This window comes from Diadema setosum, chromosome 14 (assembly GCF_964275005.1).
Source record: "Diadema setosum chromosome 14, eeDiaSeto1, whole genome shotgun sequence".
In the NCBI taxonomy this organism is placed as follows: Eukaryota; Metazoa; Echinodermata; class Echinoidea; order Diadematoida; family Diadematidae; genus Diadema; species Diadema setosum.
The window spans coordinates 9,344,222-9,488,400 of NC_092698.1; the positions used below are offsets into that span (position 1 = coordinate 9,344,222).

Sequence of the window (144,179 nt, forward strand, 5' to 3'; positions counted from 1 at the left end):
TACACGCACGCACCGGCAGCACTTGATTACCTCGTTTCTGATTGGTCAGTGAGGGTCGCACTTCGTCTCCGTCGCTTAGCCCAGGATTATTTTTTCGTTCTGTTTACACTCACTTGCTTGGCACCGCAATTGCGGTGCTAGCACCGCAATTGCGGTGCTAACCCCTGCTATTTTGCAGGGCCAGATAGTACCGTACTATCGGTGGGGCTAGCCCACTTTGGCAAAAACGAGTGTAAACAGAAAGTGGGCTAAGGATAGTCCCGTACTATCGGTGGGGCTAAGGCCCCCCCTTAGCCCCACCGATAGTCCGGGGCTAAGCAAAAATTTACAAGTGTAAAAAGCCCTTAATAGTAAACTATATGAAATTTATGAAAGTTCACATTTGGCATTTTTGAATATTTTTTCTTTGTTTGTTCAGATTTATTAAGTCTCAGGGTTGGCAGGTATGGATGTCTCACAAATCAAGTGGTCAGCAGAAAAATCAAAGTTCAACAATTTGTTCAAGAAGGAAGATCAATCGGGTTGAAATGACACGAAAGACGCTTTTGCTGCTCATCGCAAACTATGTCGTTTTGTCTGCAGGTTTGTGTACAAAATCATTCACTGGAAGAATAAGTCTGTTCCATTTGTTGGTTTGTTTGTTTGTTGATTTTATCTTCTTCTACATAATTTCACAGATAAATCAAAGTTCTTTTCAGTAATATCACAGAAAACATCAATATGCTGATTACATTGAAAGCATATACTTACAATATCTTTCAAAGTTGAAACAGTATATGCCACATACTACTGAAATTAAAGATTTTTGTCGAATAATTATTGCTAATGATGTACTCCATTACCCTGCATTATATTTGCCATGCGTTGTTGTTGTTTGTAATTTCTGACCTTTTCCAGAAACGGATGTCGAGAGGGTAGCTATGTGTTTGTCTGTCTGTTTGTTTGTTTGTTTGTTTGTTTGTTTGTATGTATGCTTGTTTGTATTGGGGGATGGCTGATGGCTAACCTCCCACCTGTTCTTTGTATTTGTCTATTTGTTTTTTACCTGTACATTGTCACATTACACCTGCCAGCCTATACCAGTGTGACTAATACGAAGGGCGGTCTCCTTAATGACATTTTATTTTGACCCGGCGTGAGATAAACAAACTCGAAATCTTACGTGCGTGAAAACAACAGCTGAAATGTTATATTGCAAACACTCTCAAAACAAGCTGACATTCTTTTTTTTTTTTGTCTGTGTATCTCTCTCTTTCCTTGTCTCTCCATCTCTCTCTCCCTCCCTCTGGTTCTCTTTCTCTATATCTCTTTCTCTCTTTCTCACTCTTTTTCTCCTTTCTGACCCTGGAGGGCACTACCGTTCAACCGAAGCTTATGTGTAAAAGCTTGTAAAGGTGACAACAACACATGGAGATAAAGACACTTTTTCGCGTTTTCAAAGATTTCTAGGTAACCGAGGTGGATCAACTCCCAGGACGAAACTCGTTGTTGTTGTCGTTTTTATTTTTTCTAGTTGTACCTTCGAAAAGACCAGACCTATCTCTCACTGGACAAAGAAGCCCCATCTCGACCCTATATCACAGCCCCCGCAACTACCATTGTCCCAGGACGTATAAAAGGCAGACGACTGGTCAACAAGCACTCAGTTGATAACGCGTCTACCACGCAGACAGTAAACGTTGATACCCGCTGGACGCAGTCGCGCGGAATTACACGTTAGTATTCGCTTCCTTACACCAAGAGGAATACTCCGCAGTTTGATAATTTTGTGCGTCCTTCATCCATTTTTGACGACTTTTCCAGTTTGGGAAAGAAAACTCTTTGTATCTTTCAACATGACGATTTCTCCACATATCAAAAGGTAAGAATACTCGAACTCGCTTCTGTACCCTGTCTAAGAAGCAGTTTGACCTCTCATTAAGGAACTCCTAAGTGCATGTGGATCTGAACTTAATCACTTTTTTTTTCTCAATGCCTGCAGCTGATTTCATTGTCAGAATATTGTTGTAATGATCATTGTCCAAGATGTATTGGATGTCAAGTGTTGAATTAATCAAATTCATACGAAGATAGAATATTTTCTTTGATATTGAAATGCATATTCCATGCTTATCTGTTCATATTGGTACTATCATCCAAACTCTCTCTCTCAAATCTGTAATTGTTCTGTCGATAAACATTCAGTTTCATGAAGCAAATGTCAAGTCCGCGGAACTAATTAATCCAATTTTCCATCCTATTGTCGCCAGTTATAGAAAAAAATCACAGTAAAATCTGTCACCACTGCACTGTCAGAACTATTTTGTATGCAAACGTCAGTGTGATGTTAGGAAGACAGTGAACTGTAAGGTTGTTAAAGGCTTAACCTCCCCATTTTACCTTCATTCGTCCAGCACACTGCGCTCTGTGCAGAAGACCAAGGACCGGGAGAGGGCGGTCACTTTCTCCGCGGTGAAACCCGATCACTCGCCGATACTGAGGACCGATAAAACCGACAAGCACAACTTCAGACTCGTGCTCCTCGGACAGGATGGCGTGGGGAAATCCGGTGAGTTTCTATCAGCGCAAGATAGTATCTCTACCATTTTAACACGCATGATTGTCATCGGTACGCATAATATGTTTTAGCAGTGATCAAATAATGTAAGCCTTACAGTGTTCCTAATCAGCTTCCGATAGCTCTCCATTCTTTCGGTATATTCTCTTTGAGATTGAACACTTTCACTTCTCCATGATCTTACGCTCACTTGAAAAAATATCCAAACAAAAGCTAAACAAAACGAAACAAAAATTGAGATGAGATGGCTTACTATCTATATATCTGTTTTCAGAAAGTTAAAATGTTCCTATTGTAATAAGCAAAAATGCGACATTATGTAGTTGGTTTGCATTCGTGCTCTGACTGCATCATTTCTTGCAGATGTAATGTAATGGTTAGTAGCAATTTTCATTTCATTTCATTTTTCATTTCATTTATTGTTTCTACTTGGTACAAATCAACAAATCACATTAAAAGATATACACATTCCAAATAAATTGTTAAATGGGCAGCGAGAAGCAGTACATACAAGTTGCAAACCACACAGTATGCAAATTGTAATTGAGGTGACCTGGCACAGAGGGAACGGTTTCAGATTTATCAATTGGACTATCAAGGGGTTAAGATGCCAAGTGATGGGAATTAGATGATGAGGGTAAGGATGAGGAGGGTAGGTAACCTTTCCCCCAATTTTGGAGCTAGCGAGGCCCAGGTGCTCCGGCGTCCCCCGTCCAGGCAAACTCCTAATTGATTTGTTTACCTGGTAATAATTAAACCACTTACTTTGTCATGACTCATTAGCTTCGGCGGCGCTGTCTCTTCTGTATGTAAGTCACGTGCGAGATTAACCTAAACTTGTTAGAAACAATTGCTGATTGACCTTAACTGTTTTCTGTCGGTCATATCTTATTTCTTGAAGATTGTTTCTAAATGATTTCCCTGACATTAGCGAGGTTGTTGAAGGTGAAGCCTGTGTCAGGGATATAGAATACAGTTTTTCAGTACGTATGGAAAAGTATACCATTTTGCTCTATACCTTAGTTTGACTCACTTTATGATACCACGATAAGGAAATAAAGAGAGAAGGGGGAGGGAGATAATGTGTGTGTGTGTGTGTGTGTATATATATATATATGTGTGCGTTTGTATGTTATAGATGTATGTATGTGTGTGTGTGTGTGTGTGTGTGTGTGTGTGAGAGAGAGAGAGAGAGAGAGAGAGAGATGTGAGATAAGGCTCATAATGAGAAAATAGGAAACGTGGTTTATCATCAGCGGAGTATCACTTTTTGAATAGTTGTAGAGCGACTCATACCCGCAACAACCTATGGTAGACAAAGCAATTAATATTTGAAAAGAAGAGTGTCATAACTCCCCTGTCTCAATACCATGACAACACTTGAAATCTGACTCATTGGAGGACATTCCTGTGTAGAGTTGGAATAGCGCTCTTCACCCAGTAACCTCCATGTTGACAGTCTAATGGAGGAGGATGTATTGACACTCTGGCGTTTCCATGGCTATTTTTAGACCAAGTGTGCCACCACCATCTTAATGTTTATCTAGTCAGGGATGATCCGCATTACACTTGTCTTGTCTGACTCAATCTCAAAAATAAATGGACTTGAAGACAGAGAGCAATAGTGTCAAGAGAAGTTCCTTTCGCTTTGCGCTGGCGCTAATTATTAGTCATCAGTCAAACATGTTTCAGGACCAGTGTCACACTTTGATAATGACTAATGACTCGATTCACCCACATTGTGACCTCAGTCTCGGGAAAAAAGAAGACAAAAACCCGAAACAATCCCGAACAACCATGAGGGTTGACCTAATTGATGGAGACTGCCTCAATGATTGAACTAAATATACCTTGAAGTCATTAAAAGGCTCTTCGAGAGACCTTCTCCTTTCGTCTCAAGTGAACAGGCGAATAGAAATTCGAGCAATGTTAACGAATAGGATTTAATTTGATATCCTTAGGCAAAACTATTTCTTTGACTTTGGCCGATAAGAGAGGAAAAGCATAATGTTCGAACAAGGTAGATTACTCTGGACAATCCTGCGCTGTCATGACCTGGGAAACCGTTGTACTTATACACTATATGCTTACCACATATAGGTTAACTGTGATAACGTTTGATATTGAGGGACACCGACAGCAATATCTATTCCACCATGATTGATTGATATCAGTAGAAACATTCTAAATCAGTTCAAAATACCGGTGGTGACACAAGATATTTCATCTTGTTCTATGTTTGGCTTCGGAGGCAAGTTCATTAATATAGGAAATATGATAAGGACTGATATAGTGAGATTGGGTCGGTTAAACAGCAGACAAAAATGTGACTTTTGGTGATTTCGACGCAAGCCTGTGCCAGGTTGAAGCAAAGCTTATAGAGATTATTTACTGATGACGTACGGAGTGGTTTTACACCGTTACATTTCTCATCTTGCACAATGCGATTAGGATTAGCGAAAACAAAAGCTAGATAACTAAAGACTTTTCCTTGATCAAAGAGAAACAACATGAAGCCCGGGACCCTTCCAAAAGCCCTGTAGAAGGTCCCGCTAACCATTCAGCTCCTGAAGCATAATACCATCAGGCTTACTCTGGGTTCAATCATTGGTAATCCTCCCTAATAATTTAGTTTTGTTGTTGTTGTTGTTGGTTTTTTTTTTTTTACATGTGAGTACAAAGACGGTGTAATCCGACTGTTACCATGAGATAAAATCACGAGAGAAGAGCCCGGTGAAAACCAGTGCCTAGCATATTTGCTGAGATGATTAGCGTACTGTGACCCTCTGGATCTGAACCTTATTGTGTCCAAGGTGTGGGAGGAGGGGCTTTTCGTGAATCGGTGTTAAAAACCACTCGTGTGTATATGAATTGTGCCGAGGAATGGTCAAAAGAGAAGGAATGTGCACCGCTCCTTGGCACTTGTCCGAACCACTTTCTCCTTTTCTAGTCCACTGAAAAGTTCTCGCGTTTTATTTGTCAAATACCGAGGCGATGGTATGCAGGTTTTCCAGGGCAGCTGTTATGAGTCATTTATGGGATTATGTATTAACATTCCTTTACGAATAATGTAAGCAAGGACTTAATTGAATTTGCGTTGTGGTAAATTGTTCTTTTGAGAATTTCAGCCTTAAGAGTAAAAAGACCAAACAAAATTTCACAAACAAGTACACACATACAGTCGAATGACATGTACACACAGACAGTAATAAGCACACACACACGAATATTTTCATTAGCCACTGTGTATTTTTCCCCACGCTGAAATGTTTTCATGTTTCTATTGATGTTTTTTCCTTCTTTATTTTCTCGTTTCAGCAATTTCTGTGCGATTCCTGTGTGGGCGTTACCTGCATGAATACGACCCCACGCTAGGTGAGTAATTTCCGTAATTTGTGAGCTGCGATAGCAACGAAACCTATTAAACTAGCTCCAAGAATGTGAATGATTGTCGTTAAACCTATCATGACTATACAAACATGAAAGGACTCTCCAATTTTGCTTTCTTAAGTAATATTGCAGCGGTATACTTTCTTACTTTGACTTTCAAAGTAAAATGTGTCCCTTATAGCTTTATGTAGACGATTGAAATTATTGTTAGACAATTGAAATATAGATTTATACGAGTAATCATTACAAAGTGCAAGTTTTTAGCTGCAGCAAAATAGATTGATATATTTTTGTCCCAATCTTGTTGGAAGGTACACTACAGTATGTAAGTTAACCTAGCCACCATAGTTATGTTATTGGTGTACATACATCTGTTTGTAGAGCGTATAACAGCCACCAGGTGCAAATAGTAACCATTGTTACGTCATGCTATCACCAGTCACTTGCAACTATCTAATCGAATTTCCTTTTCGTTTTTCTTCTGTTACAGAGAGCTGTTATGAAAAGTTGGAAACGATAGACGGCAGACTGACCAAGGTCGAGCTCTACGACACGGCCAACCAGTCTTCTTTGGAAGACTACCTGGTCGAGGCCGACGCCATTCTCTACGTCTACTCGATCACCGATCGCTCCAGTTTCGAGAAGGTCCACCTCCTCGCCGACCAGCTCGAGCTCCACGGAAAGTCCCATCTGCCCGTCATGTTGCTAGGCAACAAGCGAGAGATGGAGCGAGGGCGCTGCGTGAGCTTTAAGGAGGGTTACTGCCTGGCCAGGGACGCCGGCTGGACCTTCCGAGAGGTATCCGCCGCCACCGACAATGGCAAGCTGAAGGAGGGCATCCTCGAGTTCGTACGCGATGTCCAGATTGAGCAGAAGAAGCTGAAGGCGAGCAGGAGAGGTCGGTATTTCAGGAGAGCTGTGTCCGCGCTGGCAACCATCAACAGCAACTCCAGGCAAGCGACAAAAGAAGAACACGTAGCGGCCCTTCCCGATTGGACTCTGAGTTTGTTACACGTCGGCACTATCCCTAGATTCCATCAAAGAAGACTTACTTGTCCCGCCGTCTAAAAGAGACGCTCTTGTCCATCGCACAGGACTGACGATTGAGACTATCATGAACTTGACGAGACTTTTGTAAATATATGTATATTTCAAAGCCACGCGGATTGTTGCAATAATAATTATTCTATTGATCATACCGACACACGTCGTGAAAACCGACGTAAACGCTTGAACTAAATGGAACATGCAAACGAGTGCTTTGTATAGTGCGCAAATGTGTTTGTCCATTAAAGTGTGTAAAGTACTTTAAATTTTTCAATCATGCAGTTTGAATGCAAACTTTTTCTCTTTCTTTCTTTTTTTTTTAATCAAAGCGTATATGGTAAAGATATTTAAATGTGACGACGGGCACATTTTGCTTCTTCAGCTCTGATGCCCTTAAAATGAAATTATACTTCCATTGATTACAATCCTCAACGATAATATATGACTTGTAATAGTCTTATATCTAAAGACATAAATCGTGTTAGACGGCTGGAAAATTATCCAGGTAACACAACTCTTTTTTGACAGTTTATATAATCATTTTGCCAAAAAGTTGATTCAAAGGTACTGTGGTATCCAACGTATCTTTTAATGATGATGATTTAATGGTTGACATAATGGAAACCATTGCTTTTGTAAAAGTCGCCTGTCAAACATTTCGTTTGGTTTCATTTTATTAAGTTATTATTTTTTTATTTATTTATTTGTTTATTTATTCATTTATTCATTAAAATTTACCTGATTATGATTATAAGTGCTCAAGCGTACATACTTTGTTGGTATGTCAGGTTGATCCTTCAAAACCAAAGATGTCTTTATTCGGTGACATGATTTTTTTTTTTTTTAATCATAGGTCTACTTGTCAATTTCGCTAAATAGTTTATGCAATTATTTCTTTTTATTGAATAACTGCCTTCTGTTCCTATGTCATGTCGTTATTCATTTTAATGTTATATAAATGTTTTATTCCGTTTTTTACTCACTGCATTTATTGATTTTATTCAAAATTATCTGAATAACGAAAATTATCTTTTATTCTTTATTTCATTGTTTATTATCATTCATCTTCACCGTATAAATACGGTATAGAACTAGAATGAGAGAAGTGAGAGTATGGGACTGAGTGAGTGAGAGACTAATAGAAAGAGACGAGAGAGATATAGAAGTTAAAGGGCTGTAGATTCTATAGGCCTACATGGAATCTAGATGTATACACCAAGATGTGCATGTTAGGCAAGCCAAATCGTTTCCTTTCAAAGTATTTGTTTAAATGCGTCGAGTAAAAAGCTTAAGATGCTTTAGTTTACAGATATTCCATATCAAAACAGATTTTTAGAATTTCGGTCAGAATGACTGTCTGTCGGAAAAAGTCTCCGTTTTCAACTATCTTTTTTTAAATATAATTGGCTTCATCACAATCGAATTTTATTCAGACCAATCACACGCATAATTTTTTATTTTCGTGTATGGCATGCCAAACTGCAGCAAGTAATGTCTGTACATTGCAAAATTCGGATGTATAAATTCACACATGCAGAAAATCACATTTATTTATTTTTTTTTTTTATTCACGCTGATCAAAATTGTATCTCAAAATACAAGTACGTTTATAGTGTGGTTTTCTATTGCGCTTTGTAGAAAATGCACGACCGCATTTTCAGTTGAAAGTCTTCCACTGGTGACTGTCAATAAACAACAAAACACTGGAACTTTTCTGTCTCATAATCTGTCTTTCTTGTTTGTATAAGTATGTGGTTCAGTGATGATGTCCATATCGGTATTACGACGGTGACGAAGGACGAGAGAATGATATGTGCGTGAATGTGCTCTATCTACAGTGTAACTGGAGTTCACCTTAGATTGAATGAAACATGATGTTATGAACACATTATTACCAAACACGTTGCACACACAAGCACACACACACACAAACATACATAAACACTCAGACACATACAAACACACTCAAACTTGCACACACAATTAATTTTAGAGAGTAAAAATCCATAGAAATTTCATAACTTTCATTCTTTTGGATCATCTCGATTCGAGAACTGAAAAAGATAATGATACATACAGAACTTCTCAGACTTTTTCGCTTTCTTTCTTTTGTTTTTGATTCTTTTCTTTTTGTGCTTCCATCCGCAGGAAATTAACATACGTAATGGGTCTTATGTTTTTCCTTTACCTGGTGTACGAATGTTGCATTTTTAAGTTTACTCTTTTTTTTTCATTCAAGCTCACATAAAATGTCTTCATAATGCGCACACTCAATCGTGTCGCACACTTATGAGTCTTTTATCAACATTCTAACTTGTGTAAACAGGCTCTCTGCACATCTCGCCAGTAAACATAAGCCTTTATAAGGTTTTTCTAACGTTTGTTGCCGTTCATGCTACTTGAAACCAGATATTCACATTCCTCACGATAATGCTGATAGGCTTATACCGTTATGACCAACACAGACATTTCGGTTGGTAATCATCGATATGTTACAGAATATTTACGAGAATGCAACCTTGAATATAGCGTTGATCCATACTCAGACTCAAGTGTAGTATTGGGCGACAAAGCATGTTTTGTTGCATTAAAATACCAACATTTTATTTCGCCTTTAATCGTTATAATATGAGATATTCATGATATATATCAACAGTGATCTATAAAGAAGTAGAACTTCATTGTACTGCTACGCTCCCTTATTACGTGCAAGTGTTGGCAGCGTGCCATAACTGTTTTTCGATAATCTATCCGTGCTTCGCAGGACCATTATTGGTGATATACCATGGTTTCACATTTTACATAATCCAGACTGGTGAGAATGACATAATTGGTTATTACATTTGCACAGGTCACATTTAGCTAACCTCAAACAGGCAATCCCTGTCATTAAAAAATCTATCGTCGCTGTCTACCGTCACTGATATGATCATTAAGCTATTTAGGTGTCCGTCTCGGCTAAGAATACTTAACAAACCACGATTTTTGGTAACTAATTTTCATCCTTAACCCGTTGAGGACGAGTCCCGAGTATACTCGGGCAAGTGTCTATGGGAAATGCGTGTTGTAGCAAAATCAGCAACACTGCTCCATTGTAAGATACATTGCAAATGTTGTTCATATAACTCGTTTTGAAGCATAAAAATGAATGTTTCTTCATCTTTATATTGCTCGGTTTTAATCGTTTCCTCTTGCAATAATGATGTTAACTTCATTCAGTTATTGATTTCGCTATCCATCTATATCTATTTCAGATTTTTAAAGCTTATTTATCAAACGTGGAATAGATGCATGACATTGCATTTCCAAAAGTTCAGCGGATCTTTTCTACACTCAAAGTACTGTATTCCACTAAATTGATGGTCTCCAGTTGGAAGGAATGAAACAAACAGTTAGTGTGTAGGTATTAGCATAATACTTTTGTCCATTTACTCATTTTGAAAAAAAAAGGTTTTAGCTTTATTCAGTCATCCGTTGTATGTATTTTGTTTATATTCAACTGTGCAAAAGCGTGTGCCCCTTTTCCTATTTTAATGATATTACCGTTAACCCCTCGTATTATGCAACAGGGCTGCATTGTTACCAGAAAAATAACCAGAATGTTCTTATATCATACACTACAGGTTTGAATATGGGGCATAAATAAAGAAATAAAACCATCCTGTGTATATACAATAGTCTATGAATGTTCGTGGGTATAGTCCTCGGTGTCATAGGCCCAACCTTTATTTCCTGACCTGGCATTAAATACAATCAACCCTAATCAAAAGCTGACAAGGTTTCTTATTATGGCAAATTGAGGAAAGCGCTGGACTGTAAATCTAATTGGGTTACGGCAGAGAATGATGGATTGTGGGTAAGGGAATTCATAAGCGTATCTTTTGACCTGATATTTCTCCGAGCATTTTTTTTTTTTTGTATAAAAGAGTTTGTGCTTGTGTCTGTGTGCGCGCGTGTAAGTGTGCGTGAGTCGCAAATAAAGAGAAAACGGGCGACCATGGAATATGTAAACGACGTAAAAGGGCGAAAAAAGCGGCCTTAACGGTTTTAACTTTGATAAAAAGAACAGTATAAATAATGACGAAAAAGACAAAAAAAAAGTCGCGAAAAGTATATAGGTCTGTTTGCATCATGCGTGAGCTTTAATTTTTTTCCCCGACTTAACGAGGTTTGACGTAATCAATAACATGTACAATATTACGGATAGATACAATATGGCATTTGCATTTTATAATCATAAATTAAATTACGAAAAGTTTTTTGAAAACTTGCCTGAAATCTGAGCAATACATATATATACGAATGTTACTGAAAAAAAGGTGTGTGTGTGTGTGTGTGTGTGTGTGTGAGTGTGTGTGAATAAATGCGTCTGTGGCGGGAGGAGTTTCAGCATTTTTAAATTCTAAATCAAAGCCATCAGCGATAACTTCTCGGACAGATCTTAATAGAATTTTGTTTGGACAAGATTATCTTTGCGTTGCCATTCACTGCCATAATTGGTTCATCGATCATCCCTGGCAAAAACAAACAAACAAACAAACAAACAAAAAAACAGCAGCAACACAACAGCAACAGCAACAACTCAACAGAAACATTTAAACCATCCCTTGGGACTTGGATTACCAAGGCCAGTAATTACACCCCTCCCCCAGCAATCAATTCAATTAGTTGGCGACCAAAGAGAGAAGGACGCCATGATAACCACCGTCAACAATTAATAAACACGCCTGCGTCACCACCATTCGTTAAGTCGATTTCCACTAGTATCAGCTGTTTCAGGATGACATTCATTTCAAACACCAGTCCATCCAAAGTTCCTAAACCTTCTTCTCTGGCACAATTATGTCATCATTAAAAAAAAACCACACACATTCAGGTGAGTGCAACCCTAGAGTCTTAAATCTGAAAAGTTTCGGACGACTCTCAAACTTAGAAGGAGCAGAGATCCCAATAGACAGTTTCTGTAATTTGTTATTACTTATGGATGTTTCTTTCGTTGCAGCTTAGCAACGATACATTTCATTCCCCGGCGCCCTCCCAGGAATTCGCTTACTTGTTGCTACAGATCGGGCAAGACTGCAGCAAGCTTTGTGGTAATTTGTAAGGTTAACTTTTGTGAACAAAGCATTCATAAACCTGAATATATTACAGAACCGGTCTATTGGACATCTTTGCTGAGCATCAATGAAGAGAACTTAGCAAGGTGTAGACTCCCCTTACAATGACTACCATACATGGCAGAACAATCCTCATGGAAGATAGCGTACTATTGAGTGTTTGTGTGCTGACCCATAACTGGTACAGGAAAAGAGGGAGAACGCAGTACCCACAGCACCCTATAGCCCTTTTTACACTTGTGTTTCTTAACCCCGTACTTTCTCTGACCCAGGACTATCGTTAATCCCGTACCAATTTTTTCAGCTTTTTACACTCGCCAATAAATCCCGTACTAAACTCTTGTCCTGTGCTTAGGAGAAAACTGACCTTTTTACACTCGTATATTAGTACAGTACTTTGTGTGGTTCGGGCTTCATCTCTGTCGCTTAGCCCCGGATTTTTTTCTTCGTTCTGTTTACACTCACTTGCTTGGCACCGCAATTGCGGTGCTAACCCTGCTTTTTTGCAGGGCCAGATAGTACGGGGTTATCGGTGGGGCTAGCCCACTTTGGCAAAAACAAGTGTAAAAAGCCCTTATCTCTCTTCCATTCTCTACTAAATTCGACATGAAAAAAGAACTAAAAGACACCTGTATTGGGTTGTTGTGTGTGGGGAAGTGGGAAGCAGCTAATTTCGTGGATTTCTTTTAACTTTTCACATTAGACATATACTTGGCATACTTGACAGCGTAAACACCATGATCTATCAGTGGTGAACTTCGAACATTACCTTTTCCCTTAAACTGTTCTGGAAAAGGAAACAACAAACAAGTACACGCATTAATAGATACAAGCAAAGCCATAACATGTGGATTAGCATCACCGGAAAGTTAATGAGGGAACATCTATTATCATTAATAGCCCTCATCAATCGATGTAATTGTGCTGGACATTAGTGGACGAACCAATCAATGTAATGCAATCATTATCTGTACATTGACATTTCTGGGCCCTCGCTGATACAGTAAACTAGGAAGGGGGAGGGGGCGGAGGTTAGTAATTGTCATACCACATAATGCATCTTGGCATATATGCGTTATTTAAACCTAAATTCTCATCAACGACCATTGAAAACCAATATATCGCGAGAGTCATGACCTCCTGATAAGTAGGCCTACGAGTTCTAGCAATCACTTGAATAAATAAGAATAGCTTTTTTTTTTAAAGGTAATGTTGGACTTTCAATTGAGCCGGGAATAGGCACAAATCTGGATGTTTCTTTGATCGACCGTGCTATAGTTACACAGGGCGTTCCTTTCTACCATAATGAACACGATTACTTGAATCTTGATACGAGATTAATAGGCTATAGTTTACTAGTGTATTCAAATGTATGGGTATTTCACTTCATAAGGATATAGTAACAAGCTGTTCATCGCACACACGGAGCGAATCAACCTGAAAACACTTTTCCACATCGACTCATAAGTTAGCATTGTCGCAATGTATAATATATATATATATATATATATACATATATATTATATTTACTTTATTTTTCTCTTTTTTTACGGATGGTACTTATAGTGCCTGGGAAACTCTTGACACGAAGAGAAATAAATCAACTCAGTTTTTTTTTCTTCACAAGAGGTGTTTCCATTATCTATCTTGTTCATCTTTGCAGAATATGTGCGTACGTCGAACTTTCCATCCTTTCTTACTGGCCACTGACTCTTTCCATACACTGACTGCCTACCATGACACTTCAACCATTTTTTTTTTTTGTCAAATGAAAAGCGCTTCCATGAATTTTTTCCCGTGAAAGGGCGAAAGCAATACGAATGTGTCCTTGACATGACCATTGTCCAGCCCTGTCCGAAAATCAACACTGTCCACTCCGACTTTCTCATTGTTTGCATGCTCCAAATGCCAAAGGATCTTCGTTGATGATGCAGCTCATTGACTCACTGGACTGTTTGAATCACTTCTGATTCACTACGATATTGACCTGAAAATCCATATAGAATTTATTTCTAGATAAAGTATATTGTCATTTAACTATATCTATAAATGCATTTCATAGTGACGCCCGGCGGCGCAAACGAGGAAAAAACACTCAATCTTTTATTCCAGCACTTCTCGTTCATTTGGTGTGAATATCACTGGAGCATATTGAGGGTGAAGAAGAACGAAAGCAGAATTAAACAGAAAAGAGTAGAGGGGAAAGGTTGATTCAAATGAATAGATTCTTGCATCAAGTTGTTTCTTTATTGCAACTGATTCACAAATTCATTAATTTGAATACAATTTATTGAAATTATAGTACGCATGTACCCGCTACTATAAGGGATGAGACCCAACATTCTCCTTTCTGGCGAAAGCTCGGTAGTCTAGTGGATACGACCCTGTCTAATTATCAGGTGATCGTTGGTTCGAGTCCAATCCGAGTATTTATGACCATGATTTTTTAAAATAAATAATGGCTACTACAAAAATACTGAGTAATCGCTGCTCTTTTACGTCGATGAAGGGCAATTTGTCAATCAGTTGCAACAAAGGAAATGTTGAGGAGCCCTGTGTGTGGGTCAGTCTTGTGGTGAACGCCATTCTCTCATTCCTACAAAAATTAATTTGAAAATAGAATATAAAAAATGGTTCCCAACTACTCAGACAAATAGACGACGTTCGTTAGTGTTAGAATATATTCGAATTTCAGCTTACTGTGATTGCTACAACCATCTTAGCGTTATCAAGGTTGGCCCAAGTAAATAAATTCAAATACATTGTATAGAAATAAATGCAAGTGGTAATATATATGCTCAAATGCTCAGGATAAATATACATCAATGGGATGGACGTTTTCAGTATTGATGGAATAATGAGTTCGTAAAAATGAGGGCTTTTGGTCCACTTAGGAGCAGCTAGAGTCTCTGTCTCAAAAAGGGAATGCACGCCAGAGTGGTGACATTACATCATTAACGCTCAAACCAACCTTCACTTGTAGCCTTCACAGCATCACGGAGACATTCTAAGACAGTACCCATACCTGTCAAACTGGGAGGAAGAAGGTCTCATGACTTAAAAGACATATTAGTGTACCCTGCCAAAAACCTTGGGGCTTATCTTTCATCATGGCCAGAAAATCCCTGCACCGTTTCGACAATAACTGGTGTCCTTCCTCGCTACATTAAATGCACGATTAGAAACAAGTGTTATTGTTCGGAACAACATAGTGTTAAGAGGGACTTAACCTGCGTGAACAAACATGATACATCAGACGGTTGTTTGTCGACTTGCATTCTTTGGACATAATGCATCTTGCGCAGTGCTGTGCCGCCCAACCTATTTATCTGATGATGTTGTTGAATTATAAAATATGACAGCAAAATACAGAAACACACAATTCAGTGAATCACGTAATCCGCTTGCAACGACATAAACAACAAAATCAGCCAACCAAAGATTATTTCTTTCTTTCTTTTCATTTCTTTCTACTTCCAATCTTTCAAGGCACCTATTATACACAAGTTTGTCATCTTTTCAGTAGGTTTCTCCAACGAAAAATAGTAAGATTTAGTTAACGGCATGACACTTTTATTTCTGTTCCCCTCCCCCTCGAATTATTTTAAACTTACATTCAACGTCATCTATTAGGTTGTATTTGCTTACTAGTAATCTAGTAATTATGTAATCTAGTAAAGTAAGCATCTCTATTTCTGTCTTGTTTTAAACAGTATTATGTGTAAATCACCACAAGTCATGTTCCAAGTGAAAGTGGATACAAATTTCAGTTCAATTCAATTCAACACTATAATAAGTCACAAGACCTCACATAAACATTACGATTGTAATATATACCTTACGTAATAAAATCTATTCTCTCTCTCTCTCTCTCTCTCTATTTATAAACATGTATATATATATATATATGTATATATACATACATACATACATACATACATACATTAATATATTTACATTAAACAATTTTATGGATACATGTGCAAGCGTATGTATGTATGTATGGTTGCGTGTTTGAGCTTGTGTTTGTCACCATTTATCTACCACATGATCACGAGCATCTCTTGGTATTGCTACAAACCGTTGTCACTTTGTCGTGTCGTGATATCTACAACACAGGTAGGATGTTTGAATGGACGCTTTGAGGAAAAAAAAAGTTTAGAACCTCGATCGCTTCGACGAGGTATTTTGTATCATAGAATATACTCCAGTAAATCAGGTTGTAATAAAAACCAGTGAACACAGACTTTGTGTTGCGTCGTATAGAAAGTATTTATTACTCGAAATAGTATCATACAAAGAAGTTGACAAACTTGGTAAAAGTTTTTTTTTTTCTTTAGGCTGATAGACGATATGTTGTTAGCTTGCGTACTTACGCTACTATGATTCCATAAATACTCATTCGTTACAATTCTTACATCATCTTCATGGTCATATATGTATATATATATATATATATATATATATATATATATATATATATATATATATATATATATATATATATAACATAATATTTGTAGTATTACCTCGTTTTACACACTTGTATATTCTACTTTGTTGGGATAAATACTCCGATGCACACAAAATAAATCACAAAAAACGACGGAAAAATTTGCATAATGAAGAGGATAGTTTGCTTTATATTTAAATCAGAAAAAAAAAATCAATTCTTCCTACCTTCACGGAATGCATATAGAACTTGCCCCAAAGTCGTGAAGTAGTATATACATGCAGTATGTACACTTTTATTTGTTTGTATCATTTTGTACATTCAATCTTTCTACTAAAGCTGAACGTGAAGGAAGATTAAAGATATGTACATCATGGTCTTCGATGGATTATATCGACCTGATTAAAGAATCAAAACTTTGCGGCTATTCCACACACAAACACACACATACACTTGCCATGTTTAAAGTTAGCAACTCAAAGTAACCATGTACGACCTCACATTCCAATTAGTCAATCTAATATGAAAACTTGTAAACGTAACGCTAGAATATTCTAAAGCAAATATATTGCCGGTTTACATCTCTCGTACATATGGGCTAATCAGGCAGATTGAACACCAAAAGTGTTATATCCATATATTTATACTGATTGCTTTCAACGCAATCGGTGTACACTATGTATGATTGTACAAGATACTGATCTAGATATATACCGCTGCCATACTGTAAAATGTATTGCAAAAGCGAGGCACCATTTTTCTTCATTATTTTCTGACTTTAATATAGGAAACTCGGGATGTATAATAGGTAGACTCCTGGGGGCGCTTCACGAACGATATAAATCGAACTTAGAATCTACGACTGACTTGAAATTATGCTATGTCGTTGGATTCTCTTTTCAATTATAACTAATGTTTCAGAATCAACTTCAAATTATTATAAAAAATGTCCCTAATTACATTTGGTTGATTAATACCTGCATGTAAAAGTCTCCAAAAATTTCGTTCTTATATAAATCTATACGAAAATTAGAATATTATTGAAATCACACACAGCCTACAATAACTTTAAGTTGATCTTAAGATTTAAGATCGACTTAGATTCTTTTTGAAACACCCCCTTCCCCTGTCTATGAATAGTTCCGACTCTAATCAAAAGCATAATTTTGCAAATCTATCGGTATCTCTAATCTCTACGAAAACAAAAACCACCAAAAACAAGTTTATAGGGTGGTCACTTGAACCATATTTCTAATTTCACTATGACGCCTGAAAAATAAAACGTTATATTTCTGGGGGAAAAAAACCCAGAAAATACTGAGTAGAAATTATCTCCGACAATGTTGCTACATTTTATGACATCGCTAGGTGTATCTTATAGTCACGATCTATTCGTAACGGTGCTAGATTAAAGGAGAAAGGATTTTTCTGTCATGAAACTGGCGAATTTCTATCACTGCTATTTAAGCGCGAAATGAGCGAAAATTTTCACTTTTACAGTATTCAGTCCACAATACAGTACACCTTTAAAAAAAATCATTTGATAATCGTGAACATTGATTTCTAGGCTGCGTGAATGACGTCAATACTAGATGCAAAAAGATTACTTGGGTAAAGCTCTTACCCCAAGAAATTAGTGTTATTATTCAGGGGAAAATTGATTTCCTCGCGAAAATATGACGTTGCAAGGTTTTCACGTTGTCCTACATGAAAATAGTACTGGGTGTATTCATTAAAAGAAAGAAGGTGAATGGGGGGGGGGGCAGGAAGAAGAGCAAAATGACGATGATAGTAGTACCAGATTTAGTAAACTTATTGAAAATTATGAGCAAAAGAAAGAAGTAGAATTTAAAAGTCACAGAAGTAAATTCTTCTCGCAAGCTAAAATGTGTTAGTAATCCATGTCATCAGCGATGTTAGAAGAAGGAGTTAAATAATAATAGATCAAGAAGTACTTTTGCTAGCTGTACTACATAGTACTGTTTAAAACCATAAAGTCCCCAAAATTCATTTCCGTAATTTCATGTCGCTTCATTTATATTGCTTACTTCTATTATTAGTGACCTAATATTACTGTCTCAAAAAATTCCGTAAAAGTTTTTTTTTTGATAAGATTATGAAAATTTGGATGCAGAAATCAATTCGTAGAAATATCATTGTCCTGCTAGTAGCAAGCAAAAGTGGCCGTATTGTAGAAGAATTAGTTATAGTAGTAGTAGTAGTAGTAGTAGTAGTAGTAGTAGTAGTAGTAGTAGTAGTAGTAGTAGTTGTAGGAAAGTAGAAGTAGCATAGTATAGTGGTAGTAGTTCTTGTAGTATTAGTAGTATTAATAGTAGCAGTAGCAGGAGTAGTAGTACACGTAGTTGTAGTAGCAGTTGTAGTAGTAGTAGTAGCAGCAGCAGCAGTATTAGTAGGCCTACTAGTAGCAGTAGTAGTAATAGGGAAAGTTGTAATATAATAGATTAGCAGCTGTTACTTTAGTTAGTACAGTTGGTATTTTATGATAAGTATCATCTGTCCTCGTCACAGTGGGAGCAGAAAATTAGTCACAAAGGGGCACATATTACAGTGGTCGTAATTTAAGTAGTATAGTAGTCACAGTAGCATAGCAGCAGTAGAAGTATCGGCGGTTGTAATGTGTAGTATCAAGAGATTGGTGGCAATATTGCTGCGGTCGTTTGGTTTCTACTGTCCTTTCACATAACACAACATTCGATCACTAGATTGTAAGTTCGTAAAATCGACTTTTAAAACATACAATGCTCGGTTGACTTGGCGCACTGGAGCACTTGTTGCTATGATACTGTAAAATGAAAAGAAAGAAAGAAACCTATGTCTAAAGAATACTGAGGAAGTTTCAGGAGAATATATTATGCATATATATAAATATGTGTATATATATATATATATATATATATATATATATATATATATATATATATATATATATATATATATATATAATACAAACAAAAATAAAAGCAAGATAGTTGGAGAGGGAGGGGGAAAGTTATAAGAACGTCCAAAGAGAGAGAGAAAAAAAAGCAACCCATGATGAATTAGAGATAGAGAGATAGAGACAGATAGACAGATACGTAGAGAAAGTGTAGATAGAGGAGGGGAGCGAGGGAGAGAGAGAATGGGCTATGCAAGTACATTGTATGAAGAGCTAATCAGCTTTGTGAATTAAGAAGGCAATGATAGCACCTGCACGACTGCGTGAATACCAGACAAGGGATTAAAAGATTGTTTGAATTGAAACTCGGCAGTTAAATCTTTCCATCATTTTCCAGACGTCTCTAACAAATGATACGACACAAATATCACAAAAATATCTTGTTCTGCAACAAAATATACATAACTAAAAAAAAAAAAGAAAAAAAAAGCCAAGCACGTGATGTCCACCAGGCTACATCTTCTGTAAAGTTGATATGATGATGATACGGAAGCTTAGGATACATGACATTTTGAATGTACAGCGTACGCGATACTTGCATAATATCATAAGAGAGTCATACGCGGGCGTTTATCAGACAGGAAAATAACAATGGAACAATTTGATACAGTTTTGTTCGCAAAAGAAAAATGATTTAAAAAATCTCGCTTCGTGAAACCATGAAATAACATTCAAAAACGCATTGCCAGTCGCAAATATTATGAGCGACGATTTTAATGTACAAAGTGGCACATGATGATCATAGATTTTATATGATATGTCACTCAGATGCACGTATAATAAACTCATTCACTAACACACACAAAAAAAAGAATAGCGAAAGTAGCTTTGTACAGACATGAAAATGTTTAACGTTAGTAAACCCAACGACGCAATATCCGAAATGAATAATTCAAAGTATATATATATACCACGGTTCTCATAAAGCTATTTCTCAATATATGTCATTTCTGATACATATTCAACATACTTTTTTAGATCCAACATCTGACTATATTACATTTGGTCTCGCGTGTACGTCGTGGTCTGATGAAGGCTAAGTTGAGAGATAATTGATAACATCTTGAGGCTAGAATAATATACTTAGTTGTGTGTGTGTGTGTGTGTGTGTGTGTGTGTGTGTGTGTGTGTGTGTGTCATCTTAGAGAACACACAGGTCAATTATCGTTATATGTATCAGATACAGACCTTGGTATACCAATCTGATTTGTTCAATAACAATACATCTTTCATCTAATTCCTTTGTACTTTCAAAGGAAATGATAAAGTTCATATCAAGCGTAACAACGCATGTAACGATGGAATATTCATTTCTGGCGTCTGTTTTCCTCTTTTCTTTTACTCACGAAAAACAACAAAAGTATTCATTTGTTCGGACGATACTGCCTTTTTTCTGGTATTCTCTGATATTATGCATATCAGACACCTTTTCAACTATGATCGCTTCATTTCCAAATCTGTGACTGCGTTAACGTCATTTTCGCACCGTGATAAACAATGGTACGTCAGAATGCTTCTCCGCCAGCTTGCAGGAGAAACTGACGGCATTATTAAAAAAAAAAAAAAATCTCCGACTCTCCCTCTCTCTCCCCCCCCCCCTCTCTCTCTCTCTCTCTCTCTCTCTCTCTTTATTCATCTCTCTATCTCTCTCTATCTATCTACCTCTCAATATGCCTCTTTCTATCTCTTCGATGTTGTTGGCCTTTTTTTTTTTTTCTATCTCCCCCTCTCTCTTGCAATTTATTTCGATCTCTCATGGCACTACGCCCTCAACGTCACAAACAACAAAAAAGTACTACTCATCTGCTCTTTGTGCCTACGTCTGTCCAAAATCAAACCCCCCCCCCCCCAAAAAAAAAAAAAAAAAAAATGGATTTCTCTACGTTGAATGTCTGAACCAATTCTGGTCCAAAGATCCCAGACGGGGGTTGTGCGGGTCTCGCTCAGTTTAAAAGTTCTCCTTATGGAATCCAAAGTTGAACTTTTCGCACGCCTTCTTGATGACTTTACCCAGGCTCGGCGATCCGCAGAAAAAGACTTGCACTTTTCCTTTCTTCTCCCGAGCGATTTGTGTGAAGATCTGTAAAAATTGGATTGAATTTGAAAAGAAAAATTGAAGAAGAAAACTTCAATTATGCATTCTTTCACTGCAACAAGTCAAATATGACCCTTTAAAATCGTATGTAAGGATGAACCGTGATACAAGTTGTCAACTAAGCTGTGCTCATAAAAGGACCACTCACGAATTGATATCCTTGACGAGCGTATCTATTGCCAGTACAACCGATGCATCTTGTATGTCTCAGCACCTAATTTATCAACACCCATAACATTATCATTGTCACTATGATTATCTTTGTTACCTCTTCCTAAAGTCTACCTATGCATACATTTTCTTCATCATCAATACCAACATCTTCAACAGCATAAAATTCATCACAGTTCACACCCAACTTATCATTAATGATATTATCTCCATGACTACCGTCACATTATCGGCATTTATCGCTAGATACTCATAAGCCCTACAATCAACATATATCTCTTTATATATCTGTCCATCAATCTATCAATCTATATAATACCCATTTCCATTCTTACCAATGCATAAGTAAAATCAAGAGTAATGTTATCTTATTCTGAAGCACAAAATTACTGATAGGCATACATGGTATCAATTTAAATATATGTAACAAATAAAGACAGAATAAACTGACCAGAAAGAATATAAATTATTAGTGGAAAAGTGAGCAAAGAAAATGGGATTCCATCGGGATTCGAACCCGAGACCTCCGGATTGCTAGACCGGTGCTCTACCGACTGAGCTATAGAAAGCCCTAGTGCAGTGTTCGTCCCAGAAACCCTTAATTCTCAATGCTCGGGTGGTCAGAAGCTATAGCAGTGTGTTTGTGTGTGACACACACGCACACACTTGAACCTGGCATAAACCCGAAGGATAATTCAACTTGGGGATAAATGCGAGGGATCACCGAAGTGATGCAGCTTTTTGAGTTTGTAACAAATAAAGACAGAATAAACTGACCAGAAAGAATATAAATTATTAGTGGAAAAGTGAGCAAAGAAAATGGGATTCCATCGGGATTCGAACCCGAGACCTCCGGATTGCTAGACCGGTGCTCTACCGACTGAGCTATAGAAAGCCCTAGTGCAGTGTTCGTCCCAGAAACCCTTAATTCTCAATGCTCGGGTGGTCAGAAGCTATAGCAGTGTGTTTGTGTGTGACACACACGCACACACTTGAACCTGGCATAAACCCGAAGGATAATTCAACTTGGGGATAAATGCGAGGGATCACCGAAGTGATGCAGCTTTTTGAGTTTGTAACAAATAAAGACAGAATAAACTGACCAGAAAGAATATAAATTATTAGTGGAAAAGTGAGCAAAGAAAATGGGATTCCATCGGGATTCGAACCCGAGACCTCCGGATTGCTAGACCGGTGCTCTACCGACTGAGCTATAGAAAGCCCTAGTGCAGTGTTCGTCCCAGAAACCCTTAATTCTCAATGCTCGGGTGGTCAGAAGCTATAGCAGTGTGTTTGTGTGTGACACACACGCACACACTTGAACCTGGCATAAACCCGAAGGATAATTCAACTTGGGGATAAATGCGAGGGATCACCGAAGTGATGCAGCTTTTTGAGTTTGTAACAAATAAAGACAGAATAAACTGACCAGAAAGAATATAAATTATTAGTGGAAAAGTGAGCAAAGAAAATGGGATTCCATCGGGATTCGAACCCGAGACCTCCGGATTGCTAGACCGGTGCTCTACCGACTGAGCTATAGAAAGCCCTAGTGCAGTGTTCGTCCCAGAAACCCTTAATTCTCAATGCTCGGGTGGTCAGAAGCTATAGCAGTGTGTTTGTGTGTGACACACACGCACACACTTGAACCTGGCATAAACCCGAAGGATAATTCAACTTGGGGATAAATGCGAGGGATCACCGAAGTGATGCAGCTTTTTGAGTTTGTAACAAATAAAGACAGAATAAACTGACCAGAAAGAATATAAATTATTAGTGGAAAAGTGAGCAAAGAAAATGCACTAGGGCTTTCTATAGCTCAGTCGGTAGAGCACCGGTCTAGCAATCCGGAGGTCTCGGGTTCGAATCCCGATGGAATCCCATTTTCTTTGCTCACTTTTCCACTAATAATTTAAATATATGCATACAAACATTAATCATGTGAAAATTGATAGGGTAATTCTCATCATCGGTTTCATTGACTTCCCCAAACATTGTTATTACCGCCATAATATTCTTCATCCCATTTACTGGTAGGCCTACACAACAAAACTCTTCCTTTTTCTGTTTGTCTCTCTTTCGATGTATCTCTCAATGTATCGTAATTACAATACCCAATTATATAGAATACAATTGTATATATAAATCATAATACATATAACTATATGATAGATAGATAGATAGATAGATAGATAGATAGATAGATAGATAGATAGATAGATAGATAGATAGATAGATAGACTAGATAGATAGATAGATAGAAAGATAGATAGATAGATAGACAGATAGAAAGAAAGAAAGGTAGATAGATAGATAGATAGATAGGAAACACTGTGACAGTCATTCTCATCACGGCTCTCATCTCCATCTTTCGAGTCTCATCACCTTGTTCCACTCCGGCCTGCCCGGCTGCGTCCTGGTCTTGAGCCCCGTGATGAGGTCCCGGTGGCCCTTTTTGTGCATGATGTCCAGGGCCATCTGCAGCCCGATACCCTTCATGTCGTTCTTGGCCATGGCCGAGGTCATGTACATGTGGAGTTCCAGGAACCGGTCGAATGGCTCCTGGGCCTGCTCCATTTCCAGCTGGGTGAGAAGGCTGACGAACCACTCGAACGCATTCTGGTTCCTGTTTATCCAGATGAAGTCCACCTGGGAATTTGAGATGAATATGATAGTGTCTGTGCCGTAACATTGTTGTTTTATCTTCAGTTTGTATTTTTCACGTACTTTAAAGCAAATATACTGTTTACAGTATGCTCTTATATCATTAGCAACATCATATATCAACTATCAAATGCAATAACTGTACATTAATATTGCGTAAATTTTGTTGGTATAATAAGTTGTTGCTGTTGTTTTTTTAGTGATCCACACCATACAATCTCCGCTTTTCAGTATATATCTCTTATTCATCGCTATAATTACATTTTGCCAACATTGCAAAGTGTGCATGTTTTCTCATTTTGTAATTATTGAGACATATCTTACATTACATTTTATGACTTGTACTTTGATCTTTCAAAGTGTTAAGCAATATGAATTGATAAATGTACAATTTCGTATTATGTGTTACTTTAGTTTGAAGGAAATAAAGCATACCTGCATTGACATTAATTAAATTGATGAAATGGGGAGTGCCTACTCTTGTTGACGATGCCCCAATTGCAATCAATTTATCATTCGACGATTGAAAACCCTTTACTTCTCATTTAAAGACTGATGCATTATGAACGAGGACACTCTACCATGTCTACACTTAATGAAATATTGGAAATCCTGTTGACGGCAATTCGTGAAAACATTCGTAACTTAGCAGCCAACTAACTATGCGCTCTGCTTCGACGCAGTGTCCACAATGCAGGTAATGATCTGCATTAGATGACCAGGAGCAAAAGGAAGATTATGAAATGAAATATTGGCTCAATAGGTGTAAGATAATGATGATTATTTTTAGCAATAAAACATGATGAAGCTTATAAAACTCACAGGTAGAGTGTCATAAATACAGCTATTATTACTTCCATTGTCATTACCACAATCACTGACAATGATCCAAAATGTCAATTATCAACTATAAGTCTACGTGTAGCATTTGCAGCAGACCGTACATCAATTTTCACCTGATCCCTCACTCAATAAGTTGTGGATTAGAGGGAAATTTTGTCAATCGTTCCTTTTTTGGGGGAAAGTGCTGACCTCATTTTGAGAGTTATCAATCGTCTGATTCTTTTCAGGCTCTCCATAAAAGCCTGAGAGATCATGGAAAGATTTAACTGTATCCAACAAATCAGTTTTAGGCCGACACTGGCCGGGGATAATCAGGCTCTATTGTTATCACCGGTAACTCAATTTGCAGATCGGAGGCATTGTGCAAAATGTATGACAAAATATAATACCGCTTCGGAGGGCACTTTCACGGAACTCGCCAATAATGATCTCGCATTGAAAAGACTTATATCTGTCTGTAATCCTCTTCGTATGACTCAATTCATGTTCAGCAAAAATAAAACGAATAAAAAAAGGACAGTAAAATGGAGTAACAAAGATCCCAGTTAGACTCTTAATAGACTCGACATTGTCATGATTGTTCACACGTGTTACTTCATGAGATCCAGCAGAGACAGGTATAGAAGGACGAAGGAGAAGAATATCAATTTTATTTTTCGCACTTCACAGCATGGTCCAGCATAAAGCCAGTCAGATGCCTAATAATGATGAGATTAAATGCCCCTGGAGACGATGGAAATACAAAGTGGGTAACATTGCTTGAAAGGCATGGGACCATCGTACACTGTGCGATTCAATTTCGATACGATCTATCCTTACAATCTCAGCTGCCGAGTGAAATTAATAGACCAGTTCGTAATTCCACTTTGCGCATGAGCAGAAAAAGGTCATTTGTACCAACATACATTTTGGTTTGTTATTTCACTGAGATAAGCATCTGAGATGTGATGATTATTCATGTGATCATTATCTAAATGGTGCTTGCCAGCACATCCACCTGACAGCAGCCCTGGTATTTGACAATATGAAAAGAAAAGGTTGATATTGCATCCAATACAAAACAATGAAATGGATGCCTTTAAAATGTCAACTGACGGACTATTCTGGTCACGTGGTCTAAACGCAAGTTCATTCTTTGTTTGAACACGAATTCCATAAATTGTTACGTCGGGCAAGCTTATGCATTATGCTAGTCCAGATTCTGGACGTTTTCTTATCATTACGCATCCACGCGCGCTCCACATCTTATCGCGCTATCCCCTGTAACCGCACTATATCGATGGCAAATAATACACGAGCGTACGGTGGGGCATACGCGTGCTGTAGCGGTGTGTGCGCGCGGTAAATGATCACACAAAACAGTCCAGGCAGTGGACTAGCATTATGCCGCTTTGAAAACGAGTGAAGTGCCTAACCAATTGAGAAAAATGAAAGGTCATTTGTACCAATGTGTACACGACCTAATAAGCCAGTTCGGAGTTCCACTCTGCGCATGAGCAGAAAAAATGTCATTCGGACCAACAGGCACGTTGGTTTTTAAAGTCACTGGGATAAGCGTCTGTGATGTATTATTATGTACAATGATTATTCATGTAATCCTTATAAATGCTGATTGCCAGCACATCCACCTGACAGCAAAAGTGGTATTTGGCAATATCGATAGAAAGAGGTTGTTCTTACATTCAATGTAAGATAATGAAATGGATGCTTTCCCAAGTGTTAATTGACGGATCATTCTGGCCATCTGGTCTATGCGAGTTCATTCTTTGTTTAAGCAGGATTGATGAATACCATAAATCGTTGCGTAAAGCTTATGCATTACTGTAGTATGTCGATCTGAAAACGAGTGAAGAGCCCCTTAACCGACTGAGAAAAAAGAAAGGTCATTCGGACCAATGTGCCCATGAGCTAACTCCGAACTGGCTTACGAAATCGAGTTGTGGTCCAATCTGCGTTCAAATGGGGCCATTTACAACGCCATGGACGAAATTCCTCATCTGTCACCGAGTATTACAGAAACTGACTAATATCAAATCATTTAAACACATTCGAATTATAACCTAGTTTATTTTATCAGGAAGGGTTCATCACACCGTCATAGTACGATCCACATATCATATTATTTTCAGGAAAGGAATATATTATGCATATTATGCCTATGCCATAAAATAGTTATCTTGTTTAAATCAATATTGCTAACGCGACAAAAACTTGATGTTTAAACTTTAATTGAACTTTATTTGACCAATACTAAAGTTTTGTCTGAGTCACAGTAATAATAATATGGAAAATTGACATCGGGCTCAAGACAAATGAGTTTTGAGTTTCTTTTTGAAAATGTCTATGGAGGTGGAGGACTGAATTTGAGTAGAGAGGTTGACCCACGGGTGACCTAAGAGTTGCCAGCCCCAGAGGATGGGGTGTGACCTCACTTCTTCTTCTTCTCTCAGAGTAGCAGAGTTGATAAGAAAAAAAGTCACTCATGCAATATATTATCAATTATTATATTATATAGAGTGCCTTACTCCTTTTAGATATTGGATATGCTGCTGCTAAGACAAAGCTTCATCGACAGCACTGTAAAGACACAATACCAAATACACTTTGTAGTGTTTATTGCCACTTGGTCTAATATCAGATGGTCTACTTCCCAGTTCGTCTAACACCACTACGGCTAAACTCATGTGGTCTATACTATCAATTTCGTCTAATGCCCGTTTGCTCTAATCCTCACTTGGTCTAATGTCAAGTTTGACTAAATTTCATTTCGTCTAATGACCAGATGGCCTAATTGCAGTGTTGACTCCTTGCATCTTTTTATTTTCCATTTTGTCCAATAAACTGTGGGTATTAGACGAAATTGCATGGCCCATTCGGAAGTAGGCCAACTGGCAATGAGGCTAAGTGGCAGCTGGACTAAATGGTCATTAGACGAACTGGTTGTAGACGAAACGGGATTAGACCAGGTGGCTATAGAGACTAAATGGCTATTAGACGAAGTAGGAGTAAGGGTTTGTGATAGATCACCGTTTGTAGTAGGTGACCAAAGCTTTCTTGAAAGCCACAGGATAAAACGTTGCCGCCTTACACTCACCGTATGTGGGATGGAAAGAGGTCAAAATGACTATTGACTTTAGTGAACCATGTTCAAACAAGACATGTTTGAAGAGACTGTAATGTTCAGGATTATTCTGCAGTGTAACTGCAGTGGCACATCATTAATGCCTGATCACAGGTAAATGACGATATTTCGTCGATTTCAAGTTTCCCATTCGTTTATTTAGATTGGGCTGTGTCGCTGTATCATGCCAACTTTCCCCAAACAGTCCCGAATACTGTGACCTCTTATTTCTTTTTTTTTTGTGAAGCATTGCCGGAGACTCAAAAAGAAGTAGGGTTCACGGGACCTTATGTAAGAATGATTCATGGCATACCACGTGACATGTCATATTAAGTATATATCGCAATGTGACAATCAACGTGATGAAAGCGTTTTTCATCCAAAAGGTCAGGAAATGGAAACAAAACTATGAGATGAAAAGAGATAAAACGTCCTTGTCTTAATCCCAAGCAGTTAATCTGCTCGATAGTGATTTGGGAAACCATTCTTGGGCTGACTATGTGTATAAGGAATGACACCTTGTAACATAAGAGTGCAAATTGCGTTGAATAGAATGAGGGGAGAGAGTGTTGAGATAATGATCAGCAAGACATCGATACGAGAAACCTCGCGGATACAGTGTTCTTTCAAGCTGCGTTCTTTGTTACTTTTCTTTTTTAAGAGAGTAATTCTGAAACTCTTGTAGAGCTTGTAATGCAAGAAGGTCTGAAACATAATCTTTTACTATTGCAGATGAAGGCATTTTTTGGAGAGACAAATTGGGTCTTACAGCGCTTAGACCAAGTACATGCTATTGAAATAGTAATAGATATACTTGGTGCAGGGGCAAAAGAACCTTGGGTCTTTTTTAAAGTATTTATAAGGATGCGCGCTGGTCCTTTTGGGGCAAAATAAACAAACAAGTTCTCATCAATTGGGAATACTTGAGAACAGTTCTGGCCATGACTGGAAAGAAAAATGGGGATGTTGAAAGGATATAAGAAAGAAGATGAAAGTGGTGGGAAACGTGTGATTATGCGCGCGCAGGAAATCATAAGTCACTTTCGGCACCTCTTCCAGTTTTCGGAGTAAAAGAAGTTCATGAAAATGTAAACGAACAATGATGACGAATAATGAATCCTCATCATCTCTTCTTAAACCATTTTAAGGTAATGTCGGATAATCAACGTCCAATATCTCGCGCTCACAGTAAAAAAAAAAATAGTTGTTGTTGTTTATTTTTGATAAACCTGGCATTGTGCGTTAGAAAGATTTACCAGTATAAAGTTGTAAAGCTCTGTATATCTATTGCGTTGTATTTGAAAATACCTTGCTTAAATACGGAAGACCTTTTTTAAACCAGTTGAGGACGGACTGAATTTGCTACAAGACGCATTTCCCATAGACACCTGCCGGAGTATACTCAGGACTCGTCCTCAACGGGTTAAAAATCAAATTGAAACAAATAACCAGTCTGAAAATAATAATGAATTTCAATAAATACAAAGATTATTAACTTGTTGATGGTAAAGTAATAGGAAAAAAAAAATCACTCGAATAATGACAAAATAGAAAGGCGATAATAATAAAGTTTAATATTAGCCAAAACGCTCTGAAACGTAGAAGAAAAAAAAAATAGTATAACATCGTCACCGATCTGAGTTATCTTTTCAAAAGAGTTGGAGAGACAACATAAAATGTGTCATTCATGGTTCGTAGCAAATTAATGGTTCCATCTCCCGTGCTTTCACAAATGCCAAATCTAATAACCCCAAAGTGTCCTTCGATAGTTCGGGTGTGGAAAAAAAAATCAATTAATTGCGTAGTGCCAGTAATGACGGCGCTGTTAAAAATTGGTTAATGCCGCAGTAAATGTCAAACGATAAATCATTTCATCTTGCACAATTTGATTCGTTAAATTGCGACAGGAAGAAAAAAAAAATGCCCAAACTGATAATGAAATCAACTTTGACAATGTCGGAAAGGATAAAAGGAGTGTGGATGGCGGATGGCATAAAGCAAATTGGCGGGGCGCGGCGGGGATTCGATGTACACACAAGAGCTCTCACTGTCCATTTGTCGCGCCCGCACTGAAAAAAAAAAAACGTGACGTACCTTTTTGAGTCTCATCATGTCGGTAGGGGGCGTGGCGAGCCACGTGTGTTGACATGCGGGACAGGTTTGTCTGCTCGACCGGTAGCGGTGCATTACTGACTGGAGGATCGAAGCGAACGGGGTGACACCAATACCAGCGCCGACCAGCACGGCGTGCTCGGCCTGGAAGATTCCCCTCGTGGCCGTCCCGTAGGGTCCGTCAATGAACACCTTCGAGATAAAAAAGTACATCAATTGAAAGTGCATTTGACCAAGTGACGATAAATATCACGCCTAAAGGAAAAATCATTTATCGCATTATTATGGTGTAATGATTGAGTTTTTATCTCATCATTCCTTATAGTTTGGATAAGGCAGACAGACAGACACACATCCCACCCAAAGAGTGTACATTTATATTCAGTATGCTTGGGACAATACCAATAATATGGTTGTGTCTGACTCTCGGGATTTGTGTAAGCGTGTTAGTGTATGTGTGTGTGTTATTACTAGTGACATTTATTACTCAAGCGGTCATTTTTTTTTCTGTAACGAATATTATTACGCATGAAACAAAAAAGGAGGAATAGAAGAAGGAGAAAGAGAAATACAAGGAAGGAAGAAAGAGGAGAGAGGGTAAAATAGTGTTTATATTGCTCATCGTGTTTACCCCATCAAAATCGATATGTATACGCTAAGCAATGACAGTGTGACATAAATATCTCTGACTTGATCTGTCATGGACGAGAAGTGTTATGCATCAATGATTTAACGCGATGTAGACACGATACCAAACGAAAAAAAAAGACACGGTTGCAATATCTGCGATTATTTCACAGTCGACAGATCTCCGGGTTACCAAAAGGGGTATGTACTGTATAATTATGAAACAGAAATGATGTGCGTCTGTACAGCTGCCAGAGCTAAACGCGCCCATGACAGGCCGCCGTGTGTGAAGCATGAAGGCAGCTGGATCGCCTATGGGAAGGGGAACAGTGCGCAGGAAGTCACATGGATAATGCAGAAACAACAGATATTGTGGTAGCCTCGCTGTGAGTGATTAGAATATCGGGAAAATTGCCACACACGAGAGGGGAAGGGGCTGATTATGAGACAAAAATGAACGTGAACGTGGATAAGACAGAGAAAATGGGCGAGAGGTAGAGAAGAGAATATTATGGGCTAGAGAGAACTGTGAGAGATAAAGATATCAGTGAGCCAAACGAGGGAGAGGTGAAAATAAACGAAAACAAGGAGATTGATTAAAAAGAGAATGAGATGGGGGAAAAACGAAGAGAACCATGAATAATTAGATAAGAGAGAGGGAGATAGATATATAGTTAAATAGATGGATAGAAATATAGATAAAAAGATGTATAGATAGAGAGATAAATAGATAAATAGCTGCATAGATGAATGGATAGATAGATGAATAGATAAATAGATAAATAGAAAGATAGATAAGTAGATGAATAGATAGATAAATAGATATAGAGATGAACAGATAGATACTAGTAGACAAAGAGACTGATAGATAGATAGATAGATAGATAGATAGATAGATAAGTAGATAGATATATAGATAGATAAATAAATAAATAAATGAAAAGGAGGGAGAGAGAGAAATAGAGAGAGGAAAGAGAGTAACAACAATAGAGAAGGACACCTTTGCTTATCTCCGACACCTCCGTTGAATTCATTTAATTATGATTATAACTCTACAACAGATAAAGCTATAAACAAACTCGTAAGTAGAGAGACAACTTTCTATGTTATATGCACAAACACGAACTACGTTGAATATCAACAAGTATTATTTAGTACATGACGCCAGGGGAGTATCGGTGGGCGTCTAATCAAAGACCGGGGTGTTTTGTTACTTGTTGTCGTATGTCACTACAAATTTCTCACTCCCGATTTTCTCCCCATCATATAAAAGTACTCATTACCCGTTTGGAATGACAAATGAGAAATTTCATCGCAGTAGAAAAGCAAACAAACAAAACAAATTTTCACCTGTTTACTGCACATCGGTCGAGTGTCACATCACAGCTGAAATTGGCGCAAACAACTATGAGGATGACTTTTTTTCTTTAATGTGTCAATGCCAAGACAGTGTTGTTTTTACCCAAAATACGAAATATGACGTCATTTCACTCCATCAGCTTGATTAGACATGGCATTGTTAAGAATGCAGGACATGGGAGAAAAATGGAAAAGGCAGACATTGAATAGGACAGAAGAGAACGAAAGGGGGATGGACAATAGAAGAGTAGGGAAATAACAGGATATCATTATCAGGACTAATGACAGAATGATACTATTATGCATTATCTGTGAATGGGGGGAAAGAATGACGTAACAACGGTGTCCAAATGACGTCATTGCCTCTTCCTCCGGCTACCGACTGTCTTTGACATGATGTGTACACCTTCACAACAGAGGAACTAGGGGGAACGGCCATTTTGGATCATTTATCACACCCCGCGTCATCAGGACAGCGATGTCTGGGGCCCCCAGGGTAGCTCTATTTCATCATCATTCGTCGGTGAATAGCCACTTTTAGAAGTGCATCCATATTTGAATGAGTTTTCCCTTTCTGCCCAAACACTTTGTTTCTTATTAAAGCTGCATGACACAAGTGAAAAAGACAAGGACAGAAAGATGGATCGAAAGATTAATAATCCCTGGTGGTCATATTGGCGTACGTAACATCGCCACCACAGTGGGAATAAATCAGAGATTCGCTTTCCCCTATTTGAGTATATTGTATACACAGACTGGTGAGTCTGGCGAATTGATTATGACGGCGCCGAGAGAGCTGCGAGTCAGAAAGCAACAATTTTCCATCAACTTGAGCGCGTGGGTATCAGATATCCTCGTTTTAACGGGATTTTACGGGCGCACAATCGCAAACTTCGTAATTGTATTCATGCTGCGATCACTGATTTCATCCAATCAGAGAAGGTGGTGAGGCGTATAATGGTGCGCGGGTGTATCTGCGTTCGTTTGGGCGACTTGAGCCCTTTAATATCAAGCGTTACGGTCGACAGTGCATTCCGCTTGAATGAACGAACGAACAATCCACTTCTTCTCATCCTAATTGGGGTTGTCATTTGTATAGAAAACCTTTAGATTGTCTCTTGGATGAGCCTCAGTTTCTGAAATGAGATGCTCATCTGTTAACGTATTTCTGGGGATTTTCCAAAAGAAAAATGTATTTTTTTTTTTGCGTACTTTGACTTTGGATCTGAATTCGAAAACCAAGGTCTGCTGCTATATGAACAAACAGTACCCTGCGTGACATACTTGAATAAAAGTGAAGAGATGAATATTATATTAAGGAAAAATGGTTTTCAGAACTGATCGTCTGCTTGACTATTAGCAATGCATGCACAGGTCACCGATTAAAATCTCTATCGTACTAGCCCTTCAACGAACTCTAATGTGAACACGCTGTTTACTCCTAATAATAAAGGTAACAAACAGTTTGAGAGAAGATGGAGGGGGAAGGAAGGGGATGGAAAGGGGAATGCATAGACCTACAGATATATCAAAAAAAAAAAAAAATCAACGTGTACAGAGAGAAAAGCAAAGCACGAGGGAAAGCTTTGGTTAAATTATATGCTTTTACCAGTAGTGGAAGACACTGTTCAAGATCAACTTCACATTTCGTTTTGTGCGTGTACCTCACCTGAGTAGTATTTTGCCCCCTTTTAGTTGATGGATCGTGATCCCGCATCCTGCACTTCTAAAATTCAGCCATGCTGCATTTGAGTTCGTGTGTTAGTTCCTTTCTTTCTTTGCTTGTTACATTGCAATGCGATTCTCTTTTGGGGAGATAACGACGGATGAGCTTAAAAAGCTGTAATGCAAGTACAGTTAATGCAAGAAGTATCCTACGTCGTTGTAATGTTTTTGGCATCGTGATGGTTCATGAGCTCCAGGTTGAAAATAACAAGATGCTTTGTTCCGTAAACAACAATGACCTACCGCTGTGGGGAAATTAACTACTCCTTTTGGCCAACACATTATGATGATCAATACATTTCCTTTTTATATACCCCCTCCCCCCTTCAGACATATCAGAAGCTTTAAAGGGGATGGCTAGTAACTGATCAGTGGGAATGCTGGGGGATGATTGTTCCAATCCTTGTGGGATTCATTTAAGAGTACATTATATATCTATTGTTGTGTGAAAATTATTTGCTTCAGAATGGTCTCATATTCAAGTAATGTGCAGTTCAATGTTTCCAGGTTAGCATGCCCGTACAGTGACGGGGCGATCCTGAACGGGCCGTTAACGATCGCCCCGTCACTGTTAAAGGCATGGTAACCTGGAAACATTAAACTGCACATTACTTGAATATGAGACCATTCTGAAGCAAATAATTTTCACACAACAATAGATATATAATGTACTCTTAAATGAATGCCACAAGGATTGGAACAATCATCCCCCAGCATTCCCACTGATTCCCACTGATCAGTTACTAGAGAAGCGTTCTCATCTCTCTCTCTCTCTCTCTCTCTTTTGTCAGCACTGCATTTGCACACGAAAGGATACGGCTTATCACAATGCGTGTGGACAAACACACACACACACACACACATACACATACACAAACACACTTGCAAACACACACACATACACAGTAACACTAACACACATCCATGCCCCCGCCCCCACATACACACACACACACACACACACACACACACACACACACACTGAATGAAAAGTTTTAGCCAATGAGAGGGACGTGCTGTGACAAGGTTTAACCTGTTGGCCCATTCCTTGATAGCAACCTCTGATAGCAACCTGTACCAATATTCCAAGATACCACTGGAATGACTGGATCGTGGTGGCGCCCTCTCACCTTGATCTTTTCTTCTCTCAGCGAGCTCCGCCACGATTTGGCGCCCTTCATCTCGAACGTCGTCTGACACGCGATGGTGCGATGCTGGTGCTGCTGAAGGTGTTCGGGGTCCTGTGGTTTAAAAAATGATGAAGATCATCATCATCATCATCATCATCATCATCATCATCATCATCATCAATTAGTGGATGATGCAGCTCCGGTCTCCCTGGCATCCCATTCTCATATCACAGCTTTCGATTCATAGCAATAAAATAAATTGACTAGTTAAAGGTATTAGAATTAGAACTTTTGTTAGGCTGTAGCTCGTCACGTATTTTCACACTTACTGTAGCCCCTCTGTTAGACTGCAATATTTCTCTTTGAGGAATATGTCATCTTAATATTGCCATGGGAACTATTATATTGTGTTTTTGTTGTTTCTTGTGTTTGTGATGTAGTGTATTTTTGCTAGGCAGCTCACCACAAGCTCTGCTTTTTGAGATTCTGCCTTCCTTGTACAACTTTATGTATGTGATTTACAACATGAAAAAGATGGAAAATAAATGTTTTACAAACTTGAACTTGAAACTTGAATCAAAACCAAAATCATATGATTGCTCTTTGTCAACTTATCTAATGTGTATTTTCAAACCGATTTTTAATCTACTATGAAGTACAACTTTGACTTTGCCATCTACATTCTTCAATGCGTCTGCTCAAAGATATACATGCCTTTCACTTATAAATGCCACTAGAAAAGAAAACAAAACTTTAGGATAAGTTTAACATTGCTATTTTTCACGGTAGAATGAAAATGGCATTGAAAAACAAACAGTAGATATCATTTTAACTAATTGATAATCTATCATTTTGATTTGACCTCAAGAGAGAAAAAAAGTAATTGCTTCTCAGCTAGATATCGATTCCTTTAAGTATCCGTCAATAGAGTAATGAACGCTGAGGGTATGCCATTTGTATTGAGACACCCAAGCCTTCATGCATTTATGTCTCCAACGGAACTTTGAATAGGATTTCTGGGTAAGTTGACTATCAATGTGGTAATATTACGCCATATGCTTTGTCTGAAAACAAAGAGCATCGTTTTATCTAATTGTTTGCAAAGAACCCTGGGAATCTTTATACATATATCTTGCAAATGACAGCTGATGACCATAGATAATATGACACCTTGGCCTGTCGCATAAAAAAGATGCAATCAAACATAAGTCAGGAAATCAAACATAAGTCAGGTATCAGCCAATCAGAACCGAGTACTCGGAGACTTATGTTTGATTTTCTAACTTATGTTTGATCTAAACTTATATAATTTTCTTATGATCTAAACTTATATAACTTCCTTATGATCTAAACTTATATAACTTCCTTATGTTTGATCTAAACTTATATAACTTTCTAACTTATGTTTGATCTAAACTTTTTGTGCAACAGGACCCTCCGGTAACGTTTGTTATACTCGTGGTGTTGATTGTATCATTTACCTACAGTCAGAGATGGTGGGAAATCACGTGATCTCCTCTGACATCTTTTGAATGTAAGCGAGGGGGGCGTGACGAAATAACTGCGGTAAAACTGAAAGTTGTCATTCCTTGCACAGCCTTCGATTGATAGCTGTACTCACGCTCCCGTGACATTTTACTCTGACTCCGGACCCAGAAGGTCTCCAGATTTGATTTCCTCTAGTTGTCAACGTCTGAACATGCAACCAGAAATCACTATTCTCTACGTAGTGTGTACGTGTTTGCACTCAAGATTTGTTAAAATCAAATCAAGTTCGATGAAGACAAAATGAGCCATCTTTCCTTTTTTTTTGGGGGGGGGGGGAGAGGAAGGGGTATCACAAAGGGAAATTTCCATACTCTTCCTCGAATGGAGTTGGGCATTCTTTGTTTCTTCATTTAACTTATGTAACGGCATAGACTACTTTAACTTTATATTTTGTAACAAGCATCTGACAAGTTGGGCAACTAGCGTTAGAATATTCTGAACATTCTTGTAGTGTATTGCCTCCTTGTTCGATTGAGAGAGAGAGAGAGAGAGAGAGAGAGAGAGAGAGAGAGCACAAGAATCAATTATTCCTCAGATTTGATCTCATCGTATTTGAATGTGTCATAGCGCACCCTTTAGATGCCTCATAATAGCATTCGTGACGTCATCATTAAAGGTCAAACATCTAGCTATGATCACACCAATAAGGTACTGTACTTGCTGATAGAGTGCATGTTTCATTGTCGTGTGGCTGTGAACCATTTCCTAACGACCAGAAAAGAAATTCCACATACAACTGGTCACGTGGCATCTGGGTAAAATGATAATGCTTTATTTAACCATTCTCTTTTAGTGGCGTGTGACAAGGTATATAACAAGTCGCATCTGCGAGTCCTATCACATATTCAGAGTGCAGCAGTCAGTGGGGGAGGGTTGGGGGTTGGTGATAGGGGTGATGGGGGTGATGGGAGTGATGGGTTGAAGAGGAGGGAAGGGGGAGGAGGTTAAGTAGCGCACCGCTACTTGGATTCTCACGTTATCTTCGGTTTCCTCCCGGTCGACCGAGTAACCCCGCGGCATCCCATGAGGCATGGTCCCGTTCGCTCCCCGGTGGTTCATCGACGGCTTCACGTCGGCCTCGGCCGCATCGAACTCCATCTCCTTCAGTCGGATGAACTCACCGCCGTACTGGCTCTCCTCCGCTTCCTCCGTCTCCATTGCGACGCGGATGTCGGAGGCGCTGCCAAGGAGTAACTCGGTCTCCTCCCGGTTTCGCTTCTGCCTGTCCTCGAAGAACGCATAGAGACGGTTGGTCCAGTTACCCACGGATCGAATGTGCATGGAGATTATGCCTTGAAAAAAAAAAAACAATGAGAAGGATTAAAGTAAGCTGTAGAGATGTAATAGTAGAAGTTGTTGTTGCTGTTCTATTTGCTGGTGTTACTACTTTTGGTTGTTGTTGCTGTCGTTGTTCCTACTATGATGTCTGTTTTTAGATTCTAACAGTGGTGATATTCAACGTCTGGCCAGGTGATGTACACAGTGAAATAAGTGTCAATTGTTTAGTTTGTATATGCCTATAGAAAAAAAGAAAGAAATGTATTGAAAAGTCGTAACTCACATTTCGTGAGTATTCACAGAGAAAAAAAAGATGAAGAACGGTAATATTTTTTCTGCAGTTCACTTTGGATAACTTTTAAATTGTACCGTAAAAGCAAGAAATTATCTGGTTTTAACGGCCTATTGAAGTTTCTACCAGAGGGTCTTTGGAGTCACTTTATTCTATGGGGGTCAAAATCAGCAAATCCTTCCAAGCGGTATAAGCCAATGTGAAATAGTCAGGGGTATTCCTCGTGCTCGAAAGTGCTTCAGTCGCTAGGGGAATTTTTACGAATTGCCCACAGTATAACTATAGGGAATGCAAAATCTGGTGCCCATGATCACAATTCTGCAAAAGTATAGAAACTCCCCCTTTTCTCCTCAGTATCGTCCAATATTTTATGTATTTATGTATTTATTTTTTTACTTTAGAGTTGTACGTGTGGTGTTTCCATGTGATACTTCCTGACAGTGCTCATGAAAGCGGCATTGTTTTATGAAGCCTGCCACCGGACAGGGTGATATGGCCGCATCATGGGGAACACGAACCCTGCTGAGCCTCCGAGGCTTCCCGTCTCTGCCTCAATTTGAGCTTATCAACGTGACGCTCTACCGGAGCATTTTCGACCTCTGCAATATCGACCCTAGAAATAAGGCATTATTTGCATGATTGCGATTCATCTGTTATTGGTTTTGTTCTCCTCCCTCGTGATATTATATACTTTGAAAGGGCACGAACAGATCCAAACGAAAGTATAGGTGGCTTTCACTTACTAGGAGGTTACAGCATTGTTCCATTCACCTTTGTATCTCTCTTTTTTTTTTCATTCTCTCTCATTTTGACATTGTTCTTGGTGGTTGGTGAAAAAATATGAAATGTTTAAAATATGTCTTTTTTTAAAGGTGCAGTGACAGTGAAGGAGACAACACGACCCTTGATAATTGCCTCTTATTCCCTCGCTATTATTACCACTTGACATCGTTATCAAACATGATTGAATTTTTCAATCGACAGTGAAAGTTCTCTACGACAATTTGGCGACCGTTTCTCGGAAACCTGCGTATCGAACTCGGTTGGTTACCTCTGACCTGTATAGCGATCCGTTCCTGTGCCATCATTTTCGGAGATACGGAGACGAGGTACCATGGAACAGAGAGGAACTCCTTATACAATACAGACTGTGTGTGTGTGTGTGTGTGTGTGTGTGTGTACGTGTGTGCGTGTGTGTGTATGTGTGTATGCGCGCGCGTTTAGTACTTTTCTGCAGGGATGTTTCTCTCACCTCCCTGTTTTGTGCACGTCGTGCTGTTTACATTGCTCTATCTGCAAATATCGCAATTCTTTCAACTTCTAGTTGAGCTTGTTTCCTAAGCACCTCTAAACTAAACGCAAATATATCAATCCTTTTGTTGGGATTATTGGGATTCGTCTCTCCAGGTAAATAATATAACACCATTCTCTCTCAGGTAAACACTGGGTAAGAATTTTGACCATGTAATTTCATTCATTTGTCTCCATATCCAGAATTGAGACGTGAACGAGCATAATGATATGTAGGTTGTAGGTATTGAACCGTCGTAAAACGTCAATCCCTTAGAAATTTTTATGAGATGACGGTAGAAATAAAAGAACAGAACCTGATTTTTACAGTTTCCACTTTCGTACGATTGTCAGAAAAATACGCGAATGATATTAGATCGGAGCTTGTCAGAAAATACGCCACGGGTTTCAAAACTGACATTAGTGATCAAACACACATAACGTTCTCACCTCTTTCCAACACTGCCAAACCAGTTCATTACATCACATTATACACGTCACTCTAATGAGATCGAAAATCAGCGGTAGCATAATTTTGACGAGTCAGGAACGTCGTCTAAAGGCAGTGAATGGTAAATTTGAACGGTGTGTTTGTCACCCCGTCATGAACCCTCAGGGGACAAAAAAGAAAAAAAAAGAGAGAAGGAGATATGAATATATAGCTAGTTAGTTAGAGCGAGAGAGAGAGAGCGAGAGAATAATATATACACAGGTAGACAGATATACAGAGAGATAGAGAGAGGGAGAAAGAGAGATAAATAAAGAAAGAGAAGGAGAGGGAGATTTTTGTGTGTATGTGTGTGTACCTGTCTGTCAGTCCTGTATATGAGAGAATATAATAACATGACAGTCTTGACCTGTGGTAGCAAAGATGATGCGTCGTGCTGGGAACCATTAACAATGAAGTGTTTACGAGCAGTACTGTAATGTATAACTGTCAGTCAAGGGCGAAAGAAAAAAAGAAGATTAAAAATATTTTTCATTAACACTCCTCTGTTGCCAGGATGGAGGGAGAAGAGGAAGACAAATATTATTTGCCGGTTATCACAAAACAATATTATGCTATTAGGTACAACATGGACACATTCAAGGGTGTTCTTTCACGTAGCTGGGAAGACGCAAGAGGATATTAACCCAGCTTCACACGTTGGTGCGCTATACACTACACGTCTAAGATCGTCAGCTTTGAACGCTCTTTTTATTGTGGGGTATCTAAACTTTCAAATCTGCACTCGAATCTTCAGCCATTCGAGCCGCAGTTTTAGGCAGTTGTAGCTTATACACGATGTTTAAGATGACGACACAATCTTGTTACTTCAAGAAATCAAGATACGACTGTAACTCTTTATGAGATGCAAAAAAATAAAAAATAAAAAATAATGATAATTCGGTACCGTGGAAGAGCTGGCCAATAAAGTGAAATAGGCTTTCACACGATGCCTTGGCTGAGTTACACCACGAAGCCTAAGCTATTCTGCAGCAATATAATCTATTATACTTTCTGACATTGTACCTAAATTGACATCCAAATAAAGATAAAAATAACAAGTATATAGAAATAAACTAATATTAACTTTAATTTAGTTGGAGTTAGGATTTCAGGAGTACTATATTTTATGTTTGACGACGGATTGGGGGGGGGGGGTGGGATGGACAGTGGGAGACAGGGACATGCTCGTAAAAGTGGCCTTCTCTCCTCTGCAGGTTGCTAGCTGATGTCCCATCTCTGAGTTTAGTCGTGTATATAATTATGTATTCATAAGCCATATTGCGTCAAATATTGTTCAATCTTTTCTAAAGGTTTCTACAATATTATGAAAAAGGTGAGTAAAGCAACACATGTCCAGTGGTCCGATAGATAGACAACATTAGTCTTTGTAGTATGTGTTGCAACATCCCGATATTAAAGAAGTTTTACATGACTGTACTGAGTTAGCTGTGAAACGTTAAGGATGTTTGATTAAAGGGGACCATGTTTCTGTTTCTCGTCTCGCCAGCTTTCTCGACGTCGAGGGACTATTTACGGTTGACGTCATTTTTAACAGTTAAACCCTCCGAGGGCGACTCTCTCGAAATTCGATTGCAACTGCACAGCTTGTTTCTGCCACTGGTCATGAAAGGGATCAGCGAATTCTGCGGACATGCACTTCGACACTAGCTTTAAGCTGTTCAAATAAATGCCTTATGCAACTGATGCAGGCATTTGTTTTTGTTTTTCTTTTAAAAGAGAATGATAATCATTACAGATTGGTTGAGAAGGGGGGAAACACCCCTCACGTTTATACGCGTGGAACAGATTCGGATACAGTGTGTATTCCATTATTCGAAAGGGGAGAGCAGGTGGTTTGGGAAAGAGGGTGTGAAAGCTGTGTATGTTGGCGCGGGTAGCTGATGAGGGCCTCCCAATACGCGGTGCACTCTGCAAAGGTTGATTAATTGGTGGTATGATCAACATGGCAATCCGAGGTAATCGATCAAGGCACTAATGAGAACAGTCGGTCCTCCTTTTCTGTGTATTCGTTTCATCAAGCACCACTTTCGTTTTCTTTTCCTCTCCCCTAACAATACCTACCACTTTTTTTTTGTTTTTGCATCTGAATGCACATTGGCAAAGACGGCTGACATCAAGAGACCTACTCTTATATTTTCGACAGTTTTTATGCAAACAGGTTTGATTAAAGCTGCATTTCATATCTATTTTCTTTTGGCAGGGGGAAAGATAATACATTGCCAGAGGTCGAATTGAAGTGAGTTTACGTTGGTAACGCATATTTTTCCCCCTTCTATCTGGTCGGGGCTTTTTTTCAGCCAAGTTTCTGTTTTGGCGCACACAGATGACGGGGGTAAAAATGATGGTGACATTACGAATGTCATCCCTCGTAGAATTACAGATTCAACAGCTGCAGGCAGGACCAATCCTTCTGAAGAGATCCATTTTCACCCCATTTGCTCCAATTGATCTCCACCTGATACGCGCTATTAGGGCGGAGTAATTAAAGGACTTCAACAGCGGCCGCAAGTTCGGCATCCCTCGCACCGCTCGATTACCCGCAGCGAGGGCTTCGTATGCCCGCGAGGACCTCACCGTGTGGATTACCAAACTGTGCCGTTTTGACATCATTTCATATTTCTGGCAATGTTTGAAAATAGCTTGCACCCATTTTCCCTTATTTTCGTCTCTTTCCCTCTCTGGCATTCCTTCTCTCTTCCTGTACCTTTCATCGTCTGTCTACCTATCTCTCAGTCATTTTAGTCTACGCACGATGAGCTTATGTGTGCGTCTGTGTAAGTATGTGGAGTCTATGTATGCATGCATGACTTTCTTAAAACCAGTACATCTAAAACCCGCCGCGCATTATACGACTCACGACTATACGACTGGCAGACTTTGGATCCGAAATAAATCAGTATAAATCAGTATTCTCAGAATAAAAATGTTTCTTTATTTCAGATCCAAAGTCTGTCAGTCGTATAGTCGTGAGTTGTATAGTGTGCGTCGGGCTTAAGTGTGGTCTCAATGACACATAACAGAAAATCCATCTTACTATAATTTCGCTCGAATGTATTGCATCAGCGCCTAGCTTGGCTAGTTTTCCTGATTTTTCTTTCTAGTTTACTCAATTTGCAATCGATGGCATTCTATTACTTTCTTTCTGAATCTCTCTCTCTCTCTCTTTCTCACACACACTTTTGATAATGTAAAAACTTTATCGTAATTTGTTGTAGTTGCAGAAAGCAGGGTTAAAGGGAAGTGCGCTTGATGCGAATAATTGCAATGAGCCCATCTGGTGCTTGCACGTCGAGTGCTACGTTGTGTGCATCTCCTTGCAAGTATGTCATGAGTTTCACATCTAACCAAGATAGCAGTGCTTTCTAACTATGCTATGCATATTGTCAGTGACGACATAACAGCGGAGTGACTAATCCTCTATAAAACTTAAACGAACTGGGATGTATTGGGAGGCAGTGACCTCATATAAGAGAACATAAAGTACAATATTCAATGAATGCCTAATAATACGCCATCGACTTTTTTCTTTTTACTTCTATACGTAGTACATTCGGTCATGATTTCGATGGCACTGTGTAAGATTATAGGGAAACAGCGGTATTACATTTCTAGTTAAGACCGTGGAAATGAACCATAATTCTACTCAAATGTAAAGTTTGTTTGTTTGTTCATTTCTATCTGAGAAGATGGCTGGATAGCCCATCTTCAGCTACGTTAAGCTGGTCTTCCATGGGGTCCCGTTGGATGTGAGGTGGGATCACTTCACCGAGTTAAACACCGTGCTCTTTGCGATGAATGAATGAAGCGGGATCGTTTACGTGCATGAGTCGTTACTCTCTCATACACGGGACCCCCATTTTATGTCCTATCCGAGGGACAGAGTGTTTTGCCTCTTGCTAGAGGAGACGGTATCCTTACACACAACATTGCTCAGTCCAGACTCGGGTTCGAACCCGGGCCGCGCGATCGTGAGGCAGACGCGCTTCCGACTGAGCCAACTCACCACCCTAAACTACTGATTTCAGACGTTCAATGCACGTTTAGATTTAAATTTGATTTTTTTTTTTTATTTGAAAATGAAGCTGACGATGGCAGCTAGACCACATCCTCCCCCCCCCCCAAAAAAAGAGATAGAACAGCCTATTTTTACCTGTTAGAGTTCACTTTGAAGTTCAACCTAACGCCACCTCCAAATCTCAGCGACCCTCTCCCTAGCCTTTTGTCAAGGCATTCTCGCTGTATGGTGAAGAAAGCCCAGCTGAGTGGGGTTGAGCGAGGTCGCCCAGTACAGCGAGAGAGCCTTGACAAAAGGCTACCCTCTCCCTAGAACTGACCCCCTCATCCAACCATCCACGACCCACCTGCTGCCCCTTTCATTGTTGCCCATCTCAACCCTTTCACCACGTCGTCTTTCTATTCTCGTTATCCCCATCACCACCTCACCCCCTCTACCGCTCTGCCCATCCACAGCCCGTCCCTGTCCTGCCTAAATCATCCCCGACTCCACTCCATCCCTCCTACACCACTTTCCCCCACACTTTAAACGCTATATTCTAGAAATCCCATTCCCTTTACCCATTCTTCTGCGCACACTCCCTTGACACTCTGTACTGAGAGCATCAGTGAAATCAGAAGTGAGTGCAAATCAGCGCGAGAAGTCAAAGGGTAAGCATACTGTGTTTTTGGCCTCAGGGTGGTGTTTAATTGCAACGATTGTAATCCAGTCCGTGTTCTCTAGAGTGGTTACACTTTCCTTCAGGGTAGCTCATGAAATATTCAAATTACGCCCTCCACCCCCCCCCCCCCCCTTGACATGAGATCTACTGAATGGCGATTTTGCTTCATTGGTTCAGAGAACGCGAGTAATGTAGTACACAATCATATTACTTCCGAGGAAATATCTTCTTCTGATAGGTCAAACTCCTTCCCTTTTCTCACCCACTCCCCACCCCCACGCGCCATTTGGGTCTCTAATTTCGATATCTATTCGCTCTCTAAGCGCGATCATGCGACCACATGTAAAGTGACGTGACAAGACACATCTTAGCAAGGACCGAATCGATGCATTCAATAGCAATAGCGTCATTAAAAGGCTCAGACGTCATCTGGGTGCAAACTAGCAAAGGCTCTGTCGCCGAAAATTACATCACAAAATAAAAATGACCTTTTCATGGATTTACGAGGATTGTCGCGATATCGCCGTGGGTAAACGGAGCAACTGTACTTCCTAAATCGGAAACAATTTACCGTACATTGAGCTGATGACGGTATTTTGGCGCAAAGCTTCTCTTTACATGTCTAAAGTTACATTTCATGAACCTATTCATGTGATGTAGAAAATTTCCTTCCTAACACAGAAAAACCAGCAAAAGTCAGTGCAATTAAACACTGCCCCTCGGGAGAAGGTAAAGAGGATATCCTTCAAAGTTTTCTCTGAGATGAGGCTCGTAAAATATTTGGCGTTCTTGTGTAAAGACAAGCCTACCGGGCAAGTTGTAAATTCTAATCCCTGCTTAATTTCTCCCTGGCAAGCTTACCTGGCAAGTTGTAAAATTTAATCCCTGCTCAATCTCTCTCATATGTTTCAAACGAAGTCATTAATCGGAGACAGGTGAATGTTAAGTTATGAATACGTTCGTGATTTATAATGAAAGACGTTAAAGATGACTCCGAAGCCAAGTTAATTCGAAACATGTATACTTCCTTTTCACTTCTTTTCCTTTTTAACAAAAATAAATATAGCTTATCCGCAAAAAGGTAGAAAGTCTGATTGTGTAAATCTTCAGGACGAGTGGGAAACTAAACACTCTGACATTGTCAGAAACGAAATAGAAGAAAGGACACACACACACATACTAACACATACACTTGCTTCTATACATTTCTATCAAGAGTAAGGATATACATGCAGCCAAACGAAGGAACTGCACGACTCATTACTGATCATTCCCTCTTTCAGCATACTGTTACAAGTACCGGGGAGTCTGTAATAAAGTCGACTCTGCCTACCAAACAACTGACAAAAAACAACACCAAACACAACAAGCAAAAGCAAAAAAAAAAAACCACACACACACACAAAACAAAACGAAACAAAAGCTTTAAGGGTACTCTCGCAGATTTCAAGCCTAGACAATACCACAGACCATTGCACACAGACATAACAGGCAAGGGAGTGCGTAACGTTAAAAGATCTCGTCGATTGATACAGCATGGTCCTTTACAATGCTTTCACCAACCCCTCTTTGACCCTTTAGCTCTAAACTCTCAACTAATCCCATGTCCATGACTTCTTCTGATGCTTGAGCTTGGTTCGACAAGAAGGGTGAAACAATGTGTCTTTTCTTTTTGCTAAAATCCTATACATAGCCCAGAGAAGCATTGAAAATAATCAATAATGTATTCATGTCACGCCGCGTGCTGGTAGCATAAACTAAGTGTGTGCCGGTATCGTGGTATCTTTCCGTCGTCCGCCTGCTGAAAAAACATCTTCCCTTGATGGATTGAACATTGTGACTTTATGTAGAAAAAACAGTATGAAGGAAGGACACACAAGATAATGATCGTCGTTAGGTGAGTAAGGGTGATAGCATCATATACCTAGAAATGCTTTCTTAAAAAAAAAAGCGGAATGTGACGAGACGAAAATGACGACCGGATTAGTGCCGATTTCGCCTCGGTCACGTCTACAAATTCTCATTGTGAAATGCAAGGAGCAAGAGGGTGTACTTAGCGACTTTTCCCTCTCGCATAATTCTCTCCTGCTTGGCTTCGATGACGGGAACGTTATCCACGACACCCTTGACTTTGTTACTTCGTGCCGTCTGAATGATAATGACGTTTGAAACGCATACCAACGGAATTTATCCCGCGCGCCAAGGTTCGGCGCATTTGTACAGGGCCGAGGTTAGCATACTGGCATCTTGCCTCGCATGGTCTTTCTATACTGCCATTTATTATGAGCAATAACCCCAGGGAGCAGTCGGGGTCAGTAGTATTTTTCGTAACCTTTTTTTTTAATTCTTTTATTGCTCTTTTTTTTTTAACTCTTAGCATGATAACCAAAGAGCAATGTGACAGACAATCTTAAGTAACACTAACGTTCCTTTATGTCTTACCACCCAGGTGCCAGAATAAGGGATGGTGTTTTCAAATCATTATCTAATGATTATTCCACGCTTTACATGCCATAGAGTAATTTGATGTTTCAGTATGAACCATGAGCATGCACAAACTTATGAATTTTAAAGTACATACCTTTGACATGTCTTCCCAATTATTAATGTAAACACATAGGTTAAGAAAATAAGTGATATTTGATGATTTGCACATTTTGTTAGGAAGAATATTCATTCATGATGAGAAAGTAGAAAGTTCCGCTGGTTTTATTTTAGGACGAGGTGTAGTATATTCCAGTATTGTCCACTCAATACACGATGCATAATTAAAAAAAGTCTTTCATTGTTTGGTACAACATCACCCCACTGCCCTCCTTCCCTATAAAGAAATAAGTTAGTTATGACAATATTTGGAGGAAGTGGTCTGCCAGTTTTGCTTTTTTTTTCAAACCAGTTAGAATTTCCCAATCAGGTAAATCAAAAATGGTATGAAGAGAAGGAGGAAGCGCATGGTTTTTTCCACAACAAAGCCTGATTTCTATCAAGATTCTGAACTATAGATTAAAGGGCAAGAATTCCACACAAATACCCTTCTACTGAAAAATGATAATAATGAAAGGCGACTGGCCACGCCTTTTATTAAGATCTCTTTGTTTCAAATTTGTTCTTGGATATCTCAGCCATTTCAAAACCGATTTTCATCAAATAAACTTTTGATACCGCTTAGAATTGCATGCTCTTTGACATCTCAGAGTGATTTCTAAATATCTCGCAAAACTTTAAAAGCTAAATCTTCGCCTCAACCAGAACTGTACAGTCCCTTTGAATAAAATTGGACAGCCTGCGGTGTGTTGACAAAAATCATTGCCTTCTCACTTTATTCCAGATACTTTGGAATTATTTAGCACAGTTTGTCATGTAAGTGACTTATAGCCACTTCTTCGTCTGTTTCGTTTTACTTTGCTTTTTCGTCTAACCCTCTCCCCCAAAGGGATAACTGACACTACGACCTTTGACATTTTTTACACCCGTACCAATTGGCAGTGCCTGACCCCATCCCATGTATACACGGAGAGGGTATGTTCCTTCCTACCTTGCTGCTCCGGTGCGCTGCTTATCGTGAATGGATGCCACTCATATGTAGCGATCTGCGGAATCTGGATGAAGATGTAGTCCCCCGCCTTGTAGTGGAATCGATTCGGTCTTGTGAGAACAAGGTGCGTCACCTGTGGTTCGACCGGGAGAGGAGGAGGCAGAAGAAGGAAAAGATGCCATCTCATATACCAAAAAGCGTGCCTCGTCATCCTGAGATGACCCTTAATGGTTTAGGAGTTCGTGCAAGTATTGACCACGGTCCCGAGGAAAGTACTCGCCCCATCATTAAATACTAAAGTACATGTATCACAGATGGACGGCAGTAGAGGAGTACGATCGGGCAAAGAATCTTTCAAAGGACACGAACACAAGATGTGACCTTCTAAAGGAAGGAAGCATATACGGAAAGTTATGAATCATGATCTTCAGACCAAGTAAAATTAAGTCTGTTGTTGAAGGGGAACGATAATCACATCACATGATTATGTGGATTTAGCGAATGCAGCAATATTAGTTGAACAAATCAGTGAAGTTTGAGGAAAATTGGACAATTTGTTGCAGGGGAATGATACCCAAATGTACACGGGGATTGAGTCAATTAGATGTAGTACTATAAGTAAAACATCTGTAGACTGAGGAAATCGGACAATCTGTTTAAAAGTTATGAATTTATAAAGTTTTGGTGCCGTCATCGCTGCCTACGACAACACCGATTCGTCACGTTTTTATATTTTCTTTACATCATTGTCCCGCAGTAATGTCACAAGCTGTTGTTTTCTTCGTTATCCACCGATGGTAGCAACAAAACTTGAACAATTCATTCCTTTTAAATGTTCAATTTTCGTCAAACTTCACTAATGTGTTCCTTTGATAATGCTTCATTCACTCAATCCATATACGTATTTCGCTATCATTCCCCTTTAACAACTTACGTGTAGATATGTCTGCCCAATGAAAGTACTACTGGGAGTGAATAACGTATATGCTGAAGAGGAACCTTGATTTTGCTGTTTCGAGACATTTCTGAATATCCATATTGGATGAAAATTTGATGAATCATTATATAACACTTTGGGACAACGCAAATTTATGTCGTTTTGCTCCCCCCCTCCATTTCATCTCACTCTCTCTCTCCCTACCTCCCTCCCATCCCTCACTCTTATCTATCTATCTATTTTTCTATCTATCTATCTATCTATCTACCTATCTATCTATCTATTTTTCTATCTATCTATCTATCTATCTACCTATCTATGTTGTCAACCTACACGTAAAGATTTTTTTCATCTTCTTTCTCCTCTCTGAACTCTTCCTCACGCACTCCCCGTCAAGAAGTAATCGTTTAGTTTCCCTTTTTGAGTTAATATTTGTTCATATATTCCTTTCTGTTCTGTTTTTTCTTTTTTTACAAAAACTATTTATGCCTCTCCTCATTTCATTGGTATTCCATCTTTTTAGGCTCTGATTGTTTCTCTGTTCATTTTCCTTGTCCATTCTCTTTGACTGTATCTTTCCCATCCATCTCCCTTCCCTCTTCCCTGCTCATTCCTCAACACCAAACCACTTCCATTCCCTACTCCACACATCTCTACCCCCACTTTCGCTCCATCTCCCATCATCCTGCGTCCAGACTGTAACCATGGAAACGTACACCTGACGGGAGAAGGTTGACTTCCTGGACGTATGTATTGCCGTATCTCGCCTGCTTCACGCACTTGGTCTGGCTGAGTTTCTCCACGATAAACACGACACCCGGTACGACGAACCAGTAGTAGAAGCGCGGTCCGTGCATGAGGAGTAGCGTCCAGAACACAACATACAACATGTGCGTGAAATAGAACACCTGTAGATAGGAGTAGGGACAAAGCGAGTGACAGAGAGGAAAAAAAAAAAACAACAACCCACAAATCCATCATGTTTACCTGCATCGGTATAGCAATTGTTGTAGGCATGCGCATTATTCCTCAATCTTTCCGAGCCTATACAGTGCCTTGGTAATGTATAACGAGAACATTCGAGATGAAATCATTGGTTTTGACGACTGACGTGAAGAATGACCACTTTATTAAACTTTAATCATGGTCAGTTGAACTCTATAAACCTCCGCCTTTGTTCCATAGTCAACCAAAACCTGCAGGCCGGCTGTAGGTTCCACAGGTAAAGCATTTTATTCAACTTGAGGAACTAAGACTAGTATTTTAGGAGAGTGCTCGCTGTTAAAATGTAGGTAGCTTCTCATATACGGCCAGCTTGGAAAAGATGCCTCGTAATATTCGAGTAAAAATACACTCACTGTTCAAGTCGACATAATGGTAACAACTTTAATGCATAATCAAACAAACAGAAGAGGGAAAGTCTCGCTAAAAGTGGACACGATAATGAGAGTTCAGATATTATAGTCTCATATTAAGAACGACTATGTCGATGGCGGTCACACATAATGCAAATTTGAAGGGAACTGGACACTGGACAATAACTCGGATATGAGTGGACAGTAACTGTCATTTGGTCATTTTATTTCATTCTTCTTTGTATCATATCATATGATTGCGTGTCTTATTCATTTTCTTCTTCTTCTTCTTTTCGACAATGTATGATTTATGCTAAGTCATGAAAACCTTGCAGTAAAGAGTTCTTGAAGGGCTGGTAAATAAAAATGCAGTCTCTACCAGCTATAAGACAAAGTCCTGCACTCTCTTGTGGCGTGTGTCGCTTGCCGCCACAGGACACTTATAGCCACGAGCGCGGGTCAACTAATGGTGAAAACTCTGACTGTCAACTACATTATTAAATCAATTTCAATTGGACGAGCTTTTCGGGCGCAAATGGGCAAACCGGCCAATAGGGAGCCGAGTCTGTCCAGTCTTGTAGTTCTGAATGAAATGGTGCAGGCCTGTCTCACAAGTCCTCATAAGTTTTCTTCTATTCATATCAGAATGAAACATGACATAACACCAGGAACCCGATTTCCTATGCTTCGGGCTAAGCAGAAGATGAAAACAGGTGAAATTCGTGATCTATAGCGTTTGGAATATTCATGAAAGGGTCATATTTACCCGTCAACGGGCTACAAGGAGATGATCTTTTCACATCTGTATTATGATCCGAACTTCTGACGTCAGTTTCATAGCCAGCCGCCTGAGCAATAGCGGGGTGCATTCACTTGTAGAATATGTTACAATGCATGGTGTATACTTGCGATATGTCGCCTCTAACTAAACTGAAGATTTATTTTTTTTTTTCGCCAGTGGCGCAAATCCATCCAGGATGGTTTTTATCAGTTAAGTTTTATACTGTGACCATACTTTCCGCTTTGGTACATTATTTAATCATAGCTGCTATGTTTGATACACCGAATCTCTTCCGGTTAAGTACAAACCGGTTATAGGTCATCAAGTTCAATGAGCGCTTCCCTCACCTGGAAATGACCCGATCTTCTGACAAAGGGCATCGAGCACACCACCATGACGCAGAGAAGAACATCCAGGACCCATCCGGTGATGTAGGCACTTCCGGCTACAGGTGCCAGCCCAAATGAGGTGGCACTGGTATTAGTGAAGAGCAACTCTACCATCGTGATGTCTATGTAGGGATTCCTCTCTACGTACCCTGTTCGTTGGACGAAAAACAAAAACCACGATTATGACAAAACACGACGCAGGATATTTTGTCAAACAATTTGAATGGCTGCTGAATTCCCCCTCTTTTTCCGAACACTCTCTTTGAGAACATATGCTATATCAGAATCAAATTATTTTTATCACTTCAGTCTGTGAGTAGCAACAATAGGTAGAACCATCATTACAACCATATTGATAATCATGTTCTATATTAGGAAAATTGTCGATTATAATTGTCTTCAAGAGCTTCACATTATCAAAGAGACTGTTACTCTTCAGAGAAGACTGTACGGGTAATTCTTAGTGAAGAAAGAGCAGAGAGAACTACTATCACTGCTACGTAAAGGCAGTGTATCATGAGTCTTGACAGCGCTCTTTGTATACGGTAATCATTAGTGTTTACTGTTACATGCATTATGTATTTCCGCCTGTTGTTAGTCACTTTCCGAATGAAGATAGTTTATCAATTTTACTCCACTTTTTGAAAAGCACCAACCTATCAGAGACGGCACTCGTAAAATTCTTATGGAGGAAACTGGGCTGTAAAATGGTGAAGGCGTTTTTAGTGTCCTGTATAGATATTAAACAACTATTCGGAAACGTGGCGTTTTTTCCCTGCCGATTGCTTTCACCCAGATGCAAGCAAGGTGACCTAGCTAAGGAGCAGAAGTGTCTCATTATTCGTCTGCTGTTTACCCCTCCCTTATTCCGTCTCGGTCCCCGTCTACATCCTAATGGCAAGTCCTTCAACCAGATGTCACCAGCTAAGTCGATTAAATTCAGGCAGGCGGGGTCATTGATCGTGTAATGTGGCGCTGCGAGGAGGACTGAGATAATAATGAACTGTGATTAGCGAGTTATACGACAGAGACAAAGACGACAGGTATGCAGTATAATGTATCAATGTGTGCGGCTTATTAGGAGGTACAGAGATAAAAGACACACTCTGCCGGGTGAGAAGAGTAACATTCAAACATTCGTGCAACGACTTTTACGAGTCTTCGGTTTCAACTCGGGCTTAGGGCTTAGCACATAAATTTATGAGTAGGTCTTATCGTTTGTAGTGATCAAGGTAGATCGCGTTTGGATTTGAAATATAAGGAGAAAGTTATACATCTCTGGCAATGCCCTGATCGATACTTCACATGTGCCGGCAGAAGAAAACCTCGAGGCTAACATCGCAATAATTTTTCTATCCGCCGATTAAACAGATCAAGGTGGCTCACGAGTCATCAGTTATTGTGGTTTATCGATTTGTAAGGTTTATGAATAGCATCTGACATCCGACATGTAAAGATTCCATTCAGCAGACAGTGTAGCACTTCGTGATGGATACAATACGGGCAATACGATACAACTTCAGTTGCCATAGTAACGGAGCGGCTGGCGTCAGGCAAGAGGCGACGCGATGCTGGCGCGGTGCTCCCTACCAGGTGTCATTCACACACTCTTTCATACATCATTTATTTATCCTGAATAAATAGTCCCAGATATCCAACCATTATCATAAATCACTTCTTTTCCTCCACACCTCTCGGCACCATCAAGTCCCATTTTCTATGTGCATTTAATTCCCAACATGACGTTAATTAAATTTCTTCCGCCATTGCCAGCACCTGCCTCGCGACTGCTGGTAAGGATTGCCTTCAAGACCTGCCACAGGTCTTACTTCACCTTTTATTCTAATGGACTTAATCGAATCATGGCTATTAACTCACTCCGAACGTTCCCTTTCTTTCGCTCTCATCAATGTAATCTTGCACTTCTTTAGGCGTCATAATCAGACAGAAGAAAGAAGACATCGAGTTTCACTCCACTCGGTCGTCGAACTCCACTTATTACCTATCGCTTGCCAGCCCGGTGAATGAGCTGAAAATAAAATGTAGGCCTTACGGGAAGTTTCAGTTACGAGGCTTGATTCTGCGAGTATTTACGCTCCTTTTTAAGAACGTCTAGACACCCAAACTAAAAAAAAAAAAAATGTTCGTGGTGTAATCCTCACACAACCATAAAAGCAAAATCAGACATCTGCGTTTCTTGATTGTCTCTATGTACTGAAGACAGACATGCATGTGATGATACTGACAACAGTTTTCTAGTCAAGCGTCTGACTTGCCAGATACTGCTCACCTTTTCTCTAATTGCTTTTTAAAACTTTTTCTTTAAATATGTGTATGTGTTCTCATTTCATATTGTCGATAAGGTATGAGGGATGGTTGTTGTGGCACAATGACATCAATGAAACCAATTGTAACAGTTAAAAGCCTCCTAGATAATGGCTTCAATCAGACGAAAGTTGTAGACATTGTGGCAAAAGTAGGCTAAATATTGCAGCTAGATTAGCAATGTTTCGATGTTATTTTATACACAATTGTTCATGTCAAACGAAAATGACGTTTGAACTTTGCTAATACCGCGAAATAAATTTTTTTTTCTAGTTCTGTTTATCTTCCTCTCACTTTCTCCGTCATTCTTTCATTCTACAAATGTATGTTTGTATCTCATGTCCTTTTTATATTTGCTTTGTTCAGCAATGAGAGGAGAACGTACATGTCACGTGGCACATGGCTGAGGGGTTACGGGAAAGGGACGAATTATTGCAGCTTGATCTTGACGAGTTCGCAAATTGGCAGCTCGCCGTCAATTCAGGGAGCATGTGGATCCATGACAAATATTCCCACCCGCTCCGATCGAGCGCACGTACACATTGATATAGGAAGACCCATCAATCCTTGAAAGCTAACTATTTGCCTGCCGTAATAAACGACCTATACGATCAGAGCTCTATTCAGCAAGGGGTACGTGAATCTTATTTCTGATTTCCGCACATGATTTCTTGCCAAGACAACACGAATATTTTGCCTCGTCATACAGCAAAGCAAAGCGCAACTGTGTTTTAAGCTATTAAACGATGAAATTGCTCCTCAGCTCCTCAGGACAGACACAGAAACCTGAAATAACATAACTTTTCTCCATTTTTTTTTTTGTCACGTAAACAACGGAAAGGAAGAGCTGCCTGATGTGCATATTTGATGCAGTATTTGACGCGACAAACTAAAAGGGTTACACTGTCAGGAACGTTTTATAGCCGCTTGGGGCTGCACGAAGGTTAAGTGCCTATGGAAAGGAGCTCAAAGGCTGTTGCGTTTATTCAAGAGGAGACATACCTACTCATCTCCAATAGTGCGATTGTAGACCGAGTTGGCAATCAAATATGACAGGTTGAATTGATGCAAGGATGTCAGAAGTAACACTCAGGCACTTACAGATATCATTTCTGTTTTCTACCCGCCAAATACAGGATGACAGGTCTTAATGCCAGACGCGTCCTGGGTTAGAAAAAATAATTTTGCTGCATGGGAACTCATGTATGATGATATCGTCGCACTCTGAAGAGAAACGGTATTACAATGGCACACTGTCAGTCAATGACAGAAGTAGTGACAGTATGTGCTCATATTGTAGGTTATTGATCGATGTGATCTGTGACACTGAAAACGTCATAAGGTTGATGAGGATAGAATACTTTGAATACTTTTAATGAAGGGCCAGAAAAGTTGTGTCTTCAGAAATTAGACATTCACGAATCGTCGCTCGCTACCTTCTGAAATGTCACGTGACTATACATCGATAATCATCTCCCAAGTTAGGCTTCCGGCGAACTCTGTTTTGTCCTTACACCGCCCTTCCTGAGGTGCTTTGCCGCGACTAATGTTGAAGGGACACGATGACACTTAATTAACAGCAGTTTCATTCCATGAAATACCATGCGGAGATGCACTATCTCGCACGCTTATCTCTCATTGCGCGTACGAGCGTCAAACGAAATTGATTTAACCCATTTATCATAGTCTGAGAGCAGTCAAGGATGACAAGAGGTAAAGACGAAATGCTTCGCAACGTTCTCCTTGCTTCCCTCACGTCTACAATGATTAACATCTCTTATTGGTCACTCACAAGCCTAAATCCGTCACTCATCTTATGGAATAGAATGAATGCACAAAGGGGGAAATATAATAAAATGCGCCTCGCGTATACATAATGTGAAACTCATTCGCACAATGTATTTCAAAAGGAACTGAAGCGAAAAATAGGGATGTCAAAAGAATCGTTTTTCAGCAGAGTGAATAAATATGGCCTCTTATAACACGACATAACATTACAACACTATCTGTATGCAGTTACAGAACGTGAATATACTTTCACACAACATTTTAAAAAACAGGTTGGAACCACCGTCATGGATCTTTTTCTTCTGCGTCTGGAAATACGTACATCCTGATCAAAGTTATGTTGATGTGCTTTTTGTTTTCTCTTCTGTTTTCTCGAGTTTTTTCCACAAATTTGGATCACATCACACTTATCATGTTTATATTCAGTTGTTAGTGCTGATTCCTGCCTATAATTTCTCAGAATTTGTCTAAAGTATAGTCACCCGAGTTCTTCTCAATCCTGCTAAGAAATATGCATTTCCAGATAATATCTCTATTTGTGCTACTTCTTCAGGAGAGAAAGACCAAAAGATGAATTATTATGAAAAGGAGACCACCTATTGCTTACTGCTCTTTGCATCAGAAGGCTTCTGTAAGTCTTATCTATAATTATATAGTAACATATTATAGTTTCCTTTTGTTGTTTTTTAATTATTTTTCATCAACTAACATTACGGTCTAAATTGATATCCATGCTCGCATTTCCCTATACAATATTTGATTTTATTCTGAGACCCACGACTGAACAAGTTTGCTTTTATGTAGGCACCATCATACTTATCCTGCTTTGCAATATCATAGTCAAATATGACTTTAAACAAACCAATATGCTTATCTCCATAACAAGATAGTTGTACACTAACGCGAAGATTTCGCCTAATTAGTCATTTTTCTATAGCATGATTGTATTTTTTATAACATGTTCTTGGGAAATGGGAAAATAAAAAAAAAACAACTTGAAAGGTAAAGGTATCACTGCAATGATGATTAAATTACGATAAAAATGAGACGATTTTTTTTTTTGTACCACAGCTTGTTTGCTGCACCAGAAGTATTTTAAAGTGACGCCACTCGTGTCGTTCAAGACAACCAAGACGTGAGCTCTAACCTATAAGATACACAAAAGTAAGTACAAAGAACTCTAAAAAGAAAGAACTTGTTTCAACTTTTTTTTTCCACACATGCACACGTATAACAAATAGAGACATGTTTCATTCTCGACATATGATTGGTCAGGTGCTCATCACATGATCAAATAAAGGCAGATCAAACTTTTACCCCATCTTTAACAATGTTTAATTCCACCTACTGATTGTCGCAGTCTTCTGATACAGGCGTCTATCACATACATCATCAACCAACTCCTGGTGACCATGTATTTCTTTATATTTGATGTATGCCCCGATTCTAAACAGCGACACTTCTGTCTGCGAAAGCGCCCGGAAGTTGCACTCTCTTGGCTAAGTGTCTCGGAATGGATCACCGCCCCCAAGCTCTTGCTCTGTAAACCTCGTTAGAAGAGGCTGCTTTCAACTGTCTGATTTCTCTCTTGTTGTGTATTCCAAAAGACCAAACCTTACTCAAACACCTGTTTGCAGCTCTTAAACTATTTGGGAACATTTCCAGAAGAGCGAGATGACTTGGTGGAAAGGAATTCGGCCTCATGAAATGTCACATGTTTCATATTTCCGCGTAAGATTAACAATAGTCTCCAGTGCTATTGATCCCTGATACACATCCCCGAATGCGTGGTAATTAGAGCCTGATTAAGATGGGCAAGACCCAGTTCTCTCTAAAACTCTTGGATGTGATTTAACACTCAAGGGACCATCAAGCACCCCTTTGGAACTGTCTTTAGAGCAGCGCTCCCATTGGGATGTTTGGCCATACAGCAAGGAGCAAATTTTAATCAAAAGATAATATTCAGTTGTTGCAATATAACACGCGATTTCTCTTTCTTTTCTTTCAACTACCAATTCAATGACAACACTGTGGAAAGAAAAAAAAATATTACTTTCATGGTCACTTTGCATTTGAGCCAATCGGACGTTCGTCTTGGCAAAAGATTGTAATTTGGAGTATGGATGACGAATCTGGCGCGCAAAACAGGGTCGATATATCTTGTTACTGGTAGTAGAACGCAAAAAAGCCGCTATCTCGCCGAACTTTTTCATAGTCTAACAGAGACCACGGGATAAGTATGTATTTTGTGGCCTCCTACTTCGTACTACCTTTTCTCTTGTTTTGTGTGTGTGTGTGTTTATTTTGGGGTTATTCTTCAGCTCCCTTCATACTTACAAGCATTGCCGATGTGACCCAGCGTGTGGACCAGCGCCAGACAGGCGATGACAATGCCCACCATTTTGTGGAAGATGATATTCTGGTCCGTCGGCAGGATCTCGGCGGCTTTCGTCGTCCGAATGGTGGTAATCGTCTTGCGAAGCATGAGAACCAAGACGAAGGCGGAGTTGAAATTTAGGCACTGTCCACAGCCACGAGCTGATCAAAGATGAAAGAAAGAAGAAAAAGATGCATCGTGGGTGTTTCCATTGAACCTGCATTATTTTCCGTATACACGTGTATTTCTGTTTATGTTGCAGTAAATTGTCGTATTTGTTTGTTTGTTTGTTTTTTTCGTATTTCAGGAATAAGGTTCTTTTAAATGACAGTCTTATCATCAGCATGTCGGCCTACTACCGGGTTATCTAGCACCTGTAAAAAGTAAACACAGCGTCACAAGTAACATATGAGAAATAATCACTTAAATGCAATTAGAATCTATCAATATTTCTATCAAAAACATCTGTGCTTTTGATTTTCTTCTTACATCATACAGTAAGAAAAAAAAACAACAGTCATTTTGGTTATATTTTTTCCTTTGAATTTTGATTCTTACATTTTAATAGCAGTCAGAAAACGCTTTTTTAGCTTGAATATTGAAAGAAACAGTCTTCAAGATGACCTTAGATAAAATCAGTCGCACCCATCGAGGATAAGTTGCAAGGGATAGACAAACGAAAACAAAAGAGAACAAACATGCATACAATGATAATAAGGGGGAAAATTGCGCTAATCCATTTACAAGGTTGACAGCTGCTTAATAATTAAGACTGCAGTTTGCAATGTTTCTCAGACATTTTATCTGATATTTCACTTTTCTTTGTCTATATAGTAAGGGTGGATTTCTGAAATGGCAATTCTTTCTAAGTAAGACGCGTGAGATGGAAACAACGGTAGATGAGAATTAGGCTAATGGAATAATTATCGCATAAACTGTTTGAAAAAAAAAATCGAAAAGTTCAAGCAAAACAGGAATGTTGAATATTGATCCATTACTGAAGTAAGTCACATGAGATCCGTTGTTGATTGTGTTCGCACCACTTTAGCAAAACACTGAAATGAGATTAGCTGAACACAAACACACATACACGCACACACACACACACACACACACACACACTCACTCACTCACAGAGAGAGAGAGAGAGAGAGAGAGAGAAATAAAGAAAGAAACCAGAATTTTACGAATCCATGAATTACACAATGTGCCATAGTTGTGTTTCAATGACACAAAATACGTCTGGGCTAGTTCTTCGTCGAAAAATTCAAATTACGTTCTTTTCCCTGCGTTTCCATGTAGAGAGTCTAACAGAGAATGACATTCTGCATCTAACTATCCTTCTTCTTTTTTTGTACCAACAATGCTTAACTGATTATGTCATTTAGAAAAATACGTCGAAGCATAAATAGCATCACCGCCCTCAGTAAGACTTCTTGGCATGAGGCGATACGCGGTATTTTATTGGCGAATTGAACGATTGACTTTTCAACGTCCCTCCCTCTTTTTCTCTCGCTTCTATAAGGGCATCTCTTGACGAGCTATGTTTATCCAAACTCCTTCGTTCTTTCAGGCATGGCATGTGCTAGACAGCGCAGTTATAACGGTTTTGAGGGAAATTAGATAATATAATCTCGAGATTGGCTAGTGTAATCTTGAGGGGCCTCCGAGCTTAATACAGAGTTCTCAAGACTCAGGATGTGGTTTTGTACTTGAGATAAAAACATGGAATTGACCCTACGGTTTGCATGAGCGAGGGGCCACCTGTTTACTTTCTCTCCCTACAAGCTATATGCGTCTGTTTGATTAAAAGTCTCTCTCCGTCCCTCTGTCTGTCTAACTGTCTGTCTGTCTGTCTCTCTATGATAGTGAAAAGTCACAGAAACCCTGAAACATGTTAATAAAAGTCCCATAGCATCAACATGCAACTTTGTCTACTCATTTTCATTAGGAAAACAACTGTTGGCAAAGTTGAAATAAAGGATGTAGAATTTACATCATATTGACCTTTCCCCTATATACACTTTGAATCGCACCGCAAGTAGACTAATGCAACGACAAAATCAATATAATTATGATTGAAAATAGCGACTGGACAATAACTAAATAACCAAAAACAATTTTCTCTTTTTTTTTTCTTTACTTATCATCAATGATAATCATTCAACTGTATAAGGATATGAAACCGGACGGCAATACTACTGGAAATGACCACTTGGTCTAGATGATTAATAAATTATGTGTCATTGATTTAGAATAAAAACAATGTTTACCCGAGCCTTGTTGTTCGAGACTGTTTTGATGCATTCACGAGGTTAATAGAATTACTCACTTCACCGACTGCACAGTTCAATTTGAGTCACGTTTTTCGTCTATCTAGCTGAGAACTTATTCTCCCTTTCTTTCGGGGTTGCCATGTACTTGCCTAATTAGTATTTACGTCAGCGATAAAGCTCACCTCCTGCTTCAACTAAATAATGACGAAAAGGTGTCGGGAGTTGCTGCTCTGGCAGAATCGATATGTCATTCGTCATTTATGGCGGCTGGATTCAAACGATGAAATAAGGTGAATTTTCATCTGACCACTATTTTCAATGCCCCCCCCCCCATGTTCATGAAAGCAAATAACAAATAGTCGCCCGTGCTTCCAGGAAGTAATTGCCATGGATATATCTATCAGGAAATGCGAAATGAGGCAGTTTACAGGATCCGCAGAGGTTCTATCATGAAACTAGAGCGTAAATCTGCCCTTCTCAAAAGCGAAATGATATAATAATACCAATTGCGAAAAAATACTCAAAGAATGTGATTCAAATTTACAAACGAACATGTTGAAATGTAAAACAAATAGCAGTATAACTTAAGGCATTTCTGGAGTTTTTTTCTTTTGGAAAAGATGAATTGGAACAAAAAGAAAAGTATGGGAAAGAAAGAAATTGTGGAAGTATAACCCTGTAATGTCGTCATGGCTTTAATGGGAGCATTATTTGACGAGTTGATTCATCCCTGTGATAGGCTAATGGCAGAAATCACGACGAAATAAACTGTGGCGACACACGTTGATACGATTTCCCTTCATTACCACGGGATTGCTCCGTGGGAGGGGAATTCCTTGACCGTCTACCTGTAAGAACCGCGCGCGCTGATCCGGCCGCGGACGAAACGTGCATGATATCTGTAAACACCGCATCTACAATTCGATTACGGGAGTCCGCAGAGTAGTGATATATGTGGATTTGATTAAACGTGCTTATTTGCGATTCGGCAGTTGGAATGCGAGAGTAATTTCTTGAGCGAATAGTTAGGAGCAAGATTCAATATTGGCAGACGGTTGCCGACATCTTGGTTGTCGGGGTAGGACCACGGCTCGGATCAGAAAATCGCGCGATTGACCTCAAAAGAAAACTTTTTCCCCAACTCTCTCGAGGAAATGGTCACACAAGGAATCCACAGAAGAGGCAATAAAAAGAAAGGGAACGCCAAAAATGTTGGACACACGTAGCCATAGATTATTTCCAATACAAAGTTCTGTTTTGGTCTTTCCATTTGAGGTTATGGTCCCAAACACTAAGAATCATTCTCGATAGATATTTTGAATCAGTCAAGTATTACATCCTACTTATGCATGCAATGTCAAAACTATCAAAGAATGTGACAATTTTGTTGTTGTTGTTCAATTAAATTTCCTGATCGTATCAAATCTAGTGTGTAAAGAGGATACGAGAACGACCAAATCTTTGGATGTTATTTACAAATCCCTAATTAATATTCATGTGTGTGTAAATGTCTGTGTGTGTATAGTTTATCTAAAATTGGTCTAAAAATCTTGCGTCAGTGTTGATATGGCCACGATAAGCTGGCAAAAAGAAGCAAATTGTAAAATTGTATTACTCAATATAGCAGGTATACATTGCACATGGCTGCATGGTGTTTGATTTCAGCGCAATAGCTAACTAGCAAATTATATTTGACCAGAAACAAAACGAAATGAATACAACAATACTGAGATTTTGCTATATTACGTTCATAAAATCCTTTGAAATATTCTCTCTTTTTTGCCAAGGCTCTCCAATATTAATAAACGAACATGAAATAAAATACAATACACTATAATATGATACTTGCATCAGCTCTTCGCTAAATATATCTCATAAGCTATGACCATATAATCCCTGCATTATCTCAAATGGTATGGAACGTGATTCAGAATTCGTTTCAATTGAAGAGGTAATTATATTAAAACCATTTAACTAGCAATATATTCAGTTACCTTGAAATTTTTAAACGTCGTCAGAAGTGATATTTCTACGTGTAATTAAATGCCCGATGAAACAAATGAACGTAGTCGTGCAGCTTTGTTTAATCGGCGAAACTATTCTTAATAGATTGATCGATCGCTGTGATCTCGTTACAAATCCAATATTTCATGGTGTTTCACAAGGGAACACTGCTTTGTATGAATGGGATTTTTTTTTTTTTTTAACGGGAAGACTGTCTTTGTTTTTATTTCATCTATCATTAATCAATCCTACGATAAATCAACAAAGGCAGACAGGAACAGAATGTTAGGTTTTCCTCAACATACATTTTTCTTTACTCAGTTAACTCATATTCGTTCAGTTAGTAGCGTTTTATCTTTCTGAAATATTTCATATACGGTTCTGCTGAATGTGAAAGAGAAATAGGGGCAGATATCTTCGTTTCTTTCTTCACGTTTTTATTGTCGCTTTGCGTCTCTTTATTCTTTCAGCTTTGTATTGAAATATGCCGCGGTGTCGAATCAGTCATTCATGTCACATTGAGATGAGGAACATCACGCAAAGAAGCATTCATGGAACTAATCCATCATGTTAAATAAATGTGCTTACGGTGAAATACTTAACATAATATTGCTTACGGCATCAAGTCATGATCAACAAAAGCTGTTTGGTCATATACAAGCAAATATTAGGTTTCCACGAGAAGCTGTATAGCCTCGTCAGAAGATGAAAAGGAGATACCAAAATAACATTAGACGATCGGCAAAACACTGCACAGGTTTTTCACTCATTTTTTTTCTCCGACCAATGTATAGCTTCTTCAATTTACACTAATTCGTGCCACTCTCCTAGAAGGGATCGGTCCTATTTGGAAGACACAAAAGATCGCCTTAAATGTCAGAATGTAATTAAGTAAATGATCATCAAAAGACTGATGCCTTCCATTCATTTCATCTATTCAAGCAATTTCTAGAGTGATAATAAAACATACTGAATGAAGAAAAAAGCTGTAAATGAATGCAGTCATCTTGGACAAGGATATTTAGTAGAAATAAATTAATTTTAGCCACCGTCACAAGTGATTGTTGGTACAGCTATAGTTGACTCATTATTAGCAATCTATGATAAAATATGCACATTATTATAGAGACATGTTGTACATAGACAAATTAAGCAAGAGAGAGAGAGAGAGAGAGAGAGAGAGAAAGGATTGATGCACAGGCTAACGAAATTTGACTCTTGTCCCTTGGTACTCTTTCAGAAGCTTTGTTTAAAATGGTATAGTTTGATAATATATATATATATATATATATATATATATATATACATATATATATATATATATATGTATATATACATACATGTATAAAATATTTCATATATTCATATACATACAAATATGTGTGTCTACGTGAGTCTTTGTGTGGGCATTTTTGTGTGATGCATTTATCCTCACAGCAATATGTCTGTTGATGACGAGTTGCGGCCGGAACATATTTGCACATAAAATGGAATTATGAGAAGTAATTTTTCAAGTTATTATCTTCATTACAAGCATAAACAAGCCTGTGATCATGGTTACGTGAACAGCCGTAAGTTTGTTAGGCAAATAATTTCAGATGTTTACTGAGTTATCGTAGTGCTTGCAGCATTCAGCTCATTTCAGGTCAATAATTTGGAAGGAGGTTCTGATGAGTATGGCCAACCTCATGTTGTTGTTTTTTTGTCTTTTAATACGTCACATTCCACATCAGCCCCCCCCCCCCGCTTCTTACTGACTTAGTTTCATCCGCTCATAAACATGTCAACGTGCCCTTGAAATTGAAATGAATTGTGCATCGATAAATGAACAAATGAATAAATAAATCTAATCAACTACAAAAATCGTACAATGTATGAAGTCTTGCTGGGTCCTCACAACACATAGATCACAAAAACTACAACAACAAGTAAACAAAAAGGGAAAGTAATATAAGCCATGGTCGGAATGTAATCAAAATCTATATGCTTTCTACAATCGCGGCCATGGTAGGTTAATATGTGTTATTGAGGTTCACGTTTAGCCACCCTATCAATAATAAAGACAAGCTGGATTAGGGCATATATATATATAGTTTGCCTGTCAAGTATTCCTCCGTTGTATAATATCCTTAATTTGCAATGAAATATTTAGTATATCGACCCTCATATCCATACATAACATTTTGAACATGTATATGACTATATTTGACGATGTGGCATGGTATTATCTGTCAATGATCATTAACCTTTTAGCAACTGAAGATTCCGTCCATGGTGGCCTATTGTTCCCTGAGGTACTGCAACTCTCTCATTTCGACAACTTTCTAAATTATGCAAAATAGATCGCTGCATGTTTATTTTTGTCTGTTACAAGTAATGTTTATTTGAAAGCCTATTTATACTCTACCAAGAGACTCGTGTTTCGGGGGTGCAGTTACTAATGGGTTAAGGGAAAAAAATATATATATACATATATGAATTGCGTGAATTCAAAAACATTAGTAGAACATATCGATGAAGTTGGACGAAAATCGGACGATCCGTTCAAAAATAATGATTTTTGGAAATTTCGGCAACACCATTGTTAGATATGAACATTGTGGCAATTCGTGATGGCACTGATGGATAACGATACAGAGAAACTATAAAGAGAATGCAATATTCGTATTTTCATCAGTCTAGAAAAAATGAAGATCCCTTGATTTTCCTCTTTCATGCATTCTATTTATGTCGTTGTCTAACTGTGACTTTATATTCTTGCTTGATTTTACCTTACTTAAATCATGGAATTGTGGTATGGGGAAACACCTATCAAAATTTGTTAAATAAACCAGTGTTAACTGTTGTTATTACAAAAGAAGATGTAACGAATTATTTGCGGACTCGCTTAGAGTTCTCATTCAGATGTATTATTTCTTAAAAGGGAAAATACGAAATTAAAAAAAAAATATCAAAGATTTGTATTTGTTTCAGTTCAGGCGATAATTATCTTTGTTTAATTACAGCAATGATATCCTTCCTGATAGTTTTGATTCCATGTCCGAGAAACAAATCATTTCATATAAGTATCCTTGTAGGCAGTTTAATTATTTTCATTTACCTCTCTTTAGGACTTTATTAGCTCAAATTGCGAGCACGAGATGCCATTTTCACTAACAAACCTATGCTAATCCCATATCAATTCAGAATCACATTGCTTAATTTCAGAATACCTTTCAAGACAATGAATACACATAAAAGCTTTCTTAAAATTATTTACCGTCTTCATATATTTCACATCAGAGTGTGTAGAATTCCAGATTTGAGGGCTTTGAAAAAATATTAACTTTTTGTAGGAGGATGTGCAAATCAGAGGTAAAAAATTTCTGCAATTTCTTGTGCCATAATTATGACTATCTTTGTTCAATTTAAGATAATCGAGTAGGGATTCAGGTAAAATGTCATGGAGAATAAGAACATGTATATTGCAGTCTGTTATTAATACACGTTTTCTTATGTAGTCTTCTTATCCAGCGAAGACACTACTAAAAATTGAACATCACAAAATCTAAGCGGATTGTTTGATAATCCTGAAACTTAACGAATGTGTTCAAATAATATTGATGTATTTACTTCATACATTGTATTAATATGCTAATCCATAACATTCTCATTTAATGGATTCTTTCATACAGACGTATTGTTACTGTTGTTAAGGTGTTAAATTGAATGAAGTTTGATTTCAAACAAAACACTTCCATCGCATTTTAATGTTCTCTGGAGATTAACAATCTTTCTGTTTTCATCTTTTGAAATAACGGTAGAACTATTAAGCCGTACTTATTTGTATTTCTTTCTTTTTGTTACATAATCTATCACGGTGTGGTTGCTGCGCTTCTTGAGGGATTCCACTAAAATTATTCTGTGGCTTTAATATGTTTGTATATATATTAGTGAGTTGTTATATTACATGTCTTAACTTGCCTTTCAGGGGTCTTATTATACAAGCTTGCTTTTCTAAGACCCCTCCACTTTACATCTATAATGCATCTACATGCATTGTCAATTTATATTCAAATATTCTGCAAATTGTTTTAATCGCATATATTCAACAATGTATTCCTTGTTACATATTATTGTTTTTATGTAAGTTTTTGTATTGTGGAAACTTTGAATAAACTTGAAACTTGAAACTTGAAACGTAGAAATCGCGTGAGGAACAAAAAAAGAAGAAGAAGCAAGTACTGTAAAAGTAAAAGTGCATGTGCAACTAAAAGTGCACAACTAAACAATCTTTATCGATTCATGTATGTTTATGGACTTAATGTGGCGGCAATCTCATATATTGATGTGTGCAAAAGCTTTTTCATAATGCATAAAAACACAAGATACACCATTAAAAAAACAGAAAAAAAGTCTGTTATTCGAATGGACCCAGGTGCTAACTCCCAAACTCCGCAAGTTATGTGACTGGACTTGTTTACCGAGTCTATTTGCAGTACGATCGATACTCTAAACAGATATCGATGCGCTCTTATTGAAAAGAATGCCCCCTCTAGTGTTCATGAACATTGATTGACTTGTGTTTCCTAATAGTTCCTTCCAAAGACATCGCCCATTACACGCGTGTCTCGTGCGACACAAACAGGGTGTGTGAGGACATTTCTTATGCACCCCATTATCATACAAACGCCTCATGCATCGCCATTGATGTAAAGATTTCTTTTCCTTCCACACTATTTTGTAACACCGAAGCACTTCAAGACAAAAATGCTTTACCGAAAAAGCAACAATAAATTATGCAAAAACAATGTAATCCCCATGTGAGTGTTCACTATTTATCATTTGTTTCTGGTCAGTTTTCCCTTTCTTTGTTTATATACATATACATATATATATATATATATATATATATATATATATATATATATATATATATATATATATATATAGATATATATATATGTGTGTGTGTGTGTGTGTGTGTGTGTGTGTGTGTGTGTGTGTGTGTGTGTATAATTATGTTTAATCGTATAAAGCTTTCGGACTGACTTGGGTTACAAAATGTATCCCAAAGGGATCAACCATTGTTTTTGAGGAATGAGAGGGGTAGGGAGGAGGACGAACTCTGTGCGTAAAGGTTAAGAGAGTACGTACCAGTTTCGAACATGTAAAGGAAACCAAAGCCCAAATATCGATGTGAATTGAGTAAAAGCAGCAATGTCGATAGAATACATCAGTGAAATTTTGACGAAAATCGGACAATCTATTCAAAAGTTACATTAGATTATCGGTGCTGTTATCACTGGATATAAAGGAGCCTTCTAAACACTTCATGATGTCAATTTGGATAACTTTCATTTATGAAGAAAATACACGGAAAATTCCCCCAAATCTAATGTTTCATTCAAAGTACACATTTCATCTACTTGTTATTGACATTATTTGTGTTTACGGTATCATTCTTCCTGCTTCCTGAAAGAGATAAGTCAAGCGCTCTTTCTTTGTACCAGAAAAGTGAATTAGATTACGTTGATTTTTTCTTTATGTATCTTCTTTATATTGTTGTCCATGATGACATCATAAAGTGTATTAGTCTTCTCATCCAGCGATGACGGCATCGAAACTTTTAATATTCATAACTTTTGAATCGATCTCTCGATTTTCCTCAAACTTTCACTCACGTTTTCCACTATTCATATTGCTGCTTTCACTCAATCCACATTAAGATTTGGGGGTTCACTCGTGGCTCACTCGTGGCTCACCAGTTACGAGGCACCAGTTGGAATTTTCTTTACGACTCGTGACGTACGCAGCCTGGATAAAGAGCGCCACGTTGATCAGCAAGTAAACCACGAGGAAGAGGATCTTTCGGTAGTTGTTGTGAACGTATCTCCAGGTCAGGTAACGGGGGAGCAACGGTCTTGTCCGCTTGATCGACGGCGGCTTCAGCCAGCTCGCTGCACTGTTGGGTCATCCCAGGCGAATAAAGGAAGACACAGAGTATACAAAAAATGTCAGAGTTTTACTTTCAGCTAGTTATCGACATAACCATGCATTGCTTTTTTATAGATAAGATACATAAATAGGTTGTAGTACGTGGTAGAGTGCGGGGATTTTCCCCCGTAAAACTGAGTGACATTGAGGTATAAGGATTATCCAGCATTTAAGGTCAAAACAAAGCGAAGTTTAAATGGAAGCGGTTAAACTTGCCTATAATCGCGAATCTTATCTTGGGTTTGCGCTGCTAACCACTGAAGCTGGCAAAGTTTTCTATAATTATAATTATAATTATAATTAGACAAATTTGTATAGCGCAGCTACTATGTAGGCCTAAATATACTCTACTGCGCTGTGATGTAACAGAGCTCCTGTCACTGATTAGACACACGAAAATAAATAACAAATTAATCAAAGGCTTCTGAAAAAAGATAAGTCTTCAATAAAGATTTGAAGACAACAAGTGATGATGCCTTCCTCAGTTTCTCAGGTAATTTATTCCAAAATTTTGGAGCAGCACAGCTGAAGGCACAGTCCCCTAAAGTTACTTTCGTTTTTAAGTGATATTGCTTTAGAAGCAACTTATCCTGTGTACTTCGTAAATTATGAAAATATGACTGTGATTTCATTGATATCAATTCTGATAAAGAACCAGGTGCTTGACCATACAATACTTTATAAACAAGTATCAAAATTTCTACCGATATTCACAAACTTTCCCGATATTCTTTTTTTTTTTAGTCAGTTGTGTTAGTGATGTCGTGTTTATACTTGTATAATAGTCCCAATCCTTGACTAACGTCGGAGAATGAAAAACATCTGTTTCATGCTCAATAAGGTCACTTTCATCGATCTCTCATGCATCTTAAATTGTTATTCTCATCACTATTCTTTTTTGTTTCAAATTTTGATAAAACATAATCTACTGAAGTGTTGTGTAACAGAATATCACATACATGATCAACGATGCATCCTTTTTAGGCTGGTAAGGGAAGGAAAGTTAAATCAATCAAACTTGCCTGCAAGCCGTGTACTCCACTACAGCGTATACATCATTAATTCTACCCACATCGCCAAAAAAAAAAGAAAAAAAGAAGAAAGATATGAAGGTGAACAAAGAAAGGACATTGACGGAAACGGGATGTAGAGAGAGCGAGCGAGCGAGATGAAAACAGAGGAGAGGAAGTGGGCAAGAAAGACAGGAGGGAAAGAGAGGACTTGTGTCTGAGTATTTTTGATGCATTACTCCATCAAGAACGGGCAACAATGGCTAAAAATTCACTCAAGCAACAAATATCATTTCGCTTAATTCCATTTCATTTAATCTCATATCATCTCATTTCATTTTGTTTCATTTATTCTGCCATTTTTTTAAAAAACTACATTTGAAACAAGATACATCTTGGCCGATACACGGTAGAGAAAACGATACAGTGAATGATCGATGATAGTCTAACTGTAAAAGGTTGCATACAAAGGTTGCAAGATTTTGCCAGAATCATTATGAAATGTTTCAAAACAAGACAACTCTCATGTTTTCTTCTATTCAACAAATGAAAAAGAATCTAACTTCTACAGCCTGGTCCTTGAGTACAATGATTTTGGGAGAGTTTATTTCATTTCAAGTCTTTTCATTTCATTTCATTGTACATGTATTCGTTATAACTGCGCTTTTTTATTATATCACAATTCATTATGCTCCTGAGAATTAGGAATTCATAGCTGGCAACTGCTGGACAATCTAAATCTCAAGATCCTTTGATGTCAAATTTGATATAATTTCTTATCTCGTTGTTCCTAAATCATTGCATTGGTGCTTTCAGCTGACTGTTTGTCAGTTGTTGTTGTTGTTTTGTTTTTTTTTAATCTATCTACACAGATCAAACTAGCAATAGGCCTACCGTTTGTATAGTTTTGCAAAAGTATCATTCAGCGCTGACGGGTTAAACTAGTTTCATCATGATTAAAGCACGACACGACGTTACAGGACAAACACACACACACACTCACACCAAAAACAACAACAAAAAACAAACAAACAAACAACCCATATTGCGTTCTTCTCATCTTGAAAGCATGAATTCCGTAATTTTTCGGTTCGTATAAATGCTTAATGAAGGAGGATTATTGTGAAGCCATTGTGAAGTCTTTCAAGATGAGATGGTCGCGGTGAGTGAGGCCGCTTGAGCATGTCAATATGTGTTATAACTTAGGTGAAATCATTGCAGTAGACTTATATAGTAGAGAGCAACTCTTAACGTTGACTTCTCTGTAGACAGAGTGAAATAGAATAAATTTAAAATTTTCATGAAACACGGACATTAGGAGGGAAACATCTGGAAGTTCAAAAGAAGGATTCACAATACCTATGTTTTATGAAGTTTACGAAAACGGTCATTGAAACTTGCAGATGAGAACCTTTAAAGTGACGGCATCCTTACAACATAATATAACCTACTTTGTAAGTATGCCCACTATGATTAATTGTATGTGAAACTGTTTCTTACTTTTTCTTACTTCCATGTTTGTGTTCTGAAGTTAACAGAACTTTAACAGTTTCTTTGTGTAATTCTATTGTTCTTGTAAATGTCAATTAAAAAAATCTTAGAGTTGCTTTACATTTTTATAACTTATCTTGCAAACTATGCAAGGGGGTGGACGAGAAGCTATGATCATTATCACTGCTAACGAGAGGATAGATAAATAATATTAAAACATCGATTTCGCTGGCTACATATCAATATTATCAATTTCTCGTCACACCTTATGAGTTCTACAACTCCTCTGTACTGAAATGAAAATAATTTCAATAAACTCTCCCAAGAATATACAAATGCACCAACGAGAGAAATCCAATGCAAAGGATACTAGGATACAGTTCATCAGACAGGCAAAAGAATAGTGCCACCACGAGCGGAATTGCGTTTAAAATTGTTATTGTTTATACCAGCGGAAATAGGATCTAGATTGCAAAAAGTGCAGTGGGAAAAAAAAAAAGTGAAAACAAGATAAAATACAATAATATTGAAACTAACCACACAAACAAGTAAACAAAAATCCAAATAGGTCACCTTGCCACCCTGGCCACAATAATATTTGTAGATCAGTTCATGACGTAAGAGGCGCCTTTCACATGTAATGGTATTGTAACTTTCTCCGCTGATCGGCACACAGAACCGCATCCCCTACAAAGGCCCCTCAAATCTTTCTTCCCGAAATTAAATTTCCCTAACATGGACTACACACAACTGAGACCAGTACAACACCGTCGAACATAATATATGACGGGAGGAAACCATCATTTTACCCGCAAATGAATTGAAGGCAATCCCATAGGTGTTGGCAGCCCTAATAAGTCATATCTTGAAATAGATTGAGATTGCCGAAACAATGATGAAAACAAAAAACACGAAAAGCACAACAACTCTACCGACTCATTTCTCACGCACTACCTCTCTCTCCCCCTCCTTCTCCTTGCTGCCGAGAATACGTAATATTGTAATATTGATGTTGCGTGTGCCTACGTGGATATATCCAGTCGATCCCTCTAAAATTGGTTTAAGTGAATGATATTTGGCCCCCGCGGCCAGCTAAGTTACACTTAACGTCGTCAATGACCGATACGGGAGTCGACGGTGAGGAATCGCCTTTTTCGGTCTGAATGACCGTCAGGAGGGATATGTCAGGATCCACTCTGAACTTGGTGGCTTTTGAAAGGAAAGTGTGTCGGGTTAGATTATGCTTTGTGCGGTGATTAGCGGCGATGGGGGGAAGGAATGTATTATATACATAGTGTCACAATTTCTTCAGAGATTAATGCCTTGGTATTTCATGCTTTTTCTTCTGCTAAGAAAGCAAGCAAAGTAAAAAGTTTCAATAACAACAACAACAACAACAAAAGGATATGAGAGTAGGAGCGGGAGCGGGAATGAGCGGGAAAGAGGGGGGATAGACAGATAACAAATAGATGTAGGAATGAGGGGGAGGGATGGGAAGGGAGGGAGAGGGTATCACATTGAAAAGACTAAACATCTTTCTTCTTCTGAAGGAGTGTTATGATGAGACAATGTACTGGAGTGATGTGACAACCAAAAAGGCGCACTATTCCGCTTTCCTGCAAAAGACCACCACTATCCACAGACTGCCCCGCCGGGGGTAGTTGCTCTGGGCCCGCGGCCCTCGTTGACCCCCTTGACCCCCCCCCCCCCCTCGTCAGACTGCCTTTGATTTTATCCAAAAAAAAAAAACTGTCATGGGTTCCTGCGGATATTAGTTATATTTGACATTAATAGTTCTACATGAAAATTTTCTTTCCAACATTTAAGTATTATCAAGTCATATCGATTCAGCAATAACGGATTTTCAGATGGGGGGGGGGGGGGGCTTGAAGGTGCTTATGGTTTCGACCAACAATTGAAATGAGTTCGCAAAATGCCTTATGTACATGCCAATGTGAGGATTGTAAAGTGATGGTTAAATTACATATTAGTATTGCCACTGATGTCACTGAATTCTACAATGCGAACCTAATAACTTTCTTAGAAGTTTGACTTTGATAACAACATTCGCGTTGAGAAAAATGAAGAAAAAAAAGCGTTAGTTGTTCGAATTGGTTATTCTTTTCATTAATGCCAATTCAAACAGGGACTGGACTTTTACGATTAAACGCATTCGCTTAAACCTCAAAATATGAAGGTTTAAAGTTATAAAAGGTTTATGTGTGTATTTAAATTTGTGTATCCCTCTCGTTGATAGCGGAGTGATCACCTACTTCGAATCAGTGCTTGGCTCCATGCATTGAGTGATTCGACGGACGGTAGAAGTAGGAAACAACCATGGGAACGGAAGTAATTCATAACAAGAGCTAGACTAAGATTAGAGAAACGCCGGAAGGAAAGAAAGAAGAATAGATGTGACAAAAGACAAAAGAAGAGGAATGTAGAACGCACAGAAATAGAAATTGTATACATACTTATTATTCGACATCACAGTAGAAATCTAAAATTGAAATGCTCTCTGCAGTCAATTTGTAAATGACTGCATCCCGGTGACGCCTTGCATACGCCATGTGATAAGGTGGGAAACGAATTCTCGTAAACATCTCACCGTCCCCCCTCGATAATAGATCATACGGAATGTGTGCACAAAATTTTGCGTTCGGTAAATGGCAGCTCGTCGAGATGTTCGCACGCTTTAAGAAATTATACTTGGCGCCTCCCTGCAGAAGGCAACACCCTTACTGTCACTCGAGGAATATTGGTGGTCGTTGGCAAGCACTTCGATTGTTTGTTTGTTTGTTTTTTTCTTGTTGAGCGTTATACAATGACAAGAGAAATGTATGGAGTTTGTTCTTGTCTTTTGATTTTAGTTTGTCATGTTTGTAGAAGCTTCATGGCGGTACCTTCCAGTTCTTCTCTTATAATTATAAACCATAAAATTGAGCAAGAGAGAGGGACAGCATTGGACAGAGAGAAATGTAAAGAAAATAAAACTGTTTGCAACATGCGGTTGTAAGTGCTATGGTGAGAAGTGTTGCTGTTTTTTGTTTGTTTGTGGGTTGTTTTTTTTTTTGTTACTTTACATCCTGTATCCTGAGGCAGTGAGCATTTTTTTTTATTCGGAAAAGAGTGTAATCACTTTGATTAAAGTGATCACACTCTATCACTTTAATTACACAAGTCCCTTGGCCCCCTTTCAGCCCCCACCCCCCCCCCGTGTCAATTTAGCTTAGAACTGTAATTAAATATTCTTTGTGTTCTCAAAGAAAAATAAGCTGAGATGAGATTCAACATTTTGCAGCATATCATGATAGTAGAACTCGTTATTGTTCACTCTCGTTTGACGTGCTTCACAGTAAAGGCATGTCATACGTACTTTGTGGGAGCAAATTATCAGGTATGAATATTAGTTACATGCACGTAGAAGCGACAGCGCGAATCTGTGATATGATATTTGCGAGCGATATGACGGTCTCTTAATTAGATAAGTTGCTCTCCCGTATGCTTGCAAGCCTGGTCAGTATTACTAACAGGGTTTTGTGTGTGTGTGTGGGGGGGGGGGGGGAGGAGGAGCGATGGTGGTGTTAAGGATCAATTATTCTTTAAATTCCCCCTATCCGTTTATGTTTGAAGAGCAAAAAGTGTCAGGGGGAGACTGCAGCTCCACCCCACCCTCATTCCGGCCTTTGAAATGCACAGCTCTTCCAAAGAGACTTGTCATTATTATTATCCATGCATCGCCAGGTTTCCATTTTTCCAAAAGTGTGTCAAGGGGGACAAAGTGAGACAAAGCATCGTCTTCAAGCCTCATCCACCAGGGGTCATCCCACGAGACCGACAACCACGAGTTAAACGGCCCACGAGTTCGACATTGCTCAGTTTCAAAAAAAGGTTCATGAGTCATACAGCCCACGAGTCCCACAGCCCATGAGTTCTATTTTGGGTGAAAACAGCGCACGAGTTCGACATTAACCACCACAGGGCTTAATGGGTCGGTCTCGCGGACCTTGTTTACTCAATATAGATCTCATGGGCTGTATGACTCGTGGGCTGTATAACTCGTGAGCTGTATGACTCATGGGCTGTGTGACTCGTGGGCTGCATGATTCGTGGGTGTCGGTCTCGTGACGTGCACCCAATCCACCATACCACCGAGCTCCCAGTGCCATACTAGCTCACCGTATATGATGGCATGCATCCTTTTCCCCTTCGTGCATACAAAGTCAGGGAGAAAAAAAAAAGACAAACATAGAAGGAGGGGGGACCTAGCGAGGACATCCTAGACTTTGTGAGCACCGTGTAATATCGATGTATTACCACCATAAGCGCATTAAAGAATTATTTGATGAAAGGGTGAAGCTTAATCAGATGGAATGTTGGTCACGTGATACATATTATGCCCCATCATGATTACTGAAGATGTAAAATGACATCACTTTTCCTGACCTAGCCTCCACTCATACATTCTAAGAATGGTACGGGCCTTTCGCAACGGTTCTGCGACAGGACGGAATAAGACACGATGGCAGATGAAATACTGCTAGGGACTGTCGCGAGACACTCGTTAAGACTTCCAATGCACATGTACTGATATGGTCCGAAATTGATGTCTATTTTAACGAGCGGAATGTTGCTGTTGTTCTCCAAGGACCGGTAAATCACTGCCACGCAGCAAAGTGACATTGTGGTGGCAGCCATTTTTTTAATAGATAACCCTAACACGAGGGCATAATGTAATCTAATGATCAAGGAGCCACGAGGGCGTCGTTTTGACCGAGATTTACTGTCATTTTGCAGACGATGAAGAGACAATGTCTGTAATGAACATACCTTAACGTGTCTCAAATATTTATGGTGGGAAAAGATATCCGCCGTTGAAATTTGAAATGATGGTATTGACCAGGGAGGTGGGAACCCCACCTCCCTAGATTGACATATTAGCTAGAATAAAGTACCTCGGTTGAGTAAAGATAAAGATCCAGATACATTGTATGTGTGTTGACGTCATGATGCAATGATGTAAAATGTTGAATTGCTTTATTCAAGAGAAGGAGGTAAATGATAACAACATGTTGTATATAATAATCAATACCTCAATGAAGGTGTGTAGGCGGTAATTGAACAATCACATGTAATGATGACAAGATATCTCAACTAGAAAATCACGGTATAATGACAATAATGTCTGCCTTGGAGCGATCAATGGACACTTGTTTTCTAATGGACGTGAATACATTCCCAGTGTTTTTCCCCAAACATCTTTTGTCTATTTGACGCAAGTTGCATGAACTAGTAAAAATATGTAAAAGAAACTTCAGGGGGGGGGGGGGTTTCGTGAAAAATAAACATAAGTTAAAGACAAATAGCAATACACTTCAGTAGAAGATGTGAACTTCTATTTCACAAAAGTTTCAAATGAATTGCTGATCAGTGATTATTTGACACTTCTTTTGGATTCGTCTCCTCGTGTGATTTTATACATTGCCGCCTTGAATGCCAGCGACCGCGTGGGATCTCAACACTTCAAATACCCGATCTCCCTTCCCACTTCAACCCTCAAACAGTATCGTGAACAACATGAATAAAAGTGAAACAGCCCCCAAGGGGGTGGGGTGGAAGGGCCCACCATGAGCATCATACTGTGCAAATGAAGTGCCGATTTTCATAAACGAGAAATCGTCTGTCTACTGAAACCTGTCGCAAGTCGGGGCCTTTTCAAATTTCGTCAATCTAGTGACAGACATTACGGTTTGATTCCATGATTATGATTTGTCCTTCTAGGTGACAAAGAGTGCCGCCTGTAACTTGATTTTCCTTAAATCTTTTCCTATTTTTTTGGAGATGGGGGGGGGGGGGGGCAGGGAGGGAGGAGGATAGACATTCGATAGTCTCAGGCCGGAACGTCCCTTTCACCAATGCGGCGTAGGAGTGCAAAGCCTAGCGACTGCGTTTAATTTCCGCAAGATTACCGTCTATTTAAACGCGATAAACGCGACACCAGCAGGGAGAGGAACGACGATCGGGTGCTCCAAACACAGTGGCCACCACGTCAACAAATTCTGGACAAGCCTTGCTGCTGCTGCCTCGTGACAACAGAAAGACTGATAAGATATGGAGAGATACAAATATCCACCAGAAAGATTAGATAAATAAATAAATAAATAAATGAATAAATAAATAAACAATAAATAAATGAATAAATAAATAAAGAATAAAAAAATAAATAATAAATAAATGAGTAGATAAATAAATAGATAGATAGGATAAATGAATAAATAAATAAATAAATAAATAATAAATAAATAAATAATAAATAAATGAATAGATAAATAAATAGAAAGGATAAATAAATAAATAAATAAATAAATAAATAAATAAACAATAAATAAATAAATAAATAAATAAATAGTAAATAAATGAAAAATAGGCCTAGACAGATAGGAATGTAGGTAGATAGCAAGATGAATGAACATAATGTTATAATAATCAAATACAATTGTATAGCACCTACTAGCGTATATAAGATAGAAATGAATAGACGAATTTAGAAAAAGATAAACATTCAGATAGAAAAATAGAGGAGAAGATAGCTGAACAGATAAGAGTATTAGAATAGACGAAGCACAAGATATAAGACGGACTACTGTTGTTTGGACATAATATTGGATACAAGCTCGAGAGACAAGTTCGGAGTATATGGGAGAGGAATGCGTGAAATCAAAGTATACAATCACACATCTAAACGAGGGCAACTGAGACGGAAGAAGCAAACGCTTAGTGTAGGCTGTAAGAGCGGATTTTTTTTTTTTTTTTTTTTGGTGAGCCCAGATTACATTCTCTTCTGTTTTCATGCCAAACAATTTTCCCTATAGCACTCCGTGCTTTCCTTCTGCCTATTTCTTGTAAAATAAAAGAAAGTTGTAGTAAAAGTGAATCATTGAAGCACTGATCTAATTTCACTTCGTTAATGATTACTGCAAATGAAGAAGCTGATTTAGAGACTAAGTTATTGTGCATTTCTCGTTGGGTCACTACAAGGAAAAGCAGTGGGCTCATATAAGCGTGAAGGTGTAAAGAAACGTCTGTCGGCGCGATACGCCGTTCATGCACGCAAGGCGACAAGCGTAATTTGTGACGGTGTAAAAATCGCGACGCCACACTATCATCTTTTAACCGAAATAATAATTGGAGTCAGTTGGGTTACACGATAGTGTGAACTGTGTCTCTGCTTGCGGTCGCGACGGAAAGCGAAGAATTAAATGGGTCGGATCAGCCATTATATCCTCAAGTTATCCATTGATTAACTTCCCATCACCATTCTCGCCCAATTACTGCGTGCAGGTGTTTCGCCCCATCTTTCTATATAATGGACTCGGTATCAATATCGCCTCGCCACAAAACCCCGGTCTCTCGCGGGAGCGCGGAGCCGAATAAACTTTCGAAAGAGTGCCACTAGTGTCTCCTGGTCCGCCCGACCGAGTTCGGTAAGAGGGAGAGTTTTGAACCGAGTGAGAACATAGGCACTTCTTTCTGGTCACCGAGAACTTTGTCCGATCCCCTCGAGGACACGAAAAATTCATCTTTCTGTTTAATAGATGGATGATAAGCTGTTCAAAGAGGATGAGTTGGGACCGTTACCAAACTATATCTCAGCAGCACGATGCCATGACAGAGTGCAGTATAATCGAAGCGAAAGCCAGGCTGTGTTTGCTAATCGTAGAACGGCCTTCGTCGTCTGAAAAATTTGATACGGCCAGCAGAGCTTCCGGCAAACTTCTCCTGCTATTCTTTGGTCACGTGCGGTCTGCCCGGCACTTCTCCCGCCAAAAGCAAAGTCGCGGGTAACAAGAAAGAAACAGCCTGTCTACGATTCTTTCATCGATTTCATTCGACGGCATCGGCCAAAACATGGATTTCGATAATTTCTTTACCAGGAGAATAACGATTCCAGATATATGATTACTGAAACTCCGGTATCCAAATACCCCTGCAACTGAATATGATTCTAATGAAGCGTCCTGTTATTTTCGAGAGCTAGTTTACAATACAAGCCGCTGGTTAGGTATAGAGACACTGATGTGTCGTATTTTCAGAGTAAATACCTCATACTTGTCTTTGCAAACATCGCGTTTCGCGAGTATTATGTGATGGACAAAAGAATTAGACTTCTTTTTTTATCGGCTGTACATGGGTTGAAGTCTGTCAATAATGTTACACAATGTCATGTCCGACAGAGAAAACATTCATCTCACGTAATTTAACTTGATACTGGAACCATGCCTCGAGGTACTTGGGAAGGATTCAAGTTTTATGTATTTTTCAATGGACAGATAAAAGAAAAAAAAAAACCGTAGGCACTCAAATGCACGCACACACATAAACATACATGTACTTGTATAGGTTTCAGACAAAGTACATGAAGAGTATAGGTTTCAGACAAAGTATATATATATATATACATATATATATATGAAGAGTTTTATCGCAAAATGAGCTGAGCGCCATTTTTAAACATTTCAAAGTAAATCTAAATCAGAGCAAAATTAAACCTTTCCAGTAATACTTCACTTGTAACATAACAGGAAATATTCTAGAAGTTGTGATAAAAATATCCTGTATAGTTTAAATTTTGATTAATTTCTGTGTATTTAGCAGCTTTAATCACAGATATCTCAACTTAACATAGATGGATTTAGCTCGTTTTGCGATAAAACTCTTCATATATAGTGTGTGTCTGTGTGTCTACATATATTATGTGTGTATGTATGTGAAAGCCAGAGTGGATATACGATGTGTATTTACATGTAATGTAGACAGAAGTTTGATATAGACGGCTATGTGATGCTGTGTTCTTACCTGGTTGTCTTTATCCTCAATGCTCAAGTATGATGATTTTTTTTATTTGATTTGTTTTTTCAAACGTTGTGATAGCATTATTTTCGCAAGTAATCATAAAAACGACCATAATTTATATAGGAAGGTCGTGCTAAATTTTCATTTACGTTCCTGCGGTGAGTTATGTAGGGCCAATCGCATTTATTCTTATCATCCGCTCAATTTTATCGAATTCACAGCTTTACTCAAAGTGGTAGACTTATCTTCTTCTTAATTGTAACGCCACTGTACGCAGACAGTGGCATTGGTAACGGATCATCTTCAACATCAATTCAATTTCATATCAATCGTATCCTTGTAGACTTTGTAAGGCACGCCCACACTTTCCCCTCCATTTTTGAAACTCTCTGCGTTCTCTGCGTACATGTTTACAAGGTTTGGGGGCCATGAGGACATTATGGCATTAGAAATATAGAGAAAAGTATTTTGTATGTGTGTGTGTGTGTGTGTGTGTGTGTGTGTGTGTGTGTGTGTGTGGTTTGAAAATTATGTCCAAATGATGCAAATATTTTGGTATGTTGTACAGAAATTACCAGCTTACTATCCTTATATTTATGTGCGTGTGGGCGTGTGTGTGTGTGTGTGTGTGTGTGTGTGACAATGAAGTATGAAACTAAACCAAAAGGCTGGAAGCGTGGGCGGTGTGTGTGTGTGTGTGTGTGTGTGTATGTGTGTGAGTGTATCAGTGCATGCACATGTATATGTGTGTGCGCTTTAATTTTTTTCATTCAAGTCGTTTGCGGTATAACGTGCTGATAATGCAGTTAATTTATATCAGTTATCTATTCAATGACAGCTGGGAATATGAATTATACGAGTATGTGTGTAACTGTTTGTGTGTGTGTGTGTGTGTGTGTGTGTGTGTGTGTGCGTGTGTGTGTGTGTGTGTGTGTGTGTGTGTGTGTGTTTTACCCAGAACAATGTATATAGTTTTTCAAACACTTTGTGATTTGTATCTATACATATCTACTTCATATTTTAAAAATGTCAAACGCATGACTCTGTGTGAATTTCAACGTATGAAGCTTACATTACGATTTGAATGAAACTACTAATAGATATTACCGGGAAAAAATGAATGAATGAATAGCCACACAAATGAATATCCACACAAAAGTGGTCGGCTTTTCTAAGAGATCACACAGCGAGATATACTAGTAGACGAATATAGCACCCCACCCCGTAATCACATACCAGGCTATCTCTTGCGTGTAATCCACCAAGGGTGACCCGCAATCACCGTCAAACTCGCCATCAATCATAGTGAGAAAATAGAAAAAATAATTATAGATGAGACTTTTCTGAAATACCGCCTTAATCACTATCTCCTCTCGTTGGAATCCTAGAGGGAATATATTATATTCGTCTTGGCCAGGGGTCACTCACTAAAATCAAGGGACTACAACTTGCTTGTGGACTCTCTCAATGATAATTTTGATGACAACAACGATGAAAACTGGAACAAAACTATGATAAAAAGAATGCTGACGATTTTAGAAATAATCGAGAGGGTATATTCGCCTTTAATGCAAGTGATAGTGGAGAGCTTAACAAGGGGACTTTGCCTCGAAGAGAAAGCTGATGCCAACGAAATTCAAAGTTTGACTGACAAATATCAAGCTAGTATCATCAAAGTTTCATCATTGCTTAACTTTGTCTACTGAGAGTTAAAAATATCTTGTTTCAAAATAATGAGTTCTCTGAATGTCCCAGCCCCTTGCTGTGTAAACTATTGATCGTTTTTGTGACCATTCATACATGGATCTGTTTTTTCCATTAGAATAAAGAATGATTAAAGACAGAGTGATGTTATGGGACACTCTTAGTTCATTACCATTACACAAGCAGCGTTAAAATGACTTTAATGGATCTCTATGAGCAGATGAATCTCCATGACAAACTCAGATATGACAAGTTATCTCTTTTGATATTTATCTATCACTCTCAAATTTCACTGATGTATAACAATTTTTGTTTCATTGCGTTCGCGCAGTATTATAATGTTCTTTGATTACTGGTTGTTCGTTTTTCGCAGTCTTTGACCTTATTTCATATGTTACAATCTATACTACTTTTCTCTGTGATTATGTAGCAAGATTAAACGAATCTGTCGATGTATACATTAATCGAAGAGGTGACTAAATTATGCGGAATATGGACTTCTTTACTGGAGAGACCATTCCTTTAAAGCACTGCTGTCAAGGACGAAAAATGAAAGTGAAAAAATATAAGAAAGAAACAGAAAAATTCCACTGTATGGATAAAGCAGTTTGACTAGCCACAATAATCTACAAAGCTGGCTGCATCGGTATACATACACAAAGCCATGCGAGCGACATTGAGAACCCCATGAATGTCTCGCAGGTAGAGTATGGGATAAGAGGATTATTGGTATTAAGGTAAGGCACGCGGTGCAGCAACGAATGGAGTAACGCCTTCCTTTAACCCTCAACGGACTGCTCCACTGATAGCCCATTGATATCTATTGCAGTATAGTCGAAGTGTGGAAATGACAGACTTAAATGATGTGCCGGCATTATCCTATTGAAATGGAGACTGGTCTGTGGGCATGGTGGCATTGTGATGCCTTGCAGGCTCTGTTTTGCCCATTTTCTCCCCCAAAACACGCGCTATGTGTCTGCTTGTTCTCATCGCATTCATTAACATTTCCGTGCAATCCACTTTTTGAAAATTCAATAATGTCGCTCACAGGAACAACACAACTTAGACAGAATAGGAAGATGGAGTATACATGATGTAAGACGAACAAAAATGAGAGACATTGAGACAAATAAAGGAAAACAAGACCCTTAAATAGAAAGTACACAGAGCGGAAACGATGGCAACGAAGACCTAATAGAATCTGCCGCGAGTAATGAAGACCAAAATGGCAGATGCAAGCGGAAATCGTATTCTTAAGCTCTTGATGAGTTTGAATACACGTTTACAAAAAAAAAAAAAAGAAGAAGAAGAGAAAACAAGCAAGAAAACACATTTGACAACCTTGCACTCATAGAGCAATCTGTACAAGCAGGAAGGGTTTATCAAATCGATATGGTTATAATTACATGTAAGGATATTCGTTCTTTTGTTCCATAATTATGTTTCTACCCAATTTTTCGGCATATCAAATAAACAGGTACATAATGCCTAGAAAGAGAATATTTGTGTGTGTGTGTGTGTGTGTGTGTGTGTGTGTGTGTGTGTGTGTGTGTGCGTGTGTGTGTGTGTGTGTGTGGGAGAGAGAGAAGAGAGAAGAATACACACACTGTTATGTATGTATTATATATACATAAATAGAGAGAGAAAGAAAGCCAGGGAGGGAGGGAGGGGGATTTATCATCACTTTTGATTACTTACCTTATGGTCAGATTTTCCATGACATCCGGGTTCTTTTCGAGTTCTTCTTTGAGCTCCTCGAAGCTGATAGCGCCGCTGCCGTCCGTGTCTGCGGCCTCGAAGAGTGCTGACGTCAGGGAGTCGATGGTTGCCTCACTTATGGTCATCGCACTTTCCTGTAAGCAAGCTCGTAAGACCACTTTGAGCTCCTCGTGGTCAATCGCCCCATTGCCTACATGGGAAAACAAAGATGGCGGATGTTGCGTTTCATAGTATTTTTATTGCTGCTGTTTTTTTTTTTTTTTCATGCGATATTATTCATCAAGTCTTCGTCAATATAGGCAGACGGGAATGTACTATTATAATCTTGACAGGTGTAAAAATCGCCTTCGTTTTCTTAACCATGATGAGGCCGCCATGCAAGTCATTTTGTTTATAATGACCGTTTCCTGAAATTCCTCTCTTATTTCTACATGAAACGATAACGACTTTCTTTTTACAAGATATTGATATACATAGGAAATAAACGCACTATTACGAAGTGATGGGAACTTTCTCACATTATCTGTAGCAAGCATTCGGTCTGCTGTTTCAGTACTTGATCGAAATGCTGAAGTGCGATCTAAATAAACCCAAGTCATATGAGTGCAAGTGCTTTGAAATAAGATGAATGCCAACGTAGTAGGGTCGATATGATGGCAATCTATGTTTTGCACGTTAACTGGAAATACGTATAAATGGCATCTGTGATTCCAAACTAACTAAAAATTGTTGCGCTCCATGTAGGCGCACAATTTCATCGTAAAATGCCAACCCTGGTTCCTCTGTCTGATTTAGCGGTCGTACAAAAAACCACAACAACAACAACAACAACAGTTATAGGACCATCTTTTAATGCGGTTGCAGTTCGTTATTCCTAAGGTTCATTATTCCGAGGGCTCGTTATTCCCAAAATGAAATAAGATTTCTTATTCCGAAGGTCCATTGAACGAAAACGAAATGAGATTAATGAATCAGAAGGTTTATTAGAAGGTTCGTTCGTCTTTGGGTGTTTTTTTTTTCATTTTCGGATCAACGAACCTTCAGAATAAGGAACGACACCATTCAGAGCAGTGAAATTGCTGGTAATATTCGCTACTCCGAAGGCTTTTTAATCCGAAACTGATAAAAGGTTCGTTATTCCCAAGGTTCCAAAACACTCAAATTCCCTAAACCTTGATTTTCGTTAATTCGCACATTTTGTAGCGTTATTTCCAAGGTTCATTATTCCGAAGGTTCGTTATTGCGAAAATGACACGAGGTTCTTTAATCCGAAGGTTTGTTGATCTGAAAATGAAAAAGGGTACGTGATCGAAAGATTCGTCAGTCCGAAAAGAAGACATAAAGTTCGTTAATCTGATAATAAAAAAGAAGGTAGATACTAATGAAGCTTTTGAATTGTCAACCGTATTTTGTTTTCAGATAAACGATCCCATTAATTATTTTCATATCAACGAACCTTCAGAATAACGAACCTTCAGACCCAACAAAAACCGAGAGCTCAAGGCGTACAGCATAATCGCTTCAAAAAGTTTGTGTGTGTGTGTGTTAGCCTATACGTATTTTTTGAAACGGAGTGACTAACATTGATCATCGTTTCCTCTTGAAATAAGAGGATTTTATTGCCGTTTTCGTGTATTTGTTTTTTTTATTTCATTGCTGTTCAGACAACAACGTGTCGTTCAGGACACTTAGTCCATTACTTGGTAGCATCTTTCAACGGTGTCTTTGAGAAGTTGTGTAAAACACAATGTTATTTTGCAGACAGAAATAAAAGAAGTTTGCGATTAGAGTGCACAGAATGCTGCGCTAACTCCGTTGTTTATCGTGACAGCCAATTAAATATTGGGTAAGAATTGATAATGAGATCGTTTTCTTGCTATACCTGGTATCAAATGATCAAGTTATTATACCTTTTCCCTAGGGATGGATCACGCAGAAATTTAAACAAGATTATTGATATATTCTCTGACTAGCAAGCAATGTGAACATCGCGGAGGTGAATGTAGTTCACATGTTTCTTTGAGGAAAAAAAAAGTGAACCCGGTGAACTATGGAATGGTGTCCCGCATTTGAAGATGGTGTCCCCATTCTCGGAGAGTGCTCCTTGTACGAATTGTTGGCAGCACCAACGCATCCGAATTCCATGCATTCGTAGCGTTGAAACCTAATGCCAGAAACACTTACACACGAATCCTGCCGATCGATAGGAAAATAAAGCCACACCTGAACGCAAGCTCGGGTCTTTAGGAGGCTCACCTTAAACACGTGGTCAGAAATCTCCCGGCACGCACCTCAGGACATCTGAAATTCCTCAGCGGGTGTTATTGCAACATTGCGTCATTGAATCATTACAGAGTCTTGCATAAAAACAATATTCAATGGCCGACTTCAACTCCGACTTCAATGTCGGATTTACAAGAGGAAGTATGCCATGCGGGCATAAATCCAGAGGGTGACGACTTTGGAACCGATCCCCATAGTATGTCAGTCATTTCTTCCGTACATCCGAGTTGGGAAGGCTTTTTGCTAAATTGAAGCATGTACTCAACATCTAACACTCAGCTGAACGAACAACTTTCTTCCCATTTCATCCTAGAATTTTCCCCTAAATCAAAGTTTTTCGTCCTGTACAAGAGACCTTCATACTTTTGTTATATTCTTACTGTATCAACTCAGGTTTGCCGACTGAAACTTGCGCTCAGAATCATAACCGGAGTGATCTATTCAAAACCCTTTCTAATGTTTCATTGTAATAATGCCCCCAAAGCAAGAAGAAAACGCATTTTTAAACGAGAATGATTTTGAAAGGAAACGTTGAAAGCGAACAAAAGATGTCATTGCAAATCGAATGTCAACAAAGTCTGAAAAGATATGATCAGTTCAATGCAGCTGTGTAAAATGTAATGATACGACATTCATTTTCAAATTAACAAACCTTCAGAATAACGAACATCAGCCGTTGTTGCAGCGGCGTTATTATGATTATAAATTTTTTTACATCCCAAAGGCCCGGGATGGTTTTTTTTTTTTTTTTTTTTTTTTTTTTGGGGGGGGGGGGGGTTGTTTGTTTGTTTTACCCTGATCTGCGTATAAGCGATATGTCTCATTCCTCCGGGTTAATATCTTCTCTTTTTTTTCCCGTGGAGTAATCTGTCCTTAGATAATCTTAGCAGTTTCAAGATATGAAACAAATGCTGATTATATGCATCGACAATTTATAGATTCTATACTGTAGTATTTATCCCATTTCCTGCAAAAACAGCGTGAATCCTAATAATGAATAAATGATTAAACCAATACTAACTAGGATCCCCAGCCAAGCACTGTTTTAGGATAATTGAAAACATTGAATCAAAGATCCCAGCCTGGTCTGAATCACATTTCTCGGAAATGTTAATTCGTTGATTACAATGTAAAGTTATGAGGGATTAATTTACCAAACCATTAAAAACATTCTTAATCCGTGTAAAAGTAATCCCGTGGTTTAAAGGAAACCTCCCGGTGATTTTCAGACTTTTACATTATCAAATATCTATCGATTGGGTATATCATGGACGTACAACATTTATGTGATGTGAGCCCCCTATGCTATCATCCTTGTTCAATGTATTATCTTGTGAGTTTTTCAGAGTATTGTTTTATCTGCTCAAGGACCACAATCTCAATAAATTACACAAATCTGTACATGGCACTATCGATTTCATGTACTTCACGATGTAAAAATATATGAATTGTCTGGAATCCCCTTTAAAATATCTTTCTTGTTTCAAGGAGTGAAACAGATGCTGATTTCATGTGTCAAAATTCTAGGATTCCATATGATACTCTTTTGTTTACGTCATTTCCCCATACTTACTATCTGCACAAACAGGAGCATGAATCATCATCATAAAAAAAAAAAGACACTGATGAATACGATACCAACTGAGAGCCCCAGCCGAAAACATTGAATAAATTAAGCTCCCTGTTCGGAATGATATTTCACATAGTGCTCGGGGATTTTAATTCGTGGATTAGATGTAAAGTTGTGAGGGATTAATGTAGCACACCATTCAAAACCATTCTCAATCCGCGTACAAGTCATTTCGTGAGTTCATGCCGTACAGCTGTGATTGGTTTGGAGGATTTCTTTCTGCGTCGCAGCATGGAACCGTACTGTGAGCTTTCTACCCACTGTATATAACATTGTGACTTTCTGAAGCGCCGCTAATGAAGGCAGGGGCGGTCATAATCAAAGGCAATTTGTCGATTGTTGTTTTCTTTTTTCTTTACTTTTTTGTAGGAAACTGCTAATTCTCAGAGTTCGTTTTCCTCGCTCAAAACAGCATTCCATGCGCCACTGGATGCAACCAGGCACCGCTGGTTACCAAATTATTTACCATTAGCATGACTAGGTATATTTGCTATTTTTTTTTCCTTTCGTTCTTTCTTCTGTTTAATGTCGTCTACAACTATTACGTGACGGAGAATTGCACAGTGTAGTCAGGAGTCGAAAAGTTACATCAGTGCAGGTTTTGATTTCTTATTTGTTGTTTTCTGTTTGTTGTATTTGTTTTTAGCCAGATATTGCTGTCGGTGCACACATCGAAATAGTTATATCAGCGATAATTTTAGATGCTACCGTGTTGATTCATATATAGTTTTATGTTGTCAGAGTAGTTTCAATAGTAGAACTTGATGTTGAAGGCAGGCAGGAAGAAGGGGAAATACGAATGAACGATTCTTGTTTTGTTTTGTTTTTTTTTTTTCAATTGCGAGCAAGAAGATAGCTTGCCCAGCATGGTACATGTTACAGTATTCAAGGAACACCTCTTAATTGGTTACTTTCAAGTCATCGTTGATTTTCATAAAAATCAAATGAAAATTTCTAGGGGGACGAGAAACTAATGTCTGTATCTGTTCACTTCTCAATTCTTAACTTTATAGACAATAATAATCAATTCAATTCAATTCAATTCAATTTACTTTCACTTTTCCATGACATTATACAAATGATGCAAGTTATTACAAATGATCTTGAACACAAATTGGTCGACTGAAAAATGGAAAATAGACCCTCAAGGTAATAAACGAAATAAAAGCATGTATAAGTATAGATTCAACCAAGCTTGTTGCTTGAACTATGTTCTGACTGTCTGAGGGGAAAAATGAGGGGTGAAGTAAAAATTAATGCAAGTACATTAAGGACAACTCATGCATTGAGCACGTTGACGCAAAAACTTAGACTTTCTTGATTAAAAAAGTAAAATATAAAGTAGTTCAAAACAGAACAAACATCGCAAGACAGAAAGGACAGAACCCCCCCCCCCCACAAACACAAACACAGAAGCACAGCAACGTGACATGACTAGTTGTTAGTGTAAATGTAAATGTAACTGCCTATCATACAAGCTGCAAATGAGGAACCGGAACATTGACAATGAAGGAAGTGGCCCGGAATAGCTGGTTATTCAGTGCACCTGTAAAGCTGTGCTGATAAAGTGAAGTAAATATGCGTTTCATTATCATGGGATGATGATGTTCGCATTTGTTACGGCTCAGTAAGACGCACTACTTCCACGACCTATCTGGGACTCAAAAAGAAAAGGATTCAGCTTGCACTTAGAAGAATACATACAGTGAACGATCTTTTGTTTCTTTGTTTTTATCTTCGCAATCCAAGGAATTCACAATTTAGGGCTTGTGTATATGAAAGTATGTTGAGCTAATAAAATCCTTAGGAGAGGTATATGAAAGTCATTAGACTGCCTGTAAGATACTTAAAAGATGATTTGGTCCTTTTAAACAGGGAATGGAAGATACGTAAGGGTGTATTATAATCATAAGCAAACATGAATTGCCCCAGCTGAAACAAAGCAACAAAATGCTGAATACGAGGTCCCCCCCCCAAAAAAAAAAAAAAAAAAAAAAAAAAATCATTGTCGACAGGGGCACCCAGAAATGTAATTTTAGATGTATTTTCTCTAACAGGAGTGCCATCAAATATAATATCTGTTTGTCAAGGCTTCTATCGTATTGCTATAAAGTATGTTGTTAGTTTTCTGAAGACAGGTACAAGTTATTTGCTGTTATCTATTGAGTAGCTTTTTTGCAATATATCTTCCAGTGGGGAGGGTGAGGACGTGAGACGTAATGAGGGAATTGTTCAGTTGTTGGTGAATGATTCCTGTCATTATGTCATAACAGTTTACATCACTGGAGCGGCACACACACACACACACACGCGCACACACATCACACACATATATCATATATATATATATATATATATATATATATATATATATACGTAAAAAGCACACACAAAACATACACACCAACATACACATGTCCACAAAAGATCTGAAAGAAAGAATTCTCATGAGAGGGAACAAGAGGAGAGTAACTGGAGTGAGAAATTAACAACGGACTCAGAGTATCAAAATCAAGAGCTTTGAACGAGTACACGTCACGAGTTCGACACTCACGAATTATGCAGCTCACGAGTCATACAGCCCACGAGTCATACAGTCCATGAGTTCGACACTAAGCAAACAAGGCCCACGAGACCGACACATTAAGCCCAGTGTTGTGATGTCGAACTCGTGGCCCGTTTTACCTAGTATCGAAGTTATGGGCCTTATTTGCTAGTGTCGAACTCGTGGGCTGTATGACTCGTGGGTGTCGGTCTAGTGGGTTGACCCCTTTTGAACACTAGTCTTGATCCCACTGGCAACGAGAAGGAAGGAAGAGGGAAGGAGATTGAGACGCGATATACCCCAAAGTTTTTTGAATGAGTCATTCTGGGCGAGATTAAGACGGTTGCAGTACAGAAACATATAATCGACCAATGAAATAATTATATATATATATATATATATATATATATTTTTTTTTTTTTTTTTTTTTTTTTTTGGGGGGGGGGCGGAACCCGTTCTTTGGCCTGTTTAAAATCGAGCGCTCATTTCCGGGTATAGACTATAACTGGTACAGAAGAAAAAAAAAGAGAGAATGAAAAAAAGGAGTACACGCCAAATAAATTCGACAATAAATTACGTCAAAACTAGAATAATCAGAACAGACTCTTGTAGAAATAGGACAACTTTGGATATCGTGTTTGTCTTTAAGCGAGTATCCCAAATTTAAATTGCAATCACGAGAATTTAGATTTGTTTCGCTTTTTTTTTTTTTTTGAAGAGGGGTATGTTAAAGTATAACTGTTACCATATCCATGATATCTCCAGCGCATGATAATGGTCGGCAGGATACTGGACAACTAAAACTATTTCCTTCCTTCTATCGACATCTTTATGTAAACAAATACGAGCCAACACTGAATCAGATGATATTTCACCACTATATCCTTACATACATGTAAGCAAGAAAGCGCGTGTTCGTGTGTGTGAAAATCTCTATGGGGCTGCTAAAAGTATTTTATTAAACTCTAAGTAATAGTTTCCGTTAGACCTTGTCCTCATTTAAAAATAAAAGATTACCCTGGGAATTTCACTGAATGGGTTGGTTCTCGCGCTTTCCTAGTTGCAGGCAATAATTGCATTCTGCTCTAGTACGCATTGTTTGATGTACTTTTTTGCGGGAACGTCGGGACTTGCTTCATTACCCTCATCACCACCAGTATCCACAATAGCGGTTCTTTATTCCAGCACTTGTGGTCGGTCACACACAAAGGCTGAAAATATTCGTATTACATAGGAGCCTACGTACATTATCAATGGATGTATCGATATCAAGGTAAGGCTTGCTCGACAAATGCACTGAATCGTATCAAAATGTGGGGCAATACTGAGTTCTGAATATGTTTTATTAAACATTATAGAGTTGGCGGTAGCTTCAATCAGGTCTGTCGTGTTTTCAATTCCCAACGTCTTTTCAGTTTGAAGAGCGTCTTATACATTGCCTTGTTGGAGCAACTCTATCTGTGTACGAGATTATGTATACAGAAAAAGTTATACGGATGATGATAAGGATATATACATGTGTAATTTTATATATGTATATGATTATAATATAGGATGTTCCATTTAACGAAGCAAAACTATCACTGTCAACACGTGCATCAATTTCCATTGACCCAGAAAACAATAATCTTTGGCGAAATCACCTCGTTCTGGAGTAAGAAGAGGAGGAGGAAAAGTTGAAGGAGAAGGATGTTTTCTGGGGACATCGGGAACTCTTTATGACAAGGATCAGAAAGGGTGCCCGATTGAATCTCTTAGAAATCAGACGCAAAGCATAATAATACAAGGCCTTCTTGTCACAATTTTGACGGCTTCTTTTTTGAGCGGAAGAAGAAGCATCCCTCACAGATCAACTGCCATGGTAAACAAACGTTAAGTTATTTACACCGTATGTACTAAAAATTACAATCGGACTTCTTGCAACGATAACCTTAAAAGTAGCAAACCAATCAAAATGCAATTAATTTCAGCTTATTGCCTACATTCTGCAGAAAACCGCATTCTATTTGCTTCAATGGTAACTGAAAAATTGGGATATTTGTAAAGCCCCTCCCCCAAAGTTTGGAAGGAGACGCGCTATCCTTTGTGTTCTCTGTTCTCTCACCAAAAAAAAAAAAAAAAATGTCTTCAAAAAGTGACTGCTTGTTTGTTCTCATGTTGAACTAAACATTGAAGAATGAATTACATCACAAGGGATGCAGATTTCTGAGATTTGTGAATATTAGTAAGGTGTGAAAATGAACGATTACAGAAAGATGTGGAAACTTAACTCATTGAAGACCAGATTGAAGTCTTATTCCTTGTTGAATTTCTGTTTTCTAATTTCTTTTTCATTTTTCTCTTTTTGTTTTTTATCAAGATGATCATGACAGCAATATTTCCATATTTACAAATTTGCATACTTACATATTGATGTAATGTTATGCACATCATTCTGAATTCATTTATTGGTCAGATGTCAGATGTCAGATGTGAGCAAAACATTTTCATTCATATGCCAAACTTGGGCCAAACTTGTGAGAAATGGACCCATACACGCATTACGAAGATCCACATTTCTCCATGACCACTGAACCAAATTGAATGGGGTTTTCTACAAGATGTAAGTAACAAGTTATAATTTTGTTTGAAAAGATTTTATTTTCTGCATTTCATATTTTCTTTCAGAATAACAAAAATAACAAAGGCAGGTTCAATTACACAAATACAATTCTGAAAATTATTGACATATTACATAGTAAGTCATATTTTGTATGTAAAGACAAATGAAACGTTAAATAACATACAAAATGTTTATATGGCCAATAATGACTTAATTCACAGTACAATATATAATATATACATATGATGCAGAGGGCCGCCGTTATAAGCCGTGCTTGAACAGACGGACAGCCAGAGTTAAATTACCATTTTTTATTGTAGTACTTGAACACTAATACAGATGGGCCATGTTAAAGTGCGTGTAAATCCAGTTTTATACAATTACTTGGTAAACAGGAGTGGTGCCTGTGAGTGCGTGTGCAGGTGATGAAGCGCGAAAGTGTTGATGGTCAGCACTTCTAAGAAAATGATTGGATATGTTATAATATGGGCGAAGGGTCAAGCAGCAAAGTAAAAGAAAAGGAAAAGGGGGTGGACCAAATATTGCCTTGTTGTTGAGTATAAGAGGTACATGTTTAATGATTACTGTACCGTATGATATTGTGCCAAGAAATATTTCTTTGTATTTGCCTTAAAGGAATAGAGAGATGTGCACTGTTTTATGTGGAGAGGGAGTGAATTCCAAATATCAGGCCCGTTATGCCGAATTGATTTTTGAGCTAATAGGAGTTTAGGGTTATTCAAATGGAAATCATTACGATGACGCGTGGGGTAAGCATGGACATCCCTGTTAAGGGAAAATGCGTTGTGGAAGAGTGGGAGTAGATTTTGCGTGTATTTGAACATAAATATTGCTGTTTGAAATTTGTGTATATCGTCAACTTTAAGAACTTTTAGTCTAAGGAATAATGGATCAGTATGTTGTAGATAATGTGAGTTGGTACATATTCTTATTGCCTTTTTCTGTAAAAGAAAAATAACATTTACTTTGGTTTTATTACAGTTTCCCCAGACAACATTACAATAATTAATGTACGGTAAGATTAATGCATTGTATAACATAATGAGTACTTTTTCCGTTACAAAATATTTTAATCTCCGAAGTATTCCAATGGCTTTGGATATTATTGTGGTTATGTTGTCAATGTGGTTATTCCAATTTAAGTTGGAGTCAACGGTTACCCCTAAGAACTTGGTTGATTTTTTTTCCAATAATGGGCATACCATCAATAATAATGTTATTAGGCATTATCGGTTGCAAATTTGAAGTATTGAAGTTTATAAAACACGTTTTATCTATATTTAGTGATAATTTATTGCATTTAAACCATGTAGAAATTTTTGCAAGCTCAGAATTAAGTATATCAACTAGTGTGCTTAAACAGTTGTGAGAGTAGAAGACACTGGTATCGTCCTCGAATAATACATAGGTGAGAAGGGTTGAGGAATTTATGATATCGTTGATATATATAAGAAAAAGTAGAGGTCCTAAAATGGATCCCTGTGGTACACCGCAAGTAATATATGACTTAAGCGAGGTACTTGAATGAAATGCTACGTATTGCTGACGTTGGGATAAATAATCTCGGAACCAGGAAAGAACTATTCCTCTTATGCCATAATTATGTAGCTTTTTTAATAAAATTCCATGGTCTATTGTATCAAAGGCCTTGCTCAGGTCCATAAAAACTCCTATCACGTGCTGTTTGTTCGCAATAGAATCGATAATTTTGTCACAAGTTTGAATGATTGCAAAATCTGTAGAAAAACCTTTGCGAAAGCCAAATTGGTTAGGATTTAAAATGTGGTTATCAACCAGAAACTTATACAAACGTTCATGTGCAATCTTTTCAAGGATTTTAGAAATGACGGGCAATAATGAAATTGGACGATAATTCTTTATTTGGGACGCATCATCTTTTTTGTGAATTTCACACCCTGAAAAAGCCTTTAGATTGTGTCATTATTTTTACAGTTATAAATGCAAAAAAAAAATGCATTGTATTTATCTACGAGGGCATACTGTATAAGGTGAAGTATTTTCCAGCTGAAAATCTGGTCCTCTCATTTTCACACTGGATTTACTTGTGTCCCTTAGCAAATCTTACCAAGAGTTCTGTAACAGTTAGGTACAACGTTTGTAATGATGCACAGTTAAGCCTGCCTTAGCGTCATCTGCCTATAGTGGCCACCTGTCTTAACTGTCTATAAGAGACCTGCGGAAGAACAGACCCTGGACTGAAGTATGTGCTCTTAAATAAAGGAATGAAACCATGTTAAAGACCGTGCATAATCATAGGAGCCACCCGTCTAAAAACGGCCACTTTTTTATCTCCCTTGCGTGGACGCTATAGACAGGTTTGTCTTTATTTTTAGTCTGTGCCTTCCTCCTCATGTGATTGTTATCATGGAAATCAAGGAAATACCGCGCTCGTTGTGTCGTCAGACGTACATCTATTGCTAACAGTTTGAGTCTTTACCATGATTCGTTTGATGCTGAGTCAGTCTAGAGATGCCCTCCCTTCTGTCAGCCGGGTGCACGTCAAAACACCGACACCCACGAGTCATACATCTAACTAGTCATAGAGCTCACGAGTCATATCTACAGCCCACGAGTTATACAGCTCACGAGTCATACAGCCCATGTGTTATACAGCTCACGAGTCATATAGCCCATGAGTTCGACACTAAGCTAACAAGGCCCACTTTAAGCCCCATGTTATATCTGTCGAACTCGTGGGCTGTTTTTGCATAGTGTCGAATTCATGGGCTTTATTTGCCTAGTGTCGAAATCATGGGCTGTATGACTCGTGAGCGGTATGACTCATGGACCTGTTTTCAATGTCGAACTCGTGGGCTGTATGACTCATAGGTGTCGGTCTTGTGGGATGACCCCTGTCAGCCTGCAATGTCTTTGTCTGTCTGTTTGTCTCTCTGTCTGTCTGTGTGTTTGTCTTTTTGTGTAGCTGTACCATGACCACTTAATTTCAAAGATAAACGAATGACGTTGACTGCCAATGTCAATATGAACTACAATTTTTGTACGGCATATTTGGGAAAGATGATTTCTTTTATCCCATCACTAACAATGGAACAACAGGAACAATTAATGAAACAAACCACCTGCAGTTCCGTTTGATTTCAAGTAGATGGTATCAAATTCTTTCGATTGAGATCTATTTCTGCCTATTTTTTTTTTAATGGAAAAAATGTGCATGTTCACAACCCCCCCCCCCTAAAAAAATAAACAACTTGATTTCACGAAGCTCAAAATCATTGATTATTTAATTCGTATGAAAATACAAATGCCAAAAGTCTGATGTAACAGTTCCTTTAACCCCTCTTGACTGGAGTGAACGACAATGCATTGCATATATCGCCCTGCAATTCGAGAAACACGTCTTTCATTTAAGCAAACTGTGCGCAGCCTACTCTCAAAGAATTAGTCTTTTTACCAGCCAACCTCTTGAAAAATCAGTTTTCCTTTAGACAGTGTACGAACACCTGTCTGAGTAACGTTTTATCCGCCATGAACGAGACTATCCTGAACGAGACACATGCCCTCACATCATCTCACCATCAACAACCTCCTATGGCATCAAATACATTTGAAGAGTATTAGTTTCTGTCATCCCTTGCTAGCGTTTGTTTTCCATTTTCCCCTGCGCCCTGTCATATTATTAAGCGGATACCATCGTTCATTTAGCTCATTCCCTTCAATAAATAAGTGCCCGTTCACAGCCCATGCCCCTTTCAACCAAAGCCCTGATTGTAAGCGACGCTGGCTGAACAGGTTACAGCAGGGCCAGCGGGACGCGCTACGCTCATGTGTCATTCGTAGTAAGCGGTGCCTTACAGGTCTTCGCTATTCATAAGGTCTGAGCACATCTCACAGATTGAAGTAAATGCACGTCCACTTTGTCAGTTTTGCACTCCGCTCAAGAGCTGCCCGAAGAAGTCACTGTACGGATGAATCCATGAACATGAAATGAGTAAAACTGATCTATATCGTGACCTATTTCTCTCCGTCGTCCCTTTCCTTTCCCCCTGTCTTTTTAGCTTTGCTTAAAACTCGCATAGAAATCGCAGAAACACCGAATGTGTGTGAATAACTTCCATTCGAATACCAATCCAAATTTGCCCAGGGAGCTGCTATGAGCATGGAAGGGTGATATTTTAAATGTCATCCGTTTAAATTAACCGTGGTAGAGTTTATTGCCTGTCGAAATTTCGCGGCAGCTTTCCGATTTTCCCAACGACAAAGAACATCTGTATTTCAAGCATATTAACAACAAAGACTATTTTTGTTGCCTTGCATGGAAATTGGCTGGGGGATGTGTGGAGAATTATGGCCCGTCAGTTTTGTGTAATTAGAGTAATTTGAATGACTATTTGTCCAATGCTCTCTAAAGGTTGATTTATGGAGGCTCAATCGACGTAGCAACATGATGGAATGTATCCCCAATCATACCGCAGTGAGAAAAGGCGCGCGTTGCTTTCCCGACGCCGTCAATCGATCGCCCCGATCGATTATTTCGCATTTTTATATTTGCTGATCGTGCGATAACGTGTAACTGAGTAAGGTGCATGATAGAACTCCTCGGGGCGAGCCCCGGGAGCTATCTCGCGCTTGTTCCTTCTACACTCACATTCCAACAAGACGATAAACTCCTTCAACTTCAATTTCTCCTTCGGACCACTCTTGAATTTCCGTCTTGACGTTTGTTTTTTTCCCTCTGTCTGTCGGCAAAGATTACTCTTTTATCTTTCAATTTTCTCGCAGTGTCTTCGTGATTGAGGAGCCAAAATACCCCTTTCAAGATGACGATTGTACACTCAAAGCCTGCTCTATGACTGCTAGAAATCGTATGCTCTCTTCAATTCATTATGTCAATTTTCGACTGACATTTACATAAGAAAAGAGAAATTGCTTTACAATTTCCTGACAAGAAAAGATTGAATTCTTAACACTAAATGAAAAGTAAAAATGACCTCTAGTACACGACAAGTTATACGATAAGTTACACCCAACGATTACCCCGATACGATGGAATTTGATCGGACCATTTAACATAAGAGTTAAACATTGGTTAATGTATTACTTCTATGATATACATACGATTAAAAAAAAATGTAAGTGCAAGAAGAGAAAATGTAAAGTCATGTTGAAGTCGTGTTGACATCTGATATCAAGTTCTTCCTTCTTTCATTTTGTTTTTGTGCCAGCAGGAAAAAAAAAAATGAAAACCCACCCCACCCTCCATTGCCTTATACATTAGCTATCTAACACTGATGTGAACTTCTCGAGTTAGAAAAGAAAATAATCTTGAATAACATGGCCATAGTGTATTCTGCATATTAAGCATTAGATTCCAAGAGCTATTGACAAAATGCTTCATTGTAAATCTATTCTGTGTAATACACATACATACATTTACACACACACACACACACACATATATATATAATTATATATATATACATATACATACACACATGACTGTGTGTATGTGTGTGCTTGTGTATGTGACATGCATACATATCAGTAATATTGTAATTGATAATGTGAAGTGCTGTGATATTCTCTCTCTCTCTCTCTCTCTCTCTCTCTCTCTCTCTCTATATATATATATATATATATATATATTTATATATGATTATGATAAAATACAATTATAACTTTATAAGTTGTACTAAGTAAGTGGTTTCCATCCATACGTGCGACTTGCACGTAATGGACTTTACAAGGACTATTGAACGATTGTTAATAGACCCCCCCCAAAAAAAAAAAAAAAACACACACAAACAAATGGAGAAGAAAAGACTGATGAAAGAAAAATGAAGGGAGTGAAGTTTAAGCGTGAATTTTGAACTATGAACCTTGCTCTCTCCAAGGCGTAGTGCCGGAGAGGGCTCCGCTGTTGCTTTTGACCAGTGATCTTATTCAAACTTTAATTTCCAATCGCGATTCCGGCTAATGATTAAATTTCTAGGTACGTCTACAAGAGATGGGTCACTTTTTAGTGGCGACAAAGTTGTAACAAACTGCAATTCCACAATTCTTTACTACTCAGGACTCGTATACCGCAACTGACATCTAATATACTCTTCCATGCCCTTTTTATTATTTTCTGTTGTGGCATAGCTACACGAATGATTGAAATGCATTTGTAGACTCAATCTCTAAAAGAACCCTTTAAATGTCAAATGTTTTAATCAAGTGATGCGTACGGATAACGAAAAAAAAAATAACAGTGAGTAACCACTCAAAACATGCAAAATGAATATGTTAAGGTCGCTACTTCATAGTACCGATACACACATAATATGAGTCAGTCGACATCGTGCTTTGATAGTAAGGGATTAAGTCATGCGAATTGAAGTTCGCCTTAAGTTCGCGTCAACACGGCTTTTCCCTCAGCTCCGCGTAATGTGCAGCACGATGTGAATGTCATGCAGAAGCTCAGATTACATTGTGGAAACCAAGAGTGCCGTCTATGGGGAACTATTTTCTACCCTCCTGTCAGCCGAACCTATCCTCCTCCTCCTCCTTCTCCTCCAGGGCTTCCCCTGGTCTCCATAGGAGTCACCAGGAACCCATCAGACACACCGCTTATTATCAGGCCTGATCGCATTGGGATTTTGGGAAATTCTGATTAGCCAGAGGCAGCGTTAAAGTGACTGTATGTATCTTTTTCCCATAGCGTCAAGGAGCATGTTTCTTTTTTTATACACTACTTAGAGGAGCCTGAGTTTGTTTGCTTACTAAAGCAGTATAGGTTATGAGCAACTCTCAGTGTTAATGGGAGGACGCCCCGAGACGCAAGCTTCACCATGCCCTCCCTATAACCCCCCCCCCCCCACCTATCATCACTATTATCATATCAAGGATTGATCCAGACTATTTTTTTGGACACACACAAGCAATGACAATTCGTTTATATTGCAGTCTAATGGAACATACATCAACATAATTATCCTACACCTTTTAATCGAGTCACTCTTCATTACGATCGAGTCATTCAGCTCGGCGATTGATTTTGCTGCTTTTATTGTTTCCTTTGTGGTTGTGACAGAAGGTCATTAATGTGATGCAATCAGGAAGGTGAGAAATAATAAATCTGATTTACTTTGCTAAAGGGTACTATGTGGAAGGTCGATAGAAAGAAGTGATCAGTCGAATACAAGATGCAGCAGATTAGATTCCTCTTGTAAGTCAATTCGGAAAAAAAAAAAAAAAACCTTCCTTCAGTTTCTGATGGCTTTAATGTCGCCACGATATTGCAAGCTTACCAGTTTCCTTAATAATAATAATAATAATAATAATAATAATAATAATAATAATAATAATAATAGTGGCTTTTTTTTTACAAATTTCAGAAATTTAGACCTACTGCAAAAATCAGAATTGGGAAAAGAAAGCGTTTAATAGGCAATAGTAATTCACTTGTAGTTGGACTTAAAAATTAAATTGAAAGTGTCCAAGTCGGAAAGGCAAAGAAACTACGAGATCCTTAATTTTAAGTTGGATACGTACGAACTACATAAGCGCACGTCACTCGATTAAAAAAAAAAAAGATGAGACAAAAGTCAGAATCGAATACGTGTACTTCAACTTCAATTTCACTTTCTGGTCATTTTTTTTTCACTTAAACAACTGAGTCTTCTTTGGTGTCAAATCTATGCAACTGTTGTACTAGTATTTGACAAGAACAGATGCGAACTCCGTTAAGCTATAGGTTTACGTGAGACAAGTTTGCGATGCGTTTGCTGCCTGCAAGTAGATGTGTTTATTCACTGTTTGCAGAAAAGTGAGTGAAGAGTAAATAGCGGGTGCCTTAGACACAAGGAAGTAATAAGCAAGAAGATTGGTTGGATAAACAGAGAGAAAAAGTGAAACATGTATGTATTTAATGTATTTTGAGGATTTTGAGATAGAGATAATGGCGCTGGGACAGAAATCATTTAAGCTTGTCCGTTTTAAGAGTCGATACTGTTATTTCTTAGTTTACCTTTGTTTAATCTACCAGACAGGACGTCGAGGTGATAGAATTACAGGGGCACTTAAGGCGCGCGAGTTTCTGACGGACATAAAGTAATAGCCATGCGATCAGTTCAAATAGAGGAAGGATGTCTTACGTAATTTTGTTTGTAATGCTGGTGTCCCAAGTCTTCACGGTATAATGTACCACTATTTTTCAATTCATGTGTTCAAAATGGATTAACCATGATGTATCGCATGGCCAGAGTGTTAAGGCGCGAATAAATCTACACGGAGGCCAAACGCTGATGGGTGTGCGGTCAATCAATGTGTTTACACTTCGTCCGCGTTTGGGAAAATAAATATCGCTTTGAAAGATTAACACTGCCACCCCGGAAGTGCCATTACGTACCATAGCAAACCATGAATCACTTACCGTCGACATCGTACACGCTGAAGAGAAATCGTAGTTTATCAACCGGGTCGCCCTTCGTTAAGAGGTACAGCCCCTCCATCAGTTCGTCCAGTGAAATATAGCCGCTACCATCGGCGTCAAACAAGTGGAAGAATCGCTCGGCGAAGAACGACTGCAAAGGAGAAAATGAAACAATGCCTGCAGTGATAGATTAATTGTTTTCACATCTTCACTTTTTAATAACACCTTCTTTTTTTTTTTTATTCCTCTCAGTTTGCAAGTTCTTGAAAAGAAGTAAAAACTTATATTTGAATTCTCATCGGTTTATGCTTTCCCTGAGGAACCAGGTTGCTTCTTGAAAAAAAAAAGATTTCTGGGAAGTTATAGTTTTATTAACGCAACTTAGCCATAATAATCATATTGCAGATGCTCTTCTACAGCAAGTCGTCTTGTAATTACTTATTATCTTAAAAACTTAAGATAAGTAGAATGACATAATTACGCAAATAAATTACTGGATAGGTTTTAGGGGATTTGGCTGAAATATCAAATCTTATAGGTTGCTGAATCATTAGAACTAATTGGTATTCTAAAAAGTCAAATTTTGAAGTGATTATCAACTGACCACGGTATTATGTTATTCTATTTCAGCTGATGGAACACACATCATGACCGTCTGGCTCTGTCTAACACCAACGAATTTACTCTAATTCAATTTTTAGTTTTATAATAGATTACAAAAAGTCTCGACTCAAAGTTTTTAAACCCTATTTGATTTATCATCCCGTTGGTGATATCCACTGTGTATGCGTTCATTATTTGTGGAAGATACAAAGTGATATTCTATCAATAAAGATTGAAGTTCAAGGTAACTGTAGTTATTTTACACTTGATATTTTTAGTTTGATTTTGGTTGTCCGACGTTGAACAACTGGATTGGGATAATGGAGAAGGCAGCAAACATGATATGAGATGTATGTATAAAACTGGACCAAACAATGGCGAGAGGATTTTAATCAGGGGCGCATCATAAGGAAAAGAATTGTGCGCCATCGCCGTCAACAAGAAGAGATGAAAACAAAGTGCCAGACACGACGCCAGATGCCAGATTTAATCAAGATGTTGTCTTTGGGATACCAACACGGTGAGGTCTATATACGATTATAAATGCGATACATTTCTACTAAGTATGCATACACATTGTGTGCGTCTGTGTACCTACACTAGTCTACTCTTCTTTTACCAATCTTTACAGTTAAATCCTTTGTTTATACCGCTAGCACGAATGTGATTCTAGATCTCTTACAGTTAATTCAATACTTTTCGACGTTTGCATTCTCCAACTTCAAAACTTATCATTTCTTTACAACTGCAAATTTCATGCCAAAATGCACTTTTTGTTAGCATTTGTGAACTGCGCCTAATACAAGTAGTGCTTTTATGTACTAATTATCGTATCTGTTGTATTCGACAACTTACACATTCAATATTCTAATATGTTTATGATATGCTTATATGTAAAACGTGGAATATGGAACAATAAAACAAACAAACCCTTACGAGGGTTTATTTATCTTACATACTTTAAGATCGCAACAACAAAATAATTTAGAAATAAAAATAAACACAATAATTTGAAGAGAATGAAGGTTAAAACTGACAAAAGCCGACATCAAGGATATTGCTCAGTTCTCCTTGGACCTGTCTGTAGCTAGGTGTGCAAAGAATATCATCAAACCAAGATAAGATCTCTTCTCTTGGTATAATAATTATTCCAACAGGGCTGCATGACGTCTCCCCGTATTTTACCTGCGATTAAACATGTGTCTGTATGTGTGTATGTGTGTGTGTGTGGATGTGTGAGGTTGTGTATAATGTGTGTGTGTGTGTGTGTGTGTGTGTGTGTGTGTGCGTGTGTGTGTGTGCGTGTGTGTGTGTGTGTGTGTGAGTGTGTACGTGTGTGTGTTTGTACGTGTGTGTGTGTGTGAGTGTGTACGTGTGTGTGTTTGTACGTGTGTGCTTGAGATGGTGTTTGGGTGGTTGTGCAGGTTTAGTATATAGGTGTTGTCGGTGTTTCTTGTTCTCCTGTGCGTGCGTAAGTAGCTGTCCATCTCCATGTCTGCATCAATTTTAGAAAGAGACAGCCTGCATTCAAAGTGTGATTTCTGATATATTTGATGTCATTATTAGCTCGCAATCTGGAGGGTTATGATAATATTTTATGACTTTCGTGAGTTCTATTGAATGTGACGAAAGCAGGCAGGGAGAGCCGGCTTTAAGATTTGATGGAAAACGACGATCAGCCGACGGTCTTTACCGGATATTAAAAGTGTGCGATTCAATGTCACTAAAAAGACTTGCTGATATTTCCTTACAGTATACATACATGCGGGGAAAGTAATATGTCATACTCCGATTGTGATGTAAATGAGGGCTAGGGGAGGAGGATTTATCATCGCACAATATTTGTCATTAATCATCGCTGGTTTTCTAACGCCATACGGGTGTACCTTTCATTTTGAAGTCTGACACAGTAAAGAAGTGCAGCATGGCTTACGTGCAACTCACAGGAAGTCAGTAAATTCGCGATCAAAGAGCTAAATTTCACAGGCCTAAGCTCAGGTAGAAACCAATATGAATCGACTTTCATATTAGACTTGATTTATCGATTTACTCTCTGTATGCACTTATATTTCAAATATTCTCTCCAAAAATGAAGGCACTCTGCGTGTCATTCCGTTGTCCCTGTATTCGCGGCAGCCAGCAAACACGCGTCTAGTTTTCTGCTGCTCAGTTATAGAGGCGAAGTCCTATAAATTAAACTATATCGGTTGAGATGTAGGTTTTTGCTGAGAGTTATTCAACGGTGCCGCATTTAACAGGCAACTGCTCCTTTGTAGGCAATTTTTTTTTTCTTTCCAACGATAGCGAATAGGGTCCCCCGCCACCTCCCGCTCCATCAAAATGTCGTATTAATGACGAGGAAATGCGTTCCAAAATTCTGCTTGTGTGTGCGTGTGTGTGTGAGTGTGTGTGCGAGTGTGTAAAACCAGAGGGAGAGAGAGAGAGAGGGAGGGAGAAAGCGGAGACTTCAAACTGGGCATAACGAAAGCATCGATACCACCGCACTGCCCGCTCTCTGTTTCTATTGACCATTTCCCGCTCTTTCGAGCTCGCTGGGGCGTCAAAAAATTGATGCTAAGCAGTTACAGCGACATTACCAGGTTAACGTACCATATAAGTAAATAGTTCCCGCTCATCAAAGACATCTAAATCCGTACTACTCTCTTTTCTCATCTTCTTTTTTCTTTCTTTTTAAAAGTTTTAAAGCATTGGGGCCAACCTCGATTAACCAAGGGCAAAATTTGCTTTCAATTATTGTTCGTCTTGTCATGTTTCCACACAGGTTCAGACGGAGCAAGCTCAAGTTACAAATTATGTAATTTCCCTCTTTGTGGCAGGACAATGCAGTGAACACCTGTACGTGTCGGGGCGGCGATGCGCTGTAAGGCACCGTAAGAAGGCGAGCAACCGGTGTTAAGTGATGACCCCGTGTGACATTTCGTTGCCGGGCAGCGGTGGGGAAATGACGAAAAATTGATTTCTCCGCATCGATTCGAAGTCTACATCTGGCTGATGGTTTTCATCAGTGTCTAATTCCTGTAGTTTGCATGTCAAGACGACAAAAAGGATGTATCTCCAGTCACTGCTGGCGGCACAAGAATGCAGTTTTCCTGCTTTTTTCACACACTCACACCCCCCCCCCCCGGATAAAATATACCGTTATTGTTTCGAAACATTGTCCTTGTCTAACTGCGAACAAGCTTACAATGAATTCGGTATCTGGAAACGAAGAAACTCGTTTGGTTCGTTGCGTTATGCTTTCGCACTTCTGAAAAGATGATGGACATAACTCGTCTTTTTTTTTTCAGCCAGTTTCATCACAATGCACTTTATACCACTCGAATCGAATCTCGTTTCGTCGGGAGATGGGCTAGGAGACATTGGCCTAACTGTCTGCCTCACAAATTGCACTAAAATACCCATAAACCTCCGCGTGGTCGATGTATTTTTGAGCAGTTAAAGCTATTGGAAGTGATGTATGATATGACGGAAATTTATGACGTTTGTCATGGAATATCGGCAGTACTTTGACAATATAGATATGACCTGTTTGCGATAGATTGCACAGTTCCGGCCTTCGCGGTTTTTTTTTTTCTCTCACCCCCTGTAAATTAGTTCAGTGCTAGTAATACCTGCATGGGTGACAGAGGAAATGTCTCAAATTCACATTTACTGCCATGTGTCGATTCTTATGTCTTAAATATTCCAAATTTTATCTTTGTGGAAAAAAAAAAAGATAAACAAGCATCCATTCCACTGAATGCATCCTGGACTATGAGATGATGTTTTAATACTTTAAGTTCGGAGTCTGGCGTCCAGAAGAAGCATTGACAAATTGAGTCAGGAAGGCACCATGAATTCAAACGAGCTCTTAAAATAAAGTCACTTAACCCTTTGGGGACGGGCTGATTTTGTTACAACACACTTTTCCTATAGACACCTGCCCGAATATATTCGAGACTAGTCTTCAACGGATTAAAAAATATCGATCGAACAATTATAATTGCTTAATGCACGCTTTGTATTTTGTTCCACTCTTTGTTGGATGGAAAAAATGACATTAAATTAAATCGAACTAAGCTGGAAAAATGCTTCCTCTTCCCTACAATGGTTTCTGAGTCCCTTCGTTAACTAAGTTTAATTTATATATGTATGTATGTATGTATATATATATATATATATATATATATATATATATATATATATGATTTATATATATGTATATACATGTATAGTATATGTTTATGATATGCAAATGTATATATAAAAGTAATGCATACATAATATATAAATTAGATAAATAACCCATTCAATTTAAGTAATAATGAATGAGTAGGGGCAGTTGTTTACAATGATTCAACTATTTTTGCTCTTGATTTTGTGGCTATCTGCACCTTTAGTAAGCAGACATAACATGCAGAAGTAATGGCTACTTGACTTCGCGTTTGACATAACACATTTTGTTCAGCACGCCCTTTTTTTATTCCAGCGCTATACAATGCTATACGTGGGTTGATTTCGGGGTTTTTTTTTTTCTGCAAACCATTACACGTCGGCCTTGGTTTCAATACTGTTGAATAGTTTCTGACTGAACAAGAGGGTGTTTATGTGATATGTGAATGTGTATGTGTGTGTGTGTGTGTATGTGTGTATTTGTGTGCGTGGGTTTGTGTGTACGTGTGTTAGGATGCATGAGCATGTGTGTAGGTTAAACCCCACGCACGTGTGAATCTTGACGTGGAAAATTGGCGACTGATGCGGTATCTCACGTTCGTATTGCCACCAGAAAAATGATGCTGGTTGTAATCAGCCTGCGGGTTGTAAGAGGAAAGCGTCCCGGGTAAGTTCTCCTCCTCGGGATGTGACAAACCCAGTGGTGATTGCCACTTGCTATCTGTCCAGATATCGCAGCTTCTCCGGCAATGACGACAGTCCGATGGGAAATCGCCCCGGCCTTAACATACCGTCAGGGTGGTCATCTATAGAGTTTGATAGCTTTTCTTACGGAAACTATACACGGGGGGCGGGGATATAGGGTAGCCTACATACTGTCCGTGAGAGGAGGGGGGGGGGGGATAAAGAAGAGGTTATGAAGGGTGTAGTGGTTTATGCCTGAAGGTTGTTTTGGGGTTTTTAACTTGTGGTACAACTGACCAGTCAGCACTTTCCTGAGGGTAATTGTCCAATTGGAAGTTGTTCAGCGCCGTAGACGTAAGTCGGTTGAATTTTGCTGATTCTTAGTGGAACTGATGACGAATGAATGCAATTTTTTCGTCAGAATGAAGCCGAAAATGCAATGTATTCTTACTCTTCGACATTTAAACACACATACATGTACATGTGTATATTTTGCATTACAATTGTATATATTATATACATTCATATATGTACATACATACATACATACATACATACATATTTAATTTATGGGTTTCAATAATCATCCGAATTTCCCATAATTTTTCTTGTTGGTACAGTAGTAGCATTTTGTAATGTGACGTGTTAAAACCTTAACAGGGGTAGCATGAGTGACAATCTTGATTATAGTCTAAACTCTACAAGTTCTAATACCATGCAGTCCTCCTTGATTTGTCTTTAAACAAAAATGCCCCTAACGTTTAGGGAGCATGCCATCAGATAAAGACAGTTTTCAGAAAATCGACTTTGAAGTTTGGATCGTCAAACGTGCAGCAGATTAGTCAATCAGATGATTACAAAATAATATGGATTTCAAACACCACAAAATCATGCTTCATAATATCCGAAAAGTTTCGAATTTCGATACAACGTCAGACAATGAAATTTGTCATTAAGATATCCAATACTAGTTAGTATACGATACCTTAGAAATTGATATATATATATATATATATATATATATATATATTCTACTTCAAAAAAAAATCATGTATTTTAGTTGTATTTTCCATTTTTCACAGTTTTTCTTTTTTCTTATCACAAACACAGCCTGTATTTTCTGAATTTTCAGTGAAGTGCTTGAAGAAGAAAATCACTTCCTTGGTATTTCCTTCCTTGTCATTCATCTGATAAACACGAGGAGGAGGGTGGGATTGTTGTTTCAGTTTTCCAAAAGTATTTTCTATCCCAAAGCTGCTGCAGAGGGTAATGAAACATTATGTTTTCAACACATTTTAAGGCTGATATACAGTTTATATAAATCTCCTTAAAAGTACGATTATTCATCGCTTACAATGTTGGTCTATTTCTTCAAAACGTATTGGTTTTCATACTGGTTAGAACCCTTCCAAAACCATCACAATCTCACGATTTGTTTAATGTAGAGAATCATTATACCAATGCGTTTTATGACATGGGTGAACAAGAGCGAATCTATCCCCCTTCCTTAGAGGTGCCCACAACATACAAGCTTAGCCTTTTCAGTGGGTACCTCCACTTGTTTTCGCAAGAGTGTATAAATACGATTGAATGTCTCCTTTTTTTTTCTACTGATCACATAGACATGAACACGGTGAATATGTTGTTATCTCTGGCGGGTTATGTATATTTTCAACGACACGCATGTCAAACTTCACTTATTTCTTTTTCTCTACAATGTATAATTACTATAAGTTTCTCAATTATTGTACACTCTTTTCATTGCATAATGTTCTGTTTACCTTATTCTCTGTTGTAAAAGAAGTGTAACATATATGTTTTGTCGAAAAATGAAATAAACTTTGAATTGAATTGAATTGAATTTCTCTATACCTTCTGTTGAAAAAAGTGAAAATAAAGTCTGACTCAAGAATCAAGAATCAATGCTCGTGCCTTATTTCAGAACCAGAATGTCCACCATTCTAAAACGTTATTGACCTTCTATCATAACAGAGGCGCTTCTCTTTTCGACTCCGTCGTGATGCGCATAAACAAATGAAAGCCTGAAACTTTCGGCCTTCTTTTCGTCTTGACACCACGGTAACTTCATATCACACCCTGATATAAACGTACCACTTCGAGTCGGAACAAATAAGGCATCCGTAATATAAACAAAAGGAAACTATCAGTTCCTTTTTACAACATTACAACAACGCGTAATACAAGGTTAGGAAGATGTTCTCCCCCTAACATATTTCAGAAACATCTTAACAGTATTATTTACATTGTAACAATATACCTCATAGCGATACCTGCATTGAAGAGGCTACAGAGCAGTGTTTGGGGGACTTAGATACACTTTTTTTTTCTTTTTGATCTCGTTGTTATGGCCTCTTCCTATTTCATTCCTCAATTATCCATTTTTTGTCATTGCATTTATGGTTATCATTCTTACAACTACTTTTATTGATATTGTTGTCATTGTCACTATCATTATTATCACTGCTATAATTAGTCTACTGTTGAAAATCTTTACTACGGATTAAGAGGGTCGATCTTGTAAACTTATTGCTGCCTCACTTCTGTACATGTGTGTCGAACTTACCTTCTTGATTCCCAGAGCCATCTTGAATTCATCCTCGTCGATTTGTCTGTCCTCCCCAGCGATCTGGCAGAACTGCTTCTCGGCCCAGGATAGCCACTGTGAGTCCTCGTCGGCCGGTTGGGCGTTCCCACACACCGTCGAGAACGCCAAACTGGACTTCCGTCTCGCTGTTGCCATCTCCATTATTCCAAGTTTTCACTTTTTCCCCCTTTTCTTTGCCAAGTCGATTTCTTACTTTTGAAAACAGTCCAGTAGTGGTTCATCAAGTTTGAAGACAGATAGAGAAACTGTCTAGGTCTGCTCCATCATTATGTTTGTTGTCATATCATTTGTGGTTGTTTCAATTAAACGGAGAATCTCGAAGGAAAAAAAAAAACAAAGAAACGCGCTCTGGGTAACTCGTGTGGAACAAACTCCCTTTTTCTTGACTGTTTCCGATCATTAGCGATTGGCGATGTGATCGTGCGATGAGAGTATCAGATGAACAGTGAATAACCATCAAATAATTCCTGGTTTTGACGATTGACGAACAACCTGCGGAAGATAGAGAGCGAGAGGGAGAAAAAGAGAAGAGAGAGAATTGATGCATCAGTACGATCAGGGGGAAAAAAGGTGAGTTTCAGCGACGTTACTCACGCACTGCGTCAACACACATTGGTGGGAATAGAAAGTATGCGAAAGGAGAACCATGGTGTAACAATTACGGACTCAGGCACCGCAGAACCGCGCAGAAACGCCTACCTAATTTATGATTGCGGGGGCGTCATCCGCTAACTTTCTGCTGCTCGTAGTTGAATCCGTCAGGCAAATATGAAGGGAACATGGAAGTATGTCGTAAGCATTACAGAAATTGGTGGACACAGAGTAATGGTTTCTCTAAAGCCAACTGAAGTCGTTACGGATATCATATGATCGTTAAGGTTATGATAGACAAGGTGTAGTATTATGATTAAAATTAAATGGCGGAGGTGACGTTTTGGTTGAATCTGCCGCACTTTGTTATTAACTGGCCTATTTATTCTTAATCAAGTTTGCAACAAAGTGTTTATCCTGTAATAGATAGGCGCCATCTAGAACAAGAGACAAGTTGGCGTGTACGATTACTGGCCAGGGAAGGGATACGGGATACGGTGGCGGCTTGGTCTATCACTCACCATAAAGTCATGGTAGACGCACGCTGATAAATGGGGCGTATCTTGCGTTTCGCAAGACTGTTTACTACCCGGTTCGTTCTCACTGCGGTGCGAAGGGATTTACATTAGAGCCCCCATAGTAAAGCACTCTGAGGCCAGACTCCCTACATCAACCGCGGATTACCTCACAAATATGGTAACAGAAGTAATTAATCAAGCTCGGACGGAGTTCCCCCGGTGTCTGGGCGGAGGGACTCCGAAGAAAGTTTACAAACAAAACGACACAATGGGGGCGGGAATCACGACAAACCTAATTGGATTGCACGCGAGAGGTCGCCTGCGATGAAACGCCCGACTCGGTGGTGGCGCTCTCATGACGCTGTGCGCACTGATCATGTGATCTGCCATAGCGCCATCCTCCAAATCGCTCCATAACATATTGCTAGCCAGAGTGTGCGCCACCATGTCGGTAAACAGGTGATGAAATGTATTCACAGTGTAACACAGAAACAAGTTTCGAGCATTATCAGACATTCGTGAAGATTTACCGCCTGTCAATTACCCGTGAGAGAAGTATATAAGCAACCATCTGGGCAGTTTTGTTATCACAAACTTACAAACCTACAGGAAAAAAAAAAAAGAGAAGAAATCTATCCAGCCACAGGTAATACATGATAACACAAGTCATGGCAACTTTAATCCCCGATATTTTAGCAAGCATGTGAGAATTCTAACCACTTCCAATATGTCATTCTACACGGAGAAACAACAAACCTTCCAGGCCAAGAACAACAAGTTATGCCCCATAATCTTAGATCTATTTGAAAGACAGTGAGAGGGGCAGCAAGAAAAATAAATAAAATATTTTTCTAAATATAACTATGTTAGGTTTCATGATAGCTCTAGTAGCTGTTCACTGTCAGTATTTGAATCATGCGCCTGTGTTTGTCAGTATCCTCCCAGATGATACGAAAGCTATACAATGACATACTCTTGGACACAAGGCTACCTCCTGGCGGATCTTGTCATATTGTGTTTTTGCCATTACGTTGACGGTACTTATTTCCCGCGTAAGCCGTCAGCTGACATTAGGCTTTAGCTAGTCTTATAGCTGGGTTGTTGGCCGTCTTCTATGGAGAGGAAAAAGAGGCCCTTCTGAGTACACTGCTCTTAAATGCTGATCTTCTCTTAGACCAGGGACTCCATATCGCCTTGCGAGAAATATTTTCATGGGCCCATTCGAGGGGTCTGTTCCCTGCTCGCGGAATAGGCGGCAGGGGCATATCTACTTTGCCGACCCGATCTTAAATGTTATGACCAGCTGCTTCACCGGATGTTGCACCTCTAAAATTAAGAGAAGAAAAAAAAATGTAAGTGATAAAAGTCTGTTCAGGGTTTTCGGACGTACGGTCGCCTGGAGCCAAGACAAAATTTTACGCGCATAATCTGTCAGCAACTACTGAGACAAAGACTTGAAAAGTTAGAAATGAGCCATCTCAAAATTATCTAGTCCCCCCCCCCCCATTCTCGTTCCCAGTAACGAGACAAGGAGTGAGGAGAGGGTGCTATATCCTAAAAATTATTTTTATCTTGTTTATTTCATTCAGGGTAGCTCGTCTCAATAGCCACATGAAAACAAAATGTAAGAACGGAAAAAAAACAATGGTGACGAACGCTTCAAGTTCAAAACAACAGCACAACAATATTGTATTGTCAGCACATAACATGACGCTCACGCTGAACAGTCTTCACGGTGCTCAGTGCAGACTTCATGGCTTTTTACGACATTGTCTCGATATTCAATTTTGCATTACCTTTGTAATGAGCTATCTAACAATGCTTCTTCCTTGCTCTGTCCTACACTGCTGTCTTAATTGTGGTTATCACAAACATTTGAGGTCTTACATTTGCTTGTATAGCTGCCTCGCTCGTTTTATCTTTTTTCTTTTTCGTTCACGGCTTCAAAGATAATCATATATCTTTAAATTCGCATGCCTTCAGACATGCTAAAGCCCGATTCAAGTAGGTACATAGCCCCCCCCCAAAAAAAAAAAAAGTTTATCATGGAACAAGTTTCAGCAAAAAGTTGTAATCGAAGCAATGCTGGATGACTGCTGTTCGACCGTCAGCTAACACACACACGTCCATAGACGCTAACACACTCAGTATGCATGTATGTGTAAATGTATATAACGTTTGTGTGATGATAATGCTGTGTGCCTATAGGGGTATCTAGAATACGTTTTATGAAGAATGTTCACGTAATAAGATTACACGTGGTTTTTGCGACTGAAAACCCTGCACGATTTTGAGTCATGATTTGTATTTAATATACGACAAACGCTGTTGCGCTGAGTATTTTACTGCACTATTGTGTGTGCCTGCGCGCGCGCATGTTTGATGATCCCACCAGACCTGCTAAGATTGTATTGCACTAATTATCATTTCACTCACTACTATTTGAAACTGTTTGAAGAAGCTAAAGCATTACGACCACATCTTTGCAGGAAAGAGTTGTCCCCACCCCCTCTCTATCAAAAACAAAAATATGGAGAGGAGAATACTAAGTAAAAAGAACTTTATTTTCACAAACTTTGCGTGATACCATCATGCCGTATGAATGTTCGTGCATTATTCATCGGAATTTTTTTTAATCTTTATTTTTATTTTCTCATGTAATCCTATTCAGCCTCGATCCAGATAAGTGGATTTTTAGCAATATATTTGTGTGTGTATGTGTGTTTCTTGAAGATTGACTAAATCACAATTATCTCTGCATCATAAATGTGAATTACGTGGACGTCATTCGTGGTAGAGCAAAGGACTTCCCCCTGTACTCTTCGTGTGAGCTGCATTTAGTGTTTCCACCGATAAAGATCAATGGCTTCATTGATCTACGGGTCGTATTTGTTTCACGCGCGCCCAATATTTCCACGAGTAACATTTGGTTGGGAAGGAAGAAACGCTCTCTCCTTCGCCTCTTCGTTCCGGTGCTCGAGACACTTTCTAAGAAGCCATTTGGAACTCCTTTTCGATTCGTGCGCCGCAGGGACAAGATTTGTCCTCTCTGTGTGTACAGACACGGGGGAAGGTTGTATTCCGATTGGTTTCTGTTTGGCTATCCGCCTGTCATTGCTTATGCCAGTCAGACGAGATTTCGACGTACACACAAGGTTGTGCGCTTTGCCCAGCGCCGTCGAGAGTAAAGCACTTTCAATATCATCAGGTTTTATCTGCACTACCTGCGCGTAATTGACTGGCTTGTGATTGTGTTCTACTTGTGACAAGAATTGCCAATAACGGTGCTGACAAAGGACGTGTCCGCGGACCCACCTTCGTGGCAGAGTTGATGGAAAAAGGGAGGAAAAAGGTGTGTATATTTGATCCTCTCCAGTCATTTTGGCCCCCAAGATGTATATCCTCACAACACCGACCTTTTTTACCCGCTCACACACTACTGACTTTTTGGAGAGTGCACTCAAACCTAGCAAGCACACCAACACGAGCAGTGGAGAGACGCGAGTAGACTTTCATCTCCAACAAAAATTTACATAGAGGTGGCAGAAATGTCATTCGACCACGTGCTTTCCGCTTCTTATTTGTCTCGTTCCCTGCGTATTTACCGTCCTCACAGCACCACGCAAACTCGCTGAAATTTGTATATTAAAAAAAAAAGGACGGGGAAGGGGAGGGGAAAAAAAATCATCGATTCACGCTCTGAAGCTGAAATCAAGCTTAAGAGTGTCGTAATAGGAAGGGGAGGTTGTATCTTCCAGGGGTACTGCACGGCGCAACGTGTATGGTGAAACAGAGGAAGGAAGGTGGGAGGCGGGGTGGGATAGGGTGGCGACACCAACTGTCGTAAGCACTTGGGTGACCAACGCGTTGTATAACATGCCGTTATGTTAATCAACATCCACTTAAAACGTATACAGTGCTCATCTGCGAGACGAATACCAGGGGGCTATATTTAAAAGTTATTGCCTTATGACCTTCCTTCTCTCGATGTTATACCTGAAACCCTTGTCATGACGCCTCTGTGTAGCACTGAACATTGCCGTAGAGCCGATCACCATTCAATATATTACCATATAGTTTTCGTTTATCTGCTTGTTTGTTAGTTTGTTTGTATGCTGTTGCTGGGTTGCCATATTGCCTTCATCCACATTTGAATACAATAACACGTAATGTTTAAGTAAGCAATCAAATTGATTTGTGCTGTTACTTTTTTATGACACAATTTCACGAAACTGAGGAACTACTACCCAGAAAACTCATGTAATTAAGGGGAAAATGTTGTGTTATTATAAGACCGGGGGCCCGTTTCATAAAACTTGTTATCAGTGACAAGTTGTCATAGATGTGACAAGCTACCGAAATCCTTGCATCTGATTGGCTGAGAGCAAATTTTTCATAGAAATGTGGCAGTTGTCACTGATAACAAGTTTTATGAAACGGGCCCCGGGAGACAAACAAAAAGAAGTCGCTATCGCTTAAATGGAAAGTCTGTTATTAATAGTGTAATCATGGTAATGGCAACATGACACGTGTCTGAACTACTAGTATGCTTTACACTTAACAGTGTGGATGAGATATAATGATGCTAACGCATAATTGCATGCAGACGAGTCAAACTAAAATCGAGAGTGAACATGTCTATTCACAAACACAAATTTCAAAAGAATGAATGAATAGATAAAAAGTGATCAATTTTATTCGCTCCCTCATACGTTCAAGTGACAATTTTTAGGTTGACATTTCAAATGACAGGTTCCAATTATCACTAGTGTGTCGTTTTTGAAAGTTTTCTTACAATCTTAACAAGACTCTTCTTCTTTTGAAGATTTTCAACTCAGGTATATCAATATTAAAAGAAAGGTCAAACATTATTACACAATGTCTCCGTGAAAACCGACAACTTTTGTTCTGCCTTCAGACGTAAGGACTCTGCAGCTGTCGAGACGATGCGAAGATAAAGTGTGTTACGAGCGTGTGCGACAGATTTCACCCCGTGAATGCCCATGATTATTCTTCAAATTGATCGGAGAGCGTGGGAGTGGAGATAGCTTCGCAAGGGAAGCATGTGTTTGTTTTCGCTGTGCTTTTGTTTCAGGTGGAAAACCAAAGGAATGGATAAAAAGAAATAATCGAGTAGGGATGACTTGGCCAGAAGCCCGGGTGGAGAAGAAATGTCAGGTCAGAGTTTTTGCGAGTATCGTAAATATTGCATTTGACGAACCCGACTGCTAATAGACCGAGCCGCAATCTCGATACTATCACTCCAATCGATCAATGCTGATCGCAGTCTAATGTTCGCGCCTGTCAAATTGCGCCCCGCTACGTATTTATGACCAAATTGATTAAATTATGTGTAGCATTGAAATACTAACGTTAAGGCGGTAGATGAAGTGGGATAGAATGCTAATACCCGTCGCCGAGCCAGATATTAAAGGTGCTTTGGTTTTTATATAGCACCCCGCATGACGTCAGAAAAGGCAGAGATTTAGCCTGTAATGAAAATTTGTCGCTAAAAGTATCATGTTACGCGTCTTTTGTGTCTAAAGAAAAAAAAAATGTACTAGGAGGCATGCTCGTTCACACCCTTCAACACACACAGGAATAAGACAGAGTTACGTATTAAACCTGTACGTACGCGAGAAAATATCAATAATAATGATAATCATGCAAAGCAATATGTCTTACCTGCACTGCTGGACCGCGGAAAACCTTATGTGAGGCATTTAAATCTTCATTTTTATAATATACTATAAAATGATATGATTGCAACTGGAAAAGGAAAATCAAGACGCCACATCGAAGAGCAGCGACGACCGCTACGACGAAAGGAAGACTAATTAATTATCACGTGTAGCTCTGGCAGAGCGACTCTTCGTACTGACAATATGGATTGTACACCGACTGATTATGAAATTATGCTCTGCCAAAGGAGAAAGGGATGAATGTCTTGCAGGACTCCTACAATAGCAGAAATCGATTATTGCGGGACAAGGGATACGTAAAGTAATGCAATTACGCCATGTAACCAATCAGAAGATATGCCCTTTATTCGATCAGCACTCGGCATACCGACGGATTCCAACTCGGCCGCAATGAAAGGCGACTCACGCCAACTTGATACCGATACGGCGACCTGGCCTGTATACACAGGTAGCAAGAAATATCTCGACATATTTGAACACTAAATTGGGTAGCGTACGCCTCAATCAACGCATTATAAACGCAGCAGAGAGGCGGTTATAAATTCCTCATTCTTTCCAGATTGTCCAATTTTAATCTCAGCCTCGCCAGAATTATTGCACTGGTCGGAAAGCAGCGGGGACCGTTACTCAGAGACCAAAAGAAAGTTTCCCTTTCGTTTTTCCTTAAGGTTTTTTTTTTTGTTTGTTTGTATATAATGTCCGTTTTAACCCTTCTCGGCATGCATGGGTATAATGTGGCAGGAATTTGGTTTCGTAAGTCTGGCATGGCGCGTCGTCTCATTTGTATGTTTAGGCTGGGGTCGAGGAATGACCTATTTATAATCCATGGTAGACTTTGGTCACGTGACGAGGATTGTAGTATTTGGTCACGTAACAATGATTTCAGTCAGAGGCGTAATCATAATTATGATTCAAACGATGACACGACATTTGCTCCTGCGACAATTGCTCCGGTCTTATTTTCTCCAAGGACTTAGGGTTAGGGCTGTGATAGAGTTTGGGTTTAGTTTGACATGAGGATTAGGATAAGGGTTAGGGTTGTGATAGGGTTTTAGGTTTACTTTGAAGTGAGGATTAAGATAAGGGTTAGGGTTGTGTTTGTGGGTAGAATTTACGTTTGGCTTAGCCTGCAGATATTTCAATTGGAGTAATTGTCGAATGAGCAAATGTCACGGTGCCGATGCAAAAGAATGAACATAACATTTTTTTCCTGTTATTGAATTCGTGGTGAATTCTAGTAGAAAATGAATGAACCATTATTGAAAATAGAGAAATACAAAAAAAAAAAAAAACGGGTATGTAATGTCAAATGATGATAAGCTCATTTGACTAAACATTGTTCTGGTATGCACATTACTTGAAACGTCTCATCTTTAATACAATGTTCGTCGAACAGGGCGGGGTCCAAATCTTACCTTTAATTGAAGATATTGGCTTCCATATACTATAAGGAGAATATATAAAACATTCAAGCTTGACAGCGTTTTCTTGCCGTTTCCCGAGACTTTACACACAGGGGGCTTTAAGACAGAATTTGATGAGGAAGAGGGGGGTCGAAAGGATAGCACCGGAGACCTTGTCATGGTCTTAATGCTCGGTTAAAGACGGGTCATTAATTCAGTCGCTAACCAGCCTTGCATCTACAGCGGGATCGGACTCTGCCATCTGGCAACTTCATTCACGACCAGGGCTCAATCAACGGCGAGATATGTTATACTCTGTCTTAATTACTGACACATCTCCGTGTACCCGGGTACCCCCTTATAACCTCGTATTCGCGTTTACACTGTGTCCTTCGTCCATAAATCGCATACCTTTGAAGTTATTGCATAATATGTCTAAATGAATCAGATGAGACATGAAGAAAGTGAAATGACGCTGCACAAACATCTTTGACTAAGTCAACACTCGTATATACCAACCCTGACTGGAGTTAATGGTTACGGAAGTACAGCTGCGGGTCTCTTTAAAGTAAGCGTGAAAAAAAAAAGAGAGTACACACGCGCACACACAGACACACACACCAAACTTCTTGTCCGGCCTCTCCGTCGGAAGAAATACGTCTGCCCGTAACCTTGTGTTGGAATAAATTCACTATGCAGAAGAACATCAATCTTTCTTTGAAAAGAGATCTCGCGTTACTCTTTGCATTTGAAAACTACCCACATGGTCATTTTACCCCAAGAGAATAGCTCCCTCGTCATAGGGTGTTGAGTTTATATTACCGGAGTGCCCATCAGCTGTCATACGTAAGAGAGTGAGGGGGGGGGGGGGGGAGGGGAGGGGTGCAGACCATTGTCAACTAAAAAGAAAATAAAACTGACAGCCCGCTATGTCAGTTTGTCATCCCTGCAAAGCCTTCGAAAAATCCACCATGTCGGAAAAAACACACAAACAGATTTGAAAAAATAGGTCGAAGGGGAGAATGAAAATAAGATATGTCACTCACGGAATTGTTTTACATCTTCGTTAGATAACACGCCAAAGTCACGTTCCAGCATTAGGAGGCGAACGTGCAAAATTTCATATACAGGAAGGAGTATATTCGAGGCAAGACTGAAATTCGAGAGGTGACTGGACCAATCTTGGTATGACGGACGAGCTTTGATGATTGGGCCCTTGCAGAGGACACGGGGAAAGCATACTCAGTTGTTGCGTTCTGTCGTATTTTTGTTTCTTTTCTGCTTTCCAGTCTTCATCTTATAAGGTAACTGAACCATTGAAGCTCTGCCGACTCCATGCCACCTTAGCCTACTTTTTGAATATAGCACTTGTGTATTCTTGTTTGTTTGTGTGTATGTGTGTGTGTGTCTGTGTGCGTGTGTGTGAAGTGTTAGTGGTTGTGTGTATGCGTGTATGTCGTTCATATGTTCGAGCAAGCCATCGTGTGTTTTCCCGCCCTGACCAGTACACACACAAAGATTTAAAGAAAGCAAGAATCCTTGCTTTGATCATGTGCACAAGAACTCCTAGAAGTGTCATGACATAGGCAGTTTCTGTGACCACGTCGCGGCGACTTCAAGCGTTAAAAAGTGTCTCTCGAGAAAGCATCCTGCCTCTGAAAACCTATGCCCGTCTCATGGGGCCTTAGGACGGATTAATTCGAAGACATTTATATTGCGGAGTCGCCGGCATCCGCCCGCGCCGTGTAGCACGCGCCGCCTCGCGAGCAGGCTCACGCGGCGTATTGTTTCTCCTGGCTGTCTGACGGTTACTTTGTGGAAAGAGAAAGGTCTCTACTACTATCTCAATGCCCTCCTGAGATAAGACGCTACACCTACCATAATTAAAGTTTCGACCACTGGTGGCAATTCAGACCATAGTTCGCTTTTCAGTGGAAGGTCTCAGTCAGCTCAAATTTGGGGGGATTTCTTTTCCAATTCATTGCAATCGTCATAAATATCCATAGTGGAGTGAATGACACAAGGGATTGTTTCAATGAAAGGGGGGGGGGTGTAACAGAAATGAAATGGAACATGATGATGCGCCGGTATTGTTTAGTTGAAACCATGAGAAGACATTGAGAGTCTATTTGAGGCTGTGATAGGTTCAGAGCTAATCAAAGCCGCCGAACTCCATTGTGTGTGATTCCAGTATATCCATCGTGACCAGTGCATTCAGACCAATATCAATGCAGAGAGATCCGTCTCACAAGCTCACTAATTACTCTGCGGAAACGTGTCTACATATTATACGAATGTCATTTCTAAGCAATATCATGATGGCTTACAAGGCTAAAAAATATAAGGGGAAAGTGAGGAGATAACAGAAAGATAAGCAATGAGTGGGCGAGAGAACGAGCTAAAGGGAAATGTTACCAGTGTGTGCGTGTGTGTGTGTGTGTGTGTGTTCGTGTGTGTGTGTCGGCTATTGTGTATGGGAAAGAGAAGAGAAAGATATTTCTAAGCAATATCATGATGGCTTACAAGGCTAAAAAATATAAGGGGAAAGTGAGGAGATAACAGAAAGATAAGCAATGAGAAAGATATATATATATATATATATAAAACCTTTTAGGTTTAATATATAACCTTTTAGGTTTTAATCTCATATATATATATATATATATATATATATATATAGTCTAGGTCCAAACATGTTGCGAATTCACGTATTGGCTCCAATATAGCGAAGAATCAAGAAATAAACTAGTAATGCATTATGAAAAAAAAACTAGTAATGCATTATGCAAATTTGAGTTGTTCAATAAACTCATTCTTATTGGCGAAATAATGCATTACTAGTTTATTTCTTGATTCTTCGCTATATATATATATATATATATATATATATATATATATACATATAGTTGCTCCGCGTATTGGCAGTACTAAAAATAGCAAAAATAATGTCACATAAGAGGAATGCATGAAATGCCAATTGCCTTGATTTTATTCAAAATCCGAATTTTCGGGGGCCTCCGCCTTCGTCGCACTGTCATCCCTAACGAAGGGGGAGGCCCCCGAAAATTCGGATTTTGAATAAAATCAAGACAATTGGCATTTAAAGGGATGGTACAGTATTGGTGGTGAGGAGAATTAGGCTTTTAACTTATTGCGAGATACCAAGAAAAAACTTATGTTATAGTACAGAGCATACCATTTTAAGAGGAATTCAAAGTTTATTTGATGAAAATCGCATTTGGAATGACTGAAGCATCCAAAAACAAAGTAAAACAAAGCTGTCGTAATGTCCCACACTTTATTAGAATCGCTATCTTTTGGATATCTCAGCCATTTCAAAACCAATTTTCATCAATAAACGTTGAATTCCTCGAAGAATTACATGCTCTTTCATATTTCATAAGAGGTTTCTCATTATCTCACCAAAAAATGTTAGAAACCTGAAATTAGGTCTCAACCAAAACTATACAATCCCTTTAATGCATTCCTCTTTTGTGACATCATTATTGATATATATATATATATATATATATATATATATATATATATGTATATATAAGGATGGAGAGAGATAATTTGGAGAGAAAATAAGTAAAGAGGAATAAACAACCCACACTAGCCCATCACAAAAAAAAAAATGGTAATGTGCTGACAATGAGATGCTTTATATATTTTATTTTTCTGTTTGATATACTGTAGATACAATGACCTAAATGAGAAAGTGTTTTACCTGAAATGTAATAACAAAATGATAGCATTCTGATGCCCAAGACAGGTTCGACCATCGTGTGCAAAATTCATTCATCCATTCATTCATTTTATTTCCATTTTAAAGCAAAAAGAGCATTTACAAAATTTTAAATACAATTGTCCTGCTATAAGTCTTACATGGCGGGACGATAAGAAGCACACATGGTGACTAGATTAATATGAGAAGGAGCGGAGAGGAAACGGCAGTGAGACCTGGATGAGACGTGTGATCCAGCTCAGACTGGACTGTTAAGTTCAAGTCATCTGTGGTCATCCAACCCCATCTCATCGTACTTTGCGAGAGAAAGCCTATTCTTCGAGGGTTTTGACAATCATCGTGCTCAGAGCATTAGACCAACACCGTTACCAGTTAAGAGGTCAGCGTTACTTGTGACCTTTGACAGTGGCTTTTGATAGAATCCAGGAATATCATAGTGACATAAATAAGGAAATTGACAGACGAGACCTTGGAAGCATTGTTACGTCAGCCATTGATATTAGAGGCGTCACATGACGAAAATTCTCCCCAGATATTCAGGTCACTCACGTGGCTGCCATTAGGTCGAAGTTTGGACTATTCTTGAGACCTAGATCATCATTTCACATAATAAAAGAACGCCGAAGATCCGGACACGTCAGCACCGCCGAGTTTTCTCCGTGCGTATAAATGGCGGGTTCTGGACTATCTTTGAAATGGCGGATTTCTCCGCTAGCTGTGATGTTGACCTTTAGTTTCCTTGCCAATCGTTGACATTCGTCTCTGTGAGTGGATTTGTTATGAGAGATCAACTCGTTAACGTTTGGGTCTCAGCAGGACCGATATTGAGTGGAATGTCGAGAGTGGTGCGAACCACCACGACCCACCGCCCGCTTCGTTACCCGCCTTCTCGCCGGCACTAATGCGCTAATTGGTCGGCGACAGTCGGAATGTTGCAGTCACTGTGTCGCTAGAAGTGACCGAAGACATCGGGCCGCTTTCTCGCAAAACAAATAGCCCAGGAAAAAGAAAAAAAAATAAACCCAATTACCGGTTTCTTCCTCTAGTCCATTCCCACATGGCTTCACAACACTTAATATAATATATTATGTAGCCACCATTGGCCAATTATCAACCTTTTACTTGGAATCTTTAACTATGTTTTGGTGGGGGTGGGTGGATTTGGGATGAGGAGTATGGAGCATGAAGAACACAAACAAAAACATGCATGATATGTTCTCTTTCGAAGCAAATGATTAAAAAAGTCAACATACTGTAAGCAAAAGACGTGAAGAGAGTAGAGAGTCGATTAAAGAGGATACGAATTCTACGAAGTGCATGATTTGCGAAGTCAATACCTCCTCAAGTACTCTTCAAATCAATGGACAATCTTACTTTCTTAAAATTTCATAGAAGTTGGTGAACACATTCAATCACATAAAGCAAGGGCAGCAGAACGTTTTTAGTATGGGGGTGAGGCGCTCCGGCTCCAGAATTTGAGCAAGACAAACATCACCCCCCCCCCCCCCTCCAATACAGAAAATGCTTCTCTTCCGATGGGCAGTGTGATGGGGTGTATAAAGGGTCAATGTTCCCTCATCCACTTCCCACCCCATGAGAAGAATCCTCAGAAAATCATTGTTTTTTATTGTTGTTGTTGTAGTTGTTGGTGTCTTTGTTGTTATTGTTATTGTTGTTGTTTTTGTTGTTGTTCTTGTCATTGTTGTTGTTCTGTTCCTTGTTGTTGTAAGAACTAAAAGTGTGTGGGGTGCACGAGGCCCCAGTGAAGCATTAGAGTTTTTCTCCCTATTGTAATCCTTCATCTCTGCTCACGAAAGAAAGAGAACGATAACGCACATTCCGTTGGTTCAGCAGGTGTTCAGGCTGACAGCTTTCTTTATCTACTCATTCTATGGCCTACTCGTGAGGAATAACGACTCATACTGTACTAAACGAAAGTGATATCCTAAATCTTGCGAGTCCATGCCTTTGGATTTTGCTCGTAACTGTTGCGAGCCATCATAACTAAAGATCTATCAACTCGATAGTGGCGCCTCTGCAATGGTCATGGGACACGTGCGTGATACAGTTACCATATAAATATCATACACGCGCGCACACGCACACACACAAAACACACAATATACACACGTATGTATATTTATATATATATATATATATATATATATATATATATATATATATATATATTATAACAGCGAGAAAAACCAATAATAATAACAACAACAGCAGAAACAAAACAAGCAAAGCTCTAGATATATTTAGACCTTTCTCGAACAATGCAGGAGAGCAAAGACTCCAATGTCTTAATAAGCAATAATTACAATGTATGTAATAAAATAGATACCAAATCACTGTTGTCGAATCTCTTCACCCCAGATAAAGAAAATTCACATCTTCTGACAAGTATAACCAGAAATATTTTCTTTCCATTCTTGGTGACTCATGATGGCTACTTATAAGACCAACAAACATCACGAGTGACAGAGGACCTTGGTGCATCAGTGCAAGATGAGTGAATGGCAAACAGACAGACTGTTTCCATGAAAACATTCAAGAGGAAGAATTTGGATGATTCCTCGTCGACATCAACGGGACACAAACCACTGAATATGAAGTCAAGTCAAATCAATGAAATAACGAGGACAAATTTAGATCATAATTCTGAAACAAAACTTTATTTTGTGTTTCATTTTCTCCGCGCTGCCAAGTTGCATAATTACGCTGAATATTTTGGACCTTTCATCGGCATGGCGCAAGACGCTTGAACAACAATGACCAATCCATTAATTTTTGTTTACGCATGCGTGAAGTTGCGTCAGATGACGTCAGATGACGTCACAGATCCAAGGCACGAATTTATCCGTTGGCACCATGAAACTGTTATTTCTCAAGCTGTGCACACTGCCAGGGTTGCAACAGTTCATATCACAGGTATACAATCACTGAAAGTAGACAAAAAAATCTTGTCGTCTGGTCACTCCATAACCCAAAACGCACAGAGACGTTTACAAGACAGATGTTTTATTTCAGATCATTATCGTTTTCATAATGTGATATTTGGGGAAAATTGAAATGACTGAAAGCTTTGCTTCTGGTCATTTCATTAATAGCAGACCAGAATATCTCTAAGGGCCTTACTTGGAAAAAGTTACCTCATTCTAAACTGGCACATCACGACGGGGTGGAAAATGAATACATTCTCTTATATCAGCTCCCTACTTCACGTACTTGCATTCAGACCTGACTCAATTTCTTCATACCTCTTCTTTGTTAAGGAATATTCATCGAGGCAGAATCATTATTTGAATGAATTACAGCACCTTAAGATATAGAATTGTAATATCTAAGGTATAATATCATGGGAGGAGAACAGACAGAGACCGTGCGCAGGCAAGATCACAGCAGTTTAACTTGCACAACTATTTCCAGGTGTCGGTTTCAGTAAAACTAAAGTGTTTGATGTCCTCAATTGTCGGAATTCTCTTATAACAAAAATCTAATCTGCGCTATCAAATATCAAATGATATAAAATGTCTTCGCCGTGCACAGTCCTCTTCATGGTTCATATATTTGTATTTTTCTCTCCATTCAGGTTTCAGTTGCTTCAAATAACTTTCACTTATATTCACTTCAAAGTTCACCTCTACTGTGTTCTATTCTCTTCTTATTATTTTTTGAACCTGGTAGAACGGCGAGAATGGTTCTAACTCTCGTGTCATATCATATTAACAACAAGAGGGGTTTATCAATCATGTTTAAGCACAACAAAAACACCTTCTTTAGTCCCTTGCCTTCTTCAATGAAACAGACAGGAATATGGCAGTGTTTAGAAAGTTCAGTTATTAAAACGAAACCATACACTCCCGATACACAGTCAATTTCGAAAACACTACTCTTACAATCCCCCCCCCCCCACACACACACACGAAAAAGCAATTGATTTCTTGTCTTTAGTGATAAGTCTATAATGTGCACAACTTTCCAGGTCAAACTCATCTAAAAAACAAACAAACAAACGAAGTATCATAAAATATCTAGAAACATTTATGGCTAACTATCGTGTTGCTGTTATGATGTATAGTCTAAACTTCTGCCTTTTGCCCCGATGGTATTCCATACACGTACTGGTGTTTAATGCAGGGAGGGGATTTTACTTCTGCCAAGAACAAATATGTAATCAGTTGATCACGTAAATGGCATATAGATCTCTGAAACCATCCAGTTTAAGTTGAAACAACAAAGATTTCCCTCTTTTACAAGAGTCCCTAAAGAAGGACGGCAATCTTGTTGAAACATCTAGGCCTTCACATACCAATCCACTCTGTTTAGATTTGTTACAAAAATGAGATGAATTTAGGGGCGGGACGCTGTAAGGACAAGTAAAGGAGTTGATCTTTGCCGGAGGACACACCTGCACAGCTCCGATTTCCAAAAGCTCACAGAAATCCTGTAACCTGAATAACTGTTGTGAAGAGGTAACGTAACTCTGCAAAGTGAAGTAGATGATAATGAAAGTATGATATTGATGATGAGAGTAATTTCAATTACCATGGTGATAATTACCATGGTGACAGCTTAAGGTATAACTGACACTCCTGGCTGTCGAGAATCATATGAACAATGAGCTTAGAATAAATGCATTACCAACCCGATCCCCATATACATTAGGCTAACAATATTGATAATATTTGCCATCATAATACATACAATAACCGCATTTCATATCTACTGCTGATGTTGTATATGTGTGTGTGCGTGTTTGTGTGTATGTGTGTGTTTGGCAGACAAACTATGGCGGTTATAGGGGATTTAAAAACCGAAAACACAAAAATGGAGCCAAAAACATCCTTCGTACCTGTTATGAATATCGCTGATTGCTACTTTGCATCGTTAGCGGCCTGGCGGGTTTAAAATTTGACTATCATCTTACAAAAACACAACAGTCAGCAACAGGAGCAGCGGTACGTGACCGGGTTTAGTTTACGTAAGTTTCTAACCTTCGTACCCCCGAGATATGGCGTATCAGATGCTACCTACGGACAGATGTCGGCTCCAGATTTTAGTCCCCCAGCCCAACCTGGAATTCCGATGGAAAAGAGAATGGGTAGTTCAAGATGTGATTGAATGCGGAAATGAATTAGGATGAGGAATGGGAGAAGAAGGAGTTATCTGTGAAAATCATAAGACGATGATGAGGGGGAAATGGGCAAATCAGAAGCTCACTAAGGTATACACGGAAGCTCCGATCTGTGCTAGGGATGCTAAACAAACACGAGGGGTGGAAACACAAACCTTATCAAATCAAGATACCACTGAACTTGATTGCTCTCGATCAGAAGTCGCTTCGGCGTCTGCAGAGCCGGCGAAGAATTATTGGGATGATGCCGCATAGATGAACTCGCCCATTTAATAGAATAACACAGATTGCCCACTGCGTCGCCATGGCAACCCTTCAGGAGTAGCCAAGGAGCAAGCGATCGACTTCATAGCGTGGAGGCTTAAGACATATTGGAATCCTTGCCACTTTCATGGTATGTTGATGATGCTTTTGATACCTGGCGATTCGGAGAAAATGCATTTTTATATTTTCTATATGTTTTTTGCTCAACAGATAGACTCCAGTTATCAGAGTTCATACCAATTATTATATGCAAAATTCAATCATACAAACCAACAAAATAAACAAACAAAAAAGCATCAGATTCCTCGGCCCTTGCGAACCTTAAACTGTGGTGACAGTAAAGCGGTAAATCTGTGTAATACTCGAAGGATTTCAATCAAACTTCTGCTTCATTAGACCTGACTTGCTGGAGAGTATTGGCGGCACAAGCTTTCGCCGCGGTATCGCTGAAAAGTGAGGCGTGTTAAAGACATGTGCATGCATCAATAGTTTGCGCGGAGAAAAAACGGCCAACAACTTCCATTTAGGCTTCCGTTCTAGCCGATTCTCCAAACATGACGAATTCGCGGCAAGAGTCAGCATAGATTCGGAGAAACAATCATTTGAGGGCGCTGGAGAACCACGTGATGCATTTCCACTGTCATTTTCTTCCCCTCCCTTTATCAATAACGGAACACGAGGCAGATGGTTAAGAATCATTTCCCTGTCTAGTGATGGATAAGGCATTGAGGCCGAGAAGCATGTTTACTTCTTCACGCCCCCTACCCCTCCCTCCTCTCTCTCTTTGATTTCGAAACGCAATATCTTGTGGAAGGACGATCTACAAAACGAGCCATAATCTTGTTCAATTTTGTATGAATGAAACTAGTCGGGCGGTTCTCACAGTTTGACGGGCCATACGTCGTGAAAGATCACAACAGTTTGAGGCTCTGGTCTGTAAACTTTTAGTGTCACTAGTCTTGTTCAGTGTTGCACGGTGTCCGCATTGACAAACACATGGTTTGTAATATGTTACCATAGAAGCATGGTGTGGATGTCATCACAGGATCACCGGTAAAGTATTGCCACTTTTTTTTCTTTTTTTTTTTTCTTTTTTTTTTGGGGGGGGGGAGGGGGGAAAAAGGGGGTGGGTAAAACATTTCCATTTAGCATGTATTATCTATACATTATCATAACAATTTATTTTACTTTCATTTCATTTATAACATACATCTACAGATGTGGGAACAGTGACGAAAATTTTAAAATGAAGTAAAATTGAAAGATTGTCAGTGTGTGTGTGTGTGTGTGTGTGTCACTGTGCGTGTGTATGCGTGTGTTTTGTGCGTGTGCGTATGTGTTGTGTTTCTCCGTGTCTCCTTGAATACCTGCATAACAATCTTTAGGTCCGTCTATGACTGGAAGCCTAGTACAAAATCCCAAACCCTGAAATACTCTCAGATTTCTAAGCAAAATTGCAAACAATTTCCATTCCACCTTCTTCTGTCCATGGTATCTCTCGAACTTTTATAGGTAGATAGGTGCATATAACTTTTGTTACGGCAACAATAAAAACAAGTAAGAGAGAAGCGGTTTTCGAGTGGGTAAACACACAAACAAAAAAAAACATATGAGGCAGAAAGTTCTGTGCTGTGTACACTTATACCCTTTTCCATGCACCTTTGTGTACATTGCATACAATAGCCCATAACTTAACCTCTCAGTCCCATTCATTAGATTTGCCGTAACATGTGCCTATCTTGAAGACTTAATGGATACTCCCGCTGATAGCTGCTGTTCATGTTCAATAGAATGCTCTTGACATTATGCTTGATGGATCGTGAATATAAAAGTTAATGCATCGCAAAACAAAGTTAACCTCCGGGGTTAACATAGACCACAAGTAGACGCTAAATATTTAAATGCTGATTGCAGGGTCTGTTTCTCATCTAGAAAGAAAGAGAAATTTGGATGAGAGAGAGAGAGAGAGAGAGAGAGAGAGAGAGAGGGGGGGGGGGGGGGCCCTGCCTAGGACCACCGTTTTACATCCGGGAAGAATACACCGTCAAGCGGCAATGTGTTCAGGAAAGCCTATATTTAGCGTAAGCGCAGCTCACTAAACCACAAATGGAAGTTCGCACCTTGTGGGAAAAGCGGATTTGTGTGTTTGCAGGTGTGAATCTTCCCCTCTCCATCTCACAACCAGTCCCCCCCCCCCCCACTTTTTTTCTCTCTCTTATTTGCGCTCTCTCTCCCTCCCTCTTTTTTTTTTCTCTCCCCTCGCTATTTCTTTCTTCGTGCCTCTCCGTGTAAGCAGTTTAGGTGAATATGTGTGTTTGTGTTTGTGTGTGTGTATGTACATGGTATGTGTGCTTTTGTCTTAGAGCTAGTAAGCTGGTAGAGGCAACATCTCTGTCTGTCTGTCTGTCTGTTTGTCTGACTGTCTCTCTATCTATCTATCTCTCCCTCTGTCTCTGTCTCTCTTTTAATGATTTCTGTCTTTTCAGAGGTGAAGTGAATAGTGCCGCCAAAAGTATGAAGGAATAGCCTTACAATGGTACATGTGCCATTTCCCTCTTTCCGTCAAGCGGTGAAGCGAGAATATTAGGTCGCAAGATAAAGCATAAAAGCGCCAATTCGATTTGTGCACGAAAAATACGGCGAAAGCAAATAAAAATGAATCCTAGCGACTATACGAAGTATACCTTCTGATATCGGAGGTTACATCAGGAGCAGAGCACAAACGCGATAATATCTCGGAAAAAAATCAAGTAATAAATATTAAAGTACGTGTGTATTTTCTTTTCTAACCTAGAGCACGTCATTTGTTTTTGTTCTGATTGTTTGTATTCTCTACAGAGCAGACCTGTATTTCAAAATCATATAAACTATTATTACAAACTGCCTAAGAGAGCAAAAAAAAAAAAAAAAAAAAGGATGGGAAAGTTCATTTCGGCATGATCATATTCATGGTCATGGATTTTATGAAAGGGTTTTGCAGTGCAATACAGTTGGCAGATGAGAAGAACATGTTCACTTAGGTGCAGATATTAATTCTATGTTTGACACCTGAATTGTTAATGGTTTTCCTCGCAGAAAAAAGATTCATTGTCAAATCCCTACACGGCTTTTAATACATGTCTGCATCTGCCCTGAGTGAACGAACATGAACACCAGGGTTATTTGATTTCAAGGCCTATCCAGATCCCATGGATGGCTTTGCCCCCTCAAAATGAACGACGTAACGGACCACATTGTTGGATTAAACACACTCGACAAAACGTAATCTGTACAGTGCCACTGTCAAGCGTGATCAAGGTTTTTTATCTGGTGAAAGTCGTTTAAAACTGTGACTCGTAAAGCTAATGGAACTACAAGTCGGATCAACCCTAAGCAGATTTGATATTTTACAGCTGCATGAGTAGTGTGGATCGCTAGAGGTTGCCTCAGCAATGCGGCCATCGCCTTGCGAGCCACATGGCGCGAAAAAAAAAATCGACTTACTCTCCTAATTGTCGTCACCATTGGGTTCTTGCTTCGTAAGATGTATCATGGAATCTTGTCCGTCAGCCGTGATGTGATGTCTTACGTGCCAATATAACACGGGTGTTTAAAAAATGAAACCTGTACGTTCATAGTACCTCTTTGTTTCAAGGTATGGAGAGAAATTCTTACTATTCGAGACAAATGAAAAGAATCCTAAGGAATTATTCTGATTATCGTTCACCGGCTACAATTAGGGGGAAATGACGCCCTATGAAGTGAAAGAGAAATAGACAATAGATGTATTTGTGGGTGCACGTCACGAGACCGACACTCACGAAACATACAGCCTACAAGTCATACAGCCAATGAGTCATACAGCCTACGGGTTATACAACCCATGAGTCGTACAGCCCATGACTTCGACACTAAGCAAACAAGACCCACGAGACTGACACATTAAAACCTGTACGCGTGTTGTCATGTCTAACTCGTTGGCTGTTTTTACCTAGTGTCGAACTCAAGGGCTGTATGACTTGTGGGATGTATGACTCATGGACCTTTTTTTCAATGTCGAACTCGTGGGCTGTATGACTCGTGGGCGTCGGTCTCGTGGGATGACCCCGTATTTGTAGTCTCGCAGTAGGAGAACGTGAGGAGCTGTTGTGGAACAATGCGTAAGACCACGGATTTTCAATCATAAGGCCAATATTGTTCGAGTCTCCTAACTATATCGGTTGTGCCCATAGGCATGATAAATCATCATTGCCTACAAGTCCTTCGGAAGGGACTTGAAATCGTCGGACCAGTGGTTGCAGGCCTTCAAGCCACCATTTATTGCTTCATTGTGGATGTGTAAAATAAATCTAATCATGACGCAGATGACACAATAATTGTTTTAAAATGGACTAACCTTGTCTCACTGGTAAGCCCAGTATGATAATAATCAGGCGTAAAGGCATACCCATGGCATATAGAACTAACGGATCTGCTCAATTTTAGTATAATTGCTTTTGTGTGTGTGTGTGTGTGTGTGTGTGTGTGTGTGTGTGTGTGTGTGTGTGTGTGTTTATTTGGCATTTGTTTGTTAACTCAAATGTTAAACACTGATGGCGAGTCTTAGGCAACGCGTTTTGCAATCCTGATGCGGAAAGCAATATTTCTCTAAAGTTTTGAGTACTGCTTTGGAATATATACATTTTTCAGTAAGTATATCTCTTCATCATTTATCTAGGTCAGCAATCCTTTTAAGTGCAACACGCAACAAACCTTTCCTGCGAGTCTAGGTACCCATGTGACTGTGAAAATGGTAAAGTACACGAACTGCTCAACCAAGGAATGTGGGGCTTAGAGAGGATGCCTGTCTTACAGTCAGAATTAAACTTTCCTTTCTTTTTTGTTGTTGTTGTTTTTCTTACAAGAGTTGAAGTCTAAAAGTCAGATCGTTGTGCCTTCTCCTTTGCTCTTTTCTCTCGTTTTTTTTTTTTTCTGCATCTTCCGCCCTCGTTCTTCCTCCGCTTCAAATCGCTTTAATACCCGCGATGAAAAATCGACCAGGCAGCCCTCTCTGGTACAACAGCAATCGCAAGACGATTTGTTAATCAGCGCTGACCTGTGACCTACTGGTGATATCCTAGCCAACAGTCATTTCATATCGCCGTCTCCCGCCATCCGGCACTCACGATTGATGTATAGAGGTGTAGTCGCACCGTCCATGCACGTAATTGGATAATCCATATGAAAAAAGGGGGGATTTACGTGATATAAATAGGGCGAAATTCATGCCTTTTTGATATATTGCCTAGGTTTGAAGAGAAACCTTACTATAGCATGGCCCAGAGTTCACCACTTTTGTTAATAGGAAATTTATTTGGGAACCTGCACTTAATAATATATTTATGATATGTCTGTATGCATGCAGTATTATGTGTGAGTGTCTGTAAAGTAACTGGTTTTGACCGTGTATATGCATGGAAACATGCCAGGGGCGGATCCAGGAATTCCAGAAAGTGCGCAAAATAATAACAAACAAAAAAAAAAAAACCAGCAAAGGGGACGAACCCCCCCCCCCCCCGCTTCCGTTTTGTTCTTTTTATTCCATTTATTAAAAAAAAACCCAACAACAACCAAATGATAAAGAGGGACGCCAAGTGCGCCCCCCCCCCCCCCCGCCTCCGGATCCGCCACTGCATGCTGTAGATCTTATTATTGTCAACGCGTTTAGTATTGTCGTGGTATGATCGCCTATCCATCCTCGATGGCATTCCTTGTAAGACAAAGGAAAAAAATGATGATATAAAGCCAACCATCTTTGTCCAGCTCTGTCATGTCTGACCAGTCCAGTTGACACTTCTTACGGAAAGCCGTCACGTACGCGCGTCTTCACACTATTCCATAATAATTCCGAATATGAATGACATTTCGAGAAAGCTTGCGAACGGATGTATTAGTACTTTATTTTTAGACTCTCATTTCTGTTGCTCGTTGATCATTCCGATTCAAAAACATCAATTCATGACAACACTCATATCAACAATATCAGCGTTTGCCAATGCGGACAAAAATGTTGAAGCGTTCATGATATCCGTCCAATACGCATGCAAGAGGCGATGGGGCACACAATCAACCCCAGATGTATCCCAAGAACACTTGATAAAGGCATGAAAGGGCGATGAGCCAGAAAATTTGTGTGTCAGAAAGTAAACTGTTGGTATTGATAACATGAGCCGAAGTTTTGTTATTTTTATTATAATATATACATATATATATACAATATGATACTCTCTCTCTCTCTCTCTCTCTCTCTCTCTATATATATATATATATATATATATATATATATATATATATATATATATATATATATATACTCACGTGTTGGCAAGATAAAAAGATAAGGAACAAAACTGGAACAACACTTGAAAAAGGGCGGCGAGACGCTCGAAAATTTGTGTGCAGAAATAAACCGTTGGTGATACAGCATGAACTTTGTTCCAGTTTTGTTACTTATATATATATCTATATCTATCTATCTATCTATCTATCTATATATATATATATATATATCCCTCTCTTTCTCTCTCATTCACTATTCTTCTCAATCTCTAGGCATTGCTAGCTGTCTTATCTACGTGTGAATGTCTGTCTCTGTCTATTTCAGTCATCGATTTCACACACATACTCATATCTTCTATCTCTCTCTCTCTCTCTCTCTCTCTCTCACACACACACAAACTTCTTCCCCTCTTCCCCCTTCTTTCTCTCTTCGAAATGGACGAGACTGCGGTGGAGCTGTCTTGTCACATTTACTGGACAAGAGACCTTTCTATCAAAAAACCTCACCACCTTCCTTTTTAACATTTTTTAAAGCCAGCTAGCCAACCGATGATTCAAGCTCCGTGGTCAACGAATACGGCGTAACAACCGACTCAGGGTAACATCTTAGAAGCTCAGTGAGAAGAAATCAAACCAAGGATCTGCCCGTTTCCGCCACGACAGATCCGTTTTAGTGAAGTTTGACCAACACAGGGGGACTTTTTACCACTTCTCCAGGGCCCACATGGCAGGATGTATTCTATTTCGATGCCTTGGTTTTGTGTCGTAATAACCACATTCAGTATGATATGAAATTGGGGAGAACAATGTTGGGGATGTTTTCGTTTATTTTAGTGAGCGTATAACCTGTCAGTTGGCGGTGTGATGCTTTCAAGCAATAAAATCGCTATCCAGAGAACGGGGGAAGAGTACATCAGAGTGGGGTGGAGAAAAAAAAAAGACAGCAATTTGACTTGGCGTCGGAATTTTATCCTCCGGGGGTAGAGAGGAATTTTCAGCCGTTCGCCAAAATGAAATGCCTCAATATGAATAATGTAAGGGGCTATAGCACTCTCTCCTGACATACAATCATCTCGCAAATTTTTATATACGTGCATTTTTTTTTTCTAACAACTCTCACATTTGTAGAGTTTGGAGGCTATTTTCCGAATGAATTCATATGCCAGGAAATACTTCCAGCCACACAAAAAAGCCCGAGTTTATTTCACTCTCTACAGCAGAGTGCTGACCGCGACAATTACAGCTAATGTTGATGCTCTATAGTCCAACGAGGCAGTAGTGCGACAGCAGCCATGCCAAGGCGCAATAATTCCCCCCTAGAGAAAAAGAGAGAAAAAAATAGCCGCATCCAGCAGAGTAAAGTGGTAGGAAAGATGTTGAAAATGGTACCCAAAGCATAACTTTAGATTCCTTCATAATCCTATCGGCCATGATTATTGTTTCCTCTTTTTTTTAATTCCCACCTAAGCATTCAAGTATCTTCTCCTATTTATATTCTTCAAGTAGGTGTCATTATATTTTCATGACTGAGCGTCATGGTTTCTTCACTTATTTGATTAATCGTTAAATGTGTGATGCTTTCATGTTTAAGAGATGATACTCGCATTCGAAGTGATGCGGTGGTTGTGTTGTTTGCAGTGCAACGGAGACCTACCAGTTGCACGCTGTAATGGAGCCGAACACAATAGGGTCGAGGTCAGTCTAAAAAGGCGACGTTTGGACATCAACGACCAGGGATTTAAGGACTGAACGACGCTGTTAACCTTGCGAAAATGAGAAGATAAATTCTCCCCTTCCTTAGTGTCTGTTATCCACTTACCCTCCCGAAATGTTCGGCTAAGTGGTAGCATCTCAAGGTGTATGAGGACCTCCGTAAATAGCACGCGTCAACAACAAGGCTGACGTGTAACGTTCCCAGAATCTACTATCGATCAACTCAGAACATTAGGGCGTCTCGGGACGCTGGGGACTATATCCTTTTTAACGCGAAAGCAATATGCAGCCTTTTATCCTTGTGAGTGCAAGTAAAATATGACAAAAAGCCAGTTCGCATTTGCATCACTTTTCGTCTAGAGCGAAAATTGGCCGAGGTGCGCATGCTCATTCCACTAACGGGGGCGCGCTACCCGCTGGAGATCGATACTCCTAAAACTGTCTTCAAAATGGCTTCTTGTCCTCGTCACGTTGGTGGCTGATTTATGGGTCGAAAGACTCAGCGATTTGCTCAGATTTCGTTGACACTCTTTGTTCTTAAAATGTCTTGTAAATCTTGTATATGCTGAGGAAATGACGTCGGGGTACTTCGGCTCTGTATGTTTAAGTGCTGAAGGAAAGTTCAGGTATAATACACCGTAATGTTTTGAGAGCAAACATTGCACATGAACACTATGATATATTGTGCGTGGGACTAAGGCCATGGAAAGAGCAGAGGTTAGTACAAAAAAAAACACACACACACACAAAAACACACACACACAGAATATAAACCTTTAGATTCTCAAGGAGGCAGACTTTGAGGAAAATCACCTTCCATCTGAAATTCAAGGACTACTTATATACGTAATGATCATGAACTTTTCACCTTCATTTTCACTCAAACACACTTGCTCTGTAAAGGGATGATTCATCATCCCTGGAAAAAAATGGAGACTTATGCAATGCTTTAATTTTACAGTGTCTGTGCAGGGTCTGTGTGTCTGCGTCTTACACGCATTACAGTATAGATTCTACACCTGAGTCTATGGTGAACTCAAGCGAACGAAAATCAAACAGGCGTCAACGGCAGCTGGCATTTTGTGGGGAACAAAATACGCACAGCGGGATTTCATGTAAGACGTATTTCCGCTGCGCACCGTCGAGTTCTTTTTTACCCCGGCAAGAATGCAGCACGCGCATTTGCTAAGTACCTAATGCTTATTACAGAAACAAAACACGCCGCACTGACCTCGAGGCGTCTGCACGCTAACCTTTGCGGAAAGGTGCAAATCACGTTATTGCTGATCAATGAGAACCTCCTACATAACGGTAAACAATCCTCTTACTTTGTGCTTGGTAATAATGGGGGCAATTTCCTTCCACAGCCATCGCGAAAGCGTATTTATCATATACCTTCTCAACATATTGTCCTGCATCAAGAATTCGCTTTATCACACATTTGAAATTTGAACCCCTCACCACAGTTTGACAGTAATCATTATTTTGCATGTCATATCGTGCCAGCCGGATTCCTATAGTAGGCGAATGAAAAAAAAAATGCATGGAAGTTTGGCAAACGAGAACGATGCATTTATCATCAATGATAATTGGGTGGTGTTTGCTCCGTGTATTGTAGAATCAAAATTCTAGCAAGCGTTATCATGAATACAAATTCTGCTGTTTCTTTTTGTTGTTGTTGACATTTTTTTTTCTTTTATGGTGAGCATTTGAATTGGCCGCCTCGGAAATACTCTGTTGTATATTTTCTTGCTTTTTTTTTTGTTTTTGTTTTGGAACAGGTAGCATTACAAGAAATAAGACACACCTGTAACTTGACACATTAACTGGATGGAAAGAAAATATAGAAATACACGTAAATGGGTATGATTCCTAGTTAAAGGAAGGCTCCGAATTGACAGATTTCGTCAACGGAATTCTTGCATCTGTTCACTTTCGAATAGCCGAGGGGAGGATAAATGCTGAAGATAATTTCAAACGAATGCAAGCTGAACAGATTGCTCTACTTTTAAAGTAAGAGAGGCAAAATAAATGTCAATTTCACCATGGTGGAAATAAAAGTTTAATGTTACTCCTCCGTTCTTGCCTTTAAAGGAGAATGAAACTCAAATGCATAATATGCGGACTGAGGGAATGCAGCAATTTTAGTATAACGCATCAGTGACACAAAAAACTAGGAAAATCTGACAATATGTTCAAGAGGTATGAATCTTTAAAGTTTCGGTACCGCTATTGCTGGATGAGAAGACTACTAAATTTTGTGGACAACGATGAACAATGATCAAAAAGATAACGATAAAAGAATAAATATGAAGAAAATTTAACGTATTTTCATTTTCATGGGTACAATGAAAGAACACTTGACTGAGCTCTTTCAGAAAGTGGGGGAACAATATACCCTTAAATCAAAATGTCAGTACAGCAAGTGAAAGCATGTGTAATTTTTTCCCCTCAAAGAATTAATTTTGTAGAATCCTCTTTCTATTTTCTTATAGCGTTTTCCATTCATTGCGTCACGAACAATAGTAGTCTTCTTTAATATTCAGCGATGGCTGCACTGAAACTTTAAAATTCATCGCTTTTGAACGGATTGTCCGATTTTCGTCAAACGTTCACTGATGCGTTCTACTAATATTGCTGCATTCACTTAATGTCCTATATTCTATAATCCTATATTCCATGGACTGAGGAATGCGCTGAATAATGATGAGATCGCAAACCCATTCACATCCACTTCATCGACAGCATTTAATCCCTGCTGTTAATATCAATAACACGAGGAGCGCCATTAACATAGAAAAGAAATGTGATTTCCCCGATCTTAATTTCTTTCATCATTAACCATACCCGAAGGGATAATGATACAAAAGGTACGGTTCCACGTCAATGACGATAAGAACTTCAGCGAAGATTCGCCTTACGTCAGCTATAACTAAACGGTAACTGCAAAAAGAAAACAAACTAAAACAAACAAACAATAGGAATCATTAGTCATAAATACAAATTTGAAACGCATTCGTCTGTTGATAACTTGTATTTCCTGAGGCAAGAACTGACAACACCTATAGTAAAGGCTTTCAGTTTCATTCCACACTACGCTTGATGTATAAACTTTGCACTGTACTCCAACTTACTAATGGTATTAGTAGAGAAGTATGGACTTCTAAACCTAATGAATAAATGATTCAACTTAGCGTATGAGAAGACTACGTGACCTACTTCTCAAAAAGACACATGCTGAGGTGATGAATAGTGCGGCTGGGTGAACTGAACAAATATTATTGCGAACATTTTTGTTTTTTTTGTTTTTTCATCCTTACCGTTTGAATGGGGAAAAGGTGAATTTACTCATAGGACACAGTGTTGATTAAAAGCAACGAATCGTCCAGCAAATGATGACCAAAGCTGTCTTGCGTCTTACTTAAAGTTTCCTGTATACCAGGTGTCACAATGATATCGAGAAAAGTCTAAAGTGAAGTCTGTTAGATTATAGTCTTCTTCTATGTTTGTATACACTGGAATCCAGAGTACCAAACAGTGCTGTTTGTAGAGACTGGCTGGAAAGAATAACAAATATCTGATTTGGAACAAAACGTGCCTTCCATCGTAAATCAAATACGGACTAACCTTGAGTGATGCAAAACGGAAAAGACGAGTGTGTGTTGATTACAAATTGAAGTTTAATACCGCTAAGATAACCAGGTTTTGGCAGAAATGCTTCTCAGGCAGATTGAAAGTCTTTCAAAATGGCACGTAAGGTAAGACGCTTCGAATCCAATCAAGCCAAGTTCATAGGGGGAAAAGAAGGTTCCTTTAATCCGGCAAGAAGGTGGGAGGGGTATGTGGAGGGGATTTGGGAAGGTGCGACACTACACCTGATCGTAGAGTAAACGTAATTTCAAGTGCATTACAAAACCTAAACCTGCCTATCAGCAAGACTGCCATCCCTAGTAAGGCGGCTCAGCGCGGGCCGTGCCAAGTTAACAAACACCGAGTCGTAACCTTAACCCCAGGGTCCGGAAGGAGGACTCTCTATCCATCCCCAGATACCAGGATGCCATCCTGTAGGTGCTAAAGTCCACTGCTGATGTCATCCGAGGAGGAGACCTGCAAATAACCTTACGGATAGCTGTCAGGTGTACATAGCTTAGTTTTATGTCGTCATAGAAAGCTTTCGCTCCCACCACACCGCTACCACTACTGTAACAACATGAACAACTTCTTCTCCTCTTCTTCTTCTCCATCAGTTCTCTTTTTTCTTCTCTCTTCTTTCTCGTCCCCTTTTCAATTCATCTTCTCCTCCTCTTCATCTCCCTTTTGTTAGCTTCCACATCCTCCTCCTCATTATCCTCTTCCGCATCCTCTCGTTCGCTTCTTCCCCCCTTCCTGCTCCTTCTCTCGTTCTCCTTAATAAAACTTCCCCTTCACCCTTCTCCTCCTCTTTTTTTTTTCTCTCACCCAACTCATCATCTTTCTATTCTTCTTCTCCTTCCGCCCCATTTCTTTTCGGCCATTACTCCACCACTTCTCACTTCCTCCGTATTCATTATTCCTTCTTTCGATAAAAAAAGTAAAACGGCAAAGGTGTGTTTGAAAATCCATGCCATGAAACATAATGGATCATTCAATTTAACCCCTTAGGCGATGGCCTCAAGGAAAGTCTTCATTGTCTGTTTAAGATTAATGCATTAGTGTATGTGGAGCGTACGAGAGGATAAGGTTGTATTTGAAGCACGCATAAATGTAATCCTTTATCTAGAATGGGAAAGTAATTGATAAATTTATCTCATTCACATTCCGTTTATCCCATAGTCCATCAGGTATTCGCCTTTTGAATCTATGAAATGGCTCTGATATGACGCTCTCGTGCATTTTAAAGACTTGGCTTTGTCACATAATGGATAAGTGCATGTTTGATACGTCCACACTGATTTGATGTTAGGTTAATTATTCTATACATTATTACGTTTAATACAAATGTTTTGGGTGCAACACATGAGTTGTTTTGTTTTTGTTTGCTTGTGTTGTGTTTTTGTAGTCATCAAAGACAATAATACTGCTATTGCGGCGTCTACCATTACCAATACTACTTTTATCTCGAATTAAGAATTCTCCCTGACAACAATAACAAACAAAACATAAAACCCACCACACGCCCACATACATACGCACGAAGACACGGGTACACACACATTCACATCCATTCAAACCCACACGTACATCAAACCACTCACATAATAAAAGAGTCATTCATGATTAACTCCAAAATGGAGAAGACTCCATTTTCAGGAGTCGTTGATTACACCCAAAAGACACATTACTGTGGGTTTATGGCTTGTACAAGATTAAGTACACAGGGAAGTAAATTTCTAGATTTCAAACAATCATGGCGGTGCACACACTTTGCTGCCAATCTTGATTAGATTTGAGCGACAGGGCGACTGCCAAACGAAGTTCGAACCAATGATTTCAGCATGAATGCAGATTACTCTGAGAAAGAAATAAAGTTATAAACTCTCTTCCTCTCTGGCATTAGGTAAGTTGACAGCTCATGATGTATATCTTGGAAATGTCACGTTGATGACAAATACAAATGTTTCATTTCTTGTCGTGGCGTTTTGAAGGTTTATTCAAAGGGAAAACGCAAAACAGAACAAAGATTAACATTATTAGAAATTCAGCTCTTCTACAATACATCCTTCATCATCAAGGCGCAATGGTCTTGCGCCCAGAGACATATTTTGTCATAAGCTGTTAAACTATTATAGCATGCCCAGCTTCTAGGCCTTCTCCTTGCCCTGTTTCGTAGAGGTTTGACGGCTGCTGTCGGTCCGTGGGTAACAAGCCAACTGATCAAAATTTCCCCCAGAGTTCTCCGAGCATACAAAGGACAATGTATTCCTCGGAACCATGATTGTTCTCCCATGAGTTGTATGCTGAATGTCATGATTATTACACGTTTTAGCAAGGGCTTACGCATACCATTGGAAATGGTGTAACATTCCGTCATTCAATGAAATGTGGGTAAGACATTTTAAATGGTTGAATAGATCCATACTGTATGTAGGGTATGATTGACCACACAATGATGCTTTGATAAGGTTTGAAAAGTAGAAAAATACAACAGTCTGCTCAGCCCTTTCTTTTGTATAAAAAATGTCCATCCTTCCTATTCTAGCATTGTTATAGAATGTAATGAAGGAGCTAAGAAACTGCTGCTACATTCTCGCACTCTCCCTGTCTTTCTTTCTCTCCTTCCTACTCTCTCTCATCTATCTATCTATCTATATATCTATCTATCTATCTATCTATCTATCTATCTATCTATCTATCTACCTACCTATCTATCTTCCTATATACCTATCTATCTATCTATCTATCTATCTATCTATCTATCTATCTACCTATCTATCTTCCTATATACCTATCTATCTATCTATCTACCTATCTATCTATCTATCCATATATCCATGACAATGTATGAAAAATGCTAATCATGATAATATTGCCATGCATTCACTGATCTCAGTTCTCAGAAGGAAGGTGATAGATTTACAATTCGCTATCAGACCTGGTACTGATATGCGAACACTGAACGCTGTATCAATGTGTGATCCTTCCTGTCAACGTACAACAAAATCTAATCCACCTCACAGCATGACAAAAAGAGATACGAGTGGTATATTTTACGGTTTGAATGAGTCAGTGTGAGAAGAGAAAGGTATTTAAACAAACTTCCCAACCTCATCGACAAAGTTACGAGCATACTCATCTATGATATTAGTTACAGACTTTTACCGCATGATCAATTTTACCTTCCTGAAAAAAGAAGAAGATTTGATTTGGTTATCGAGATGTTTTGTGCGAGCAGATCGGCACGAAATACACTAGCATTGATATTGCATGCTAGCAAATTTTAATCTGATGTGATGGTGGCGTTGAATGTGAGCCTTTATTCTTTATGTTGCATCGCACTGCAATAACAACGGTAATGTGACCCTTCACGATCACAACTTATTTCCGCTGCAAAATGAATCCGTGAAAAGGCCTACTCCACATCACTCAAGTAAAAATTAATGGAATGATATATTAAAACGGAGACAAAACTCGGGCACGGCACGGGAAGGTTATAACGTGAGGAAGCAAAGGTGACACCATCTGCATTTCTATCTTTTTCTTTTTAATAAAAAACGAGCAATTATTGAGCTTGAAAATTAATAAATCTTCGGCAGAGCGGCAAACACCGTCAAGATGATATTGTGGAATGCGAACTGAGGGAGACTTATTACCAACTCCTCAAATGAAGCGCGAAAAGGGGGCTACTCCTGCATTAGAAGGCGGTCTCCTTTCATCTCAATGTTGATCGTGTTCTTTGGACAACTATCGGCTATAATCCCTACCAGGGGCGCGTGTATCATAGAGACCTGAATAAAAAACAGAATAAGAAAGAAAAAAAAAAAATCGGCGCTGCTGTCCGCCTTCCCGGCGATAGGATTTTTACTCTGTCCCGAAATCCGGCGATGTCCCTTATTGATCCGCCACAGAACCCGTTCCCCTGCTTCATTACACGGGTCGGGGATTGCGAAGAAAAGTTGACTCATATTTTATTGTGAACGCAATTTGCGCGCCATTTTGCCGATGAATGCTGCCCCCGATCGAAGTGGGTCGTACACAGGTGCACGCCTGTCAATGATGACATCAGTACATTAGTGCATTTTTATGAAAACAAAAAATGTTGTGATGCAGGCGGGGTAAATCCAGTCTGCCCTAAATTTGTTCATTTCTTTTTTTTTCTGTCATCAGCGTTGAAGTCAATACACTTTCCCCCGTTGCCCAACATATCGCGCTTCAAGATTTGTCTGAAAGCTGTACTTCACACAAACAAACAACAGGAGGGCAATTATTGTGCGCACATTAGGGAAGCTTCCTATTACCATTACGATGCCGACTTCGCAATACTTTATGCCTTAAAGTTTGCTTTCTAATAAATTGTTCCTGAACAAAACAGCTATTCATCTTTTCTGGGTGAATATGAATGTTAAGAGTGCTTAATGACTGTCACCAACTTTTGGGGAGAATCGAATGTCAGAGCGCTTTCAAGTTATACTTGCTTGACAGTATAATATGAATGGTGTATAACAGTTTTTATGAAGCATGTGAACGTGTCATGCTTATTATATGGAATGTTTTCTTGACCATTCAATCATAATTCCTCAGGACCAATCAGACAGCAGTGTAAACAGGCAGGGGGGCAAAAAATGATCACGTGACAGAAGGTTGAATGAAATCGCACACTAGTATATCGGTCAATGCTTGCGTGTCCTGGATATAAACAATGGCGGAATTGGTTAGATGTATTTTCGCACAATTGGTGAAATGAAGAAATCAGGGGTGACTCAAATATTTGCGTCTGCTCTCGGATGTTCAGGCGGGAAGACGGCTTGGCGGGAACGAGAGAATAGGAAAGATATACGTAGAAAAGAGAGAATACTATGTTCTCTCTCTCTCTCTCTCTCCTTATTTCTTGCTCATCACGCTTTCTTCATACAATCGGAAAAGCTCTGTTCTGTCTGTACACGCACACACACACACACACACACACACACACACACACAACACACACACACACATTTGCACAGGCAAGTCACTGATTCTATTTTCCTGATAAAGAGATAAAGAAAACGGAGATTAATACTAAACAAGCATATGAAATAAATAAGATGCAGAAAGTCTTTAATATGAGAGTATGAGCAGAGAGGATGACTATTGCCTGGCGCTGTTATATGCTTATTCGTTTTTAAACAATAATGTTCTTATTCTGTTTGCATCATGATTCCACAAGTGTATATACAATACGTACAAAACGTGTGATATTGATCGTGCTAATGAATTTGAAGGGTTTCCGGAGTACGATCTATACGTTTGGAACGCAACGAGTGTTGGGGAAATACAGCTATTAACACTACCTTTAACTGAAATAGGATCTTCTTCTTACATTGAACTTGAATGCAATTATCCAGGCACTGACGTCGATATCACTCACCCCGACTCTCTGGGCTGGGGACGGGGATGAATGGGGGGGGGGGGGGGGATGGCGGAAGGGGGACGGGAAGGGGGGGGGGGGGCTTATGTTGAAAACCATTCGATGATTGTGTACTTCTGCTAAGGCACAATGCTTTGGGCTAGCCCGTCTATGTATCATTCGCGGAAATAACGCGTCGAATGCACGAGCACGAGTCTGCCAACGACATCGTAAACGCGTTGGCAAAACGCCGCGTGTATTGCAGCAGCTGCTACTGACTTCGATCTCGGGCTCCGTGGGCAATTATCACTTTTAGAGAGAGAGAAACAATTGTGATCTTGATAACGTAGCTGTCTTCTAGCTCCCCACTCGAACACAATTACCTTGATATGTACTTGCAACCTATCGACTGCTCTTCTCCTTAAGTTGTTATGATTGGATACAGGCAGGATTTTTTTTTTTTTTTTATAGTGGTGTGGGTGTTGTTAGTACTTTACTTTGCATGTCACTAGTCAATTCGGTTGAATGATCCTGACTGATTCGATCTGTTGGATGGTTGACATACAATGACCAACATTCGGTGCCGAACAGTCAAGCTTTGTGCTTATTTTTGGCAATCGTTCTGTATGTAAAACTAAGATGTAACTCATGTACATGTAATTATGTAACAAATGTGTTGTATGGTTGATGAAAATGATGATAATTGTTGACAATATTCATATTACTGATATTTTGCA

General features: G+C 39.1%; 2 protein-coding genes across 2 annotated transcripts; one reads left to right on the top strand and one right to left on the bottom strand.

Annotated features, from left to right (window-relative positions):
* Positions 1-1,835: 1,835 nt before the first annotated feature.
* Positions 1,836-7,015, top strand: LOC140238091 (ras-related and estrogen-regulated growth inhibitor-like). Its single transcript, XM_072318017.1, has 4 exons — positions 1,836-1,861; positions 2,394-2,548; positions 5,876-5,932; positions 6,438-7,015. Exons 1-4 carry the CDS (start codon positions 1,836-1,838, stop codon positions 7,013-7,015), a joined length of 816 nt encoding a protein of 271 aa, XP_072174118.1.
* A 14,453-nt stretch (positions 7,016-21,468) lies between these two features.
* LOC140237727 (NADPH oxidase 5-like) lies at positions 21,469-109,185 on the bottom strand. The gene is made up of 13 exons (XM_072317655.1): positions 109,003-109,185; positions 100,959-101,109; positions 83,462-83,672; positions 68,474-68,673; positions 58,410-58,610; positions 51,918-52,108; positions 50,151-50,342; positions 48,498-48,630; positions 37,891-38,207; positions 35,368-35,460; positions 30,509-30,718; positions 24,172-24,435; positions 21,469-21,600 (listed from the first exon to the last, which is right to left on the bottom strand). Exons 1-13 carry the CDS (start codon positions 109,183-109,185, stop codon positions 21,469-21,471), a joined length of 2,478 nt encoding a protein of 825 aa, XP_072173756.1.
* Between the last annotated feature and the right edge of the window lie 34,994 nt (positions 109,186-144,179).

What these genes read in the sequence shown, in the direction of transcription:
- LOC140238091 (XM_072318017.1), top strand. Translation starts at nt 1,836, where the DNA reads ATGACGATTTCTCCACATATCAAAAG. An exon ending in ATTTCTCCACATATCAAAAG is followed by an intron (nt 1,862 to 2,393) that starts GTAAGAATACTC and finishes TCATTCGTCCAG; the next exon opens with CACACTGCGCTCTGTGCAGA. An exon ending in GGATGGCGTGGGGAAATCCG is followed by an intron (nt 2,549 to 5,875) that starts GTGAGTTTCTAT and finishes TTCTCGTTTCAG; the next exon opens with CAATTTCTGTGCGATTCCTG.
- LOC140237727 (XM_072317655.1), bottom strand. Translation starts at nt 109,185, where the DNA reads ATGGAGATGGCAACAGCGAGACGGAAGTCCAGTTTGGCGTTCTCGACG. An exon ending in TGGCTCTGGGAATCAAGAAG is followed by an intron (nt 101,110 to 109,002) that starts GTAAGTTCGACA and finishes TCTCCTTTGCAG; the next exon opens with TCGTTCTTCGCCGAGCGATT. An exon ending in CAGCGTGTACGATGTCGACG is followed by an intron (nt 83,673 to 100,958) that starts GTAAGTGATTCA and finishes TTTCCCATGTAG; the next exon opens with GCAATGGGGCGATTGACCAC.